Here is a 144,179-nt window from a genome sequence, read left to right on the forward strand (position 1 = left end):
ATGATAATTCCTCAATCTATAGAAAACATGCTCACTTCATATCATAAACTATATGATAAGGCAAGTAATTTTACTAAGAAATAAAATACTTTGATCTCAATGTTTTAAATTATAGTTAAACAATTTTCTTCTTTTTCTCTGCCTTATACATTTATCACCAACAGTAAGAGAGCTTTTAATGTTTTGACAAAGATTTTAAAGGTCATGGAATAATTGTAAATTTTTCCCATTGAGTATTAACATCACTTTTCACAATTTCAGCTTGCAAGGTCTTTTTTTTTTTTTTTTTGTCTCCACTACTATGCAAAGTGAGGACTGGCTTTATTATACCATTGCCTTAAGGTATTGCCTTAAATTAAGGTATTGCCTTAAATTAAGGCAATACCATTACTTATTATGTAGTAGACATTATAGTTTATATGGAAGTTAATATGGGGAACCCCCAGTTATACACAGTTACATGTGTTCACTTAAACAAAAAATTTATAAAAGTTTAGAATAATTCAAGCAATATTTTGGGTTAAATTTGTTTCTTCTACCCCTATGGTACTACATATTCCTGCAATTAAACAGTAAATTTGAATTTAACAATAATAGCACTATGTTACTTCAACCTTGTCCTTCTTTGTGATCACTTTTAGTTTCTATTTGTGTTTAAAATGTTTTAATTGCAGAAATTAAGTATCAGATTTTAACTTTTTATTGTTGTAACAGAATATTATATAGGCATAAATTTTTATCTATATTTCAAAAATACATTAATTCATTTAACATCTGTTATACCTTTTTTTTGTTTCTATATATAATATTAATTATATTGTATTCTCTCTGTCACAATTGCTTCCGGTCACCTCACTTCTGTAAAATGTTTCAGATCATTTTTCTAACATCTATCCTGTCTCTGCCTCTGGACATTTTTCTGGATAACTTTCCTGATATCTGTTTCACTCTTATAAAATATTCCATTCAAAAAGTAGAGTGTGGTTCTTTGTATCAAATCTTATTTGCAAGATTCCTTTATTTTCACAGACATCTGAAATGCCCCCAATTGGCAATTATATTTCTGTATATTTACATCTCTTAAATGACTAATTATCTTTTTCTTCTTATACACATCAGCCTTCTCTATCACCTGCTATTGCTATCATTTTTATACATTTTTCCCACTCAGCAGAATTGTCCCTTTGTATGGTCTAATATAAATATTACCCAATAGCACATTTTGGGGATAATACATTGTCACTGACAGACTGGGCTTCCTTCCAAGACCTATGACTGTTTAGGCCTCGTTCCCTTCTACTAGTGTCTCCATCCTAGCCTGAAGCTTGCTCAGTCTCTCTATTCTTATTGCAATGTAATAAGAACATGCCTCGCTGGGTCCTGAAAAATGGGGATGCCTAATTAAAATAAATGTATTATTAGGAATAATAAACTTATTTTATAAGCCTGCATAATAGATACATATTGTCATAGGATGTCACATCAATTGTGACTGAGCACTCATAGATTAATAATAATGAAAGCCAAAAATTAAATATACATTACAGTAAACAGAAATATTTTCATTAATTCAATTAATTTTGTATTATACTTTTACATTAATAAGTGGTAATCATATTAGAAATTTAGGAAATAAATAAAAGATAAAACATTCCTTAAACCAAAACTTTAGTAAAGTACTGTTTAAAAATACACATACATGCATATACACATGCACACATGTATTTTTATGTAACATCTTGTAGTTTTAATTTCAATAAAATTTAATGTCGATAAATGTGATTTATATCACTTTTGTTAATTTCTGCATAGTATCATATATTATGAATATAGAACATTTTATGTTAAAATTTTTCTATTATTGGACATTTAAATTGTGTTCAATTAGAAAAATCCCAATCTTTAAATTAAAAAAATTAATTTCAACTCTAAATAGCAAAATTAGCTACTTTAAAGTTTACTACCACTTCCATTTCTGTGTTCCTTTAGTTTCCCCTATAATAAATAAATAATAACTAATAAAAATTAAAATACAAAAGTATTGTGCAATTTATAAACAAACCGGCAAGTGAAGCATTAACATAAATTAAAGGCAGGGAATTTTATTCAAAGGATCTTATTATAAAGACAGGGAGATCAGCTCAGTGCTTTGTGACCACCTGGATGGGTGGGATAGAGAGGGTGGGAGGGAGGGAGACGCAAGAGGGAGGAGATATGGGAACATATGTATATGTATAACTGATTTACTTTGTTATAAAGCAGAAACTAACACACCATTGTAAAGCAATTATACTCCAATAAAGATGTAAAAAAAAAAAGAGACTGTGGGTTTAATGCCTTTACCGGTGTTTTCTAAGTGAGTAAAGTGACATAATAAGAGAGTCTCCATAACTGTCAAACAATGAATTAATTGTCACACACACAAAAAAAAAAACACAAAAAGGGTATTTCCCAAAGTATCTCAGTTTTCCTAAATATCAAAAATAAAATCAAATTTTATAGAGAGTGTATTAGTGTAAGACCACTAGTATATGAACATATATGTAATGACTGTATAAAGGTGAAGCAGGAAAGAAGCGGTTTACTGCGGTGTTGCTCTTGTGAGGTTGAGAGGGAGAGTATATTTATAGTAGAGTAGACTGTTAAAGTTTGTATTGGTTGCTTGTGGTTTGGGAGTGTCATTTATTTTCTAGTGTGACAGATATGAATTTGTTTCAGATCAATTATATAATGTAGCCTGGGAAACATAATTTTTCTATAACACATTGGAGCAATATAGAGAGGTTAATGAGGAATTAAAAATAAACTGCAACCAGAGGAGAGAATATTATCAGGGAACAAGTGAGATTAACTCCACTGTAATATCCATTTAGGACTGGATTGAATGGCTCTCAGTCCTTTTTATAACTTTTCACATGATTGATGCCTCTAAAAGTTTTACTCCAGTACAAGGTTTAGTTACCAGTAGCCAGTTATACTCAGACAGGTATTGAATGCGTTGTATTCTATCGTCAGTTGGACTCTGGTGATAAAGAACATATAGGAAGGCAAGATTTAGTCTCAGATCATATATGTATAAGTTTTTTGTATAAGCAACTTTATCTTTAATAGCATAGAAATAATTAACATAACTTTGTAGAGGGACATAAGAAATGTGGAAGAATAGGAAACTAACTACAAATGATTATTAACATAAAAAAGAAGAACCTAGAGGTAATTTCTGTCATGTCAGTAGAACTCATATCCAATAAGATAAAAGCAGTTGGCAGGTGGACTTGTATGTGTACAGATGGAATTCTATGTGATTTGATTAGTAAGGTATCACCAGATCTCTGCTTCCTAAACATATCCTATTTTGACCTAGAACTATAATAAAAAATTTATCTAAATCACAGGGTTTGCTACATTACACATAAATTATTTTGAATATTCTAAACATGGTGATATATTTACTATATAAATTTATTAAAAATTTATATACAAACATAAATTGTGAAATGATTCATAATGAAGTCTCAGGATGAAAGATCTGAAAAGTGGATCATGATGTTAAGCACTTTAATGACTAGATCATGTTAAAAAAGGATTAATTAGCATTCTGCTATTTAAATAATGCAAGGAATCAAGTTAATAAGAATTGGCACTGTTCATTTGGAATTAGTAATGCTGATTCATTTTTTAAGTATATCTTTTACACATTCCTTATTTTACAAAAACAAACACATCATTGTTAAAATTGACAAAACAAGTTACTAACCAATAGACTATTTGTATCATTATTTATTTTCCATTTTTCACTATAAGATTAAGACCCACAACTTCACATGGACTCACATATTATAACTTCATGTTTCCTATTTTATCTTTTTTTTCTGTGGACCATTTTTTTAAAGTCTTTATTGAATTTGTTAAAATATTGCTTCTGTTTTTTTTTTTTAACATCTTTGTTGGAGTATAATTGCTTTACAATTGTGTCTTAGTTTCTGCTTTATAACAAAGTGAATCAACTTTACATATACATATATCCCCATATCTCCTGCCTCTTGTGTCTCCCTCCCACCCTCCCTAACGCACCCCTCCAGGTGGTCACAAAGCACTGAGCTGATCTCCCTGTGCTATGTGGCTGCTTCCCACTATCTATTTTACATTTGGTAGTGTATGTATGTCCAGGTCACTCTCTCACTTTGTCCCAGCTTACCCTTCCCCCTCCCCATGACCTCAACTCCATTCTCTACATCTGTGTCTTTATTCCTGTCCTGCCCCTACGTCCTTCAGAATCATTTTTTTTCTTTTTTTTAGATTCCATATATATGTGTTAGCATACAGTATGTTTTTCTCTTTCTGACTTACTTCACTCTGTATGACAGACTCTAGGTCCATCCACCTTACTACAAATAACTCAATTTCGTTTCTTTTTATGGCTGAGTAATATTCCATGGTATATATGTGCCACATCTTCCTTATCCATTCATCTCTTGATGGACATTTAGGTTGGTTCCATGTCCTGGTTATTATAAATAGAGCTGCAATGAACATTGTGGTACATGACTCTTTTTGAATTATGGTTTTCTCAGGGTATATGTCCAGTAGTAGGATTTCTGGGTCATATGGTAGTTCTATTTTTAGTTTTTTAAGGAACCTCTATACTGTTCTCCATAGTGGCTGTATCAATTTACATTACCAGCAATAGTGCAAGGGGGTTCCCTTTTCTCCACACCCTCTCCACAATTTATTGTTTGTAGATGTTTTGATGATGGCCATTCTGGCTGGGGTGAGGTGATACCTCATTGTAGTTTTGATTTGCATTTTTCTAATGATTAGTGATGTTGAGCATCCTTTCATGTGTTTGTTGGCAATCTGTATATCTTCTTTGGAGAAATGTCTGTTTAGGTCTTCTACCCATTTTTGGATTGGGTTGTTTGTTTTCTTTATATTGAGCTGCATGAGCTGTTTGTAAATTTTTGAGATTAATCCTTTGTCAGTTTCTTCATTTGCAAATATTTTCTCCCATTCTGAGGTTGTCTTTTTGTCTTGTTTAAGTTTCCTTGGCTGTGCAAAAGCTTTTAAGTTTCATTAGGTCCCATTTGTTTATTTTTGTTTTTATTTCCATTTCTCTAGGAGGTGGGTCAAAAAGGATCTTGCTGTGATTTATGTCATAGAGTGTTTTGCCTATGTTTTTCTCTGAGTTTTTTTTTTTTTTTTTTGCGGTATGTGGGCCTCTCACTGTTGTGGCCCATCCCGTTGCAGAGCACAGGCTCCAGACGCACAGGCTCAGCGGCCATGGCTCACAGGCTTAGCCGCTCCACGGCATGCAGGATCTTCCTGGACCGGGGCATGAACCCGTGTCCCCTGTATCGGCAGGCGGACTCTCAACCACTGCGCCACCAGAGAAGCCCTCCCTTGCTGCTTTTAATATTTTTTCCTGGTATTTAATTTTTGATAGTTTGATTAATATGAGTCTTGGCATGTTTCTCCTTGGATTTATCCTGTATGGGACTCTCTGCGCTTCCTGGACTTGATTAACTATTTCCTTACCCATATTAGGGAAGTTTTCAACTATAATACCTTCAAACATTTTCTCAGTTCCTTTCTTTTTCTCTTCTTCTTCTGGGACCCCTATTATTTGAATGTTGGTGCATTTAATGTTGTCCCAGAGGTCTCTGAGAGTGTCCTCCATTCTTTTCATTCTTTTTTCTTTTTGCTCTGCGTAGTTATTTCCACTGTTTTATCTTCCCGGTCACTTATCTGTTCTTCTGCCTCGTTTATTCTGCTATTGATTCCTCCTGGAGCATTTTTAATTTCATTTGTTGTGTTGTTCATCATTGTTTGTTTGCTCTTTAGTTCTTCCACGTCCTTGTTAAACTTTTCTTGTATTTTCTCCATTCTATTTCCAAGATTTTGGATCATCTTTACTATCATTACTCTGAATTCTTTTTCAGGTAGACTGCCCATTTCCTCTTTATTACTTTGGTCTGGTGTGTTTTTACCTTGCCCTTTCATCTGCTGTGTGTTTCTCTGTCTTCTCATTTTGTCTAACTTACTGTGTTTGGGGTCTCCTTTTCGCAAGCTGCAGGTTCGTAGTTCCCAGTGTTTTTGGTGTCTGCCCCCAGTGGCTAAGGCTGGTTTAGTGCATTGTCTAGGCTTCCTGGTGGAGGGGACTGTTGCCTGTGTTCTGGTGGATGTGGCTTGATCTTCTCTTTCTGGTGGGCAGGACCATGTCCGGTGGTGTGTTTGCGGTGTCTGTGACCTTATTATCATTTTAGGCAGCTTCTCAGCTAATGGGTGGGTTTGTGTTCCTGTCTTGGTAGTTTTTTGACGTAGGGTGTCCAGCACTGTAGTTTGCTCATTGTTGAGTGGAGATTGGTCTTAGCCTTGAGCTGGAGATCTCTGGGAATACTTTTGCCATTTGATATCATCTGGAGCCAGGAGTCTCTGGTGGACTAATGTTCTGAACTCGGCTCTCCCACCTCAGAGTCACAGGCCTGACCCCCGGCTGGAGCACGAAGACCCTGTCAGCCACATGGCTCTCTTTGAGCTTAAGGCATGTGTTTTTATCATTTCCCAGAATCTCTCTGTGAGATTATGTTTCAGTAGCTCACTATGGTAGATTTTTCATCCCCTTCCATTTTCTATATTACCTCACCACTTATTTGCCATTTTTACTCTAATCCTTGTCTCAGGAGGTGTTTCTTGGGAAAGCCAAAATAAGATGGACATGCGTGTAAATCAAAATGAGATTCCAAATATTACAAGGATGAAATAAACCATCATGGCAGAAAGAACATTATTCTGAAAAAAGCTTCTTCATGGATACTCCTAAAGTGGGCAGTGGATGATGTATAAAACAACATCTATGGTGTCACTGCTCAGGCAATGTCTCTGACTCTTATGTCCATAACAGCTTCTCACTTTTCAAATAACATTTGTCATGCATTATCCCTGTGGAGATGAGCAGCCTTTCCTTTGTTTTCTCCTAACATGGGGCATTAAGCCCATTGCTTTTCATGATGTTTTGCAATCATTCAAAGATTGTTTCAAATCTCAGCTTTAATTTGACCATGTTGGTAAGAACAGAACAACAACAGAAAATAGCTTTTTTTTGCTGTGTAATCCAGGTAGATGGAAAAAGTATCCAGGAATCAAAACCACAGCACATAAAGTGGTACACGCATTCCAGCATTGGAGGAGGAAGTTGCCGCCCAGGACAAAGCTCTTCTGAAATGGCCCAGTTCTGTTTGGGGGTGGCACAAACAGTTCATCTTCCTAGTGGTGTGGCGGCCTCTGGCATGGCGTGCGCGTGGGTGTGGGCATAGGGGCCACCTGCCTCCTCATGGCCCAGCAGGCAAGGCTTCACCCACTCCTGGGCCTGGGAACCCCAGACCGCCGAGCTGGGTGCCAGGCAAGACCCCCCTGGGTTGGGGCAGCTGTGCGTGGCCCTCAGTGGCAGTAGCCACGACCTCCCAGGTCTTGTGGTCTCCAGGGCCAGCGAAGCACACCTTCTAAAACCCTTGGCTTAATGGGCCTTTTACAGGAAGGTTTGGATCAAAAAAAATGAGTGCTTCTGTTTTATGGTTTGGTTTTTTGGCTGTGAGGCATGTGGGATCTTAGCTCCCTGACCAGGGATCAAAACCACACCCTCTGCACTGGAAGGCAAAGTCCCAACCACTGGACCACCAGGGAAAACCTTCCTATTTTATCTTTTTTTTTTTTTTTTTCCGGGCTTGTCTCTGATCCTGGTGCATGCTCAGTGATGTCTGTTGATATAGGAGGATTCCATGTTAAGTTAACTTGAGTTAAAAGATACAGCTGTCTACCAAATAACCTGTTACTAAATCAGAAATGTCACTGAATACAAGGCTAGAGAAAAGAGTAAAGTACTGTCCTGAAAATATTTGTCTGTCTCTAGAAAAGTGCATTTTTTGAGGCTTTTCCATCATGTACTAACCTTGCATTTGTATGGGAACACTATTTTCTTTCTTTTTTTTCTTTTTTTTGCGGTATGTGGGCCTCTCACTGTTGTGGCCTCTCCCGTTGTGGAGCACAGGCTCCGGACGCGCAGGCTCAATGGCCATGGCTTATGGGCCCAGCCGCTCCCGCGGCATGTGGGATCTTCCCAGACCGGGGCACGAACCCGTGTCCCCTGCATCGGCAGGCAGACTCTCAACCACTGCGCCGCCAGGGAAGCCCGGATTATTTTCTTAATGGAAATTGGAGCTATACACATTTAAATATCCGAGGACTTTAATATATAAAATGTGTATTATCATATTTGCAGTCTTTTTGTTTTTAAGAGGGATTAGGCTCTGAACTGCAAGGGACTGAAAGAAAATAAAAAGGTATAACAATGCAGTCAATGCTGAAAATTAGTAATTGATTAAGAAAAGAAAATCAATCATGATTTTTAACAGCATAAACCTACCATTTCAGAATTGGATGCAAACTCCAATGACCCAAGAACACTTGGAAGGGGAAAGGGTCAGACTAAGTTCATATTTGGAAAATTTATTTTCTTTGTTCTCTGCATTCATAAAATTGCTTGTGTCCTTTCTTCAACTTTGAGCACTTTTAGCACTGTTTGGCATTAAAAAAAATTTTCCCTGGGACTTTCTCCAAATGACTTGTTTTCTTTAAATCCTTTCTTTAAATCCCTCTGATCTGAAAATCATTTTCATAAGATGTTCTTGATTCTTAGGTTTTTTTAAAATTTAAATATACCAGATTAAAATCTGATGATATCTGAGTTAATATTTAATACCTTGCTGTGGGTCTGACATCAGACTAGTGTTTAGAGATATAATCCATGAATATATTTAATGTTATATGTAGTTTGCTCTCATACATCTCTCTATCACACATTCTATATATCAATCCTCTCTTCTGCCGTTTTAAAACCACACTTCAGAAAGAGCATTCAATTAACCCAGCAATCCCCTGGATGTAACCCAATCATGTCTCCCTTCTTACAGCAATAATCCTCACATGAATAATTAATATTCTCATCCTTAGCCCCTTTTTTGTTTTCTGTAGCTGGCATTCTAACCTCTACCATTAAGATACTCCTCTTAAATATCACTACTGGTTTTCTACTAGCTAAGTTCAAAAGAAATTCTTCTCAAGCTTTCAAATTTATTTAAAAGATAAGTTATCCCTCCTTCATTAAACTATGTATTTTATCTTCTTAATTTCCTAACTTATTTGTCTTGTTTATTTGTCATTTTGCATTACTCCTCTGTCCTTTGACTGTAGACAATCCACCAACACTCCCAGTTATTTTTTTATAATTTATTTTTTGGAAAGATTCAAGTCTCAACTAAGTATAAAGTAATATCATACCCTAACAGTCTCCATTTGAAAATATCTTGCTTATATCAATACTAGCGCAGTATTCATAGCTTCCCGTTTTCTCTATCTTGAAGTGACTTTTGATGAATTTCTCTCATTTATCCACTGTATGCATCCAAGTATAATTTTCTCACATTCATGCCTCTATTTAGTTCTGTTTATGTCACTGCCTAAATGCTATTTAAGACCTTTGTCATCTTATACTTGCTGACTGGATCTTTTTTTCTCCCTACTTCTATCTATTCTATTTGTCACTATACAGGATACTGATTATGAAACATGCTTATGATGCTTAAAAATAGGCAATTTCTTTAATCTGAGTCTTGATTTCCCCAAATAGGAATAATAATATCTACCTCGTAAACTTGTTTTTGTGTTAAATAATTTATATATGTAAAATACTTCAGAAATTGCCTAACATATATTAAGTATTCTATAAATATTCACTTTTAAAATTACCATTGAAACTTTAAAAGAAATAGCATACTTCCTAAGATGCCCATTCTACTTTAGCATAACCACATTTTTCTGGAATATTCCCAAGTTCCTAAACTGACAAGGGAAACCTATGATACTGCGACAGCTTTGTGGCATGACAACATGGTTAAGCTTCACTATGGTCCACAATTATTCAAGCAAACAGTAATCTAGGTGCTGCTGTGAAGGGATTTTGCAAATGTGATTAAACTCCCTTATCCTGGATGGCCTGACCTAATCAGGTGAAGTCTGTTGAAGAGGGCTTAGGCAGTTCCTGTGCCAAAGAGTCAGATTACAGCCTACTCATGATCATCTCTTCATGACTGCTTGCCCTATGATTTTATATTCCCTTAGCCAGCCTCCACAGCCCATTCTTTGCATACACATATATACACATTTTGGAACAGCTAGCATATTAACACAAATAAATCATTCTCTAATGATATCATATACTTAATTAAGGGCCTGGTATGCAGTAGACACTCAACTAATATGTTTTAATGAACTAATGCCAGTTATATTTCTCTAATCAGCCTGCAAACTAATGTGAGTCTGTTTTTTTTTTAAAGTGGCTCTGTATCTCCAACAGTCTTAACACAATAATCATATTTATACATATGATAATTTGTTGTCTGTTGGTTATAATAAAATATCACTGACAGAGCTGGTTGGCTAATTAAAACTGAAATAAATTTTTCACTGGAAATTTTATATGTGGGGCTTCTTTCCCCTTCTTTAACTGTTCACATTTTATCTCAAAAACCTCTAGTTACCCATGAATTAAAAACCAGGATTGATAACTGCAAACCTTTAATTGAAAATATGCTATTACGTGTCAGTATTTTATTTTATTTTATTTTATTTTTTTAACATCTTTATTGGGGTATAATTGCTTTACAATGGTGTGTTAGTTTCTGCTTTACAACAAAGTGAATCAGTCATACATAAACATATGTTCCCATATGTCTTCCCTCTTGTGTCTCCCTCCCTCCCACCCTCCCTATCCCACCCCTCCAGGCTGTCACAAAGCACCAAGCCAATATCCCTGTGCCATGCGGCTGCTTCCCACTAGCTATCTACCTTACTACGTTTGTTAGTGTGTATATGTCCATGACTCTCTCTCGCCCTGTCACAGCTCACCCTTCCCCCTCCCCATAACCTCAAGTCCGGTCTGCGTCTTTATTCCTGCCTTACCCCTAGGTTCTTCATGACATTTTTTTTTCTTAAATTCCATATATATGTGTTAGCATACAGTATTTGTCTTTTTCTTTCTGACTTACTTCACTCTGTATGACAGACTCTAGGTCTATCCACCTCATTACAAATAGCTCAATTTCATTTCTTTTTATGGCTGAGTAATATTCCATTGTATATATGTGCCACATCTTCTTTACGTGTCAGTATTTTAAACTTCTACACAATCTGATAACATGTGACTAAATTAACTTAACTAGGGCATTAGAAATTAGTCATTCAAGAATATAAAGGAAGAAAATTGAATCCTTCAGGAGTATGTTCACATTCTAGTATTATCAGTACATTCTCTGAAATAAACTGGTAATGCTTTAAAAAAAAAGAAGTAAAATTATTGGTGATTTTGTATATGAGATATTTAAATCCACTAAGTATTGTTTTAGCTTTTTTAAATATCATTTTAGAAATACTCTAAGCCTATGAATTTTTAAAGTAAAATCATAATTTTATTAACATTTTATAAACTATTTAAGATACATATTTTGATAACTTAACATTTATAATATAAGTTAAATCTATACTGTACCTTTATTTCTCTAGAATCTTTAATTCTGCACACCAAGACTCCTAGTTCTATCAGAAATAAACTGTTTCTCTTTTTCTTTAGGCTATTTCATTCTCAGGAGTTACAGTGTATTAGATAGTGACTAAGCTCTGAAACACAGACATGTAGGTCACAAGGGAGAAAAAATATTAATGGAGAGAGATTGAGAAATGCCATTTCCTCAGAACTAAAACCGATCAAACACGAACAATTTCTCCAATTTATGCAAAGACCCACCAACCATAATTTTATAAAAAGGACAGGATACAGAGGTACAGAATGATAATTTTTCTCTCATTGTTGATGCAAATTAATATGAAAATTTCATAAAGATGACACATATTTTATTTCCCTTTTGTGTATTTCACCTTTTGATTGTCAAAACATCAAGCTAATGACATATTTTAATGAGTATTTAGCTGCCTATGTATGCTGTCATAATCTTGGCAACCTACCTTGACCCATTTATTTCTAGTATTTATGCTTTTTGAATAAATGTATAAAAACATATTGAAATAAAGAAGATCTGCTTTAATCTAATTATAAGAATGTTAAATATAAGAAGTGTAAATGAGCATGGAGATTGTATAAATGAATCTAATTTGTAATAACATTATCCTGTATTATTAGAATTTTGAGCATATTCTTACAGTTTAACACTGTGTTAATTTGCAGTGTGTCATTTTGCTAAACATCAAAAAAGTATATGTAGGTATCTTACCAAATCTTATTTTTGTTTACTGCATTCTTAAAATTCAACAATGTATTATTTTACCAAAGCACTAAGATTCTATACTTAGAAATAGGGATGTTTGTCTCCATTATTATAGAATGGCTTCTACAGGTAAGTTAAATTATAATTCTACCTAACCCATGATTATGTTTCCAGTGAATGAAACAATAAACATAGATGATTAAAAAAGAAAAAGAGTACAAATTTGTTGTAGTCAAATAAGAAACTATAAGAATGTCACCAATTCCATTTAATTTTAAACTCCTGTCCCCAAAGTACAAGATGCTTACCATAGATTTTTCTCCTTATGATTGTATTAATTGTATATGAGTATGATACCAGGCCCTATTTCTAGTTGCTTTTCATTGTCATGGAGTATGTTGACAGGGCAACGTTCATGGCCTGTGAGCCATGGCTGCTGAGCCTGCGCATCCGGAGCCTGTGCTCTGCAATGGGAGAGACCACAACAGCGAGAGGCCTGTGTACCAAAAAAAAAAAAAAAAAAGAAAAAAAAAAAATCAATGAATTCATGAAATTTGGAGAGTATATCAAGACCTGGTGAGAAACCGACATAAATAAAGGAGAAATTACAAAATATGTACATATTTGCCAACACCACTGTGAGATGAGAGAAACAAAGGAGGAGTTTGTCCAAAGTGGAGGTTATTTTTAAGGAGGGAAGTGGGGCTTTCATATTATGCTACTGACATTATACTGAAAAACATACTTGTAAATGAAATAAAAATATTGCCAATTGTGATCCCAGAAATACTACTAGGAACAAAACTGGGAGGGGTTTCCCTAATGTAGAATAAGATTTAGTGAATGAGAAAGAGCATTTGATTTAGGTATAGAAAAATTACTGAGTACTGACAATTTCTTCAGGCACTGACTATTCCCAATTCACTGTCAGTAATATAATTTTTAAACTTACTGAAGTATAATTGATGAAAAACACTATGTTAGTTTAAGGTGCATAACATACTCATTCAGTGTTTCTATACATTACAGAATGATCACCACAATAAGTCTACCTACCTCATCTGTCACCCTACAAAACTCTTTGTTATTGATTATATTCTCTATGCTGTAAATTTCATCCCCATTACTCATTTATTAAGTAACTGGAAGTTTGTACCACTTAATCTCCCTCACCTATTTCATTCATCCTCCCTCACCTATTTCATTCATCCTCCTACCCCTCTCCCCTCTGACAAATACCTGTTCTCTGTATCTGTGAGTTTATGTCTGCTTTGTTTTGTTTGTTGTTTGTTTTTTTTAGATTCCACTTATAAGTGAAATCATACAGTATTTGTCTTTCTCTGTCTGATTTATTTCACTTAGCATAACACCCTCTAAACCTATCCATGTTGTTGAAAATGGCAAGATTTTATACTTTGTTATGGCTGAAGAATAGTCCATTGCATGTACACCACATCTTTATCCATTCATCTGTTGATGGACACGTAGGTTGTTTCCATGTCTCGGCAATTGTAAATAATCCTGTTGTGAACGTTGGGGTGAACGTATATTTTTGAATTAGTGTTTTTGTTTTTTTTCCAGATATATACCCACAAGTGGAATTGCTGGATCATATGGTAGTTACATTTTTAGTTTTTTGAGGAACCTACATACTGTTTTCCATAGTGGTTGCACCAATTTGTATTCCCACTAACAGTGTACTAGGATTCCCTTTTCTCCAAATCCTTGCCAACATTTGTTATTTGTACACTTTTGGATGATAGCCATTCTGACAGTTGTGAGGTAATAGCTCATTGTAGTTTTGATTTGTGATTCTCTGATGATTAGTGATGTTGAGCATCTTTTCATGTGTCTGTTGACCATTCTTTCTTCTTTGAAAAAATGTCTATTCAGGTACTTGGCCCATTTTTAAATCAAATTATGTGGTTTTTTTGATATTGAGTTGTATGAGGTCTTTGTGTATTTTGTATATCAACCCTTTATAAGATAGATCATTTGCAAAATTCTCCCATTCAGTAGTCGACCTTTTCATCTGTTGATGGTGACTTTTTCTGTGTAAGGCTTGATATAGTATCATTTGTTTGTTTTTGCTTTTGTTTCCCTTGCCTGAGGAGACATAGCTTTAAAAAAAAGCATTGCTAAAGACCAATGTCAAAGAGCATACTGCCTATGTTCTCTGCTAGGAGTTTTATGGTTTCAGGCCTGAAATTTAAGCCTCCAATCAATTTTGAGTTTATATCTGTATAGAGTGAGAAAGTTTGATTTTTTGCATATAGCTATTCAGTTTTCCCAACACCGTTTATTGAAGAGGCTGTCTTTTCTCCATTATATAATCTTGCCTCCTTTGTTGTAGTTTCATTGACTATATAAATGTGGGTTCATTTCTAGATTCTCTATTCTGTGCCACTGATCTATGTGTCTGTTTTTGTGCCAGCCCCGTACTGTTATGATTACTGTAGTATAGTTTTTATTATAGTTTGAAATCAGGGAGTGTGCTCTCTAGCTTTGTTCTTTCTTAAGATTATTTTGGCTATTCAAGGTTTATTGTGTTTCCATACAAAGTTTAGAATTATTTGTCCTAGTTCTGTGAAAAATGCCATTGGTATTTTGATAGGGTTGCATTGAATCTGTATGTTACCTTTGGTATTATGGTCATTTTAACAATATTAATTCTTACAATCCATGAGTGTGGTATATATTTCCATTTGTTTGGGTTGTCTTCAATTTCTTTCACCAATATCTTACAGTTTTCAGAGCACACATCTTCTACCTCCTTGGTTAGATTTATTCCTAGCTATTTTATTCTTTTGTTGTGATTATAGATGGGATTGTTTCCTTAATTGTTCTTTCTGCTAGTTTATTATTAGTTTATAGAAACAACAGATTTTTGTGTATTGATTTTGTATCCTGCAACTTTGCTGAATTCATTTATTCTAATAACTTTTGATGGAATGTTTAGGGCTTTCTATATGTAGTATTATGTCACCTGCAAACAGTGATAGTTTTACTTCTTCCTTTAAATTTTTTTTTGTGTGTGTGTGGTATGTGGGCCTCTCACTGTTGTGGGCTCTCCCATTGCAGAGCACAGGCTCCGGACGCGCAGGCTCAATGGCTATGGCTCACGGTCCCAGCCGCTCTGCAGCATGTGGGATCTTCCCGGACTGGGGCACGAACCCGTGTCCCCTGCATTGGCAGGCAGACTCTCAACCACTGCGCCACCAGGGAAGCCCTTCCTTTAAATTTTGAATTTCTTTTCCTTGTCTGATTTCTGTGGCAAGGACTTCCAATACTATGTTGAATAAAGTGGTGAGAGTGGGCATCCTCTTCTTGTTCCTGATCTTAGAGGAAATTTTTTTTTTACCATCGAGCATCTTGTTGCCTATAGGTTTGTCATATATGACCTTTGTTATGTTAAGGTATATTCACTCTATGCTCACTTTGTTGAGATTTTTCTATCATAAATGGATGTTGAATTTTGTCAAATGCTTATTTTTGTATCTATTGAGATGATAATATGATTTTTATTCTTCAGTTTGTTAACATGGTCTATCACGTTGATTGATTAGTGGACATTGAACCATTCTTGCATCTCTGGGATAAATCCCACTTGATCATAGTTTTTCACTCTTTTAATGTATTGTTGAATTTGGTCTGCTGATATCCTGTTGAGGATTTTTGCATCTGTTCATCAGTGATATTGGCCTGTAATTTTCTTTTTTGTGATGGCTTTGTCTGGTTTTGATATCAGGGTGATGCAGGCCTCATAGAAGGAGTTCAGGAGCATTCTTTACTCTGCAATTTTCTCGAATAGTTTGAGAAGGACAGGTGTTAAATAATTTAAAGATATTTGGTAGAGTTACCTGTTAAGCCATCTTGTCCATGGCTTTTGTCGGTTGGGAGTTTTTGGATTACTGATTCAATTTTGTTGCTGGTAATTTGTCTGTTCATATTTTCTATTTCTTTCAGATTCAGTCCTGGGAGATTATACATTTCTAGGAATTTGTCCATTTGTTCTAGGTTGTCCATTTAATTGGTGTATAATTTTTCTTAGTAATGTCATAATTCTTTGTATTTCTGTGATGTTGGTGTTGGTTGTATCTTCTGCTGTTTGTGGATGAAAAGTACTGTAGATATCTACTAAGTCATCTGGTCTAATGTGTTGCTTAAGATCAGTGTTTCTTTATTGATTTTCTGTCTGGATGATCTGTCCATTGATGTAAGTGGATGTTAGAATTCCCTACTATTATTGTGTTACAGTCAATTTTCCCCTTTGTGTCTGTTAATATTTGCTTTATGTATTTAGATGCTCCTTTGTTGGGTGCATGTATATTTACAGTCGTTATCCCTTCTTGTTGGATTGATCCCTTTATCATTATGTAATGTCCTTCTTTGTCTCTTATTGAAGTCTTTGTTTTAAAGTCTATTTTGTCTGACATAGGTATTGCTACTCCAGCTTTTGTTTCCATTTCCATGGAATAACTTTTTCTATCCCCTAACTCTCAGGGTGTGTATGTCTTAGATATGAAGTGAACCATTTGTAGGCAGCATATATATGGACCTTGTTTTTCTATGCATTCAGCCACTCTATGTCTTTTGATTGGAGCATTTAGTCCATTTACATTTTTAAAAATTATTAATATGTATGCACTCATTGTCATTTTGTTAATTGTTCTGGAGTTGTTTTTATTGTTCTTTTCTGTTTATTTTTCTTTTGGGCTCTTCCTTTGAGATTTGATGACTATCCTTAGTGTTATGTTTAGATTAATTTCTCTTTTCATGTGTGTATCTATTATAGATCTTTGGTTTGTGGTTAACCATGAAGTTTATATATAGCAACTCATATATATATAAGTGATTATTTAAGTTGATGAGCTCTTAAATTCAAATGCATTCTAACAACCCTGCATTTTTACTACCCCAACCACGTTCAAAGTTTTTTTCAATATATTTTACATCTTTTTGTTTTGTGTATCCCTTAACTATATATTGTGGGGATGTTTTTACTATTTTTGTCTTTTAGCAAAAGTTTTGTAAGTGACTGATCTACTACATATACTGTATATTTACCAGTGAGATTTTTCCCTTCATAATTTCCATATTTCTAGTTATGGTCTTTTCTTTTCCACTTAAAGAAATTACTTTAACATTTTTTGTAAAACTCGTTTGGTGATGCTGAACTCTTTTAGCTTTTGCTCATCTGTAAAACTCTTTATCTCTCCTTCAGTTCTGAACGTTAGCCTTGCTGGGTAGAGTATTCTTGGCTGTAGGTGTTTTTCTTTCATCAAGTTGAATATATCATGCCACTCCATTCTGGTCTGCAAAGTTTTTGCTGAGAAGTCAGCTGCTTATCTTATGGGAGCTCTCTTTTACATAACTAGTTGCTTTTCCCTTGATGCTTTTAAGATTTTCTCTGTTTTTAATTTTCGCCATTTTAATTATAATGAGTCTTAATGTGGATCCTTTGGGATTGATTTCATTTGGACACTCTGCGCTTCCTGGACCTGGATGTTTGTTCCATTTCCCAGGTTAGGGAAGTTTTCAGCTATTATTTTTTCAAATAAGTTCTCTGCCCCTTTCTCCCCTCTCCTTCTGGAACCCTTATTATATGAATCTTAGTACACTTGGTGTTATCTGAGAGCTCTCTTAAACTGTCCTCATCTTTTTAAATTCCTTTTTCTTTTTTTTTTATGTTCAGCTTAGGTGATTTCTACTACTCTGTCTTCCAGTTCACTGATCCATTCCTCCCTATCATATAACTTGCTGTTGTATTCTTCAGCTATTTGATTCTTCTTTATATTTTCTAACTAACTCTTTATTAAACTTCTCATTGTGTTCATCCATTCTTCTCCTGAATTCATTAAGCATCTTTATGGTCATTATCTTGAACACATTATTGGGTAGATTGCCATCTCCACTTCCCTTAGTTCTTCTTCTGGGGTTTTATCTTGGTTCTTCATTTGGAACATATTCCTCTGTCTCCTCATTTTACCTAATTCTCTTTTTCATTTTCTATGTATTAGATAGATGGGTTACATTTCCCAGTTTTGGAGAAGTGGCCTTATACAGGAGAATTTGGGGGGGGCCCAGCAGCACACTCCCCACTGGTCACCAGAGCTACATGTTCTAGGGGTGCCCCCTACATGGGCTGCATGGACCCTTCTGTTGTGGCAGGGTCAACTATGTGGGCATGCTTGTAGGCAGAACTGGTCCCCAGCTTGGTTAGCTACCAGTCTCTGCTGCATGGGAAGGTTGTTGGCCACTGACGGGTGAAACTGACTCCTGGTATGGCTTGCTGCGTGGCCCAGGGAGTCCTGGGGCTGGGTCTCCAAGTGGTTGGTTGTTTGGCATGCGGGAGTCATAGGACTGGTACCAACTGATTGGGAGCAGGTAAGCCCCCTGGCTCTATGATGCTAAAAGGAGGACTCCAGAATGATGTTTGCCAGCGCCAGTGTCCTCATGGTAGATGAGCTCTTGAATATGGCTGCCTCTAATGTCTATGTCCCCATGGGGAGTTTCCATTGCCTCCTGCCTCTCTGGGAGGCTCTCCTACATCAGCAAGAGGGTCTGACCCAGACCCCTTTCAAATTACTGCCTCTGTCCTGGGATGTGGAGCATGTGAGACTTTGTGTGAGTCCTTTAAGAGTGGAGTCTCTCTATCTAACAGCCCTCTGGCTGTCCCATACACAGTCTCCACTGGCCTCAGAGCTACACATTTGTGGGCTCATATTCCTGGTGCAGGACTCCCAAGTTGGGGAGCCTGATGTGGAGCTAAAACCCCTTGCCCCTTGAGGAGAACCCCTGCAACTGTGACTATCCTCCCTTCAGTGGGCTACCTACCCAGGGGTGTAGGTCTTGACTATACTGTGTCTCCACCTCTCCCCCGCATCTGACTGTGTTCTTTCTGTATGTGTTTAGTTGCAGAAAATATTTTCTGCTAGTCTTCAATTCATTCTCATCAATATGTGCTCTGTAAATAGTTGTAATCTTTGTGTGCCCATAAGAAGAGGTAAGCTCAGGATCTTCCTACTCTGCCATCTTGGCCACTCCTCTGGTAATAAATCTTATAGTTGAATATTCATGTTATTTTGTATGTTCTGCTAGCTTCTGTCTCTAACTGAAAGAAACCAGATTCTCAGAAAATTATAGCTCCCTCTCTTGGTTCCCTATTTAACTCAGCGTTAGAGCTGCAGTTTAAAGGGCTCTTCACCCAGGTTTGTGTGTTTGTGCATTTGCACATGGAGAAGTAGAATAAGGTGAGCAGAGGGGATCAAAGAAGTCCTAGTGGAGAACAAAATATCATCTGTAAATGCAAGATGCACACATGGAAATGGAAGAAATTACTCTCCTGTCAGCAGCTCCTACTCATCAATACAGGATGGGAAGGGATAAGGACATTTCTTTTAAGATATGGAAAGTGAAATAAAAAATCAAATATCAATTAATCAGTTAAGACCATCTTTATTTTTTGGTACGAGGATACTAAGAACCAAAACATTTTTCTTTGGATTCTTCTGACCAAAACCAAAATTTCCCTGACCTGTTGTGTGTTTTAAATCAAAATATGCTTACTGTCGGGCTTCCCTGGTGGCGCAGTGGTTGAGAGTCCGCCTGCCAATGCAGGGGATGCGGGTTCGTGCCCTGGTCCAGGAAGATACCACATGCCACAGAGCAGCTAGGCCCGTGAGCCATGGCCACTGAGCGTGCGCGTCCGGAGCCTGTGCTCCACAATGGGAGAGGCCACAACAGTGAGAGACCCGTGTACCGCAAAAAAAAAAAAAAATATATATATATATATATATATATATATATATATAGTCTGAATCTTGAATTGTATTGTCTGAATTGTATTGTCTGAATATATATACTGTCTGAATCTTGAAAAAACAAGTATTAATTCTATTTCAATTATCCTTTATAGTGGAGTGGTGTGCATGACAACATATGTCATCCAACAGATGTAATAGCTTTCCTTATTACAACTGAGGTTAAGTAAATATGCAGGTTACTTTAAGAAATTTCCTCTACCTACATATATTTCAAAGACAATATTTGAGATGAAATAAGGTAGTTATTTTCTAATGATTATTCACAACACAGTGTCATCTAGGAATTTATTTGTGACAATATGAAAATTCAAAAGTAAATTAAAAATACAAATACAAGAATCTATTGAATGAGAGTGATCAAACAATCTGTTGGTAGAATTTTCCACTTTTCATTTCAGTGGAGGCATGATCTTTTCTGAATCTTCAGGTTCTCTAGTCTAGTACTCTGTAGTTCAAGTCATTTGGGAGCTATTGTGGATCAGTAGCTAAGCAACAGATTTAAAGTCCAGAGGCTATTCTATATTTCCTCTGCCAATAACTTTGCATGAGATGGTGAGCAAACCATTTAACCTTCCAATTTCACTATCCCTCATCTTTTCAACAGGGAGATAATATAGCTTACTTCCCACAGCTTGGTGAAATATCTCTTAAATAGTTCCTCAAATATGGTGGAAAAGATGCTCTACTGTATTGTCATAAAGTAAAAGCAGATCCTTCCTACTTTTTCCACATTATGTGTTAACCATTAGAGCCAATATTTTCTAATAGACAAATATTTCCTCACCATGACTTGAGGTTTCTTAAATAACCCTTTATAATTTTTCTGATGTTTCAACCACTACCAAATCATGGATGCATTTATACATAGGCTACACTTATTTAATTCTCTTGATATTTATGGTTATATATAGACTCTATTTAACTGTCCTTAATATTTGAAGATTATTTCTTACTAGGGTGAATTCAGGGGAATAGTGCATTTGAATTCTATAGCATGTTGATATAGACATAGAATAAATGTCCTTTTTACCTCCTATTAAAACCTTAGATTTGCCTGTGATCCTAGCTTTACACTGAAGTGCCTGCTTAAAATGAAAAAATAAAAAGAAACAGATATGAGATTAAATGTCAGGGAAAAAATTCTACCTCAGTGTTTTTTCAGTAAAAGCAACCTTTACTTCTTTCTGTTCATAGAGCTGCTTCTAAAATACACAACATGAGCTGAGCAAGTTGGGAGGTGAGAGAATGATATTGGTAGCAGGGGATATGTTTCCAGGATCCAAATGACAAAGTCTTTGGGTATAGAGAAGTGATGATTTTACATAATGCCTAATTCATTCTGTGTGTATGTGTGTGTTTTTCTTCAAGTCTTAGTAGAAGAATGTGCAAAGATAGCTGTTTATAAATTTACTCATTGAACCCCAATTTCCCTATTTGAAAAAAATCAGAAATGTTTAAGACTATCAGAATAACCTCCTCACACACCTTTCATTAAGATGCACATATTCAGCAGAAGCTTACACATCTGTTGTGGGGCCAAAGATAATAGCATAAAAAAGTATTCTGTGCATTTCCATTACATGACAAATTTGTAGTTTGTGTTTTATTTGTATTTTATTTGTTTTTATTTCGTTTTTAAAGCACTTGCCAAACAAGTGAAAAAAACTAGGAAATATAGATAGACAGAATGTAATTTTCCATTTGAAATTTAGCCAGACTATCCTGAAGGCCTGAGAAAGTTGGTGTCTCTTTAATTATTAAAAATTCTTTAGAATCATATTACTATACAGATATTCTAGAGTTTGGACATATTTTAATAACTACCATTAGTTGCTGATGTGGCTTGTGTGTCACCAATAGTTTAGAGAAGATATAAACAGGTTAAGACAATGGAGAAGAAACATCCTTGCATAAACCAAGGTTTTAAAGATTAGCACCAACGGAAAAATGTAAAGCTCGTTTGCACTCAAAATGTAGTTACATTTTTCTATAATGACACTGAAACCACCTTTCAGAAACTGACCAATGTTTCTCTTATAATTTATATCACTTCCTCCTTTCTTGTTCAGAATTTCTGTCACTATAAGGCACAACATCTGTCTTAAGGCATATCATTGTTTTCAAAATTTAAATATGTATCTTGCTTCAATCTCTGCTCCTGAAAGACTGAAAGTATGTAATAAGCTGCTTTTTTTTTGCCCTGAGATATAAAATAGCTGTTACTTTATTTTGATATAATTGCCAACATAACAGTTTTAAGATTTCTATTTAAATTTACCTTTTATAACAGTGGCAGATTATTTTCTTAAAGAAAAGACCATATACCCCAATTGTAGAAAATTATACACCGTCGTCCTGAAACTTAAAGTGCTCCATCAATCTGTCAAAATAACCTCTCTCCTTAAAACAAAATAAAGAGTAAACAAGCAATTTGGTGATTCTTGATATCTCCAGTCCTATTTCAAAAAAGTTCTGATATCTAAGATATTAAAAGATCTTAGATTCTGAGTAAATTGTCTCAATTTAGAATTTACGTGTGACTGGATACATCAGTAGAACTAGAATTTGTTTTTAACACCAGGGAAATTTCTAGAGATAGAAATCATCCGTAGAATAGAGAAAGTACACTTAAGTTTGATTAGAGGCAATTGGCCTATATCTGAGGGGGAAATAATTCTAAATAAAATGCAATTTCTGTCACTCATATTATGCTCTGACTACCCATTTTGGATTCATGATTTTCAGTTCTAGGGTAGAGTAGCTTCCGTAAGAGATAGAGAATAAGCAAATATACAAACAACACTTTAACACACAACATCAGCATCATTGATTAAGTAGTGTCTAAAGTGTGATAGGAGATGGTACTATGGTTGCTTTAGCAGTAGCAGGACAATGCCCTAGGAGCAAACACCAGCATTATTGAATCAGCCCTTGTGGTACTAATAACATGCACTAGCCCTGTGGCAGTAGATTAGTCACTGGCTTCATACATCCCACTTTTGTCATCTAATCCAGTTCTTTGCAAACTTTAACATACCTATGAATCACCTGGGGATCTTATCGAAATTGAAGATTCTAACTCAGTAGGTCTGAGGTAGGGTTTGAGATTCTGAACTTGAAAAATGTTCGTTTCTACATAATATTGACACTGTTAGTCCATAGATCAAACTTTAAATTGCAAGCCTCTGAAGCACCTAGAGTTAACCAAAGTGAACTGGAGCAGGAAAAGAGAAAACTGGTATGTGTTATTGAGACAGAAATCCCTGGTGAACAACAAAATGATTTAGAAGAAATTTAAAGTGGTCTCAAGTTCCAATAAGCAGGAGGATGCAGCTTTTCTGATAATGTTCTGACTTCTGTAAGGCTAGTTAGACTAGGAACATCTGTTATATGTGGTAAATATCTAATCTTAAAATGTAACACTTCTCCCACTTGAGCTTGATATATAAAAAGGGTGCTTTAAATTGCAGATGCAAAATTATTATATTGCTTTCTTCTTTTGTATATTGCTTTCTTCTTCTTTCTTCAATATTTACTGAAGCTATTCAAGAAAGAATACAAATTGCCAAATATATGTTTTGTGGTCCAAATACTCTTAGAGTTTGTAGAACTTGTAACAACTTATCACAACTTAATCACAGTTCACATGAGCTAAGTTAATTAAATTATATCACATAATGGTACAGTTAGGAAAAGATTAATGGGGGAAAGATGTGGCTAAATCTAGAAAGCACAATAGCCCAAAAGCACCTTAACAAACCCTGTCTCTGTTTTTGCTTTGATTAGATTTTTGTCAGAATACTCTGTCATGTAGTGAGAAGATTCTTGGAATGGGTTAGAATCTAAGCACTCCCTAGAATTACTTGATGGAGACCATAATCCTGGTGGAGAAAGTGACATCCAGCATGGCACCAAAGCAATAGAGAAGCAATGGCTATTGGGGTATATGGGAAGAAGGGATCTGAGAAGACTTACATGCCTGTGTTCCACTGGGTTGTGTGGGGAAGTCAGCCAACATTTTCAGTGTTGTAAGTTTTAAAAGGCTTAACTAAAGGTAGTTGTACCAAAACGGTCCTTGAACTTCTGACAGGAAGAACTCAAGGTTTAAAGATGTACTGAGAAGGTGCAATAGCTGAACCAGTATCTTGGTTCCCAAGGATTGATGCCAACTGAGGGCCAATGAGGATTACACACCACAGTGAAAGAAATCATGCACAAATTACAACTGAGCATTGGATACCCCTATGCCATATGCAAACAGCCCTCCCCAGTGAACATAGATGTTATTCCAAGGAAATAGAGGGTAAAGGAACTGAATCTTCAGTAGATGAAGTTTAAACCTTGAATTGATCTAGTAAATCTAAAAATAACCAAGGAAACACAGAAATGATGAGTTAATCATAAAATGGCTAGCCTCGTTTGTTTGCATCTATTGAATGGAAGTGTAGGACTAAGCATAAATGAAGGAAAATTATTTACTGTTTTGTTCATCTGCATACACCTTCTTTTCCATCCTCTAATCTCATCTCAGTTTAAAATTTTAAGTTGCAACCTCACTCATTACATGTAAGGCTTATGCAGAGACTGTAAATAAGTCAAAGTTTTATTTCTTTGTTTATTTCAGAAAAATTTAAAAGTTGGCACTTTAAAGACATGAAATTACACATATAAGTCCTGTGAGAAGGGCTTAATACTTCAGAGGTTAAGCAGACCAGTAGTTGGTCAGTGTTTAAAACATACCCCTCAGGACAGAATTTAAATTATTCTGTTGTACACATCAGACACTCATCACAATTTTAAGTTCTTCATCTTTTATAAAAAGAGGTTAAATATATCTGTATGAGTCGGCTATCCATATAAAACATGAAAATTATCTTAAGGCTAAAATGCTGATGGTAATAAGTTAGAATATGCCAGTAATATTGTGTTTTCTTTTACAATAAGTGGCTGAACTGTGAAAATCTATATCCCAGCCTCTACAATATTAGTTCCGACAGCTAAGCTTCAGGGCTTCTCCTGCAATTTATATAATCCAGTTCTCAAAATAAAATAATCTTAAAAAGTATGAACATAATACATTTGTGTGTGGCATATTCAGGAGTCCACATAAGATTTTTGTCTTGGTTATCTTTGAAACTTACAAATACTCCTAGAGAACTGACAATTTACCATTTCACATTTTATGTACCTGGACCCTTGGCAGTGCCCCTGCCAAATATAGTGTTAATATCCTTAAAACTAATATATCACCTCAACAATATACTCACCTCATAAAATCAAGGATTTTCAAATTGAGACAGACTCGTAGCTTTAGGCAGAGAGATATGAGAACCTCAACTTTTGATTAATGTTTCTGACCACCACATGGAACATACTGCTGTATAGACAGTATAGGCATACACATATGAGTTCTCAGTGGTCACAGTAAGCATGCAAATCCAGCAGACCCATCACGTATCCCCTCCATAACTTTTTCTTCAAGGCACTGTTCAACAGTCCTTTGCTGATTAAGAAGTGTGCAAATTATTTACACTGTCATTCAAGTCCTTTTGTAATATGATTCTCAAACTATATTAACCAGGCTTTCTCCTATTGTATTACTATTAGATCCAATATTCTGGAGCAGGGGCCTGTAAACTTTTTCTGTAAAGGGCCAGATAGTAAAATTTTTAGGATTTGCAGGCCACAAGCACCCTCTTCCTCCTTCTCTCCCTCCTCCTTCTTGAAATTCCTTTAAAGATGTGAGAAAGAAAAAAGAAAAAAAAATTCTTAGCTCAGAAGTCATACAAAAATAGACCAAAGACCAAATTTTGCCCTTTCAATATTGTGAAATATCTCCAAGTGTTCCTTTAATGTGAAGATTTTTGTTGGTGTTGCCTGTACTGGGATATTATAATCTTTTTTATTGCAACTACTTTTCTCATTATGTCTCTAAATTTGCCTTTACTAAGATCTTCTGGCTGCATATACAGAGTCTTTAGAATGGTGGCAGCATCAACATCCCCATATTTCTTCTATATTTCCATTTCCATTGAATTCATATTTCCCCTTTTTTCAGTATTAGCACTTTGCATTTCTCTGTGGCATTTTCATTTTTGTTAGCCAATTACCTCATTCTATTACCGATTTTTCTAAATTCTTCATGGGCTTGTCACTGTGAGACAGGGAGTCAGCACAACTATAGGCTTTGCTGTCTGAATAACTGATTTATAGTGACGAACCGTTGACAGACTTTGAAAGAAGTGGCATGATTAGTCACTGATCATGATGTGCATCTATTACTTATATACCGATTTGTCGACTGAAAAGCTAGCAGTGAATTTCATACTTTATGCAACTACTCACACTTAATAAAACATGGTAACTAAAATTTGAACTGTGTTGTTGGAACACTGCTATTATTTTACTAAAACATGGTAACTGATCTTTGAAATGTAAAATTGACAGTTAAAAAAATTATACAATAGAGATACACAATTTTATTTGGTCTCTCACTACGATCCCACTTTTTCTGCTTCTCAAAAGTAATTTTTCTTTGCTTCCTTCCAGATCTTTTCAATTTAAAACATGTGAACATAAATAGATTTTAAAAATTAATTTTTTAAATTTGTGTTCCAAAATAAATATGACACTGGAGCCTAAAACAGCATCCGGCACATAGTATAGGTGCAATAGATACCTGTTGGACAAATGTCTGCTATTTGCTACCACCTCTTTCACTGGACATTAATTTGTAAAGATTTTTTCCCAAAAGCACTTATAGAGTTGCTCCATTCATTATAATGGCTGCATAATATTACATTGTATCAATGAAATTATATTTAATGTATATTTCCCTGTTAATGGACAATCATTTTAATTGTTTTTTTGCTATTATGAAATAAGTCAGCAAACACCCTTGTTTATATCTTTTGTGTATCTATTGAATATTTCTCTAAAATGGTTAATTGCTGCAGTTTTCTTTCTTTTTCCTAAACCGAACTTAACTTTTTATTTTATATGGTGTTAATGTTTTGAAAAGTTTGTCTCTTATCATTTAACCTGGTTTAAAGTATAGATTTCCATAAATTAATTTTTAGCCTATGAAGTTACACATAACATATCAAATTTGAAAATCTTTTCTTCTCAATAAACTGATGATCATAACAAAATATACTGCATATCCTGATTGTGAGTCCTGGATAAAATCGTTGTTTAATTTACAGTAAGATGTTATGCAGATCTTTGTTAAGAGATACAAATTTAAGAGAAATTATATGATGAAATATATTCTTGTAAAAATAAACCACCTTTGATTTTTTGTTTTGTAACTCATGGAGTCAGTATTTTTATTAGCAGTAATGTAATAACTCCAAAATTTTATCTTTAATTAATGATAGTTTTTAATATCTTTTGGTATAGTAAATATCACTGTATCACATTTATATTCTTTTTTTTGAATTTCATGTTATTTATTTTTTTATATAGCACGTTCTTATTATTTATCCATTTTGTACATATTAGTGTATATATGTCAATCCCTATCTCCCAATTCATCACACCACCACCACTCCCCCCCACACCAGTTTCTCCCCATGGTGTCCATACCTTTGTTCTCAATACCTGTGTCTCAATTTCTGCCCTGCAAACCAGTTCATCTGTACCATTTTTCCACATATATCCATTAATATATTTGTTAATATATTTGTTTTTTTCTTTCTGACTTACTTCACTCTGTATGACAGTCTCTAGATCCATTCACATCTCTGTATGACAGTCTCTAGATCCATTCATATCTCTGTATGACAGTCTCTAGATCCATTCACATCTCTACAAATGACCCAATTTCATTCCTTTTTATGGCTGAGTAATATTCCATCATATATATGTACCACATCTTCTTTATCCATTTGTCTGTTGATGGGCATTTAGGTTGCTTCCATGACCTAGCTGTTGTAAATAGTGCTGCAGTGAACATTGGGATGCATGTGTCTTTTTGAATTATGGTTTTCTCTGGGTATATGCCCAGTAGTGGGATTGCTGGGTCATATGGTAATTCTATTTTTAGTTTTTTAAAGAACCTCCATACTCTTCTCCATAGTGGCTGTATTAATTTACATTTCCACCAACAGTGTAAGAGGGTTCCCTTTTCTCCACACCCTCTCCAGCATTTGTTGTTTGTAGATTTTCTGATGATGCCCATTCTAACTGCTGTGAGGTGATGATACCTCATTGTAGTTTTGATTTGCATTTCTCTAATAATTAGTGATGTTGAGCAGCTTTTCATGTGCTTCTTGGCCATCTGTATGTCGTCTTTGGAGAAATGTCTATTTAAGTCTTCTGCCCATTTTTTGATTGGCTTGTTTGTTTTTTTAATATTGAGCTGCATAAGTTGTTTATATATTTTGGAGATTAATCCTTTGTCCATTGATTTGTTTGCAAATATTTTCTCCCATTCTGAGGGTTATCTTTTCGTCTTGTTTGTAGTTTCCTTTGCTTTGCAAAAGCTTTTTAAGTTTCATTAAGTCCCATTTGTTTATTTTTGTTTTTATTTCCATTACTCTAGGAGGTGGATCAAAAAAGATCTTGCTGTGATTTATGTCAAATAGTGTTCTTCCTATGTTTTCCTCTAAGAGCTTTATAGTGTCCAGACTTACATTTAGGTCTCTAATCCATTTTGAGTTTATTTTTGTGTATGGTGTTAGGGAGTGTTTTAATTTCATTCTTTTACATTTAACTGTCCAGTTTTCTCAGTACCACTTATTGAAGAGACTGTCTTTTCTCCATTGTATATCCTTGCCTCCTTTATCATAGGTTAGTTGACCATAGGTGTGCGGGTTTATCTCTGAGCTTTCTATCCTGTTCCATTGTTCTATATTTCTGTTTTTGTGCCAGTACCATACTGTCTTGATTACTGTAGCTTTGTAGTAGTCTGAAGTCAGAGAGTCTGATTTCTGCAGCTCTGTTTTTTTCCCTCAAGACTGCTTTGGCTATTTGGGGTCTTTTGTGTCTCCATACAGATTTTAAGATTTTAATATTAAGATTTTTAAGATGTCATTCAGGAACTTCCTTGGTGGTCCAGTGGTTAAGACTTTGCCTTCCAATGCAGGGGGTGAGGGTTTGATCCCTGGCCTGGTCAGGGAGCTAAGATCCCACATGCCTCACAGCCAAAGAACCAAAACATAAAACAGAAACAATATTGTAAAAAATTCAATAAAGACTTTAAAAATGGTCCACATCAAAGAAAATCTTTAAAAATAAAGATATAATCATTCAGATTTTATTTTTAATATTTACTTTATTATTAAAAAATTTCACTCTACATTTTCATTCTTTTTGTTCAATGATATTCTAGAATGATGATTCTTACCATGTTTTTGAAGAAATGAATTATAAAATATTTAAAGTCTGTCAAAAGCAACATATAGGGTTCTAACAGATTTCATAAACTTTCCTCAGCATAAACATTTTGAATGTTTAGTAAAGTATAATTTAAAATGATAAGAAGAAATATTTACTTATTTAATATTTACAATTAGTCTTTGTTTAGGATTTTGAAAGCCATTTTAGTTGAGCTGTAAAATGAAAGAAAATAAAGGGCACAACTATAAATAATACATATCTTAACTTTTTTGAAAATAATGTAGTTTTGCTCTTGAACTGTCATCCTGCCTAACACTGGGAAGGAAGAACTCTCCTAAACAAATACTGCTTCACCTCTTTGCTCCAAAGGCCTGTTCAGTTCAGACTAAGCTGTGGTTTTGAAGACCTGTGTCTGGGAAGGTACAAAGATTATGATCCCTGCTGAAGCAGCCGCAAGAGTCCAAATAGTTTTTATCTTTCAGCAGACAAGGTCTAAGACTGATTTGCCCCATACACGAATGTTTTAGCAACAAATTCACAAATTCCTACAGTAAATAATTATAATTTGAGTTTAGGTGATATATTATCAGAACACTAGACAAAACAGCATTATAGTCATTTTATATGTTTACATGATATATTAATCATTAGATTAATCCATATAATATTGCTATTTTTCAGGGTAAAAATTGTTGAACATTAATGACTTCATATGGTTCAAATCAGCATAAGTGAAATTAACCTTTATGTATTCCTTTATAAATTGAAATCAGAGTCCTTAGGATTTGTTTAAGGAAAATGTTTTTAAAGAAAAATCTTGCCCTAACCTATTTTCCATATTGAGCCAAATAATTGAAAGAGCAAATTATAAGAGTAATTGTTATGTATCATAAAACAGTTATTAATTCAAATCTTCTCTCCAATATTGAGATTTAACTACTTGAAAGTATCACTTTTGTTCCAAAAGAATTACTTAGTAAGCTCTAAAAAAGTATTTAATCATGAAAATTAATTTAATTTTGATTTTCTTTTCCCTCATCTTCCCAGCTTCCACTGGCGCATGATTATAGAGAAACCTGTTTAGAGATTTTCCATTTTCCATATGTCCCTTTTTCTGATTCTTCTTTGGTCATTACTTTCACCTGGCTAGTATGAGGATTGAGAGTTTGAGTGGTGCATGTATATTTACATGTGCTGTGTGTGTGTGTTCAGTTTTGAGCACACATCATGACAATTGTTAAAATTTAATATTCTTTTTTCCCCAAATCTTCATGCTGTATAATTGCTTAACTAAGTGCCACAATATAATCTTAATATTTCATTTTATCTTTTTTCTTGTTTAAAAATTCCAGAATCTGCTCTAGTGTACTTTTATGATCAATGTATTTTTATATATTCCTTTACTCAATCTTTATTCTCAGATCCTTTAAACGATACCTTCTAAATTATCATGGTTTTTCTTTAAAAATGCACTTATTGATCTAAAAATGAAAAGTGGCTATAGGCTTTTTTGTATGAAAGCACTCCACTGCATGGTTGTCTGTTTATATGCAAGAAATGAATAGCATTTCCTTCAGGTAATAAGTCTACATTCTTTTTTTTAAAATAAATTTATTTATTTATTTGTTTTTGGCTGCATTGGGTCTTTGTTGCTGTGCATGGGCTTTCTCTAGTTGCAGCGAGCAGGAGCTACACTTCGTTGCAGTGTGTGGGCTTCTCATTGTGGTGGCTTCTCTTGCTGTGGAGCATGGGCTCTAGGCGCACAGGCTTCAGTAGTTGTAGCACACGGGCTCATTAGTTGTGGCTCATGGGCTCTAGAGTGCAGGCTCAGTAGTTGTGGCACACAGGCTTAGTTGCTCCACAGCCTGTGGGATCTTCCTGGACTAGGGCTTAACCCATGTCCCCCTGCATTGACAGGTGGATTCTTAACCACTGCTCCAACAGAGAAGTCCTCCATATTCTTAGGAATGCTTAATTTCCTCTGACAACTGGTTTACTTTTGAAATATTACCCTACATAATAGCAGCAAAATGCAATTGTTATAGTAAACTACAATTAGCTGAGCATATTAACTGGTAAACTACTTTGACACTGTTAGGATTTTTGTTTTCCAAAATAAGGATCTCAAGACCAATGTTCTTTGACTCTCACAATAAATTAAGAAAATGAGGTTTTTTGTTGGAATGTGTCTGTCTGTTTTCTGGTCCCAAATGTGCATATCTTGTATATTATTTGATTTTCCTTGTGCTAGTATATATAGGAGAATCAGTGTGAACTCAAGAGCAATAGCTTAATATTGAAGTAGAAAAATATTTTATTATGTATTAGCTGTAGCATCTAGGTGGTGTTGAGGATGTCCCAATGTGCACAATTAGAATTTCAGGCTTCATGCCAGAAATAATAGGAATTCTACTTAATCCAGATGATTCCTGGCAGCAGCTTCCTTAGTGAGATATTATACTTCACTTAAATTTTTTTTCTTTCTGTACCTGCATTTTCATTGACTTTGGCAAAGATATGCAAGGATTTGTGTATGTTTGCAACATGCTATGATAGTTTAAATGTCAGTTAAATCAATAACCATGGCAGAATTTTGGAATAAGAACCACTTTAAAGTCTGATTCTTCCATCAATATAAAGTTTTAACTGACATGAACATGAATAGTAATTACAGCCCTGAAACAAGGAATAGATTGCTATGGATTGCACCATGGCTAAGAAATATTTATAATCAGCATGTTTCATCATTTCACCCAGGTAATCATTGCTTGATTGCATGCTTGGAAATATTAAAACAAACAAAGAGAGTATAGAGAAATGGTAATCATTAAAGAGACAGGTGATATTGTTCATTTTATTTGATGGTTTTATTGATAATGTACACTAGAGGGTACTGGCAGTTTGTAGAGACTGCTGTAATAATATTATCATGCCAATGTGTCAAACTCCTGCTCCAGAACAAGCTTTGAAACCTGGGATTCTTATTGGAAGACTAAAATTGAAGTTATGAACCTGTTTTTTATAATATTGTATAATCAAATTTGAGCTAATACCTGTTATCAATTCTGATACAATGTAGATTTTTTCATACCATTTACGTATTTAAAATTAGAATGTGAATGGGAGTTAAGAAAGTGTATGTTTTTTACCACATTGGATTGCATCCAAATAAATTTGAATACTGTTTTCTGATTAATGTAGTTGTTTATACCATATTGATTGTGTGTGGAAATTAGGCACTTCGTACAAATGCACAAATACAACTAAATTGAAGATATTTCCTCTAAAAACAGAACAGAAGTAATGGTTTAGAAAAAAATTGGAAGTAAACTATACATAAACTAAAAGGGAAATATTTGGTGAATTTACTGTAGTGAATATTACAGAGCATTAAATGTACAAGTGTAAATACTCTATGGTCAGGAACCAGAAAGTATAGGAAAATTTGAAGACACAGTTTTTTTCTTTTTTTGATAGTGTTGTTTCTTGTTTTTTGCTGTCTTTCAGCATGTTTTGATCCTAAAGAACTGATAATGTTTTTAAGAGTATTTTCTTCCCATGAGTGTTTCCCTTGTCTTTTAGCATTTCTAGGTTTCTAAAATTTAAATTAAAAAAAACCCAGTAACTCCATGTGCAAAATAGAATGTCATTGCCATATCATTAACTTAGTCTTGAATAACTTGGACAAAAAAACCCTAATCAAAGTAAAAAATAGGCATTGAATATCCTAGAATTAAGGAAGAAGTTAGGTATCAGCCTTAATTTACCACCAAATCTGCAAATAGAATGGTAGGAAGATGACAAATATAGACATTCAAAGATGGAAAAATATAGGAGAGATAAGTTAATCAAATCTTTTGAGAGATGAGACATATCAATTTGGTTTTGTCACTAAACAGATGGCCTACTCAAAAGGGATGATTGAGGAAAGTTTAATGAAGGATCCATTTGCAAAAGTACAAACAGGAAAAATGAAGCCTCTGGGTTTAGTAATAACCACTAAACACCTAGACCTGAAGGAGAAGGAGGACCTGAAGGAAGTTGCTGTTAACTCTGATTTATATTTTATACATTTTAATCATTTTTAGTTATTAATACTTGCTGTATTAAAAAATTGAAATATTTTATAAATTTACTCTGCTCTGGAAAAATTATGTGGCATAACATTATCTGGTCTTGCTGGACCTAGCAAGACCTGCAGCTCAAGGAGGCAACTCAGAGATTAGTTATTCTCTCTTCTATCCCTTTCCCATTCCTACCCACCCCTCTAGCTAACAAATTCATAAGTTTCTGATTCGCCCTTTCTGTTGTTTTATTTTACAAAAATTAGAAGACACCTGGATATTTTCTTATGTCCCCCCTTTTTTTACACAGAATATAACATAGTATGGATACTATTTGTTCCTTGTTTTTTTCATGTGACAAACTATCCAAGAAATTATAACATATCAATTTTAATATCTACTCTTTTTATATAGCTACTTATTACACAGTTGTGAGGATTAACTACATTTTATTCAATCTGTGCAAAAGCATTTAAATCATTTTCAAACTGTACTGATCAGAAATAATGCTGCAATGAATAATACTGTGTAGATGTATTTTCACATTGTTAGAAATGTACCTTCAAGGTATATTCTTAGAAAATGAATTTCCTGGGCCAAAAGGTAAATTTTGTAATTTCTTAAGGTATTGACTGACTACCCTTCTTAAAAGTTGTACAATCTCAACATCAATGATATGATATGATAGCCCTGTGAAAAGAGTATATTATCAAGCTTTTTAAATTTTACCAAACTAGTAGTTGAGATATTGTATCTCTGTCTAGCTTTATTTGAATTTCTCTTATTCTCTTATACTAAGTGAAAATGAACACTTTTTAAAATATGCTTACAGGTTACTTTTTAAATCTTTATGAAGTTTTTCTACGTTTCCCAATTTTGAGTTGCTATTAGGAATGTTTGCTCTTTACCCATGATTTATATCACAGTTTTTTCCAGTTTTCACCTGTCTTTCATTTTGCTTCTGATGATGTAGAGAAACACACCCATGTTATCTTCTAGTGTTTGTATGGTTTCATTTTTTACATTTAGATATCCAATGTGGTTGAAGTTCATTCTTGCATGTGATGATGGTATGGATCCACTTTGTTTATTTTTAGTTTTTGGCTATACAGTTACCTCTTCACCCTTTATTTTGAAAGAAAGTTATTCAGACCAGTGTGAGTTGATACCTCATTTTAGTTTTGATTTGCATTTCTCTAATGATTAGTGATGTTCACCATCCTTTCATGTGTTTGTTGGCAATCTGTATATCTCCTTTGAAGAAATGTCTATTTAGGTCTTCTGCCCACTTTTGGATTGGATTGTTTGTTTTTTTGATATTGAGCTGCATGAGCTGCTTATAGATTTTGGAGATTAATCCTTTGTCAGTTGCTTCATTTGCAAATATTTTCTCCCATTCTGAGAGTTGTCTTTTCGTTTTGTTTATGGTTTCCTTTGCTGTGCAAAAGCTTTTAAGTTTCATTAGGTCCCATTTGTTTATTTTTGTTTTTATTTCCATTTCTCTAGGAGGTGGGTCAACATCAAAGAATCTACAAACAATAAATGCTGGAGAGAGTGTGGAGAAAAGGGAACCCTCTTGCACTGTTGGTGGGAATGTACATTGATACAGCCACTATGGAGAACAGTATGGTGCTTCCTTAAAAAGCTAAAACTAGAACTACCATATGACCCAGCAATCCCGCTACTGGGCATATACCCTGAGAAAACCATAATTCAAAAAGAGTCATGTACAAAAGTGTTCATTGCAGCTGTATTTACAATAGCCAGGACATGGAAGCAACCTAAGTGTCCATCATCAGATGAATGGATAAAGAAGATGTGGCACATATATACAATGGAGTATTACTCAGCCATAAAAAGAAACGAAATTGAGTTATTTGTAGTGAGGTGGATGGACCTAGAGACTGTCATACAGAGTGAAGTAAGTCAGAAAGAGAAAAACAAATACCATATGCTAACACATATATATTGAATCTAAAAAAAAAAAAAAAAAGCGTTCTGAAGAACCTCGGGGCAGGACAGGAATAAAGATGCAGTTGTAGAGAATGGACTTCAGGACACGGGGAGGGGGAAGGGTAACATATAATTTGTTAAGAAAAGATACTCATCTTCATTATTACAAAAAGATTTTTAAGTTTATTTATGAGCATGGTAAGCAGTAGTGTGCTAGGTGTCAGCACCAAGGTGTCAGCAGTATTGGTTTCCTCTGATGACTGTGAAGAAAAAATCTATTCCAGGCCTGCCTCCTTGGCTTGTGGTTGGCTTTCTTCTTCCTTTATCTCTTCACATCATCTCCCCAGTATGTGTCTATCTCTGTGTCCAAATTTCCCCTTTTATTATAAGGGTACCAATCATGTTGGATTACGGCCCACCCTACTGACTTCATTTTAACTTGATTACTGCCCAAAAGACCAGTATCTCCAAATAAGGTAGCATTCTTAGGTTTGGGGGATTAGGACTCCAACAAACCATTTGGAGGGGACAACTCCAACCAATAACAAAAAGTAAATGCAGTATAAATGAAAATACACATACATATGCATTAATTCATTTAAAAATAGTTATATTTACAAAATAATAGCTTATGGATTTCTAGTATGTGAAAAGATTAACTTCTGGGAACTTCAGTTTATAGTAAGCAGCCTAAAGCAACAGAGCTATTGGTAAAAAGCTGAGATCAGCCTTTTAGATTCTCCTAACAGCTAGAACAAACAAACAAGCTATATTATTAGCTCTTCCTAGGCAATTTTTTTCACAATTGGATTAATAATGTGGGAACATTGTTGAGCCTATTGAGTCTACTTTTGTGAGGATTTCAATAAATACCTTCGAATCTCTTACCATAAAACCATAAAACTCATACCGTCATGGGTTATTCAGACTATTTTATAGTTCATGATGGAAACATAAGATTCAACCACATAGAAAATTTTAATAATATCAGAATACTACTGGAAAATCTACCTACAAAAGAATATCAAAAACTCTCATTAATCAAGCATCCTCTGCAATGACAAGGTCACTTCATGAGCTGAATGAAGTAATTTTTACAACATTTCCTATTCTGCAGTTAAATCTGAACTAAATAACAAATCAAGTTTGTGCAGTCATCATTTTAACACCAAATTGGATATAAAACTTTTTCACATTTAATTTATCAATCACTTCTGGATGTATATATAATTAATAATCTGTTATTAAGAGCTAAAGTAATCATATTCACATACCATTTACTGAATAATTATTAAATATAATTCATATTTTATAATGATCTATGTCTGTCAATGTCACAACAGGAAAGAGATGGCATAATCATACTCAAGTGAGGTTATTCACAAGGTGAATGTGTCACTTATTGTCCAATCCCTGCCAATCTACTATTAATAAGTACAGAGAACAAGAGGCATAAAGTGGAACTTTACTGAACAAATCATGGTGCATTGTCACTCTAGTAATTGAAAAAAATTAATAAAGAAAAACTTTTAATAAATATGTACGCTTTCCTGTAGAACTTTGTAGAAATTCTGGGTTCTGTGTCGATAGATAAGAAGACATATGGATGTGAATAAATGGATCAAACCAGGCAGATCTCTCTTTATGTACTTGGCTGGCATAGAGGAGGTTCAGTGTAGTCAACATGTTGACATTTCTGTTATCCTTCTACTGCAGTCTGTCTTGATCTCTGTGATACAGGATGGGGTGGGGGTGGGGGTGCTTCAGCCTCACCCCATGTTCTAGGATTCTCTCAGTTATGTCTTGTTCTTAAATAGTTGTTAGTTGTTTTTCTTGTGAGGGTGAGTGAAGTCAGGAACAACCTATTTGGCCATCTTGGTCATGTCATACTCCCCACAATCTACAATTCTTGAAGAAATTTCTAGAATGAGAGAAACCAATTGATACTGGTGTTCTGACAATTTTCTTTGCTTTTATGAGTTTTTAAAAAGATTTTTGGAGCAGTTTTAAGTTTACAAAAAAATTGAGAAAAAGGTACAGAGATTTCTTATACAGACCCTACACCTACATGTGCACAGCCTCCATTATCAACATCCCCAATCACACTGGTACATTTGTTACATTTGGGTGCTTCCAAGCTTTGGTAGTTGTGAATAAAGCTACTGTAAATATCTTTGTGCAGGTTTTTGTGTGGACATAAGTTTGCAACTCCTTTAGGTAAATACCAGGGAGCACTATTTCTGGATCGTATGGTAAGAGTATGTTTAGTTTTGTAAGAAACTGCCAAGCTGTCTTCCAAAGTGGCTGTGACATTTTGCATTATCACCAGGAATGTATGAAAGTTCCTGTTGCTTCACATCCTCACCAACATTTAGTGTTGTCAGTGTTCTGGATTTTGGCCATTCTACTTGGTGTGTAGTAGTATTTCATCATTATTTTAATTTGCATTTCCATGATGATTGAAATGTGGAGCATTTTTTCATATGATTATTTGTCATCAATATATATCTTCTTTGATAAGGTGTCTGTTAAGCTCTTTGGCCCATTTTTTAATCAGGTTGTTTGTTTTCTTATTGTTGAGTTTTAAGAGTTCTTTGTATATTTTGGGATACCATTCCTTTATCAGATGTGTCTTTTGCAAATATTTTTTCCCAATCTGCGGCTTGTCCTCTCATTCTCCTGATCTTGTCTCTCACAGAACAGAAACTTTTATTTTTAATGAAGTACAGATTATCAGTTATTTCTTTCATGGATTGTCTTTAGTGTTGTACCTAAAAAGGCATCACCATCTAGGTTTTTTCTTACATTATCTTCTAGGGTTTTATCTTTCGATCTATGTCCATTTTGAGTTAATTTTTGTGAAAAGTGTAAGTTATGCGTCTGGATTTATTTTTTTGCCTGTGGATGTCCAGTTGTTCCAGCTCCATTTGTTGAAGAGTCTCTCTTTGCTCCATTGCATTGCCTTTGCACCTTTGTCAAAAGTCAGTTGACTATATTTATGCAGGTCTATTTCTGGGCTCTCTATTCTGTTCATCAATACAGCACTGTTTTTTTAAAAAATTTTTAATTTATTTTATTTATTTATTTTTGGCTGTGTTGGGTCTTCGTTGTTGTGCACGGGCTTTCTCTAGTTGCAGCAAGCAGGGCCTACTCTTCCTTGCGGTGCACACGCTTCTCATTGCGATGGCTTCTCTTGTGGAGCACGGGCTCTAGGTGCACGGGCTTCAGTAGTTGTGGCGCATGGGCTCAGTAGTTGTGCCTCATGGGCTCTAGAGCACAGGCTCAGTAGTTGTAGCACACGGATTTAGTTGCTCCACGGCATGTAGGATCTTCCCAGACCAGGGCTCGAACCCGAGTCCTCTGCATTGGCAGGTGGATTCTTAACCACTGCACCACCAGGGTACCCCAATACAGCACTGTTTTGATTACTGTAGCTTTATAGTAACTCTTAAAGTTGGGGACTGTCAGAGTCCTACAACTTTGTTCTTCTCCTTCAATATGTGTTGGCTATTGTGGGTCTTTTGCCTCTCCATATAAAGTTTAGGATTGGTTTGTCAATATCCATGAAATAATTTTCTGGATTTTTGATTGGAATTGTATTGAATCTATAGATCAAGTTCGGAAGATCTGACATCTTGACAATACTGTGTCTTCCTTTCTATGAACACAGGCTATCTTTCCATTTTATTAGTCCCTACTTGATTCCATTCATCAGCATTTTGTAGTTTTCCTCATATAAATCATGCACATATTTTGTTAGATTTACACTTATGTATTTCATTCCTGGGGTGCTAATATAAAAGATATTGTGCTTTTAATTTTAAGTTCTACTTGTTTATTATTGGTATATAGGAAATCAACTGACTTTTGTATATTAACCTTGTATCCTGCAATCTTGCTATAATTACTTATTAGTTCCAGTTTGTCAGTTCTTTCAAATTTTCTCCATAGACAATTATTTCATCTGTGAACAAAGACAGTTTTGTCTTCCTTCCCCATCTGTTTACCTTTTATTTCCTTTTTTTTTTTTTTTTGCCTTATTACATTATCAAGGACTTCCAGTACAATGTTAAAAAGGAGTGGTGAGAGGAGACATCCTTGCCTTGTACCTGATCTTAGTGGGAAAGCTTTGAGTTTCTCACCATTAAGTATGATGTTAGCTGTAGGGTTTTAGTAGATAGTCTTTATCAAACTGAGAAAGTTCCCCTCTGCCCCGAGTGTGATGGGAATTTTTATCATAAATAGATGTTAGGTTTTGTAAGGTGCTTTTTATGCATCTATTGGTATGATCATGTAATTTTTCATGTTTTAGTCTGTTGATGTGATGGACTACATGAATTGATGATCAAATGTTGAACCAGCCTGGTATACCTGGGATAAATCTCTTGGCTGTGATGTGTAATTCTTTTTATACTTCTTTGGATTCATTTTGCTAATATTTTATTGAGAATTTTTACATCTATGTTCATGAGAGATATTTATCTTAGGGACTTTTTTTTTCCTTGTAATATCTTTGGTTTTGGTAATAGTGTAATGCTGGCCTCATAGAATGAGTCTGAAAGTATTCCTTCTGCTTTTAGCCTCTGAAAGGGATTATAGGGTATTTGTATAATTTCTTTCTTAAATGTTAGGGGGAATTCACCAGTGAACCCATCTGGACCTGATGTTTTCTATTTTGAAAGGTAATTAATTATGGATTCAATTTCTTTAATAGAAATAGACCTATTCAGACTGTCTGTTTCTCCCTGTGTGCATTTTAGCAGAGTTTTTCAAGGAATTCGATCAGTTTTATCGAGGTTATCAAATTTGTGGGCATAGAGTTGTTGATAGTATTCCTTTATTATTATTTTTTAATTTCCATGGGATCTGTAGTGACATCTCTTTCATTTCTGATATTAGTTATTTGTTTCCTTTTTCTTTTTTTCTTAGTCAGTCTGGTTAGAGGCTTATAAATTTTATTGTTCTTTTCAAAGAACCAGTTTCAGTTTTGTTGATTTTCAATATTGATCTCCTATTTTCAATTTCACTGATTTCTGCTCTAATTATTATTTCTTTTTTTCTGGATACTTTGGACTTAATTTGCTCTTGTTTTTCTAGTTTCCCAAGGTGGACACTCAGATTACTGAATTTACATCTTTCTTCTTTTGTAAAATATGCATTCAGTGCTATAAATTTCCCTCTAAGCACCACTTTCACTGCATCCTACAAATTTTGATATGTTGTGTTTTCATTTTCATTTAATTCAAAATACTTTTAATTTTTTTTGAGATTTCATCTTTGTCCCATGGGTTATTTTAAAGTGTGTTTTCTAAACTCTACATATTTGGGGATTTTCTAGTTATCTTTCTGTTATTGATTTCTAGTTTAATTCCATTATAGTTTGAAAGCAGCCATTGTATGACTTCTATTCTTTTAAATTCCTTAATGTGTGTTTTGTGGCCCACAATGTGGTTAACCTTGGTGAATGTTCCCTGTGAGCTTGATAAAAATGTATATTGTGTTGTTGTTGGAGAAGTAATCTATAGACGTCAATTATATCCAGCTGATTGATGGTGTTGTTGAGTTCATCCTTACTGATTTTTTGCCTGCTGGACCTGTCCATTTCATAGAGAGGGGTTATGAAGTCTCCAACTATGATAGTGGGTTTATTTATTTCTCCTTGCAGTTCTACCAGTTTTTGCCCCATGTAATTTGATGTTTTGATGTTAGGTGCTTTTATGAGCTTTTCATATGCAGATTTGTGACAACACAAAAAAACTGATTGACATTTGACAAAAATCAAATGAAAGCATTAATTATTGATTATTTACTACTTATTGAAACCTAATGTCAGCCAGGCACTGATAGAATAGTGAAGAAGACAGGCAAGTGTTCTGCTCTAATAGACCTTACATTCTAGCTGGGAGATAAAGAGGAAAGGGAAAGGAAAAAACAACAACTCAGCAACATGCACTTGAAAGTAATTTAAGATGGTAAGCTTATGGGGAATAACAATTTCATCTACAAGTTCATCTCAGCAGAAAACTCAATGGCTCTTTTTAACCAGCGTTGAACTCCACTTTTCCTAGCCACAGGCTGCATTTACTAAATGGATCTGCCTGAGGCCTTTTAACATGTTTTCCTGTGATAAGTTAGCCTGGAATGCCCATAAATTATTTTACCATGAGTAACTGGATGATTCCGCTGAATTAGGGCCATTCAATTTTTCTGATGTTTATAATTCTGTCACTATATAATCACATAATATTAAAACGTAGAAAAGAAATGCAGGCATCTGCTTTGATCTAGAGGGTTTATGAAAGTACATTGTAATAATGAAATATTTTAGTGTAGAAAGTGAAAGAATCTAAACTTAAATGCAAAGTTTTAACATTAGAAACTTTTAGTGAGGTTTATAATTACTTTTATAAAATATAAAATTAATTTTATATTGTTATTGATGCTTCTTGTTTTCTTGGTTTTGTTTTCTTTAAAATCATTTCTGCGGTAGGCTGAATAATGACTCCCAAAGGTATCCATATCCTAATCCCCAGAACCTGTGAATGTTACTTTACATGGTAAAAAAGGACTTTGCAGATGTTATCATGTTAAGAATTTTGAGATAGGGAGGTTAGCCTGGATTATCTGGATGTGCACTAAATGATGTAATCACAAGGTTTATTATAAAAGGGAAGCAAGAAGGTCAAAGGAGACAACAGGAGATGGGACAACGCAAGCAAGTATTTGAAGTGATGCAAAGAAGGGGCCCAGAGCCAAGGAATGCAGAAGACCTCTAGAAGTTGGGAAAGACAAAGAAACAGATCTTTCCCAAAGACTTTCATTGACTAGAACAAAAATTAATTTATCAAATGGAAATTAAAAATGTTAAAAGAACTTTATAAACAAACTGAAAATAATGTATTGAATTGTAAATCAAGGTGGTATATTGAACATAATTAGTTCAAATGTATTTTGAACACAGTGTACTCAGTGAAGGTTTGAAAATATTTTTTTGAATCTTAATGAAAATAACAAATATAAATATACACTATTTTCATTTCGGAGGTGTATGTGCATGTATAATATTCTTTTCTTTTGATTGCTCATTCAACAGCTATATAAATGGATAAATAAATCCTTTTTTGGAGAAAAAAAAAAAAGAGATAAATCAAACCTCATTTGTACCAGGCACTAAAGGCAGCTATAAAAATGTATATATAGGCCACAGACGCTGATATCACAGAAAATGGCAAGGAGGGAGCTCAAAAAATTGGTTCCTGCACTGAAACAAACATAAACTAGCAAAGACTGGCAGAATTAACTTTTTCAGAACTCTGAAAATTAACCCCAAACTTAACAGCAACGAATGTGAATCTCTAGGCTCTGAGCTCACAGGTAGTAAAAGTTGATGCAGAGTTGTAGGTGGCCTGGTTTAGGCAGTGGAGTTACCTAATTTAGTTCGAAGCTGCAAAGATGTGGAGAGAAGTGTGTTTTGTTCTGTTTTGTTTTCTTTTCTTTTCTGCAGGCATTTAGGATAACTAATCTAACCGATCATATTCCAAGACACCGAATATGAAATTTTTGCAGGCATTCCCAGAAAATAGCTGGGTTTGACGTTCTTCTGCTTCCTCCTTTCACGTGATCAAATGCTTCCACCTTCTGTGGATCTCCAAAGGATTGTAAAATTCTATGATTCAGAATTGAGCATGGGAAGCAGGTATGCATCCCATTATTGTTATGCTTCAGTCTATTTTTACCAGATTTCTGGATTGGAACATTAGACTCAAAGTTCAACAACCAATAAAGTGGCTTTTCTTCCCTTGCCATTCTTTCAGGTAGGTCTCTAATCCATTAAGAACCTTTGGAAAAAGTAGAGGATGGTCTTGGGCAGGATTCTCATATATCTGGATTCCTAGACCATATTACCATCTAATAGCGTTTCATCTTTTTCCTATCATCTGGCATATTCAAATCAAAGAAAAAACAAACAAAAGACTATAAAAATTGTACAAGTATTGAAAGTAATTGCTTTTTTACTAATCTCTAATGTAAAATTAAGACTATGGCAGAGAGATTAGAAGAAGTGCTATTTATAAAATGCAATCTAAATTCCTATGTGTATATATTTTTTCTTTTTCAAAGCATTGGTTTGTTTACTTGGGGTAGTCTCTATTGGCAATAAGAGTACAGATTTTAAGATGGTTTATAAATATTTAAGAATCGAATTAGTATACTTTCAGGTTAAGTGTACCAACTCTGGGGGCAACTGCTTGTGTTTAAATCCTGACCCAATTATTTTCTAGCTGTACTGCTTTGATCTAGTTACTTATCCTTGTACCTCTGCTTCCATATATTTGAAATGGAGATAATAAAAATATCTACCATGTAGAGCTGTGAAGAATAAAAATTTTGTGGGTTGCAAGGTGCTAAATAAAGGAGATGATCAGTGATAATATAAGATTGAAATTATTTAGAAATAATTTTAAGTTCAATATATTTCATATTAAGAATTTTCATAGAAACTGATTCAACACTTTGTACAAACTGATTTATACTCAGTACAGATTATCTGCTTATAGTTCATTAAGGTAGCTTGTTGAGTAAGAGGGCATATGGTATACTTTGTACCCATTTCTCCCCACCAAAGAACTGAGAGATTGACAATATGTTTCACTGTAGATCCATGTGAAGTTAATGCATTTGAAAATGAGACCACAGCATGAGAGAGTGGGGAAGACGTTATGCACATCTAAAACACGATAGGGTTATCTACCCTCTCTCACACACACACACAAAGCACAAACACACACAAAGAAACACACACAAAGGAGATCCTGAGGAACTTTAACTCATTCATATCAAATTTACTATTTTTGTAGGTTGTTTCAAAGTCCAAGATTTAAATTAAAACTTCACTTTCATTACTTAATTTGAGAACCTTAATTAGTACAGGTAATTTTATACATTTTAGTCCAGAACATTTGTAGGAATAATAAATTTAAAAATTGGCTCAGTGTTATAATATCAATGTGAAATATAGTCTAAATATATTCTCTTTCTCTAAGTCTCTGACTCTGTTTCTATTTTGTAAATAAGTTCATTTGCATTATTTCTTTTTTGATTCTGCATATAAGGGATATCATAAAATATTTCTCTTTCACTGTCTGACTTACTTCACTAAGTATGACAATCTCTAGGTCCATCTATGTTGCTGCAAATGGCATTATTTCTTTTTTTCTTTTTTCTTTTTTTTTGGCAGTACGCAGGCCTCTCACTGTTTTGGCCTCTCCCATTGCGGAGCAACAGGCTCCGGACGCGCAGGCTCAGCGGCCATGGCTCATGGGCTCAGCTGCTCCGCGGCATGTGGGATCTTCCCAGATGAGCCGCTTATAAATTTTGGAGATTAATCCTTTGTCAGTTGCTTCATTTGCAAATATTTTCTCCTATTCTGAGGATTGTCTTTTGGTCTTGTTTATGGTTCCCTCTGCTGTGCAAAAGCTTTCAAGTTTCATTAGGTCCCATTTGTTTATTTTGAGCTTATTTTTCTGTACAGTGTTAGGGAGTGATCTAATCTCATAATTTTAAATGTACCAGTCCAGTTTTCCCAGCACCACTTATTGAAGAGGCTGTCCTTTCTCCACTGTACATTCCTGCCTCCTTTATCAAAGATAAGGTGACCATATGTGTGTGGGTTTATCTCTGGGCTTTCTATCCTGTTCCATTGATCTATCTTTCTGTTTTTGTGCCAGTACCATACTGTCTTGATTACTGTAGCTTTGTAGTATAGACTGAAGTCAGGGAGCCTGATTCCTCCAGCTCCGTTTTTCATTCTGAAGATTGCTTTGGCTATTCGGGGTCTTTTGTGTTTGCATACAAATTGTGAAATTTTTTGTTCTAGTTCTGTGAAAAATACCAGTGGTAGTTTGATACAGATTGCATTGAATCTGTAGTTTGCTTTGGGTAGTACAGTAATTTTCACAATGTTGATTCTTCCAATCCAAGAACATGGTATATCTCTCCATCTATTAATATCATCTTTAATTTCTTTCGTCAGTGTTATAATTTTCGGCATACAGGACTTTTGTCTCCTTAGGTAGGTTTATTCCTAGATATTTTATTCTTTTTGTTGCAATGGTAAATGGGAGTGTCTTCTTGATTTCACTTTCAGATTTTTCATCATTAGTGTATAGGAATGCAAGAGATTTCTGTGCATTAATTTTGTATCCTGCTACTTTACGAAATTCATTGATTAGCTGTAGTAGTTTTCTGGTAGCATCTTTAGGATTCACTATGTATAGTATCATGTCATCTGCAAACAGTGACAGCTTTACTTCTTCTTTTCTGATTTGGATTCCTTTTATTTCCTTTTCTTCTCTGATTGATGTGGCTAAAACTTGCAAAACTATGTTGAATAAGAGTGGTGAGAGTGGGCAACCTTGTCTTTTTCCTGATCTTAGTGGAAATGCTTTCAGTTTTTCACCATTGAGGACGATGTTGGCTGTGGGTTTGTCATATATGGCCTTTATTATGTTGAGGAAATTCCCTCTATGCCTACTTTCTGCAGGGTTTTTATCATAAATGGGTGTTGAATTTTGTCAAAAGCTTTCTCTGCATCTATTGAGATGATCATATGGTTTTTCTCCTTCAATGTGTTAATGTGGTTTATCACATCGATTGTTTTGCGTATATTGAAGAATCCTTGCATTCCTGGAATAAACCCCACTTGATCATGGTGTATGACCCTTGTGCTGTTGGATTCTGTTTGCTATTATTTTGTTCAGGAAATTTGCATCTATGTTCATCAGTGATATTGGCCTGCAGTTTTCTTTGTGACATCCTTGTCTGGTTTTGGTATCAGGGTGATGGTGGCCTCATAGAATGAGTTTGGGAGTGTTCCTCCCTCTGCTATATTTTGGAAGAGTTTGAGAAGGATAGGTGTTAGCTCTTCTCTAAATGTTTGATAGAATTCTCCTGTGAAGCCATCTGGTCCTGGGCTTTTGTTTGTTGGAAGATTTTTAATCACAGTTTCAATTTCAGTGCTTGTGATTGGTCTGTTCATATTTTCTATTTCTTCCTGATTCAGTCTTGGCAGGTTGTGCCTTTCTAAGAATTTGTCCATTTCTTCCAGGTTGTCCATTTTATTGGCATAGAGTTGCTTATAGTAATCTCTCATGATCTTTTGTATTTCTTCAGTGTCAGTTGTTACTTCTTTTTCATTTCTAACTCTATTGATTTGAGTCTTCTCCCTTTTTTCTTGATGAGTCTGACTAATGGTTTATCAATTTTGTTTATCTTCTCAAAGAACAAGGTTTTAGTTTTATTTATCTTTGCTATCATTTCCTGCATTTCTTTTTCATTTATTTCTGATCTGATTTTTATGATTTCTTTCCTTCTGCTAACTTTGGGTTTTTTTTTGTTCTTCTTTCTCTAATTGCTTTAGGTGCAAGGTTAGGTTGTTTATTCGAGATGTTTCCTGTTTTTTAAGGTAGGATTGTATTGCTAAAAACTTCCCTCTTAGAACCGCTTTTGCTGCATCCCATAGATTTTGGGTCGTCATGTCTCCATTGTCATTTGTTTCTAGGTATTTTTTTATTTCCTCTTTGATTTCTTCAGTGATCACTTCGTTATTAAGTAGTGTATTGTGTAGCCTCCATGTGTTTGTAGTTTTTACAGATTTTTCCTGAATTGATATCTAGTCTCATAGCGTTGTGGTTGGAAAGATGCTTGAAACAATTTCAATTTTCTTAAGTTTACCAAGGCTTGACTTGTGACCCAAGATATGATCTATACTGGAGAATGTTCCATGAGCACTTGAGAAAAATATTTATTCTGTTGTTTTTGGATGGAATGTCCTATAAATATCAATTAAGTCCATCTTGTTTAATGTATCATTTAAAGCTTGTGTTTCCTTATTTATTTTCATTTTGAATGATCTGTCCATTGGTGAAAGTGGGGTGTTAAAGTCCCCTACTATGAATGTGTTGCTGTCAATTTCCCCTCTTATGGCTGTTACTACTTGCCTTATATATTGAGGTGCTCCTATGTTGGGTGCATAAATATTTACAATTGTTACATTTTCTTCTTGGATCGATCCCTTGATCATTATGTAGTGTCCTTCTTTGTTTCTTCTAATAGTCTTTATTTTAAAGTCTATTTTGTCTGATATGAGCATTGCTACTTCAGCTTTCTTTTGGTTTCCATTTGCATGAAATATCTTTTTCCATCCCCTTACTTTCAGTCTGTATGTGTCTCTAGGTCTGAAGTGGGTCTCTTGTAGACAGCAAATATATGGGTCTTGTCTTTGTATCCATTCAGCCAATCTGTGTCTTTTGGTGGGAGCATTTAATCCATTTACATTTAAGGTAATTCTTGATATGTATGTTCCTATTTCCAGTTTCTTAATTGTTTTGGGTTCGTTATTGTAGGTCTTTTCCTTCTCCTGTGTTTCTTGCCTAGAGAAGTTCCTTTAGCAGTTGTTGTAAAACTGGTTTGGTGGTGCTGAACTCTCTCAGCTTTTACTTGTCTGTAAAGGTTTTAATTTTCCATCAAATCTGAATGAGATCCTTGCTGGGTAGAGTAATCTTGTTGCAGGTTTTTCTCCTTCATCACTTAAATATGTCCTGCCAGTCCCTTCTGGCTTGCAGAGTTTCTGCTGAAAGATCAGCTGTTAACCTTATGGGGATTCCCTTGTGTGTTATTTGTTGTTTTTCCCTTGCTGCTTTTAATATGTTTTCTTTGTATTTAATTTTTTACAGTTTGATTAATATGTGTCTTGGTGTATTTCTCCTTTGATTTATCCTGTATGGGACTCTCTGTGCTTCCTGGACTTGATTAACTATTTCCTTTCCCATATTAGGGAAGTTTTCAACTATAATCTCTTCAAATATTTTCTAAGTCCCTTTCTTTTTCTCTTCTTCTTCTGGGACCCCTATAATTCGAATGTTGGTGTGTTTAATGTTGTCCCAGAAGTCTCTGAGACTGTCCTCTGTTCTTTTCATTCTTTTTTCTTTATTCTGCTCTGCAGTAGTTATTTCCACTATTTTATCTTCCAGGTCACTTATCCGTTCTTCTGCCTCAGTTATTCTGCTATTGATCCCATCTAGAGTATTTTTAATTTCATTTATTGTGTTGTTCATCATTGTTTCTTTCATCTTTAGTTCTTCTAGGTCCTTGTTAAATGTTTCTTGCATTTTGTCCATTCTATTTCCAAGATTTTGGATCATCTTTACTATCATCATTCTGAATTCTTCTTCAGGTAGATTGCCTATTTCCTCTTCATTTGTTTGGTCTGGTGGGTTTTTATCTTGCTCCTTCATCTGCTGTGTGTTTTCTGTCTTCTCATTTTGCTTCTCTTACTGTGTTTGGGGTCTCCTTTTTGCAGGCTGCAGGTTCGTAGTTCCCGTTGTTTCTGGTGTCTGTCCCCAGTGGGTAAGCTTGGTTCAGTGGGTTGTGTAGGCTTCCTGGTGGAGGGGACTAGCACCTGTGTTCTGGTGGATGAGGTTGGATCTTGTCTTTCAGGTGGGCAGGTCCACGTCTGCTGGTGTGTTTCGGGGTGTCTGTGGACTTACTATGATTTTAGGCAGCCTCTCTGCTAATGGGTGCGGTTGTGTTCCTGTCTTGCTAGTTGTTTGGCATAAGATGTCCAGCACTGTGGCTTGCTGGTCGTTGAGTGAAGCTGGGTGCTGGTGTTGAGATGGAGCTATCCAGGAGATTTTCGCCATTTGATATTATGCGGAGCTGGGAGGTCTTTTGTGGACCAGTGTCCTGAAGTTTGCTCTCCCACCTCAGAGGCACAGCACTGACTCCTGACTGCAGCAGCAAGAGCCTTTCATCCATACGGCTCAGAATAAAAGGGAGGAAAAAATAGAAAGAAAGAATTAGTAGAAGTAGAAAGAAAGAAAGGAGGGAGGGAGGGAGGAAAGAAGGAAGGAAGGAGGGAAGGAAGGAAAAAAAGAAAGAAGTTAAAGTAAGATGAAGTAAAGTAAGATAAAATATAATAAATTTATTAAAATAAAAAAATAAGTATTAAAAAAAAAAGGACGGATAGAACCCTAGGACAAATGGTGGAAGCAAAGCTATACAGACATAATCTCACACAGAAGCATACGCATACACACTCACAAAAAGAGGAAAAGGGGAAAAAGCATAAACCTTGATCTCAAAGTCCACCTCCTTAATTTGGAATGATTCGTTGTCTATTCATGTATTCCACAGATGCAGGGTACATCAAGTTGATTGTGGAGCTTTAATTCGCTGCTTCTGAGGCTGCTGGGAGAGATTTCCCTTTCTCTTTTTTCTCACAGCTCCCAAGGGCTCAGCTTTGGATTTGGCCGTGCCTCTGCGTGTAGGCCGCCAGAGGGCGTCTGTGCTTCGCTCAGACAGGACGAGGTTAAAGGAGCCGCTGATTCCGGGGCTCTGGCTCACTCAGGCTGGGGGGAGGGAGGGGCACGGAGTGCGGGGTGAGCCTGCGGCGGCAGAGGCCAGCGTGACGTTGCACCAGCCTGAGGCACGCCATGCGTTCTACCGGGGGAGTTGTCCCTGGATCCCGGGACCCTGGCAGTGGCGGGCTGCACAGGCTTCCCGAAGGGGGCTGTGGATAGTAACCTGTGCTCACACACAGGCTTCTTGGTGGCGGCAGCAGCAGCCTCAGCGTCTCATGCCCGTCTCTGGGATCCGCGGTTTTAGCCGCGGCTCGCGCCCGTCTCTGGAGCTTCTTTAAGCAGCGTTCTTAATCCCCTCTCCTCCCGCACCAGGAAACAAGGACGGAAGAAAAAGTCTCTTGCCTCTTCGGCAGGTCCAGACTTTTCCCCGGACTCCCTCCCGGCTAGCTGTGACGCACTAACCCCCTGCAGGCTGTGTTCACGCCGCCAACCCCAGTCCTCTCCCTGCGCTCAGAGCGAAGCCCGAGCCTCAACTCCCAGACCCGCCCGCCCCGCGGGCGAGCAGACAAGCCTCTCGAGCTGGTGAGTGCTGGTCGGCCCTGATCCTCTGTGCGGGAATCTCTCCGCTTTGTTCTCTGCACCCCTGTTGCTGTGCTCTCTTCCGCGTCCCCGAAGCTCCCCCACTCCGCCACCCGCAGTCTCCGCCCACGAAGGGGCTTGCTAGTGTGTGGAAACTTTTCCTCCTTCACAGCTCCCTCCCACTGGTGCAGGTCCCGTCCCTAACCTTTTGTCTCTGTTTTTTCTTTTCTCTTTTGCCCTACCCAGGTACGTGGGGGGTTTCTTGCCTTTTGGGAGGTCTGAGGTCTTCTGCCAGTGTTCAGTAGGTGTTCTGTAGGAGTTGTTCCACGTGTAGATGTATTTCTGGTGTATCTGTGGGGAGGAAGGTGATCTCCGCGTCTTACTCTTCCGCCATCTTCCCGGAAGCCCCCCGCTTCTGAATAACTAGGCTTTAAAATGCTTAGGCCCTGGATTCTACGTCACCCAGTTTCTGACTAAAACTGAAGTGGATTTAGCCCCTACCTGGCTTCTGAATAACTAGGCGTTAAAATGCTTAGGCCCAGGATTCTACCTCAGCAAGTTTCTGCCTAAAACTGAATGGATTTAGGCCCTAACCGGCTTTAGAATAACTAGGCTTTAAATCGCTCATTGTTTTATTGTTAAGTAGTAGTAGATGTAATAGATGTAATAAATTTTATATGTAATAAATTTATCTGCTCACCAGTTGATGGGCATTTGGGTCATTTTCAGCTTCAGGCTATGATGTATAAACAATTTTTGGTAAAAGTGTTTACATGGGCATGTTTTCATTTCTTTGGGGTAAATACTTAGGAGTAGAATTGTTGGGTCATATGGTAGTTATAAATTTAACTTCATAACAAAATGCTATTGTGATCACATTGATGGATCTAGGCAGTTTTGTGCTAAGTGAAATAAGTCAGACGGATGGAGAAAGACAAATACTATATGATCTCACTCATATGTGAAGTCTAAAAAGCAAAACAAACAAAACACAGTGAAAACAGATTCATAGATACAGAGAACAAATGGGTGGTTGCCAGAGGGGAAGGGGGTTGGGGGTGAAACAGGTGAAAGAGATTAAAAAATGTACCAATTTTGCAAAATATACTCTAAATGCTGCAAAAAGAAGGCTATCATAAGGAAATAGTAAATATATGATAAAATAAGGCAAGAAACAATATATTAGTTGACATAGTTGTTGCACATTGGGAAAAAAAAATCTATTTTCATTTTAAACTTATTTATTTTATTTTTTAGGTATGTTGGCTCATCTACCCTAGTAGATCATGGCCCATGACTTTCCATGGGTGCAAGGCATTCTCCATAAGAGTATTTCCAACAATATGTATTCCCAGTGTTTCAAAATCTCTTTAAAATTTTTGCCAAACTCAGAATGCAAATGTGTGCATTGTGTTAGAACCTTCTACCCAGATGGATGACTGGCCAATTCCCAGGTGAGTAAGAAAATGACTAAATTCTTAAAAAAAGGAACAATTTCTTTTATCTAAGAATTAGAAAACATAGCATGATTACTTATAAAAAAATGTTACGTAACAGTAAGGCTAAATGTAATATTTCAGTATTCATCTTGAAAATAGCCATGTTTACACTGGCTTGTCCTTATACTGAATATCCTAGACATGCAGTCTTAATATCTGTTTTCTATGGAGAAACCAGAATGAAAATTATTTTTCAATTCTCAGGTGTCAATTGTAAATTGTTACATGACAATATACAATTTCCAGAACTCATCACACTGTACACTTGAAGTTGTTGAATCTCATTGTATATAAACTATACTTCAACAAAGTTGGGAGGAAAAGTGGTAAGAAGTTATACAGTGTTGCTCTAAGATTAAAAGGGAGATTAATGCAAAGCTTTTAGCACAGGACCTCAGAAGTTGTAGATGTTTGATACATGTAGTCATTATTTTTACTTAATTTACTTATCCTTTATTTTACTTGATTGTTAAGCCCTTTACCTCATGGATTGTGCACTGTAAAGGTTAATTTCAGTAGACCTGGAATTGGCCTGAACTGTTTTGTTAAAATACTGCCACAACATTTACCTGTAGTCAAGGTATGAAACACACTTTTATAGTGTTGGTTTGTAATTATGGATCTGAAATTTTGGAGTGGTTTGTGTTAGGTTGTAGGTATTATTTATTGATAATTTACTGTGGTAACCAGTCAATATTTTATAGATTTATTTATACTAAGTCTCCTTTGAATTTTAAGATAAGTACTATGTGGCTGTGTTGTATTATACCTCAATATAAGGTTTAGCTTTGATTTCTTTAGGTTCTTTCAGAATGATCATGATAGGGGCCAAAAGGCCTATAAAATAATTTGCACACTGAGGGCTGATGCTTAAGTTATTCTTCCAGATTCACATCATTCAGTCTTTTATGAGATTGCAAGGACAGAGTTATCTTATAGCTGGACTGGGGCAGCTTCATGCTTATCTCTGGGGAAGTCTGATATTTATCATTTGGCCAAGAAAAGAATGAGCTGTACTAGCTAATGATTTATAATGTGCTGTTTAAAATTCAAAACTCTCCTGGGAGCACATGGTACTAACTTGTCTCCATTGTTTACAGAAGTAGACATTGATAGTCTATTCCTGGTTTAACAGATACTGAGCCCAGCCTTAGCCAAGTGACAAATGGGGTATAAAAGACCCCTCAGTAGAAGAGGGAACCTCATGCACTGTTGGTTGGAACGTAAATTGGTGCAGCCACTATGGAAAACAGTATGGAGATTCCTCAAAAAATTTAAAATAGAACTACCATAAGATCCAGCAATTCTACTTCTTTGTATTTTCCCAAAGAAAACAAAAACATCAGTTTGAAAAGATATATGTACCCCTATGTTCATAGCAGCATTATTTACAATAGCCAAGATTATAGACACACTATGGGTCCATCAACAGATAAATAGAGAAAGGAGATGTGGTACACACACACACACACACACACACACACACACACACAATGGAACATTACTCAGCCATAAAAATGAATGAAATTTTGCCATTTGTGATGACACAGATGGATCTGGAAGGTGTTATACTTACTGAAATAAATCAGACATAGAAAGATAAATACTGTATATTCTCACTTATATGTGGAATCTCAAAAATAAAACAAATGAACAAATATTACAAAACAGAAATAAACTCACAGACACAGAGAACAAACAAGGTGTTATCAGAGGGGAGAGAGGCAGTGGAGGGGCAAAAACTAGGTAAAGGGGATTAAGAGGCAGAAACTACTAGTGTAAAATAACTAAGTCACAAGGATATAATGTACAGCACATGTAATATAGTCAATATTTTATAATAACTTTGTATGGAATATATTCTATAAACATGGAATTACTATGCTGTACGTGTGAAACTAGCATAATGTTGTAAGTCAACTATACTTCAATTAAAAAACAATTTTAAAAAAGACCCCTTAGTAAACTCCTGTATGGGCTCCTCTGGAACTGAGAAATACTGCATATACTTCGGTGGTTCCTAATCCAAAACCAAAGTATGACCTGTGTGATGGATAAAGGACTTTGGAAAACTGTGTTTGGAAATCTTTGGACTTCTCTACTATTGCTTGTGCTTTTTTTTTTCCTACTGCTCCATATCCATTACCTTTACTAAAGCCTTCCATGAGTATACCCTGTGCAATCTTGCCTTTTCAATTATTTGACTCTGTCATATTATTGCAATAAGTATTCCCATGCAGAATTTGTTTTCACTTCCTGAATTTTCATCACTCAATTTCTCGTTTTATTTTTATTTTTATCCTCAATAGTATTTACTAATCCAATTTCCCACTATTAACATTAGCATTTACTCAGAGCCTTATAATATTGCCCTATTCAAGTGTTCTAGATACAGAGAGAGAGTGTAGCATGGTCTTGGTTAAGCCCTTGACTATTATTTTTAAACTGATAAAAAATAGCAGTTAATAAAAAGATGTTATGCTGAATTTGAAGCCACTTCAATGCTCATTGCCTTAAAATTGCAAATATATGGCAGGATGTAAAATAAGAACTCATACTACCTTCCTGTAGAAATACAGACAATAACAAGCCAATTAGCTTTAATTACAGTTTAGTTTGCAAACGTGGGGAAAAAAATCAGGGAATGTAATTGAATGAATAATCCTTATAGCTAAATCGAAGAAGCTAAAATTGTCCGTAACAGTTATCTTTATGTTAGGGACATGCTTGCCACATTAAACTCCTATTCTGGAGTTGGAGCCCTTTCCACTATCCAGTGAAGGCTAGAAAATACCATCAACATTTGTTTCTTAGATTCCTTTCACAATCTTTTGGATTTTTTTCCGTGGCATTCAAACACCTCATTTTAATGTCAAATTCTTTATTTATGTATAATAATGACTTGAAACAACTTGCATTCAAGTCATACAACCAAGATTCTTTACATTTCTTTTAAAGTCTTATGTAACATTGTTTTGACCCATTAAGTACTGATTTTATAGTTTTATACTCAGAAAGGAATACTTCCATTTTAAATTTCCAATTTCTTGAAGCAGACAGTAACAATATAAGGGTATTTCTCTATTTGTGGAAGGACTCAATGGGCTTTTAAAATGTATCTAGAGGACTTCCCTGGTGACGCAGTGGTTGAGAGTCCGCCTGCCGATGCAGGGGACACAGGTTCGTGCCCTGGTCCAGGAAGATCCCACATGCCACGGAGCGGCTGGGCCCATGAGCCATGGCCACTGAGCCTGCGCGTCCGGAGCCTGTGCTCCACAACGGGAGAGGCCACAATAGTGAGAGGCCCGCGTACCGCAAAAAAAAAAAAAAAAATGTGTCTAGATGCCTGGGTTATATGATACATTTTCCTAAGAAGCCACTAGAAAATGCTAGTAATACCAAGGGAGAAAACCAGAAAGGAGCTTTTTGCATAATTGGTCCACTGATAAAAATAAATGTGAAAAAAAGAAAAAAATATATTTATATCTGAGAGAGTATAGCTATTGCATTGACCAACCTTTCTTTTAACAAGTTATAATGTATTTTAAATTATCTTTTGAACTATTTTCACAAATATCTGTTTTCAACACCTTTTACATTAAAAATTGGGGATTTTTAGAACTGTCTCAACTGCTTCCAATTAACTCCTCAAGCTGAAGTTAATATATCACTTAGCATGTTGGCTATTCACAAGCTAAGGTGATTAGACCCTATAAAATGCTGTTACTTAACAATTGTAGACAAATGGCTTTGTTGAAAAAGCTTTTCTTTAAATCTCTGGGTGCCCAGAGAACACTTTAACAAATGTAAAATATATTGCAGTCTAACACCTTTCTATAATTTTACTCCCTTTTTTTCCGCTCTGGAAACTTGAGTTACAGACTTGGGGGGATATAGATAGGTGAAAAACTGAACATATACTCCAGAATCACTAAAGGGAGTCTTGAATTTTCCTTTATAAAAGGCAGTTCTATAGAAACATGGATATTAAAAATATAGTCATGTCTGGAATGATTTCATGTGAAAAATTTATACTGTGTGGTGTATTTGAGTTACTGTCAGTTGAACATTTTTAAAGTTAATATGTAAAATCGTGAGACTTCCCTGGTGGTGCAGTGGTTAAGAATCTGCCTGTCAGTGCAGGGGTCACGGGTTCAAGCCCTGATCCGGGAAGACCGCACATGCCGCAGAACAGCTAAGCCCACGCACCACAACTACTGAGCTTGCGCTCTAGAGCCCGCGAGCCACAGCTACTGAAGCCTGCGTGCCTAAAGCCCATACTCCACAAGAAGAGAAGCCACTGCAGTGAGAAGCCCATGCACTGCAAGGAAGAGTAGCCCCCACTCGCCACAACTAAAGAAAGCCCATGCACAGCAACGAAGACCCAATGTGACCAAAAATAAATAAATTCATAAAAAAATATATATAAAATCATGTAGTAGTCCTCTTGATACATCAAATGCTTTTAGATAGCACACTGATAAAGCATTAAATAACGTTAAATATAAATCACATTTTAAAGAGTTACAAATAATGACCTTTTTAATCTTTCAGTTTTTCTGATAAGTCAAGGACAAATGACCAGACTCAAAAGCAACTTTATAAAACTTGATATTTTCCTTTCAAAAAGATGAAAACTATGATATTGGGTCAGATCCAGTTGAATAACATTTCTTGTTACACTTTTTTTTATAGCCAGAAATATTAGTTTTGTATTTACAGCAAGATTACAAAGTTTCTTTTAAGATAAATATACTTAAGTAAAAACATGAATCAATATAAATCAGATATTAAATGAATCATACTATACTTGTTATATATAATGTGTATATGAAGAAGGCAATATATGTGTGTGACAGAAATTAAGAAAACCCGGACGTAACCTGACTTCTGTAATACTGATAGGTTTGTGCCAAGTCCAATCAATATTATTGTAACAGGGAAGAGCCAATCCTGACTCCATGTTTGATCTGTTTCTTATACTTTAACCTTTGCTTCCCATTGCTTTGTTCACTAAAAGGATACTGTCTATACATAATGGCCTGCCTCGGGGAACTCTGCCTCTCTGCCTGAAGAAATTAACACATCCACATTCCCTCTCCTCTGGGCCATTCCAGGAGATATTTGCTAGACTTAGGGCCTTTTTACTTTACTTCCCCACCTCCTCCCACTCTCTGTTCTCTAAAAGAAACTGGCATCCAAACTCCCATAAGATAGTTTTTTGGACACATTAGTCTGCCATCTTCTCTGTCTGCTGGAGTTCCGAATAAAGCCGTACTCCTTGCTTCAAAACCTCGTCTCCCGATTTATTGGCCTGTTGTGCAGCAAGCAGAGCGAGCTTGGACTCGGTAACATTATAAAATAAAATAAAGTACTGAGAGAACTTTACTGAACAACTGAAGCTGTTATGCTAGCCACAACAGAGTTTGCAATCAATTGGGAAATATCAATATGTAAACACAAAGATCTAGATAAAATTAATAATAGATGATTTTTATTTTATTTTTTATTGGAGTATTGCTTTACAACACTGCTTTACAATGTTGTGTTAGTTTCTGCTATATAATGAAGTGAATCAGCTGTGTGTATACCTATATTCCCTCCCTCTTGGACCTCCCTCCCACCCCCCACCCCCCCATCCCATGCATCTAGGTCATCACAGCACCAAGCTGAGCCTCCTGTGCTTTATAGCATGTTCCCACTAGCTGTCTATTTTATGCATAGTAGTGTATATATGTCAATCCTAATCTCCCAATTCATCCCAGCTTTCCCTCCCCCATCCACATCCGCATGTCCGTTCTCTATGTCTGCTTCTCTATGCCTGCCCTGCAAGTAGGTTCATCTGTACCATTTTTCTAGATTCCACATATATGCATTAATACACGCTATTTGTTTTTCTCTTTCTGGCTTACTTCACTCTGTATGACAGACTCTAGGTCCATCCACATCTCTACAAATGACCCAATTTTGTTCCTTTTTATGGCTGAGTAATATTTCATTGTATACATGTACCACATCTTCTTTATCCATTCATCTGTCATTGGACATTTAGGTTGTTTCTATGTCCTGGCTATTGTAAATAGTGCTGCAATTAACATTGGGGTATGTGTGTCCTTTTGTAGATAAAAGTGATTAAATCACGTTTCATCATGCTATGTCTTAAACTGGTCCTTTAACAATTAGAAGGATTTGGGTTGTTAGTGAAGGAATTGGAGAGAATAATTAGTCCAGAGAAAACATAAGACTAGACTCAGGGACCTTGAGCAGCATGTTGTGGTTGAGAGTGTGGATAGTTTATAATATGCAACTAAACTGTAAAAATAGTGAGGAAGAACATGATATTTCTATGGATTGGGGACTTCAAACTCAAATCCAGTCATTCTCCACCCTGCCCCCTCATTAGGGAGATTTTAGAAAATACTTTACATGGGCTTTACCTCAGGCCAGATAAACTAGAATTTGTGAGATTGGGCTATGGCTTACTGCTTGTTTTTTGTTTCTTTTTAAGTTCCCATGGTGACTTTAATAAAATGCAACGAGATTGGCAAACCGTTACTTTCAGCAGTGAGCCACCATTACAAGCTTCTGATGAAGAATCTAACATAATTGGAAAGGTACTTTTGATTGCAATGTCTATTTTTCAGATACTTCTCAGAGAGGTAAAAGAAACATTATAGAGTAAGAGGTTGAAGTTTAAGAAATAAATTGTGCAGGGCAGAAATAGAGACACAGATGTAGAAAACAAACATATGGACACCAAGGGGGGAAAGTGGTGGTGGAGTGATGAATTGGGAGATTGGGGCTGACATATATACACTAATATGTATAAAATAGATAACTAATAAGAACCTGCTATATAAAAATATAAATAAAATAAAATTCAAAAAAAAAAAGAAATTATGATGGTCCAGGTAAGAGATACTTTCTCTTGAGTTAGGATAGTAGGAATAGAAAAGTTTGGAAGAAAGTTTAAAAGTGAAGATGTAAGTTTACCAACTCAATATTTAGAGGACATTATGCTTTGTTCTTGCTGTAGAGGTGATGCTTTTGTGTTGCTAGCCAATGCTTCCTGTCATCACTGACATGTTGACACAACTTTTTCTGAGAATGGACTGCTATTGAAATAGATGTGGATATATAATCACATTGACTTTAGTCTATGTATTTGTGGTTTGTTGTTAAGATTGTATGTGGCTTTACATAGAAACAAAGCTTACAAATTTAATCTAGTAATCAAATTTTTCCTTGACCTTATCATCTCATTGATTCAAGCAGTATCATTATTAACACTGGGTAATTTTAGATGAAAAAGGTATATGATCTGATGTTAATTTTCACACAGTCTTACTCTTTTTACGCATTGTAATGTAATATTAAATATTTATGTTTTTATTTAATCATTTATTTTGGCATGTCTTCGGGCATGAAAACAGAAATGACAGTAATATTCAACCTGAAGGAGGATGATATTAAAAATTAATATTTTTTATTCATTTGTAATCATTGAGAAATTTATACATCTTGGAGATTAATAATACAGTAGCCAGGCAATTTGATCTTATTTGGATCATAGTCTTATAAAAATAGGCACATATATAAAGGCTGTGGATTATTTTAAGGAAAGAAGTATCATGGCAAGTAAGAAATAGTTGTATCATCATTTTATTATGGTTTCATTTACAGTCTTTTATATGGTGAGCTTCTCCTGATATATATGGAAGAAAAAAAGAGACACTTTGAGAAATAAATATTTGCATTCCCAGCTATTAATGCAGCCTCATAAAGAATAATATGAATTCACTTGTTTAATAAAAACAAAAGGGAAAAATGCACCTCGTTTGAAGTAAGCCATCCTACTGATTATTCCACAGCATTTTAGTACCACTAGAGAATATAGATATTTAATAAAGAAGGTTAATCTCCTTATCTAATTCCTTAATTTCAAAGAGACAGTATTTGGAAAGTTAAACTTAGTGGCATACAATTTCAGTACTACATTTGATCATTGTGTCATAGTATAATATGTTGAATAAAATAAACACTAATTTAAAACTATTTTATAGAGATAGATTTTTAAAAATTATAACTCAATTTTTATTGCTAGTATATTAAGCATATATATACTTTTTAACATTACTGATATATAAAAATAAATGTCATTTAAAAACCTTTTTAAATATTGCATCTTGCTTTTACATAAAATTTGTATATTATTTCTATAAATAGTTTAATAATGATACTTTTTGTGCTTATGACCAGCCAAATCTATTATTAGAGTCATTTACAGTCAAAGGCCCTGAAACAAAATTGTGATGTGATCAGGGTCACTTAGCGCTGCTAATGCTCATTACTATGTAACATTGCCCAATTTCCAGTTCCTATTTTCCTGTCTTTTAAAGCTCATGCAACTTGAGTTGCAAAAGCATCTTATAAAAATATTGATTTAAGCTAAATGCCCCATTGAGCAGGAGCTCCAGAGGTACTATGCAGAGAATGACTCAAACATGGATATTTGTGTGGAAAGGATTACTGTTTCAAAATGATAGATGCAACACCAGCCCCCTTCCCCACCCCCACCAGCCGTTCCCTCCCATAACAAATACCCAAAAATCACAGGAGAAGTGTTAATAACACTGGAATACAGTTGAACAGTGACAAGCAGATGAGATGTAATTGAAGAAGCAAAGTTACATCAGCATGGGAATGAAAGAGGACTGCCATAGAAGGTAGAAGCACTACGAAGTATGTTCTGTATCACAAAGTGATTACAGGGGAAGGAGGGTCTAGAGAAAACCAAAAGATTGAGAGCTTTGGTATTGCAATAGTAGTTTCTAGGCAATTCATTCTCAGATATTCACCACTGCTCCTATATTATTGGAAGTAACAATGGGAATTGATGTCTTCCTATTAAAAGAGAGGTTAGATTGGCAGTAAAGGGCAGTGCTCTCTCAGATCACTAGAGATGCATGGGAGAAACCAAAAACAGTTACAGTTTGTTGGGTTCATAAGACAACTGCTGAGATTGCTTTCTTTAGCAATATATCTCCTCCCATTTTTGTAGGAAAACAGGCTATTAAGAAGGTTAATGTATCATACCTAATTTAACAAAGCACATTTATCATTTCTTCTTCTAGGTTCCTTCTTAATAATGTAAGAATGTTTGAACTCTTTAAATCTGATCTCCTTTTTCTCCATTTTCAAAGTTAGAGATGTCTAAAGTTTTATTTATACCCTGTTTATTTTTTAGTAAACTTACTATTTTAGGAGAGTTTTAGATTTGCAGAAAAGCAGAAACAATTGTATAAACTTCCTACACACAGTTTCCCCTAGTGTTTACATCTTATGTTAGACTGGTACATGTGTCTCCATTATTGAACCAATATCAGTAAATTGTTATTAAATAAAGGACACACTCTTTAATTTTTATCTAACGTCTTTTTTTGTTTTAGGGTGCCAGCATGGTCTGGTTCTTTTTATTTGTTTTTTTTTAAACATCCTTATTGGAATAAAATTGCTTTATAATTCTGTCTTAGTTTCTGCTGTATAACAAAGTGAATCAGCTATATGTATACATATATCCCCATATCCCCTCCCTCTTGCGTCTCCCTCCCACCCTACCTATCCCACCCCTCTGGGTAGTCACAAAGCACCAAGCTGATCTCCCTGTGCTATGCATCTGTTTCCCAATAGCTATCTATTTTACATTTGATAGTGTATATGTCCATGCCACTCTCACACTTCATCCCAGCTTACCCTTCCCCCTCCCCGTGTCCTCAAGTGCAATCTCTACGACTGCATCTTTATTCCTGTCCTGCCCCTAGGGTCTTCAGAAACATTTCGGGTTTTTTTTTTTTTATATTCCATATATATGTGTTAGCGTACACTATGTGTTTTTCTCTTTCTGACTTACTTCACTCTGTATGAGAGCCTCTAGGTCCATCCACCTCACTACACATAACTAAATTTTGTTTTTTTCATGGTTAAGTAATATTCCATTGTATATATGTGCCACATCTTATTTATCCATTCATCTGTCGATGGATACTTAGGTTGCTTCCATGTCCTGGCGATTGTAAATAGTGCTACAATGAACATTGTGGTACATGACTCTTTTTGAACTATGGTTTTCTCACAGTATATACCCAGTAGTGGGATTACTGGGTCATATGGTAGTTCTATTTTTAGTTTTGTAAGGAACCTCCATACTGTTCTCCGTAGTGGCTATATCAATTTACATTCCCAACAACAATGCAAGAGGGCTCCCTTTTCTCCACACCTTCTCCAGCATTTATTGTTTTTAGACGTTTTGATGATGGCCATTCTGTCCTGTGTGAAGTGATACCTCATTGTCGTTTTGATTTCAATTTCGCTAATGATTAGTCATGTTGAGCATCCTTTCATGTGTTTGTTGGCAATCTGTATATCTTCTTTGGAGAAATGTCTATTCAGGTCTTCTTCCCATATTTGGATTGGATTGTTTGTTTTCTTGATATTGAGCTGCATGAGCTGTTTGTATATTTTGGAGATTAACCCTTTGTCAGTTGCTTCATTTGCAAATAGTTTCTCCCACTCTGAGAGTTGTCTTCTCATCTTGTTTATGGTTTCCTTTGCTGTGCAAAAGCTTTTATGTTTCATTAGGTCCCCTTTGTTTATTTTTGTTTTTTTTCCCTTTTCTCTAGGAGGTGGGTCAAAAAGGATCTTGCTGTGATTTATGTCATAGAGTGTTCTTCCACTGTTTTCCTCTAAGAGATTTATAGTGTCTGGCCTTACATTTAGGTCTTTAACCTATTTTCACTTTATGTTTGTGTATGGTGTTAGGGAGAATTCTAATTTCATTCTTTTGCATGTAGCTGGCCAGTTTTCCCAGCACCACTTATTGAATAGGCTGTCCTTTCTCCATTGTATATTCTTGCATCTTTTATCAAAGATAAGATGACCATGTGCCTGGGTTTATCTCTGGACTTTGTATCCTGTTCCATTGATCTCTATTTCTGTTTTTGTGCCAGTACCATACTGTCTTCATTACTATAGCTTTGTAGTATAGTCTGAAGTCAGGGAGCCTGATTCCTCCAGCTCTTTTTTTCTTCCCCAAGTTTGCTTTGGCTATTCAGGGTCTTTTGTGTTTCCATACAAGTTGTGAAATTTTTTATTCTAGTTCTGTGAAAAATACCAGTGGTAGTTTGATAGGGATTATGTTGAATCTGTAGATTGCTTTCAGTAGTATAGTTGTTTTCACAATGTTGATTCTTCCAATCCAAGAACATGGTATATCTCTCCATCTGTTTGTATCACCTTTAATTTCTTCCATTTGTGTCTTATAGTTTTCTGCATACAGGTCTTTTGTCTCCTTAGGTAGGTTTATTTCTAGGTATTTTATTCTTTTTGTTGCAGTGGTAAATGGGAGTGTTTCCTTAATTTCTCTTTCAGATTTTTCATCATTAGTGTATAGGAATGCAAGAGATTTCTGTGCATTAATTTTGTATCCTTCTGCTTTACCAAATGCATTGATTAGCTCTAGTAGATTTCTGGTAGCATCTTTAGGATTCTCTATGTATAGTACCATGTCATCTGCAAACAGTGACAGTTCTACTACTTCGTTTCCAATTTGTATTCCTTTTATTTCTTTTTCTTCTCTAATTTCTGTGTCTAAAACTTCCAAAACTATGTTGAATAATAGTGGTGAGAGTGGGCAACCTTGTCTTGTTCCTGATCTTAGTGGAAATGGCTTCAGTTTTTTACAGTTGAGAACGATGTTGGCTCTGGGCTTGTCATATATGGCCTTTATTATGTTAAGGTAAGTTTCCTCTATGCCTACTTTTTAGAAGGTTTTTATCATAAAAGGGTGTTGAAATTTGTCGAAAGCTTTTTCTGCATCTTTTGAGATGATCATATGGTTTCTGTCCTTCAATTTGTTAACATGGTGTATCACATTGATTGATCTGTGTATATTGAAGAATCCTTGCATTCCTGGGATAAGCCCCAATTGATTGTGGTGTATGATCCTTTTAATGTGCTGCTGAATTCTGTTTGCTAGTATTTTGTTGAGAATTTTTGCATCTGTGTTCATCAGTGACATTGACCTGTAGTTTTCTTTTTTTCTGACATCTTTGTCTGGTTTTGGTATCAGGGTGATCGTGGCCTCGTAGAATGAGTTTGGGAGTTTTCCTCCCTCTGCTATATTTTGGAAGAGTTTGAGAAGGACAGATGTTAGCTCTTCTCTAAATGTTTGATAGAATTAACCTGTGAAGCCATCTGGTCCTGGGTTTTTGTTTGTTGGAAGATTTTTAATCACAGTCTCAATTTCAGTGCTTGTGATTGGTCTGTTTATATTTTCTATTTCTTTCTGGTTCAGTCTCAGAAGGTTGTCCTTTCCTAAGAATTTGTCCATTTCTTCCAGGTTGTCCATTTTATTGGCATAGAGTTGCTTCTAGCAATCTCTCATGATCCTTTGTATTTCTGCAGTGTCAGTTGTTGCTTCTCCTTTTCCATTTCTAATGCTGTGGATTTCAGTCTTCTCCCTTCTTTTCTTGAGGAATCTGGCTAAGGGTTTTTCAATTTTGTTTATCTCTTCAAAGAACCATCTTTTAGTTTTATTGATATTGCTATCATTTCCTTCATTTCTTTTTCATTTATTTCTGATCGGGTCTTTACGTTTTCTTTCCTTTTGCTAACTTTGAGGTTTTTTTTTTTTTTTTTCTTCTTTCTCTGATTGCTTTAGGTGTAAGGTTAGGTTGTTTGTTTGAGTTGTTTCTTGTTTCCTGAGGTAGGGTTGTATTGCTATAAACCTCCGTCTTTTAACTGCTTTTGCTGCATCCCAAAGGTTTGGGGCTGCTGTGTTTTCATTGTCATTTGTTTCTAGGTATTCTTTGATTTCCTCTTTGATTTCTGCAGTGATCTCTTGGTTATTTGTAGTGTATTGTTTAGCCTCCATGTGTTTGTATTTTTTACAGTTTTTTCTTGTAATTGAAATCTGGTCTTATAGCATTGAGGTTGGAAAAGATACTTGATACGATTTCAATTTTCTTGAGTTTACCAAGGCTTGATTTTTTGACGCAATATATGATCTATCCTGCAGAATATTCCATGAGCACTTGAGAAGAAAGTGTATTCTATTGTTTTTGGATGGAATGTCCTATAAATATCAATTAAGCCCTTGTTATTTAATGTGTCATTTAAAGCTTGTGTTTCCTTATTTATTTTCATTTTGGATGATCTGTCCATTGGTGAAAGTGGAGTGTTAAAGTCCCCTACTATTATTGTGTTACTGTCGATTTCCCCTCTTATGGCTATTAGCATTTGCCTCATGTATTGAGGTGCTCCTGTGTTGGGTGCATAAATATATACAATTGTTATATCCTCTTCTTGGTTTGATTCCTTGATCATTATGTAGTGTCCTTCTTTGTCTCTTGTAATAGTCTTTATTTGAAAGTCTATTTTGTCTGATATGAGAATTACTACTCCAGATTTCTTTTGATTTACATTTGCATGGAATCTTTTTCCATCCCCTCAGTTTCAGTCTGTATGTGTCCCTAGGGCTGAAGTGGGTCTCTTGTAGACAGCATATATGGGTCTTGTTTTTGTATCCATTCAGCTAGTCTATATCTTTTGGTTGGAGCTTTTAATCCATTTATATTTAAGGTAATTATTGATATGTATGTTCCTATTACCATTTTCTTAATTGTTTTGTATTTGTTTTTCTAAGTCTTTTCCTTCTCTTGTGTTTCCTCCCCAGAGAAGTTTCTTTAGCATTTGTTGTAAAGCTGGTTAGGTGGTGCTGAATTCTCTTAACTTTTGCTGGTCTGTAAAGGTTTTAATTTCTCTTTCGAATCTGAATGTGATCCTTGCTGGATAGAGTAATCCTGGTTGTAGGTTTTTCCCTTTCTTCACTTTAAATATGTCCTGCCATTCCCTTCTGGCTTGCAGAGTTTCTGCTGAAAGATCAGCTGTTAACCTTATGGGGATTCCCTTGTATGTTATTTGTTGTTTTTCCCTTGCTGCTTTTAATAGTTTTTCTTTGTATTTAATTTTTGATTGTTTGATTAATATGTGTCTTGGTGTGTTTCTCCTTGGATTTATCCTGTATGGGACTCTCTGTGCTTCCTGGACTTGACTATTTCCTTTCCCATATTAGGGAAGTTTTCAGCTATAATCTCTTCAAATATTTTCTCAGTCCCTTTTTTTTTCTCCTCTTCTTCCCCACTATAATCAAATGTTGGTATATTTAATGTTGTTCCAGAGGTCTCTGAAACTGTCCTCAATTCTTTCCATCCATTTTTCTTTATTCTGCTCTGTGCTAGTTTTTTCCAGTATTTTATCTTCCAGGTCACTTATCTATTCTTCTGCCTCAGTTATTCTGCTATTGATTCTTTCTAGAGAATTTTAAATTTCATTTATTGTTTTGTTCATTGTTGTTTGTTGGCTCTTTAGTTCTTCTAGTTCCTTCTTTAATATTTCTTGTATTTTCTCCATTCTATTTCCAAGATTTAGGATCATCTTTACTATCATTATTCTGAATTCTTTTTCAGGTGCACTGCCTATTTCCTCCTCATTTGTTTGGTGTGGTGGGTTTTTACCTTCCTCCTTCATCTGCTATTTCTCTGTCTTCTCATTTTGCTTCTCTTACTGTGTTTGAGGTCTACTTTTCTCAGGCTGCAGGTTTGTAGTTGTTGGTTTTGGTGTCTGCCTCCAGTGAGTAAGGTTGGTTCAGTGGGTTGTGTAGGCTTCCTGTTGGAGGGGACTGGTGTCTGTTTTCTGGTGGATGAGGCTGAATCTTCTTTCTGGTTGGCAGGACCACTTCCAGTGGTGTTTTTGGAGTGTTTGTGAACTTAATATGATTTTAGGCAGCCTCTCTGCTAATGGGTAGTGTTGTATTCCTGTCTTGCTAGCAGCTGTTTGGCATGGGGTGTCCAACACTGGAGGTTGCTCATCATTGAGTGTAGCTGGGTCTTAGTGTTGAGATGGAGATCTCTGGGAGAACCCTCACCCATTGATATTATGATGGGCCAGGAGGTCTTTGGTGGACCAATGTCCTGAACTCAGCCCTCCCACCTCAGAGGCTTGGGCCTGACACGCAGCCAGAGCACCAAGACCCTGTCAGCTACATGGCTTAGGCTTCTAAAAATGCATCAAGCATCCACTGCATAGAAGTCTGATTTTTCTTCTGTTGTAATTCACTCAGGAAAGTTTCTAGCGGTCAAGTGGTATGGTCCTGTCAAGCTCTCCCTTTTATAGCCATGAATAAGTTGCTGTATCTGGCCCTTCCTTTACAGTCCTTGCAGATTGGCTCTATTAGGTCACTTTTCTGACGCTCAGCAAGGCTGCTCACTGCTCCAGTTGACAGCTCATTTCTCACCTTCTCCTTTGCAGTCAGGATGCCCAGTGCCTCACAGGGCCTATCTAAAGTCTTTTTTGTGTTCCTGGATCCCATCCAGTCTACCACATTAGAGTTAGTCATACTTAGGCAACTTTTGATTGTGAATATTTCTCTGACTTGTCTTGTTTTTGATGATTTTGATGGTTTTGAGTACTGACAAAGGCATTAAAGTCTCCAGTTATTAGATTTATCTGTTTCTCCTTTCTGTTCATCAGTTTTTCTTCATGTATTTCTACACTCTGTTAGATGCCTACACAGTTATGATTGTTATGTCTTGTAGGAAAATTAACTCATTTGTGTTTACTTTAACAGCCTTTGTTCTCCCTCATAACTGTCCCCTTCTGCTTTGTCTGAAATCAACATAACTACTCCAGCCTTATTTTGATTAGTGTTATCATGTATTATTCTTCTCCCATCTTTTAACCTATGTTGAGTTTTATATTGAAACTGAGTTTGTGGACACATATAGTTGGGTCTTGGTTTTTTATCTTCTCTGACAATTTTTGTCTTTTAACTGATGTGTTCACTCAGTTCACATTTAAAATGATAATTAGTATAGTTGGAATAATATTTTCAATTCTTTTGTTATTTATTTAGGAGCGAAATTTCTAGGTCATATGATAATCATATGTTTAACTTTTTGAGGTACCACCAAACATTTTCCCAAAGTGACTGTGTCATTTTACATTCCCACAAGCAATGAATGGGGTTTCCAATCTCTCCATGTTTTTGCCAATATTTGTTGTCATTTTAGTCTTTTTGATTATGGTCATTCAAACCGGTGTGAATTGTTATCTAATTATGGTTTTGACTGGCATTCCCCTAGTAGATAATTAGGTTGAACACATTTTCAGGTGCTTACTGGTTATATACCTTCTATGGAGAAATGCCTAGTTTGCCCACTTTTTAAAAAATTAGGCTGCTTACATTTCTATTATTAAGTTGTAAGAGTTCCTTCGTATATTCTAGATACAAGTTCCTCATCAGATATGTTTTGCAAATAGTACTGTTTTTTAGGCTATCTTTTCTCTTTCTTGATGGTGCCCTTTGAAGCACAAAAATTTTCAGTTTGATGAAGTTTAATTTATGTTTTTATTTCTTTTGTTGTTTTTGCCTTTGATGTCATATCTAAGAAGGTTTGCCTAATAAATGTCACAGATATTTACTCCTATGTTTTCTTCTAAGAGTTTTATAGCTCTTGCTCTTATATTTTGCTCTATCATCCATTGTAGCTTAGTTTTCATATATGGTATAATGGAAGGGTCAACTCTATTCCTTTGCATATTGACATCCCTTTGTCCTAATATCATTTGTCAGGAAATAAAGAGTGATTTTCCCCTCATTTGTCATAGAATCCTTGTCAAAAGCAATTGTCTATAAATGTAATGGTATGTTTCTGGACTCTCAGTCCTTTTTCATTGATCTTTATTTCTGTCCTATGCCAGTACCACATTATCTTGCTGATTGCATCTTTGTAGTGATTTTGAAATGGGGAAGGGTGAGTTCTTCAACTTTATTGTTCTTTTTCATGATTGTTTTGACTATTCTTTCATTGTTTCATATATGCAACATTTTTCTTCCTGGTTCAGTCTTAGCACATCATTAAGTGGCTTTTTCAGGAAAACCTGAAAATAGAAGTTTACATCTTATTATCTGAAGACCTCAAAGCTATATGTGTTTCTTTTGAATTTAGGAGCCTCTAGACTTTATGTAACACTCCCAGCAGAGTCTGAATCAACATACACACTCAAAATGGTAACTTTTTCCAGTAATATGTGTAAATATTCATACTAAGTGAGATGAATAAAGGCTATGAATAGTTTATATCATTTCAGATAAAATTTTGCTGCCAAATGATTTGCTTAAAATCTTTGGAATTCATGAACACTCTTATCTAGAGCCCTTCAGTTTCTGAAGTTGCATCTGATGTTCCTCATCACTTGGTCCTTCCTCAGACTGTCAGGTACTACCAAACAATATGATCTGTCACAGCACCTAATTATCTTGTAAGTGTAATTAAAATACTAATTGTATAATGAATTGTCTAATGTCTGTCACAACCAGTAGATTTCAACTCTATGAGTTCAGAAGCTAGCCTTTCTTGTCTACTATAGTCCTTTCTTGTTCAGAGCCTTGTAGGGTATCCCTCAGACAGTTATTTCTCACCACAGGAACCTTGTACTTATTAGTTCCTCTGTTAGAACAGTCTTGGGCCAGTTCTTGATATGACTAGTTCCTTTTTACCCTAATGTCTCAGTTTAAACACTATTTCCTCCAAGAGTATGTGTGTGTGTGTGTGTGTATGTGTATTTCATATATATATGATTATTATGAAGTTTCTAAAATATTTAATATAATGCATCTAATTTACCTTCTTAATAAAGTATATTGAAAAAGCAAATAATAAAATAAAAACTAAACACTGAATTATTTTCTCTATACATTTCCTCAATAATAATCCTAAACAACCTTATAACAATAGATGCCTCCTACTAGTAAGCACTTAATATCAAGATCAATAAAAAGGTGGTAGATATCACTGATTAATTCTTTAAGATATTTTACCATCATACATGTTCAAGTAAGCCAATACATTTCTTATTATAAACTGTGAATAAATGAATCATAGAAGCCTCAAATATACAAAAGTTAAATATATCATAAAGACAGATATTAATATTGTTAAAACACTTAAAATGTGCTGCCTTCTTTTAAACAAAGTAGTCAGGATCTCTAAAATAATAAATGTTCAGTATGCAACTGCAAATAATTACAATAATATAGTAAGGAAGGAAATATTTAGGTCAATTTATGTGTCTATGTGGATGCTCTCAGATGTTCTGGAATTTTAAAAATACGTTTATGAAATTATAAGATAAAGTAGGTAACCACATAATCTATATAAAAAACAATGGTCATCGACTTTCAAAAAGTGTCAACCATAAAATTACTTTAAGAAAAATAAAGTTATTAGGCTGCTGATTCCAGCAGGTAACTTAATGTTAATGTTAGAGAGTTGGTGAATTCAAGAATTTGTGACATATGATATTAGGCTTTTCGTTAAGAAGACAGCTATTAACTTGGAAATAATTCAGCTTATTTGGAAGTTAGAGACAAAAAATATGTTAACAATAAAGTGAGAGCAACTATTTTTTTTTCTACTACTGTGTTCAGAATAAAGATGAATGAGTCATTATTTCAGCCCTCAAAGGGCTTTTGACTTACCGCAGGAAGTAAACGTGTAAAAAATTAACACAGAACATTGATTACTGTAAAGAGTATGATAGAAATGAGGAGATCTTTGTTTGCTTATGTCTAGAAATAATGAGAATCAAGTTTCCAAAGTTAAATATTAGTATTGTGCCTATGCAGTTTTTTGATATTGTCAATTTTTGAATGATGACCTGCTAGGGACAGATGAGGAGCCTGTACTGTGGGAACCACATATGTAGGCTAGAATGAATTCACTTTTAATTCCTATTCCAATGGCATAGTTGATCTTGTTATTTCTCATTGGTCTGTGGATATGCAAGGGGATAGAAGCAGGAACCCTTGAGTTCTCAAAATAACCCTAACTTCCTTGCCAAGGTTGTTATTTACAAGAAATGTGTGTGAAGCTTAATATGGTGTAATTTTGGGGAAAAAAAAAGAAGAAGACTTGAAGATCACAGTGGCCAAATGCTTCCAAGATTTATAAAGACGTAAAAAATTAGATGTTCCAAACGCTAACATGTGGTCTTGATAAAAATAATAATGTGGAACCCTTGGAAGCATTATGAAGGAAAAAATGTAATAATAGTTTCTTTGAGAACAAATTATTATGCCTGGTGAGCAGGGAATGTTAAAAACATGGCGTTTAATTTTCCAACACTATCCATGAAGAAATTGCAATATATGGGCTCAATGAAAACAGTCATGCAAATTCTAAAGTTTTAATAGTTGATGACGACTTGTGTGAAGGCATGTCTTTAAAAATATATCACAGAGCACATTATTTGTATTATCAGTATGTTGGAGAAACGTTAGAGGTAATGGTTATCACATTTTGGGATGACAAGATTTTAGAAGGGATGCAAACACAATAATTCATATGATATCCAGAGATAGAAATGATGAGCTGAATCTATCCATACTGCACATAAAATATATAAATATTTTTGATAAAGAGAATTTGAACTAACAGTGGGCCAAGTTTGAAATCTAATACAGCTAACACAGTAAAAATTAAACAAAAAAATTTAATAATATAAAAGTAGCACAGGTACAGATATAGAGGTTAACTTACTTTGACATTGAAAGGAATTAGAAAGTCCATTTCTTGTTATATTTTAATTTTGTTTATTCCACAACTACAAAAATCTATGAATTGGAGTATTTCATAAAGGAACATCAACTGAGGAACAACTAATAAAACCTATCTTGCTTTTCCTGAAAAGTTCATTAAATGTAATTTTTGTAGGTAATTTTATTTTATATTTCAGGTGCAATAGAGAACTGATTGTGACAAGCCATCTCTCATTGTCATTCACAGCTCAAAATAAAAGTCTACACAACATTAAGATGAGAAAATTAAATGTTCCAGAGAAATATTTGAGGATTTAATTTTAACATTATATAAAAATTTGTTTGTTTCTTAGCACTCTGTAAAAGAAAAATTCAGTTATAATTTATGGAAGATTTGTATCCTTCTTGAAATGATTGCATAACTATACCTTTTAAGCAGCAAGATCAAAGGGGAAGAGAGGAATATGTGTTTTCTAGAATGGAAAATCCCAGCCTTCATATTTTTGTCAAAAATTGCAACACATTTGACTTGAAAACTAAAGAATGATACAAACCAGGATTTATCCATTTTTTTGAAGACTATTACACTATAATACCTCTGAATTATAGTTATAGTAAGAACTAATCTACTAGCCAAATGACATGCAAAACAGTACCCAAACCTTAAAAAAAAATACATGTTTCATTGAAATCAGAAATGTACATTTTAGCTGTTTCCATCACTGCTAGTTTTCATGAAAAACATTTATGTACTGTCATTGTATTTTTCTTTCTTTCCATATTTCAATATCTAAACAATTACTTTTTATTCTATCAGACTCCTGCTACCATAATTTTTTTTTTTTTTGGCGGTACGCGGGCTCTCACTGTTGTGGCCTCTCCTGTTGTGGAGCACAGGCTCCGGACGTGCAGGCTCAGTGGCCATGGCTCATGGGCCCAGCCGCTCTACGGCATGTGGGATCTTCCCGGACCTGGGCACGAACCCGTGTCCCCTGCATCAGCAGGCGGACCCTCAACCACTGCGCCACCAGGGAAGCCCTGCTACCATAAATTTTATTATCCCATACTGACCAAACTAAAAGAGAGTTATGAAGGTAGTTTTGTATATTAATATATGGTAAAACTTTATAAATTATTTATGTCTAGTAATTTTAAATTATATTTTCTATGTAAAATATAATTTGAAATAATTTTATTTTACTGATTCTTTAGTGGAAAAACAGAAGTTTTAGAGTCTTTGCCCCTTATTTCATTTTTGAGCCTTTTAACTCAGTTATTTTGCACTTGATAAAATTGGAGTTCAGAGAACTTTATATAATTTTTTTTTTCCCCAGAATGCAGCATGGCAGCACTAAAAATGTGCTCACCTACAATTTAGGTAACTATGTAAAAATATTTCCTGAAGGTCCTATCAAAAGTATCAACCCCTATTCCCTGAGTCTGAGCATCCATATATGTGTTTTAGCAATATAAAGATCATATTAGTCAGGGTTCTCATGAAGAACAGAACAAATGTGATATACATTTAAATGGAGAAAGATTTATCTTATGGAATTGGCTTACATGATTGCATGGGCTGGCAGCTTCAAAATCCTCAGAACAAGCTGCTAGGTTGTAGACCCAAGGATAAGTTGATGATGTAGTCTTGAGTCTAAAAAACAGCCTGGAGGCGGAATTCCTTCTTCCTCCAGGAACCTTAGTCTTTTCTCTTAAGCCCCTCAACTGATCGGATGAGACCCACCAACATTATGGAAGGAAATCTGCTATACTCAAAGTCTACCAATTTAAATGTTAATCATGTTTTTAAAAATGCTTTCACAGCAAAATCTAGGCTGGTGTTTGATCAAAAATACGGGCATCATAGCCTAGACAAGTTGACACATAAAATTAACCATCACAAAGGCAAATCCATTTCCCTAGGCAGGAGAAGGTCCTGATTACCACTGTAGCATATTGTATTATTAAATTGATTTACTTATTAAAGAAGATAGCTCCTCAAGTTTAAATATACATAGGACCTTCTTTGCAGTCAGAGACTAACCCACTTTGGGTGTTATCATCAGGTTTGTTTTTTTTTTAACATCTTTATTGAGGTATAATTGCTTTACAATTGTGTGTTAGTTTCTGCTTTATAACAAAGTGAATCAGTTATACATATACATATGTTCCCATATCTCTTCCCTCTTGCATCAGGTTTTTATGGTGAGAGTTGTCTGAATCTAAGAAATTTTTATTCTATACAATTAAAAAAATGTTACTTAATAAACTGAACTATATTGGATGATGCAAAAAAGAACAATAGACAGCATGTGAGCAAAGAAGTTTTTGAAGTGCCTATGGCAATTAATATCTATTGCTATTATGTTTCAAGAAACACTTGGGTTTTTATAATATAAAACTATTATTAAACTTCAAAGCCCTATATTCTTGAGGCTAAAAGAAATCATTTCTATTAAATTTATTTTTTTAATCTTCTTCCAAACCATTGTGGTTATTCTCCAAATACATGTTATGCATTAAATTAGGTGTCCAAAATTCTAATAAAATTCTGGTGGATAGTTGGTAAAACTTTGTATATCAGTTTGCAAACATTTTCTTTGCTGACTTCAATATAGGTCTAGTATGTTTTAAATGTGAGAATGTATGTTTAATTACCCTTCCTAGGAAATAACCCAGCAGGTATGTGTGTGTTTGCATGTGTGTGTGTATGTATGTATGTGTGCGTGTTGGGGTATTGTCCCTCAATCCCGAAACTATGTGAATTAGTCTACAATACACTACAAAATTCAAAAATTCCCTTTTTTTCAATATAAGAAGTTGTGGAAACATAGTACATTTCTAGATTACCTTTGCCTATGTATTATTACTGCTTCCAGAGGCTATAGCACCAGAGGCTGAAAGCACATTTACACACACACACGCATGCACACACATCCTCATACACACAGCCACATCATATAGCTGTGATGTTGGAATGATGTTATACGCTCTCTGACTTGACCTGAAATGATTTAAAAAGGCTCAGTTAGAGGACAACAAAATAAAGCCAAAGTCTAATTGTCAATATTGTGACTTATAAATAAAATCTGGTGGAGTGTTTTAGATAAAATCTCAAAAGCCAGTGACTCCATGTATTTTTCCTTTCATTACTCTTTGCTATTAAGCCTAAGAGAAAAAAACACCTATTGTAAAAAAAAAAAAAAAAAGAAAGAAAAAAAAAAACACCTATTGTTCCCTCTCTTTCTCTCTAATAGCCAATACTGATGTTTTGGTGGTCCTGGGGTTATATAGACGATCAATTCCAAAAGGGAAGAAACTGGAAAAGTAGGTGATAAATATAATAAAACATTATTTCCATTTTATTTTATATGTATATATTCTTGATTCATGATAATAATAATTACCACAGTGAATTCAGAAAGATTAAATTAATCAATATTTATAAAGCACCTACAACTATTCATGGCACATTGGTGTTTTAAAAGAACAAAAGCCAGGTTGTCTTTAAAGAGGGCAGCCAGCAATCCCTTCCCTCTTTGTACAGACATGCTGTTCTAACCATCTATGAGGTAGAGTCTGTTTTCCTCTTTGAAGATATGTATGTTCCTAACTGAACCACTGGGCTCTTTTACTCATTTATTGACATTAAGAAATAATTAGGAATTATTCCATTTAGTTGGATATAACATAAACACGAGATCATTTTTCAATAAAAGAGCATGTTACATTCTACTGCCACCTACTGTAGGTCACAAATCTGTGTTGACATAGAGTAGCAAAAAAAAGGTGGGGGGAAGATAAATTGGATCTAGCTATGTTTATGGTGGTGAAACAATAGAAGTCATTGAGCTTCTGTAATTAGAATTGGAAGTACACCTCCTTTTGGCTTAGGAATGACCAGATGTTAGGATTACTCTTAGGAAACACCTAAACATTTTATTTGGGGTAAGCATCTCTTTTATAGTGTACCCAAATAATGCACTAGGTGTCTATCAATTAAGCACAGCTGGTGTCAACCTGAAGCAGAAGTAAAATCAACAAAGATACATCGTTCATACACATCCAAAACCAATGCAATTAGAATATTTCATTTCTCAATATTGTTTCGTCTGTAGGACACCTCAAACCCAAACAAAGCAAATTCAACTCTATGAATTGTTACGGAAAGCTGAATTTACCCATGACGTTGCCACTCAGTTGTGAGCAAATTGACACCAAAGGAATTTTCAAAGATTGCAATGAAAGGGTATGATAAATATTGGACAGAAAGGCAGCAAAATCTTTACAGTGGTTTGATTATGGATGATTACTTTTTCTCAATCTCTCTATTTTCCTCAGAGAATATAAAATACAATTACTTTTTTTTTAAATTAAAAATAAGCCACAAGAAGAAGCTGAAAATAAAGCAATGTAACTACAGGTGCAAAATTAAAAACTGAATGGAGTCTATGTTGATTTTATTTTTATTTTGGCTTTCTTGGAGTATTACATATAGTTATATATAATTTATGTGTATATATTTATGTATGTATACATACATTTGCTTACAGTTGTCTATTTTTGTTACTTGATATCATTTTATTATCATTACTAAAAATATTGCTTAGGAGAAAACAAAGCTGAATAAGAATGAGCTTGAGGGATAATTTTGAGTAACAGTAAGATAAAGACAAATTTAATTATTCCTTCTTGGTCTTAAGTCAAAGAGAAGTTTGGAGAGGAGGTGGCAGAAAAGTGGGTGTTCAGGAGAAAAACATATCTGCTATAGCAATACAAACTACTATAACAATAAAAACTACTGTAGCAGTAAAAAACTAGCCTTTGTTCATCAACAATTCCAAATTCCAAAGTTGTAAACTTTCTTTCTTCATAAAATGTTAATAAATATATTCGTTTTTCTGACTCTGACTGAATAACTGGAGAAGATGGAATTTTAAAAATATATATTAATAATATAATAAAATTTACTTCTAACTGTAAACTTATTAAGATCTCTCCCACAGTTGAGAAACAAAATAATCTCTACATTTTCTGAGTTTGTCAATTTAATCATTTGTTTAAATAGCATTTACAGAAATCTGTAAATTATGAATATCTTTATATTTTGCTTTATACTTTTTTTAGTTTACAGCACTCTACTTCTGACAATTTTATAAATTGTTGACAGGAAGCAGAAATAAATCTATAACATTAATTCTTTTTTCTTAGCTTTGCTGATTTCATTCTGATATATGTGCTAGGGATTGTGGTGTCTATTTGTGTTGCCACTGAGTGACAACCAAACTTTGACCTACTTATAATGAAACGTCATGTTGTCACTCAGGCTCAAGAAGCCATTAAAATTTGACAGCATTGCCTCCTGTCAGGTTTTCCTAAATTCGATTGAACAAAACATCTATCAGAATCATGACTTTGTTTCACAATTTTTTTTAAATGACGTCTTAACTAATGAAAAGTAACCTGTTGAATTTCAGTTCTGGCCCTCCACAAACTAAAGGTCAGCCTATTAAGAATTTTCTTATTGACAAGGCAGCTTTGCTTCTTAAGGATATATCATCATAGCAAAATAGGGTAGTTTGGAAAAAGAAAAAAATCAGTTCATCATAAGCCCTGAACTTTGGCTTAGTTTATTTTTTTTTCCTAGGCTTGTGGTTTTCTGTCCAATAATCCATTAAATCTGAAAAGGAAAGCAAATGCAAGTCATAACATGAAGCTAGAGAGAAGTTTTCAAGTAATCTAATTATGTTTATAACACAGATCCTAAAATTGCATGTATTCATAATTACAATCTAGACACAATACTGCAAGCTTGATCTTGTTCATTTTAGAAGATATTTAAGGATATAAACAAGGTCGGTATATCAAAGAAGAAGAGATGTGTCAAATGGATAAAATGAGTTTAAAAAAGAGCAATTTAAATAAATTTGCCATTCTTAAGGATCAAAGAAAGATGAAGGAAGTCACAATGAGTGTCTGGGAATCATAAACTAAACTACAGTTTTTATTCATTCATTAGTCTCATATTTTTAAACATAAAAGAACTAGAGAGAGAAACAAAGTGCATCTGAATTAATTCCTCAAGTAGCATTTTAAAATGCTTTTCCCATTGAGACTTCAAATTTAACTTAATATTTTCTGAGATTTGCCTATGAATATGGCTAAATGGCACAAATAAAATAAAATATAAGAAAATAAAAGAAAAAATGAAAAAGCTATCAAAATTTTAAAATGCATTCTTTCTAACAATAGCTATATAAATAGAATGTATTAATGAGCTATACATTTAAAAACCCACCATACAAACTATTGTATTGTTTTAGCAACCAATTTAAATTTAGTGGGATGAAGGTATGTTAAATCATGCCATATTTAACAAAAGATGATAGCATTACTAAACAAAAACTAATTTGAATTTAGAATTAAAAAGAGAAAACATTTCTTTGATGACAAATATGCAATTATTATAGCCTTGGCAACTGGGTGGGAAAATAATTCTACTTTTCTTGAAGTATAGTTCACTTGCAATATAATATTAGTTTTAATTGCACAATATAGTGATTCAATATTTTAATATGCTATGCATTATACAGAGTTATTACAATATTATTGACTATATTCCCTGGGCTGAACATGACTTACCTGTGACTTATTTTATAACTAGTAGTTTGTATCTCTTAATCCGCTTAACCTATTTTGACCATCCCCACAAACCACTCTCCTTTGGCAAACACTGGTTTGTTCTTAGTATCTGTAAGTCTATTTCTGTTTTGTTATATTTGTTCATTGGTTGTATTTTTAGGTTACACATATATAAGTGAAAACATAGTATATGTCTTTTTTTGTATGTATTTGTCTTTATTTCACTTAGCACAATACCCTCTAGGTCCATCCATTGTTGCAAATGGCAACGTTTCATGCTTTTTTATGGCTGAGTACACACACACACACACACACACACCACTTCTTCTTTATCCATTTATTTATCAATGGATACTTAGGTGGTTTCCATATCTTGGCTATTGTAAATAATCCTTCAGTGAACATAAGGGTGAATATATCTTTTCACATTTGTGTTTTCATTCTCTTTGGATAAATACCCAGAAGTGGAATTGCTGGATCATATGGTAGTTCTATTTTGAACTTTTTAAGGAACCCCCATAGTGTTTTCCAGGAGCTGCATCCATTTACATTCCCAACAACAGGAAGCTTCCCCTTTCTCCACATCCTCACAAACACTTTTTAGTTGTTGTCTTGATGATGATAATTCTGGCAGATGTAAGGTAATATATGATTTGCGTTTCCCTGATGATTAGTGATGTTGAAGATCTTTTCATATGTTTGTTGGCCATCTGTATATCTTCTTTGGCAAATGCCTATTCAGGTCCTCAGCCCATTTTTAATCAGATTATTCGTGGGTTGTTTTCATATTGAGTTATATGAGTTCTTTATATATTTTGAGTATTAACCTCTTATCAAAAATATCATTTGAAAATATCTTCTCCTCTTCAGTAGAATGCCTTTTCATTTTGTTGATGGTTTCCTTTGCCGTTCCAAATCTTTTTCATTTGATGTCCCATTTGTTTATTTTTGCTTTTGTTGTCTTTGCCCAAGAAGAGGGATCCAAAAAAATTTTGCTATCATCAATGTCAAAGAGTGTAAAACCTGTGTTTTTTGTTTATTTCTGAAAGTTTTATGGCTTCAGGTCTTACATTGATGTATTTATCCACTTCAGGTTTGTTTTTCTATATGGTGTGAGAAAATGATCCAGTTTCATTCTTTTACATGTAGCTGTCCAGTTTTCCCAACACCACTTATTGAAGCAATGGTCTTTTCCCCACTATATGTTCTTGCCTACTTTGTCATTGATTAATTTACCATATATGAGTGGGTTTATTTCTGGGCTCTCTATTCTGTTCCATTGATTTATGTGTCTATTTTTATGTTCCAGTATCATACTGTTTTGATTACCTTAGCTTTGTATGGATAGCATAGTTTGAAGTCAGGGAGCATGATAGTATTCTCTTATGATTGTTTGTATTCTGTGATATCATTTGTAACTTCTCCTCTCTAATTTCTAATTTTATATATTTGGGTGCTCTCTCTTTTTTTCTTGATGAGTCTGGCTAAATATTTGTTAATTTTGTTTATCTTTTCAAAAAACCAGCTCTTAGTGCCATTGATCTTTTCTGTTGTTTTTGGGTCTCTATTTCATTTATTCCCTCTCTGATCTTTATTAATTCTTTCCTTCTACTAACTTTGGGCTTTGTTTGTTCTTTTTCTAATTCCCTTAGGTATAAAGTTAGGCTGTTTATTTGACTTTTTTTTTGTTTCTTGATGTAGGCCTCTATCTCTATAACCTTCCATCTTAGAACTGCATTTGCTGCATCCCATAGATTTTAGAAAGTTGTGTTTCTATTTTCATTTGCTTAGTATGTTTTTTTATTTCCTCTTTGATTTCTTAATTAACCCATTTTTTGGGTAGTATATTGTTTAGTCTCCAAATGTATTGTTTCTAGTTTTCTACTTATAGTTGATTTCTAGTTTCATACCATTGTGCTCAGAAAAGATGCTTTGATATGATTTCAATCTTCTTAAATTTACTGAGACTTGTTTTGGGGCTTAGTGTGTGATTTGTTGTGGAGAATGTTCCATGTACACTTGAAAAGAATGTATATTCTGCTCTTTTTGGATGAAATGTTTTGTAGATATCTGTTAAGTTCATTTGGTCTAATATGGTATTTAAGGCCAATGTTTCTTTATTGATTTTCTGTCTGGATGATCTATCCATTAATGTAAGTGGGGCATTAAGTCCCCTACTATTATTGTATTACTGTCAATTTCTCTCTTTATTAATATTTCCTTTATATATTTATATGCTCCTATGTTAAGTGCATATATGCTTAAGAATGTTCTATCCTCTTCCTGGTTTGACTTTTATTGTTATGTAATGCCCTTCTTTGTCTTTTGTTATAGTGTCCATTTTAAAGTCTATTTTGTCTGATACGAGTATTGCTATCTCATCTTTCTTTTTGTTTCCATTTGCATGGAACATCGTTTTGCATCCCTTCACTTTCAGTCTGTGTGTGTCTTTAGCTCTGAAGTAGGCAGCATAAAATTGGGTCTTTTTTTTTTTCCCCATTCATCCACCCTATGTCTTTTGATTGAGGCATTCAGTCCACTTGCATTTAAAGTTATTGTTGATATGTATGTACTCAATGCCATTTTGTTACTTTTTATCTGGTCATTTCTGTAGTTCTTTGGTCTTTTTTCTTCTTTTTTTAGTCTCTTCCCTTGTGGTTTGATGATTTTCTTTAGCATTATTTTTGAGTTCCTTTCCCTTGTTTTTCTGTTTATGTATGGTAGGTTTTTGATTTGTGATTGTGGTTACCATGAGAAAGATAGATAGATAGATAGATAGACGATAGATTTGCTTTAAGTTGATAGTCATTTACACTTAAACCTGTTCTAAAGCTCTACATCTTTTACCCTACCCTCCACATTTTGTTTTTGATGTCATATTGTGCATCTTTTTGTGGATCCCTTAACTACTTAATGTAGTTATAATTGAATTTATCACTTTTGTCTTTTTACCTTCATATTATCTTTTTAAGTGGTTGATCCAATGCCTTTATTATATATTTGCTTTTAGCAGTGAGATTTTTTTCCTTTTATATATTTTCATATTTCTAGTTGTGGTCTTTCATTTCCTCTTGGAGAAGTCTCTTTAACATTTCTTGTAAGGCTGGTTTAATTTTTAGTTTTTGCTTGTCTGGGAAACTTTATAGCTCCTTCAATTCTGAATGATAGACTTGCTTGAGTCTCCTTGAGACTTGTTCTGTGGCCTTGCACGTGATCTACATGGACAGTGTTCCATGTGTCCTTGGTTTTTCCTCAGGACTTCAAATATATTTTGCCATTCCCTTCAGGCCAGAGTTTCTGCTGAAAAATTAGCTGATAGCCTTATGGGAGTTCCCTTGTATGTGACTTTTTGTTTTTCTCTTGCCATTTTAAAATACTCTCTTTATCCCTAACTTCTACCACTTTAAATGTGATGTGTCTTTGTGTGTATCTCTTTGGTTTTATCTTGTATAGGACTTTCTGTGCTTTCTGGACTGGGGATCTGTTTTCTTCCACAGATTAGGAAAGTTTTCAACTATTATTTCATCAAATATGCTTTCTACTTTCTCTCTCTCTTGTCCTCTTGGGACCCTAGAATGTGAATATTAATACATTTGATGTTTTCCCATAGGTTCCTTAAACTATTCTCAATTTTTTTTTAATTCTTTTTTCTTTTGGCTCTTCTGACTGAGTGATTTCCACTATTCTATATTCCAAGTTGCTTATACAATCTTCTGTATCATCTAATCTGCTATTGATTCACTCGTGTATTTTTCATTTCAGTTATTGTATTCTTCAGCTCTGATTGGTTCTTTCTTATATTTTCTAATTTGTTGTTGATTTTCTCATTCTGTTCCTTCATTCTTCTCCTGAGTTCAGTAAGCATTTTTATGACTGTTGGTTTGAACTCTTTATCTTTACCTCCATTTCATTAAGGTTTTATTTATGGGGTTTTATCTTGTTCTTTCCTTTGGAACAAGTTCCTCTGTTTTCTCATTTTGTTTAACTTTCTGTGTTTTTTTCTATGAAATAGGCAAAACAGCTTCAGTCTTGAAGGTGAATTCTTATGTAGGACTGTACCTTTGCACCGTGTGTACTCAATGGTTTTGGTGGGAGGGCTGGACCTGAAGCAGGATGGGTCAGGGCCTCTTCCAGAGTATGCTGGGGGCCATCACCTTAGGGTGGGGACTGGAGCCAGAGCTTGGTATGGGATGGTGGGTATATTAGGGTGGTATTTGCTGGCTAGCTAGATTATGAAGTGTTTTTCAATCTGCTTCCTCTGTGCTGGAACTCGGGAGAATAAGTTTGTGTGCAAGCCCTTTCAGAGAGTTGTCTCTGGTCCCATAGCTCTCCAGCTCTCCCAGTCATAAGCCCCACTAGTTTTCAAAACCTGTTAAGGGGGCTTATCTTTCCAGTGCCAGTCCCAAAGTCTGGGGTACTTAATGTGTGCTCGATCCCCTCACTCCTTAGGTAGGACCTCCAAATGTGTGATATCCCCTCTGCTTATGGGTTATCTGCTGGAGGTGTGGGTCTTTACTAGATTGTGTTTCTGCCCCTCCTACCCATCTCAATATGTTTTTCTCTTTATATTCTTAATTGTAGAAAAGTTGTTCTGCTAGACTTCAGATTGTTCTCAGAGAATTGTTCTGTATGTAGTTGTAGTTTTGGTGTGTCTTGGGGAGGAGGTGCAGTCAGGATCTTCCTACTCCACCATCTTTGTACCACCTCTGGGAATGTGATTTGAAATCCTCACCAAACATAACACTGAGGGAAGATTTTTGGATAATTGCTTAGTGTGAGTTGTATTTTTTTAATAGCCAAGATTTTTCAGAGGTTCCCCACAGTCCACGCTAGTTCTTAATATTCATAAAATGTTTGTCTTATGCAATTACACTCCTAAAGTGTACTTTTCTGATACTAAGTATACCTCCAATGCCCCTTGTAAACTATTCCTATATTACAGGTGTTCTTCTGAGTATAGAGAGTATCCAGATGGGAAAGACCTAGTCCTGACAGCCACCACAGGATTAAGAAGAATTGGTAGGGCAAGTCATTTAGGAAAGAAATTCTGGTTACTCAGAGGAAATTTATGTAAGGGTGCAGGGTTTAAAGCAGAGAAAACAATTAGAAGGATACTACTGGAGAAAATGTAAAGATTTGGTGATTATTTGATTGTGTTATATAAGATGAGAGGAAGGGAAAATGGGTCAAATATAAGTAACTTTCAAGGTTTCAAGATTTGGTGTCTAAGGGTAAATGATGTTGTTATTCATGATGTCAAACACAAAAGAGAAAAGAAGTAGTTGGAGGTTTAAAATGACTAGATTCAATTTGGGGTATGTTAAATTTGGAGTATCTCAAGAATATTCAGCAAATAAGACATTATGAAGAAAATAAGCATATAAGTATGTGGTCTGCCTATCAGCATATAAAGAGAGATTGTGTGGGAACATGGGCTTAAGTACATTCTTGAGGTATAGAATTTTCATGAGAAATTGCAGTCATTGTTTCTGAGAAACTTAGATTTTAAACATAGGCTAATATCAACCTAACTTTTTTCTATAGAATTGGTGAACTTAGCCAGTATCTACATTTACATTCATGAAAGAAGTGAATCGACTTAATGGAGGCCAGATATATATTAAGTTCACTTATACTTTGAAAAGAATACCTCATAAGGAAAGTAAGGGTCAACTGATTTTGGAAATTGTCATGCTCCCTGTATGCCATTGCCAATATACTATAATTACCTTCAGTTTTTTATATCTTTTAGCAAAATGCTGCACATATAGCATGGTGTGCTAAACAAATATTAGTTAGTTGATATCTTAAAGGGAATAGGCACTAGTTAAGGATAAAAAGGGGTCGCTATTGGTTTTAACAAAAGGGGTGATATTTTATTCGGGTTTGAAAGATGAGTAGCCTTTTGCAAGCAGAAAACAAAGCTATAAATGGGGAGTAGTAGACATTTTAAGCAGAGGGAAGACAATGTTCAAAAACATGGAGTAGCATTTGCACATTTTAGAATGATATTATATGTATCATGATTGCTATATAGGGTACAAAAATTAAATAATATTCTCCAGAGAGGTAATTGAATGATCATATTGTGAAGGACCTTACATCCTATGTTAAGAGATAAGCACTTTGGATATTTATTCTTTGGCTAATGAAGAGCCAATGGTGATATTACATTTTCACCAGAGGAGTTAAATGATCTGATTTGATTTTCTAGAAGTTAACCCTCCTAACAGTATGAAAAGTCAACATGTGTATAAACAGATTTGCAGCAAGAGAGCAGTTGGCATATTAGCAATGGGAAATGATAAGAAGAAGATCTAATGTAGGAATAGTGGACTGAAGAAAACAGAAGCAATAGAGAAAATATTTTTAAGGTATCAAAATTATAGAAAATAAAGTTTGAAAACCCAAACATTGATGTCCCTGCTATGCCAGACACTAAAAACATTCCAATAGATTAAATATTTAATAAAAATATATAAAACCAAATTAAATTTGAAGGTAGAGGACACTTTTAGTGAAAATTTAACTAAATATAGAATAAGAAATTATAAGGATTAAAAAATACTCCAAACTAAAAAATGATGGGTTAACTATGTAAAGTGAAATCATCTCTATATTAAGCACCATATAAATGATTAAAACAGGAAATGTTAAATAGTAAAGTGGCAAATGGAAAGGTACATAGAAATATTTATAACAAATACAAGAAAAGTGTCATTAATGATCTTAGTATTACAAGAGACCTGATAAATCAATTAAATACCCTCAGTTACCCCAACAAAATAATTTTAAAAATACATAAAGACAGTTCTTGAAAGAACAATAAATAACCAATGAAAAGGAAAAAAATATTTCATCATTGCTAACTGATCAAAATTTTAAAATAAAAGCAATATTGATTTATTCTTTAAACTATTAGTCTATCATAATTTAATAAGATAATATTTCATGGTATACATACCTTCAAATAAGTAGTATTAAATCACTATTTAGTAATATTCATATAAATATTATTATATTTTTTCAAACTGCATTAAAATAATTTAAACTGCAATTTCTTTTCATGTATATCAGAATGTTTAATGAGAAAGTTATTTTTAAGGCTTCTAAAGTCTATACAAATCAAAAGTTGTAACTATAATACAAACTAATCAGAAACAACCTCTATATTTGATATATGCTGAATAAATTAACATATAAATTGATAAATTGCATAGTACATATTTTCAGTCAAATGCTTTCAGATATCACTCAAGGAACTTCTTTCACAAAAAGACCATTACCCTATAAATGTGTTAGTTTAAAGAGAACTTACACTAATTACCTCTCTTGGCTTCTGCCAAATGACTTTTTAGCTTTAACAAAACAACAGTATCTTGATTGTGTCATTCTATAAAGATACCAAAATTACCAGCCACTTTAAAATACCTGAATCACTTTACTATACACCTGAAACTAACACAACATTGTTAATCAACTATACTCTAATATAAAATAAAAAGTTTAAAAAAAAAGTCCTTTCTCTTTGGACTTAAAAATTCACCTATTTTTCTAAGTTGTGCATCGAAAAAACAGATTCTTATTCTAATGAAGTCATCCAAATACTCAAAATAAATACTTCCTTTTCAGTCCACATTTCCACCTAGATTTCAGGAACAGACAGAGAATTAAGTGTAACTTACCTTGCTAACTAGAATTTATAAGAGAGTTAGAGAAAATGAGTCAGAATTAATAAGAAATGCTGTCTTTATAAACTCAATATTTGTCCAATAGTTCTTAAACATTTCCTATATTTATCAGATATTTTATTTATCAGTTGAATTCTAGGTGGAATGAGAGGTAGTGGGGGAACTTGTACGTGTGTAGCATTTCATTGAAAATTGATGCCAATTTATTTGTTAAAAAATTAGACTTAACTTTCTGTTCTCCAGCAGATGTTGTTAGCTACTCATCTATTTGTGTTTATTCTTTTATGGTTCTCATCACACTGCATTATAATTATATATTAACATTTCTAATTCCTCTAGAATAGAAGCTACTACTCTTGTTTCCTTTAGTATATCATGATAAATCGGGTAAAATATAAAATTAAGTGAATGCATAAACACTGAACATTGAATTCATAAATGTTTTCTATATATTCACTGACTCACAAATGAAATGCTTACAAAGAGTATCTGCAGATCCAGTTTTACATGTACTTAACTGAAGACAAGTTTGGATGAAAGTTACCATTCCAATAAATGCACTACTTCTAGATCAACTAAACCTTTTGTCTGTAGTACATCCTATTGATAAAATGGTTTATTCATACAAGATCAAATATATTCTCTTCTGATGAAAACATGATGGAAAAAATAAATGATCTAGGAGGAGATAATTGAATCAGTTAAGATGTATTGTCTAATGAACCATAAAAATTGTTGTATGGCACTCATTCAATTGGAAACACCGTTGGAAATGCCTCCCCTTTCACTTGTTCAGTACTCACTGTTCATAAAGGTTTCCCAGGTTTGTTCCTGGTATCTGAAACTATGCTCTGTCTTATCTAATAGGAGAGAACACAATAAGGTTACCAGTTTTGCAGGCTCTGAAGGTAAATTGCCTGAATTAGAAACTTGACTCCACTACCTTCTAAAAGAGTGATCTGTGGAAAGTTTCTCAACCTGAAAGCTTCAATTTCCTCAAATTAAAACCTAACTATAAATAAAACATTTACTATCTCAGTTATTCTTACAATAATATAAATGTCGAGTGTTTAGCACAGAGCCTAGCTACTAGTTAAGGTGCTTGTTAACTGTTGTTATTTTTGTTTAGTGTGTAAGTTTTGTTTTTGTAGATTTTATTGATTTCCTTACTAAAAGCAAAGCTGACCACAACAAAACTGTTAAGATAAACTTCTTTATGGGAAGTGTGCAGGAGATATGTATGTGTATTTACTTGCATGTCCCATGGAACTTTGCAATTGAAAAACCACATTTTGAATATTAGATTTTCATGTTAACTGGATTCCAAATCAGTTTTGATAACAGATTCTCCAAGACAAGAGACAAAGATACAGTAGAATCAAGAAGAAGATACCTACCCCTCCTCTAGATTTAAAATGCTTTCTGCTACCTTGAGGATCACCACATTCTATATAATCATGTGCATACACACACACACACACACACACACACACAAACACACACATCAAGGTAGAAGGTGGCATTTCAAAATACACACATTTAATTTTTACAGTATTGGTTTTCTTATATGTAGTATATATCTTAGTACCTGAAACCAGTATGAACAAATGTGTAATTAAAGAGATGAATCAAAGAATCAAATTCCTCTCAAATGTGTTCCTTAGTCCATGCAATGAAAATTGATTGACATTTAACCCCAACTTAAGATTTTATTTATAATTATAGTTGCTGTTGTTGTTATGGAGAGAAATAAAAATGGAAACAAAAAATTATAATTAATGCAGGGTTAGGGCTACTACAGGCTTCTATGGAAACATATGCTTTAAGTTAGATATATAACAATGTTGATTCCAATTCCAGTGTATGGGATTTTATCCCCACACCACCAGGCAATTCTCCAACACCAGCTGGGTACCCTAAAATTCAACTCAATTTGGACACTGTCTACCTGGAAATAGCATCAGATTTTTCAGTACCACAGGACTGTCCTACACTTCAGATACTGTTACCCAAAAACTGGGTTTACCTCTTGGTGGGTGTTGAGCCAAAAGACATAACCAAGCCAAAGATCAGGATAAGGAAGGATTTATTACTTGAAGTAAGTAAGGAGAATACTGGGAATCTTTCCTAAAGCAGTGTCTCCCTGAACAGCAAAATTGGGGAAGTTTTAAGCTAAGCGTACATGCATATTCATGGAGGGACTTGGGCTGTCGACAGAGTCCAAGCTTTAGTTGATTGAAGTCAGGAGAGTCAGAAAAGGTCAACATCATCATCCCTTAAGTTCCAGTTCATTTGGTGGTTGAGTGCTTCAGGCTAATCTTTACCACTGAAACAGAACTGAGAGTCTTTACAACTGATATATTATCTTTGCTATTGTTACTTCTCTTGCCTGACCATAGTTGTTTCTGCATTCTTTTGTTCTCTTAAGATCATTAATTACTGAGACCTGTCCAAGGACAAGCATTATAGGCAGGCTAGATCACAAAATGGCTTAGGCAAAAAATGGCTTCTCTTCTGTCAAGAAAGCCATGCCTGGTTCTCCTTCTCTGGGGACCCCCTACCCTACCCTATCTGCTTACAATACCAATCTCAAGTCCAGATTGTTACCTGTGTTTCTGACTTACTGGCTATAAATCAGAGGTTCCCATGACTGATGCTGAAAACTCAGCCTCTGTGCAATGGTGCCTAATCAAATCTCAGAGACAGAGTTTTGGGTGAAGTGGAAAAAATAATCTTTATTTCTTTGCCAGGCAAAGAGGGACACAGCAAGCTCATGCCTCTCAAAACTGTGCGTCCCAACCCAGGAGGATGTGATGAGGAGTTTTATAGCAATGGTTCAAGGGTGGGGTCGCTTATAAGGATCAGGGTGTGTGCAGGGCCTGCACTCCTTTAATCTGGTCTCAAGTAGTCTCCTGATGAGCTTTTCTGGTTCCTTTAATCTGTCCTCAGGTGGCCTCTTAATGAGCTTCTTTGGTTCTTGAGACTATCAAACTGTGACCTTTTCTCTGGAATGAAGAATGCGAACATCCTCCATTTGATAGGGGTTTTAGTTCTGCAGAAGAGCTTAAAGATATTGTTATGGGCATCACTTGAGGTGGAACCAGGACCCTGCCCCAAGGCTGCACTGTTGTTTCTTGGCTGCTCCTCCCTTGTCTGTGCATCCCTCCCTTCCCTGATTAGCAACTGTTCAAATCTGCCCTTCAGAACTCAGGGAAGGTCATGGAGACTGGAGTCTATTCCCTACAAACAAGAAACAGAGAACACAGAAAGTCTTCCATGTCCAGGAGCCCCACAGGGTCCTGCTTGGTTTCATGACCACCTCCTTAGGTTTGATTAATCTGCTAGAGCATCTCACAGAACTCAGGAAAGCAAATTGCTCACTAAATTACTGGTTTATTACAAATGATATTAAAAGATACAAATCAATAGAGAGATGGAAAAGATGCACAGGACAAATTATATAGGAAGGGATGCAGAGCTTCCATGCTCTCAGAATATGCCACTCTCCCCAAATCTCCACTTGTTCACCAACCCAAAAGCTCTCAGAACCCCATTTTTTTTGGTTTTTATGGAGGATTCATTACACAGACATGATTTACTAAGTCATTGGCCGCAAGTGATTGATTCAACCTTCAGTCTCTCTCCTCTCCTCAGAAATCAGAGAGTGGAACTGAAAATTCCAATCCTCTAATCACTGTAACCAACCCCTATCCTTAGATGCACACCAAAAGTCACCTCATTAACATAAACTCAGGTGTGGTTGAAAGGGGTTAGTTGTAAATATCAAGATACCTTCATAGCTGTTATCACTTAGGAAATACAAGGGATTTAGGAGCTCTGCAAAAAATGGGGATGAAGATCAAAGATATATTTCTTATTATAAATTGCAATATATAAATTGTAACTTTAGAGACAAGTAGGAATTATAGAAATTAAGCATGATGGCAGAGAATGTAATAAGGTTAGCATTCGAAATGTATGGCAGGTGGTTGTTTATAGCAAGTTCATAGAACAATTGAAAGAATGGGAAGAAATTGATTTTGATATATATTTTGGGCAAGCAAAGTTTAAGAGCATTGAAGTGTCATTTTTAAAAGTTTGGTTTTAATCTTAAAATTAATGGGAGTCATTGAAGTATTTTAATACCTGAACAATATAAAGTTTTTCAGATGAGTGGTGTAATTAATTCCCAATCCTTAAATTTACTCTTTTTGTTTTCAGTTAAACTGAGTTCAGGAGAAAATAGAAGAAGATGTATCAGGAACAGTGAATGCAGACAACTATCTCAAAAAATATTTTTATAAAGGGGAGCAGAAAAAGGGAGCTATATTTGAAGGGTGGTGCGATTAAGAAAGTAAAAATAAATATGTTGAACAACTCCAGCCCTTAGACTAAGGAGTATTATTATATGAAGAGCCAAGAATATGAAGCTACATCTCTACCAAAATTTAAATTAAAAATTTATTATATTCTGGGAGTGGGGATGGAGAGAAGCAGATTGGGAATCACAAATACTAGTGCCAGCATTAAAGATTCCAGATCTTCAAGGGTGAGGATCCTTAGAGCATCCCTAGTTAAAATCCAGTCTGGATTTTGGTTCTGAGCAAAATGATACCCTCTTTGACAATTTATTGCTTCACCTCTGAGGAATGTTCTTCCTCTGATTCCAGTTAAACAACAAAGATCTGATTAGGGAAATTCAGGTGACCATATAATCCAAGTTTCTATTATAAACTAGTGCTTTTTTATCATCAAGCCACAAAGTAAGGCACACAAGCAGATTCCATTATCACAAAGGGCCATGCAAAAGAAGGTGCACAGACATTGGGCTTAACTATTGGTATGCTTACATCTGCTATACTGCTACTGTGTTTTCAGCATTTATCTATAGTCACATGGGATATTCCCTCTATGAATATCTGTTAGAGAAGAAAAAATATTCAAGCCTGCTTTACAGAGTATTCTGTAAATATGCTGGCGTACTCAGATGTGGAGAGGTATGTTAGTGTGGTGGTGTTACGGCTAACCTCAAGAGTGGCCTTGAGGGACAGTTGAAGAGGAAAATTACTAGTACTACCTACAGTCTCCTGACAAATACATAAAAACAAGGACAGCATTATCTGAATATATTTCCTTCCAAAGTGTGTAATAAAAATATATTTAAAATAAATTTCACTTTTCTTTCCTCCCATTTTTATACACAGTTTTATATAAAATATGTTCGTGGTGTATAAATTACCAATTTTGGCTTCCTATTCTGCACCCAATGCCAATGGGTGTGGGCAGGGGTAGAGAGGAAAGTCGGGGTGGTGGGGGGGCGTTCCAGCACATCCAACAAGCAATTCTCTGACACCAGCTGGGTATCCTACAGTTCACCCCAGTTCTGATGTCATCTGCCAAGAGATGGCATCAGATTCCACAAGTTAAGGGCTCAGTTATACAGGACTGCCACTACTCCTCCCTTCAGGTACCAGTTGCAAGTGCAAGTTGTCACCTGTGCTTCTGACCAATCCACCTTGGGTTCTATTAGTTTGCTAGAGCAGCTCACAGAGCTCAGAGAAATATTTACTTACTACATTACCAGTTTATTATAAAAGGATATAACTCAGGAATAGCCAGATGGAAGAGATGCACAGGGCAAGGCATGGGGAAAGGACTCAGAGCTTTCATGCCCTGTCAGGGGTACCACTCTCCCCAAATCTCCATGTTTTCACCAAATCCCCAAATCTGGAAGCTATTCAAACTCTCTTTGGGGTTTTATGAAAGCTTCATTATATTTGCATGATAGATTAAATCATCGACCATTGGAGATTGATTCAATCTCCCTGTCTTCTTCCCTCTCCTCCCCAGAGGTCGGGGGTGGGGGGACGCGGTGTGGGGGGGACTGAAAGATCCAAGTTTCTAATCATGTGCTTGGTTCTCCTGGCAACCAGCCCCCAACATTTAGTCACCTCATTAACATAACAAAAGGTACCTTTGTCTCTCTCAGTGCTCAGGAAATTATAAGGGATCTAGGAGCTTGGTGCCAGAAAAGGGAACAAAGACCAAATATGTATTTCTTATTATAAATCACAATATCACATGGCTACAGTTTACAGATAATCCAGTTGAAATCACGACAGAATGGGAAAAGGACTTTCCTTTACCTAAAAATCTGAGATTTGTTTCTAGATACTGAAACCAAGGAAAGTTTGAATATATTTTGTTGGGAAACATATTTTCTGTTAGATGATGAAGCGTAGATGTGAGGTTTAGGGGAAAACTATTTTTTGATAAGGTGGGAAGCAGAGCCTCTTTCATTTACTATTGATATTGAAAATTCCAGGTACTTCATTTTCAGTCTTGCTTGCCTCTCCTTCATGTGAACCTAGTGAAGCCTCACCCAATCAATAGCATTAATTGTAGGTTATGAATAAGGAGCCAGAAAGCCAAGGAAGTAAATTAAGCAAAGGATTCATTCTCCAAATGATTAATTTTAGCGGCAAAAATGATTAATTTTAGGGGCAAAAATGATTAATTTTATGGGCTTTAGCAGTTGTGCCAGTATCTTGGACTGGCACCAGTGGTACGAGCTGTAGATGTTTGGGTTTAGTGTTGACAACAGCAGAATCGAATCTGTGGGCCTGCCTGCTATCTAGACTCTTCTATCCCATTCATTTCCAGGTCTTGTTCTTTTGTGCTTTAAGTAAATTCTGTGAACTCTCCCATATTTTTCAATGTATATTTTATATTTAATTCATTCATTGTTAATTTCTGATCCTTGCAAAAACAAACAAAAAAGGCAACTCTGACACATGATTATTTCCTCTTTTTTTCATTATCAGTCTTGCCAAAGATTTATTAGATTTTAAAGAAAAAATGTTTTATCACATAATTATTTTTTAAATTATTCTATTTCATTTCATCTTATTTATTTGAATATGATATACTAATCTTTTTAAGTTTTTTTTAATGCGCACTATTACTGCCTTTATTTTCATTCTTCCTTTCCTCATGAAAGCATTAAAATCAATTTCTCTCTCTCTCTCTCTCCCTCCCTTTCTCTCTCTCAGTATTCTTCAATGACCCCTTTGGATTCAGTCTGGAAATTTGGAATTCATTACTTTTAATATTTTTTGTTTTAAATATTTTATAATTTCTCTTGCTTTCCTGTATAAGCTATGAGTTATTTAAAAACATGACGCTAGCATATTTATACATTAACATATATTGCAAGCTATTATGTTTCTGCTTATGAGTTCAATTTCTTTGTAATCATTGATTATAATGATTTTGTGGGATTTATTGAAACTTTCTGTGTTTCTTTTTTTTTTTTTTTTGCGATACGCGGGCCTCTCACTGCGGTGGCCTCTCCCGTTGCGGAGCACAGGCTCCGGACGCGCAGGCTCAGCGGCCATGGCTCACAGGCCCAGCCGCTCCGCGGCATGTGGGATCTTCCCGGACCGGAGCACGAACCCGTGTCCCCTGCATTGGCAGGCGGACTCTCAACCACTGCGCCACCAGGGAAGCCCTCTGTGTTTCTTATACAATGTTTTTATTTTTAATGTCAGTGTTAATAATCTATGTGTCCAAGGCAGTACCTAGTACATATCTTATTAAAAAAACAGTTCTTTTATTTTTATTCTTTTAGTCACATTTTTAACACCTTGATTATTCTGATCAGTTACATCTATCAGTTCTCAAGATAATTATGATGAAACCACTATTTTAGGATTACTAATTTCTTTCTGTATTTCTAACAAATTTTGTCTTACAGATATCAAGACTATGTTATAAATGTAATATATTCTTACTAAATTATTCTTTTAGCTATTTGTTTTTAATCTTCTGTGTTATTCTTAATCTTGAGTTTTATTTTATCTGATATGAAATTGCCCACTTGGGGTATCTGCTCCACATTTGCCTTATATCTCTGTATATATCTTTTCAAGCTTAATTTTTTTCTTTTGCCTGTGTCACTTCCAGACAACACATTGTTGAATGCTTTTTGAAATCCAATCTGAGAATTATCTTAAACTTAAATATGTGTTCTGTCAATTTAGATAAAAGGAAATCTAAATAAAATCTTTATTAATCTTGCTTCCCATATAATGGCTTCCTCCTAGATTAATTTTACTTCAGCTCAGCTGAAGTACTTTTTGCAATTTTTTTTGGAGCATGTTTCTATTTGATAATGTATTTGAGTCTTGTGCACTTTAAAGAAAGTATGTATCCAGTTTAACATAAGATTTATTATAGAAACTTATGTTCAAAGTTGTTTTTCTTCAACATTTGGTTTATATAATAATCTTTCATCCAGTATTTTAGATAGATGATTGATGAAGTATATGTAATTCTTGATTTTTATAGGATATACATTTTGCCTCTAGAACAGTTATTTTCAAGTTTGAATCTTTAGAATCATCACTAGGGGACATTTAAAATATGTTTAGTCCTCATTCTCATGGAATCAATGTATTTGATTTTCAGTGCATCCTTTGAAGCAGTATTTCTAAAATTCCCTAGGTGACTCTGATATAAAGCTATGCATGTAAAACAATGCATGGAAACCATTAACATTGTGTCTCCCTCTTACACTAGCTGTGTGTGTGTGTTTTTTTTTTTTCTTATGTAATCTGTTGAGACCACTTTATGCTCTTTCATGTGAGGTCTTTGGACTTTCCTCCGACCCATAAAAATGTCATTATTTCTGTGTTCTTATGATATGCCAAGTATAGAGTTAATTTCTTCACCTGCAATTTTATTTTCATAAAATTAATTGTTAAGTGCTGGCATGCCTACAAAGATATATTTGTTTGCCAACGATAAAATATTGGTATATTATCTAACATTAATGAATACATACTGCCACCAATTCTTTGCATCAGTTGAGTGTCCTGCAAGTCAATTCAGTTCTGACACTAAATACCTTGGAGTTAGTGTCAGGTCCTACAAGTTAAATGGCAAAGCATCCAACAAGACTACACTTACTTTAGACTACAAATTCTTGGGTTCCCATGACCCTGCTTCAGGTGATAAAATTTACTAGAAAAATTCACTAAAAGTGCTACACTTATGACTATAGTTTTATTATAAAGGATACACTCAGGAACACCCAAATGGAAGAAATGAGTAAGGCAAGGTCTCAAGGGAGGAAGGTGGTGTAGAACTTCCATCCCCTCTGCTTGTAGCATCCAAGTATGCCACCCTCGCAGCACATCAATGTGTTCAGCAACCCAGAACCTACTGACCTTCAGTATTCAGAGATTTTATTTGGGTTTCATTAATTAGAAATGATTGATGAAATCATTGACCATGTGATTGAACTTAATCTCTAGTCCCACTCCCCTATGTACAGTTTGAGGAATAAAAGTGAAAGTTTCAACCCTCTAATGAAGTGCTTGGTCTTTCTGGCATGGCCAACCTTTCCCTCAAAACTATTGAAACTATCTAAGTTTCACCATGAGCCATCTCTTAGCATAAATTCAAGTATGATCTAAAGGGGCTCATTATGAAAAACAAAAGAACTCCTATCACTTAGGAAATTCCAAGGGATTTTGAAGCTCTGTGTCAGGAACTAGGGACAAAGAACACATATTATCAATATTTATTGTATCACAATGAATAACATAATAACCCAAGAAATTCCAGCTTTTCTTTATACTCTGCTTTTGAATAGTGCTTGTATGAAAATATCAAATAATTGCAATTAATCAACCATTATAATGTTATTAAGTCTTTGTTCTACTGTTCTGAATACAGAACATAAAAGATATTATATGACTAGGCATTCATTTCCTTCATAATCCTCCACTTTAAGGAAAATGGATTGCATAGATATAATTGAGGCTTTTTCATTTTACTTTGCCTATATATAAAAACACAAATTTGAGTAAAATGTCCCTTTTACTGAGAGCTGCTGACAATTCACTTTTTAAAATGGCATGGATTGATGGGAATGTTGTTCTATTTAAATGATTAGTAAGTTATACCTTATGAAGAATGGAGCATATCTAAGAAAGTATCTTAACTTTTTATCAAAAGGAAATTTATCATCACATATTCAATTGGTAAAAATGTTAGATGGCAACCTGAGTCCCTTATATTTATTGATGTTGGAAGTTCTTTGGCTAAGTCAGGATATAAAAATAACTCAAAAGCTATTTTAATGTAGCCAAAGGTTTTTATTTTTAAGAAGTCATTTCTTGCCTTCTCTAGACTTCAATTCACAATGATTTTCTTTTAACTTGGAGTCAGTCCTGCATAATGCAAGAATTGAATATGCCCTTTAAAGACATTTCCAAACCTGAAGTTCTTTGATTTAAAAATATAAATGTGTTATTTAGTGTCAAAGATGCTTGTTTTCTTCTCCTTGCCCTATCTTACAAAGGATACCAATTTAACTCTTAAACAAAACCCTAGCTCCACAAAAATATGGTCAAAATTCTGGCTCTTGGAAAGCAGCTTTTCTTTATACTTCACTGACTCTGAATCAACTCAACTTTGCTGTTTATCTCATCTGGCTCTTGTGTTGTAAACTATCAGAGGTTGGGTTTGTGACATTTGTAATCTCATGTATAAATTCCTAGTTCATTAACTGCATTGTCCAGATTCTATGTTTTCTGATTTCTCTTGCATGCTAAAATCACCACCCTGCTCAGACTACAATGAAATTACTATTCCATCAGGATATTTATTTTATCATCATTTAGGAACTCACCATCACACTAATAGTTCATATGTCCTCTGTATGTCAAGTTTACTTCTTTCTTTAAGTCCTCCCTATCTTCCTCTTCTACCCATGACTGGATTGAAATACTGAACTTGAGTTTTGCTTTGATCTTGGTTTATGATACTAATGTTCTACCAATTCTTTCTCTTGTGTCTCATTTCCTGTTTCACTTGGCTATTTAGTATATATTAGTATGTTTTACTTCAGTTTGTAATTTTCTTACAGATGTGAAGTGACTTGAAAATTCCCATCTTTTAATAGATGGCGCGCTTATTCCCCAATTCTGCATTTTCCTAACTTGAAGAGTATTCCATTTAGGGCATCTTTTTTAGAGGAGAAGGAACAACTTTTCTGACTGGTGAATGTGGGAGAACTCAGCCTACATTGTCAGCCCATTTTTTCCATTCCTCTCTTTATTTGGAGCAGGGATTATCTAACTTTCTCCAGTAAGGACATTCTCTAGGCTACTTTAGTTCTTTGGGGAGAAGGTGGAGATAGTTTCCTTTGTCTAGACTTGACTATGACTAGCTATTTCATGAGCTATTCACATTTTTCACATTCAATGTCTATACAAATTCCGGTCCTCCATTTGCTTCATGTAAAGATTTCTCATCTCACCAATAAAATACTTTCTTTAAAACACTGACCACCTCTATACTCTCAGAAGTCTTTCATAAATAAAAACACTCTGATAAATGATTTTTTTCATTTAATCTTCACAACATGATTTTGTAAAAGGATTATATCATCTTCAATTTGTAAATAAGGTTCAAAGAATATATATAGTTAAGTGGGTTATCTAGGATATTATACCAGATATGAAAACTCCATAGCATGCTGTACCCACCTATGGCAAGGAATTATTCTGCTAACCTGGGTCTATGCCAGCTTCCTGCACTTATTAGACAAGTCACTTTAGACAAGTGTTGAATTCATTTGCTACCTTTTCCTCCCTCTGTAAATAATGAACAGCAAAACCTGTCCTATGTAAATTTTAAAGTCGTATATACTTAAGAAAATACGTAGCTGCACTTTGTATGATTAATGTTATTAAAAAGACGAACCAGAGTCCTTTAAAAATTACTTACATAATAAAAATTGCCTTAGAGTGAGCGATGTTAAGTTCTTTAATAGTATTAAAGTTTATATCAACTCATGAGTTGGTTTGTTATGAAAATCAAATAGTTATTATACCAGGAGTTTTTAACTTAGAGTTCCACAGATGGAATTCAGTGAGTCCATGAAATTGGATGGGAGTAACATATTTTTAGTTTTTCTTAACCTTGATCTTAAATTTAGCATTTCCTTCAATTACAAAAGTAGGAAACAAACCACAGTCACATGAACAGCAACTGTCACATTTTTCCCTATATAATCACAAAATTTTCATATTTATATATTTGTTTTAGTGCTTATCTTTTGATTTTTTTTAAGCCTAGATTCCCATCAGAAAGTGGCATATAAGACAAGGGCTTCCCATGCAGGTTTGTTTTGGAAATTGATCCTAGGGAACAAGAGTGGGGGTTTGGGAAGAGTGAAACAAGGAGTGACGGGAAGAATACACACAGCTATGGGCAGTGATGCTCAATTCCTCCAGGGTGTTCTGAAGATACATCTAGTAGCACTCAAACCCTACTGGTCAAGCAGTTGCTTCCAGGTGTGTTAACTGTTAACCTCTGAACACTTCCAGATTTTCAATGAGTGAGTGTCCTGTGACTTCTCAGGAGTCCCAGCCTGTTGAGAGTTTAGTTAAACTACTCTATAATATTGTTGCCTTGGCATCCACTCTGTGTGGCCAAGAGGCATGCAAGGGGAATGGGAATGTGGGACCTTCCCACATTCCTAGAAAACAGTTGGCAGAGACACAGGTAAATGTAAATTCCTGATGTGAGTTCCCCAGCACACCTGGTGATAAACAGTCTCTTCTGCCATCTGACTCCTTCCTGTTGTGCACCCCTTAAAGAGGACCCCCACTCACAAAATAGATTTGAGATAAAAAGATCTACAGGAATATCTAGTTTAAGTTTAAAACATGAATGTGAATTAGAACACAAGTAACTGTGAATGTTCCTTTCTGAACATTCTTGAAAACACCCAACAGATATTAAAAAAAAAAGAAAAAGACCCCCACTGCTTACCAAAACTTACCACTCTTTGGGGCTTGAATTAACCAATTCACTCTTAGTCAGGAAACTCCAAATCACTCCACCTAGGGATCCTAATAAAGGTGTGTGCCTTAGGTATAGCTGCTAGCTCTCTGTCTGCACCCTGCCTTTACCTTCTGTGTGGTCCTTTGAGGCCATGGACCTCCTCCAGGACCTGTGAGTAATAAACTTTTCTATTTTACTTTCCCTTGTGTTGACACTTGGCTCACCATCCACCACCTCAGGGTTCTACTGAATAAATGTTAGTTTAACAAAAAATCACAACACAACTGTAGATTTCAGAGACAGTGCTGGAACAGAAAGAAAGAAATAGCTGTAAAACTGAGAGAAAGGCCCTATCTGGTTACAGCAGCATTAAACTAGTTGTCATAGCAATAATTAGAGTAAAATATAGCAATAATTAGAGTAAAATATAGACTCAGAAAGTGTGAGACAGGGCAAGAGAGATGTCTTCCATAACTTTGGACTTAGGATTTTATATAGCTACTTTCTTCCTTTTTATTTACAGTAGCTATCAGATCCTTGCTACAAGAAAAATAAAATTAGCTTCGTTTCCTAATTTTTTTTGCTAGTATTATCTTTCTTAGAGTTTACTTCTGTATTCTTGAATAAGTTTAGATTTCTACTACTTGTTTTGTCAGCTTTGACTCTCAGTTATTATAAATGAGACATGCATTAAGCATTTTTATTTTTTCCTATATATTTTTCTTATTTTTCTCCCTCTTTCTTTTAGATGTATCATTTCCACATTGTCAGTGTGTGTAATGTATGCATTTCATTCTTTCTCCTATCCCATTTTGGTTTTAGAACCTAGGATCTTTTTTTTTTAATAGATCTTTATTGGAGTATAATTGCTTCACAATACTGTGTTAGTTTCTGTTGCACAACAAAGCAAATCAGCCATATGCATACACATATCCCCATATCCCCTCCCTCTTGAACCTCCCTCCCACCCTCCCTATCCCACCCCTCTAAGTCATTGCAAAGCACTGAGCCAGATCTCCCTGTGCTATGCTGCTGCTTCCCACCAGCCAACTATTTTACATTTGGAATGGGACTTGAACTTAAAAGCTTTTGCACAGCAAAGGAAACCATAAACAAGATAAAAAGACAACCCTCAGAATGGGAGAAAATATTTGCAAATGAAACAACAGATAAAGGATTAATCTCCAAAATATACAAACAGTTCATGGTACTCAGTATCAAAAAAACAAACAATCCAGTTAAAAAGTGGGAGGAAGACCTAAATAAACATTTCACCAAGGAATACATACAGATGGACAAAAGGCACATGAAAAGATGCTCAATATCACTAATTATTAGAGAAATGCAAATCAAAACTACAATGAAGTATCACCTCACACCATCAGAATAGCTATTATCAAAAAATCTAGAAACAATAAATGCTGGAAAGGGTGTGGTAAAAAAGGAACCCTCCTGCACTGTTGGTGAATATAAATTGATACAACCACTATGGAAAACAGTATGGAGGTTCCTTAAAAAACTAATAAAGAACCTAGGATCTTTAATTAAATATATTAAATAACCTGTGGCATTTATTTTGCTAAAATTTCCAAAGTTTTACTTGAATGACAAGAAATACTCCTTTTGTCTTTTCTTAGAAGTCTCATATTAACAATATTCTCTTTGATATTGCATGTTCAAGTAGTTTGTAGTGATTTTATGTAAAAGACAAATAGCTTGGATATTAATTTCTTTATTCCCATGAGAATGTTGTAGATGTCACTCCACTAATTTTGGTCATTAAATGTTGCTGAATTCATTAGCTTTTGCTTTATAACAAATCACCTGAAAATCTCAGTGGCATACAAGATTAAATAGTCATTTTTCATGCCTCTGCTGATAGGTGGAGAGTCTGCTGATCTAGTCTGAACTCAGCTGGGCAGCTCTGATGATTTTGGTTAAGATAATTTTCATACCCACAGCTGGCTTAGGTCACCTGATCTAGGGTGATCCTGGATGTCTCTTTCATCCACATGTCTCATTCCACATGTCTTTATTCCAAGGAGGATCCATCCATACCGGGGGAGATCAGGCTGCTAGCCCAGCCATGTTCTTCTCATGGTGATGGTATAAGTGCAAAAGCAAATAAGTGCGATTGTTACCAACCCTTTCGAGTCAGGCCCCAAAGAGTGTCCTCCTGCTTGGTGTCTTTAGAACTGATAGAATGAGAAAGAGTTTGGTTCAGAAGGAAAGCTTTATTCTTTGATCAAAGAATGGTGACGTGCAAGCCTGAGCTCTAGAGGACACACTCTCCCCAAAAGGCTGTGAGCAGGCTGCTTTACAGGGTTCTTGTCAGAGGGGAGAGGAGGGAGTGGAGTTCTCTCCTGATGGGCACAGCTGCACTGCTCACATTCCACCTGACAGTGCCAGCACAGCGTCTCTGACGTGGCCTGCCACCGCCATCTCGAATTGCCGTGCTGTGCTCAGCACTTTTGTACAAGGTCCCAGCCTGAGCTGACGTGTCAGCATAGTCGTTTCAAACTAGGAACCCTGTCTGAAGTGCCAGGTGTGAGGCCTCTGCATGTGGCCCCCTATGAGCATGTAAAACTGGATGAAACACAAAGGAAAAAGAAAAAAAAATAGGTTAGATTTTATTACCCAGATTCTATTTTTATTTCCCAGGAATTTTTAATGTTGGTGAAAAGTCTCTCCTGTGTCTTTTGTCCTGCTCCTCATTCTTGAGGAGCTCCGAGGGAGCGAAGTCTGTCTTCTGTATCTGCTTCTTGCTGATCTGGGGCGTCCTCATAACCTCGGGTACAGAAGCAGAACTTCTCTCCAGCTACTTTTAGATATGTTTGATTGTCACCAGGCCCCAGCCCTAACTGTTCTTACCCCTGAGGGACTACCATTTGTCTAACCTTTTGGAGACAAAGGACACCAGACAATTTAAGACACATGGCCCAAATACTAGCAAGAGAGTAATGGTCATATGCCAAATTTTTCCTAAAAATGAGGGTATCTAGATCTTTTGCCTGTAGGCAAAAGTATGCCCTGATGTTGAGGCTCACTGCTGAGGACTGAATATCTCTGGTGACACTTTTATTATTTTTTGGAAAAGAAGCTTCAGGCTAGAGAGAGGTTCACATGAGTAGTCGAGGGAGTCCATTGCCCCAGGTTGTTACTCTGGAGTTTGGGGCTCAGGGGCCCCCTTCACTTGAGTGTGATGTGCCCATGGAATAATCCCCTGCAACTTCAGGGCAGAATGCGTGGTTAGGATCGCTAAGTGTGGTCTGTTCCACTTAAGAGTGAGCTGATTATGGGCTGCTGGTTTTCCAGGTTTTATGGTACACCCAGTCTCCTGGCCAGAAGGGGTGTTGGGCCAGGTCAGTGGGTGCAGGCAGCACTAAGTTACCATATTCTATGAGAGCTTTCATGGTTTCACCTACCTGGTAGGCAGACTTGAGGTATAGGGGGCTCAAGAGGGTTAAGGTGTCCCTTAGGCTTGGGGAATGGGTCTACCATACATGAGTTCAAATTCACTTAAATTTAACTTATCTCTTGGGGCTAACTGCATGCAGATTAGGGCAATTGGAAGCAACTTAATCCAATTTTCTTGAAGTTCCTAACATAGCTTGGTTAAGGCCCATTTGAAGATCTCATTGCATCACTCTATGTTCCCTGATGATTGGGGTCTTCAGGCTGAGTGAAAGTTCCATTTTATTCCCAGGACACTCATTATCTCTTTTGTCACTTGAGACAGAAATGCTGGACCATTATCATTTTGTAGGGACTCTAGGAGCTCAAACCTGGAGATTATTTCTTTTAGTAATGCCTTAGCCACTTCAGCTGCCATTTCAGTTCTAGCAGGGAATGCTTCTATCCACCCAGAAAATGTGTCTACTAGCAACAAGAGATGCCTGAAATTGACTGGTACTCTCAGCATGATGGTGAAATCTGTCTGCCAACCTTCTCCAGGATATGTCCCTCTGGTTTGAATGGGCCTTATCTAAGAGCTTCTGAGGGGGCGGGGGTGGGGTCTGGTGTTGGAGTTGGTCATTATGCAGATGAAGCACGTCTCAACTGATGCAACTAATTATACTTTTCATGACAGGAGTTACCATGACCTCAGCTAACGAGTTGTTAAGGGCAAGGGCTTGCCTCCTATACTGAGTTCCTTGATGAGCTTCCCTCATGGTTTGACAAGCTTCACTTTGGGGAAAGAATCATGGCCCATGTTCTTAACTAGCCATCCATGGCCTTTGGGGGCTTTGTCTAATTCTTCCTTTGTGTAGATTAGGGAATAATTGAATGGATCGGGCCTTCGAGGTATGAGGGTAGTTGACAAGTTACTGACTGGTTCTGGGGCCACTTTTTTGGCAGTTGCTTCTGCCTTGTTTTTTCCCTTTAATAACTCTGCATCCCCCTTTTGAGACTCCTACAATGAATCACTGCCACCTTTTTTTGCTGTGCTGCATCTAAGAGCTTAAACTTAAGCTTAAGCCATGTTATACCTGTTTATTCTCTGCAGTAAGCATACCTCTTTTCTTCCAAATAACCCAGTATATCTGTAAGGTGGCATAGGCATACCGAGAACCTGTGTAAACATTTAAGATTTTCTTGGTCCAGAGATGAGACCTCTCATAGATGAGGGCTATCAGCTCTGCCTTTTGGGCAGAAGTCCCTTGGGTTAGGCTTTTGCCTCTGTGACTTGGGTCTGGGAGGTCACTATGTATCCCACCAACCTTTTTTCCTCTCATAAAACTGCTCCCATCTGTGAACCATTGTTCTTCGGCATTCAGGAGAGGCTCACTTCCTAGTTAGGGCAACTGGAATAGATCATGTCTGTGGTTTCTATACAGTCAGAGCTCCAGGGGCTCTGTTTCCATGGGTAGCAGGGTGGCAGGATTTATCATGTGACATATTTTTATTGTAACCACTGGGTTGTCTATAAGCATAGTCTGAACTTGAATAGACCTTCCACGGAATGGCTTTCTGCTCCCTTAGAACTTACTCGAACCTGGTGGGGAGTCCATATAGTGACTGGCTGACCAAACATTAACTTTTCAGCCTCCTTTAGCAGGGTTATAGTAACAGCTACTTCTCATAGGCAAGGAGGCCATCCCTTAGTGGTTCAAGCTAACTGTTTAGAAAAATAAACACCACTCAAGTTAAGAAGTCCCAGTTTTTGAGCTAATATTCCATGGGCGATTCCCCTTCTCTCACAAAAGTAAAAATCAAAGGGTTTAGCTAAATCTGGGAGGGCCAGGGCAGGGGCCTGAAATAATTGCTTTTTTAATTCTTGAGAGGCCCCTTTGCATTCTGAGTTCCATTCAAAAGGATCATCATCCTTCCTTTTCAACTTTTCATATAGAGGCCTAACTATTATACCATAGTTAGGGATCCAGATATGGCAAAACCTGGCCATCCCCAAGAAACCTCTAAGCTGTCTTCTAGTTTTAGGAGGGGTGAGGCTGCAAATGGCTTCTTCTCTTTTCTGGGGTAGGCTTCTCTGACCATCTGTGAGAATGAAGCCTAGGTAGGTCACCCAAGTCTGTGATATTTGAGCCTTTTTCTTGGACAACTTAGATCCTTTATGGGCCAGGTGGTTCAGAGCAGTTATAGCATTTTTGTCAAGGACCTCCTTAGTAAGGCTGACGATCAGGATGCCATCTACATACTGATGGAGGGTTCCCTCTTCCAGATGTACCTCTTTTAGGTCTTTAGCTAAAGTTTCCCCAAAGATAGTAGGGGAATTTTTGAAACCTTGGGGCAAGACTGTCCAGCAGTATTGTTGTTTTTATTGCGTGTAGGGTTCTGCCACTCAAAAGCAAAAATCTCTTTTGACTCTAGGGCTAATGAAATACAGAAGAAGACATCTTTTATTTTTATTTTTTTAATTTTATTGAAGTATATTTGATTTACAATGTGTGAGTTTCTGATGTACAGCAAAGTGATTCAGTTATACATATGTATATTCTTTTTCATATTCTTTTCCATTATAGTTTATCACAGGATATTGGATATAGTTTCCTGTGCTATACAGTAGGACCTTGTTGTTTATCCATCCTATATATAATAGTTTGCGTCTGCTAATCCCAAACTCCCAATCCTTCCCTCCCCCACCCCTCTTCCCCTTGGTAATCACAAGTCTGTTCTCTATGTCTATGAGTTTGTTCCTGTTTTGTAGATATGTTCATTTGTGTCATATTTTAGATTCCACATATAAGTGATATCATATGGTATTTGTCTTTCTCTTTCTGACTTACTTCACTTAGTATGATCATCTCTAGGTCCATTCATGTTGCTGCAAATGGCATTATTTCATTCTTTTTTATGGCTGAGTAATATTCCATTGTATATATGTATACCACATCTTTTTTATCCATTCATCTGTCGATGGACATTTAAGTTGTTTCCATGTCTTGGCTATTGTAAATAGTGCTGCTATGAACATAGGGGTATATATGTATCTTTTTGAATTATGGTTTTGTCTGGATATATGCCCAGAACTGGGATTGCTGGATCACATGGCAACTCTATTTTTAGTTTTTTGAGGAACCTCCATACTATTTTCCATAGTGACTGCACCAATTTACATTCACACCAACAGTGTAGGAAGAAGGTTCCCTTTTCTCCACACCCCCTCCAGCATTTGTTATTTGTAGACTTTTGATGATGGCCATTCTGACTGGAGTGAGTTGATATGTCATTATAGTTTTGACTTGCATTTCTCTAATGATTAGTGATATTGAGCATCGTTTCATGCACCTACTGGCCATCTGTATGTCTTTAGAGAAATGTCTATTTAGGTTTTCTGCCCATTTTTTGATTGGGTTGTTTATTTTTTTGTTATTGAGTTGTATGAGCTGTTTGTATATTTTGGAAACTAAGCCCTTGTTGGTCGCATCATTTGCAAATCAATTATCCCAGTCCATAGGTCGTTTTTTCATTTTGTTTATGGATTCCTTTGCTGTGCAAAAGCTTATAAGTTCGATTAGGTCCCATTTGTTTATTTTTGCTTTTATTTCTATTGCCTTGGGAGACTGACCTAAGAACACATTGGTATGATTTATGTCCTATGTTTTGTTTTGCCTATGTTCTCTTCTAGGAGTTTTATGGTGTCCCTATGTTCTCTTCTAGGAGTTGAATGGTGTCATGTTTTACAGTTAAGTCTGTAAGAAGAAGATGTATTTTATATTTAATACAGAATACCAGATCCTCGTGGATGGTAAAGTGGCCCACAGTGTGTAGGGATTAGGGACCAGTGGATGTATATCCTTAGTGGCTTCATTGGACTGCTTCATTGGGTTTCTTTATGGAGAGAATGGGAGTATTACAGGCTGACTGGCATGCTCTAATAAGGCTTTGGTCAGTTAGGCCCTGTATAACAGGGTCAGTGCCCAACAAGGCCTCCCAACAGAGAAACGGTACTGGTTTTTGGGGGGCCATGTAAGTCTGGGTTTTAGATGGATGATCACAGGATTGACTCCTACAGCTTGTCCCACCCATCCCTGTGCCCAGACTTCGGGATTTACTCCAGGGAGGTCAACTTGCTCTCTAGGGAGGTTTGTCCTCAGCCATTAACATTGCCATCTTGTGCCCTTTGTCTGAGAGGAGACCAATCTCCAGTTTGTCTCCCATTAGGTGGATAGTAGCCCCCAGTTCATATAAGATGCATCTTCCTAGCAGGGGTATAGGGCATTCGGGGAGTTTCAGGAAGGGATGGGTGAGCATGTGTTTATCCAATTTACATTCTAATGGCTCTATGAATGCCTGTACTTGGGCCTTCCCTGATACCCCCATTATTTTACAACCCTTGTGACTGAATTTGCCTGATCTGATGTTCAGAACCAAGTATGTGGCACTGGTGTTGACTAGAAATTTGACAGGCTTTTCCACTATGTCCAGTGTCACCCGGAGTCAATTGGAGTGCCAGCTTAGGAGCCCTCTTGCCCCATCATTCTTCATCTATTTGGACCATCTGCCTTCAAGGGTACTGGCCATTTCTACCCCCTTTCAGGGACAGGAAGGGCATTCTCTCTTCCATTGTCCCTCTTGTTTACATATAGTGCACCGATTGGGTCCTAGTTTCCTTGCTTGCTGTCCCTCGGTGGAGACCAGGCATCACTCACCAGAGTCGAGAGTCTCCATGGGTGGTTAGTCCAGTTTCCTGTGCTGACCAATTGACACTGGAGGGCAACAGCCAGAGCTGGGCTTGCCTCTGGGCCTTTAATTCTCTGACTTTTCCTCCTCTATATTTAGATTATTAAACACCCAGTAAGCAACCTTGACCAGGCGAGAGATAGGGGTATCTGGTTCTATTTCCAGCTTCTGAAGTTTATGCCTAATATTGTGGGCACTTTGGGAAATGAAATGTGCCCTCAGGATTGCATTCCCTTCCACTGACTCAGGATCAGTGGTAGTATAGATTTGGGTTTTCCATTGGCTCACGATTGATTTCCTTTATCTTATTCCAATTGGTAGGTTTCTTTCCTGCTGCCTGGATTCCCTTTATGATTGTATTTTTGTAATGAGTCAACCTTTGTCTTCCACCCATTTCTCCATTGTCTTGGTGGTCCCAACTGGGTTAGTGATCTGGGACTGCTTGACTCTCTGATCTGAAAATAGCATAACTTGCATCATTTCTCTTCCCTTTGTCTGCTTCCTCTTGGACTTTTGAAAAGACTGTGGCCTTTTCTTCCCCACTTTAGGAGTGCATTGAGTCTCTGTCAACCCAGGTAGGGTCATGGGTCTGAAAGATTCCCCTAATCAGATTCAGGAACCCCTCTGGCTCTTCCCTCTATCCCTTACTATGACTTTTCCAGTAATACAAATCAGAGGTAGTAAATGGGACTATATCAAACTAAAAATGACTATGGAGATGCTACTGTTGACCTGTGGAGGTTGGCAAGAAGGGCAAAAAGCCCTAGTGTGGCCACTACTGCCTTGTACAGGGATCAAGAGGACAGCACTACTGGCAAGACAGCAGGCAAGAATACCATGGCTTCTTCTTGTCCACAGGTCCTCACCATCCCCAGGTGCCCAGTACCATGAGAAGGCCAGCCAGAGTCAGTAGGCAGACACATGTGAGTTTCAGACTCTGATCCCCAACAATGCCTTAAGGGGGCACAGCCCAGATTCCTCTGGGAATGTTGTGTGAGCCCCACACCTGGGTTTTGGGTTGCTGGGCAGAGTTGCTCTGAATTTGGCCAAAGGCTCCCACTATTCTACCCCTTCAGAGTGTACTCAAAGATTAGTCAATCATCCTTACCCGAAAACCTCCCAAAGCCTCTGCCATCCTACCCCTGGAGCCCAGGTGAGCCTGGAGCCTAGTGGATAGGTGCAGGCAAAAAGGCCATGGTTCGTCCCACCCAGGGTGCCAAAATTTGTTACCAACCCTTTGGAGTCGGGCCACCACAAGGGTCCTCCTGCCTGGTGTCTTTCAAGCCAATAGAACAAGACTGAGTTTTGTTCAGAAGCAAAGGAAAGCTTTATCCTTTAATCAAAGGATGGAGAGGTGCGAGCTCACGCTAATGTTCTAGGGCACTCGCTCTCCCCACAGCTCTCCCTGAAAGGCAGTCAACAGGGCTGCTTTATAGGGTTCTTCTCTGGGAGGAGGGGGACAGAGTTCTTGCAGGTCAGTTACAACTTTGTTGCTCAGGGACCTCCAGGTGCAAGTCCCACGCACAGTATCTCTGCAAATGGCTGGCCAAGCTGAAGTGTCAGGTGCAACCATTTTGCACTAGGAACGCTGGTCTGGAGAGCCAGGTGCAAGGCCTCTGCATGCTGCATTCTACAAGCAAGTGAAACTAGACTAAGCGCAAAGGAAAGGGGAAAAAAAGGTTAGACTTTATTTTATTACCCAGATTCTATTTTTGTTTCCTAGGAATTATTAATGGACTTTGCTGGTAACATAATCATAGGAACACTTTTGAAGCCTTTAGTCACATCACACCAGAAACATTCCTTTGGCAAAAGTAAGACATGTGGCTTACCCAAATTGAAGTGTTGGGGAAATATATATCAGTATTTTGTTTTTAGAAATTGCAAATTAGATATTCTTGGACCAATACTGAAATCTACCTCAATGCAATACATAAGCCTGATTTTATTTTCTCAATGAAATAACTTGATCTCATATTTGGCTGCCCAAAGAATTATTCCTTTGTCTTTAAAATCCAAGATTATACTAAAACGTGTACCATCTGGGTCAACTTTCCCTGGAGGACTATTGTTCTTTTCATGTGTAACTTATCTCATTTGATTTCAGGAAAATATTCTTGAATTTGTCAAAGTAAAAATTACATTGGTCAAAGTTAAACAGGCAAAGGAGACTTTTCAAGGGAGACTTTTCTTCACTTAAGAAAGAGTTCCAAAGTTGTAAAACATATTTTGTCAACCATGAAGGAAAGTTAATCAGACTTTTTATGATTTACTTTTATTATACAATACTGTGATAACTTTGAGGAAGACATAGTTTTGGAATTAACATTTGAAATCAAGGCTATCTGCTTAAGAATAGAATTCTAAAATTGGATTTTGGATCAGTAGTTTTCAATACAACTGTATACATCTTGCAGCATGAAGGATGCTCTGAGTGACAAGGGTCCAGATCCTCCTAAAAACTCTTTTATGTAAGTCATCAAAAGTCATGTTTGTAGTGTAGTGGGATGTCCTAATTTCACCTCATATTGTGACTGCTAATTCAAAAAGTAAATTATCACTTGAAGCACAATTCATAATTGAAATTGTAAAGTAGTGTAGTATGCATGAAATATTTCAGGCTGGGAGCCAAACTTTCCGTGTGTTAGTATATGCTATGTAGAAGAGTAAGGTGTGTGGGTATGCATATGTATTATTTTTCAAACATCTGTTCACAGGAAATTTGGAACCGAGGCCATAAAAAGTGTAGGAAAGAGGTTAATGCATGACTTTTCATTCAGAATAATCTACGAAAAGGAACTGGATTGGGAAGAACTTTTGATGTCCCACACGTTATATTCAAAGTTAACAACTCTTATATTAGAAAATAAATTAAGTTTGGACTATTGTGGTTTGATGTAACCCTAATTGTCAATCATATTGCTACTGGAATCCTTCTCTCAGATTATAAAGGGGGGGGTGGTCATATTATTAACATTAACAGTTCAGTCAGTCAAGAGCCTGAAAGGTTCTTGTAGGTACAGAATGAATTACATGTAGAAAACCTACAGAAGAGAGATAAGCTTTACCTGGGGTACTTTTCAGTGAACTGATTTTATTTTTTTACAACATTCAGTGTAGTCACAAGCTGCAGTGGTTTCTAGACTCCTTCTTGGGCCATTGTCCTATTTCTTGGGAACAATCCTCAGTTATACATAGATTTCATGCTTACCCACAGGAAACCATGAATAGCTTACTACTTTAATATGTTGTTAATTCACCACTAAGAAATTGTTGGCAAAGTTGTACTCTGTTAGGCCTTGTCACTCCAAATTATGGTATTTTTTTAAGGTTCATTCTCATCAACTTACCAATGATGCTGTTGGTTTTGTAGAAGGGACTTTTCAGCCCTTGATGCCTTCCTTTAATCCAGTACCACTGGCAATAGAGGTAGAGAAGTTATCTAGAATATTCAAGGATATTCTAGAAGGATTGCATGATTTTGTCATTTTTTATAATATATAGATATATATCTATAGCTTGTGCTCACATCAAGATCATATCCAGATCTCCCATGCCCATCTCAAAGTTTTTAGCTTTTGACACATTATTGGTTGCTGTTGATGGTTAATTGGTTAATGCTAATTGCACTGTTAACAGTGCTCAGAATAAATTTAAAGACAGAGAATGAAAACACATTTGTGGTTGTATTGGTATAGTTCTTGCTAACCAACAGAAATTTCCAGCTACAGACATAATATTTCAGAGATCAAGCTCAAGAAAAATATAATCTTCCCCCTATATACACAAATAAATAGTTTGCAAATGAGTGAGAATATCTAATACAGTTTGATTTCCTTGATAAATTATAAAGAAGAATGTAATTTTCTTTAGAAGAACGTTATGTGCCATATGGGTACTTAGGTACTTTATATCTCACAACATTGAAAGAGAGAATTTTCATAGGTATCACATCCCCTCATGGGTTATACTTTGTACTTCACCTTCTGGAACATGTTTGGTCTACACTCTAGTTATAGGTCAAGAAGAACAGAGAGGAGGTGGAAATATATTCTAAGGAAGATCAGCAATCGTATGTAAGCCAGATACCTCAAGAGAGGCCATTAAAGTCTTGAAAAGGAGACTAAACTCCTCAGGCAGGGGTAAAAGAGCCTCTTCTAAAGGTAAAGAAGGAATTTAGCGATTAATTGTCCCCAGTTTCATTAGAATCTGCCTTATGCCCAATCTAATTTTCAGGATTCCATTTCTTATCAATCAATAACCTTTTTTTTTTTGACTTTTTTAAACCATTTTTTAAATTGAAGTATAGTTAATTTACAATGTTGTGTTAGCTTCAGGTGTACAGCAAAGTAATTCAGTGTTATATATATATATATAGAGAGAGAGAGTATATATATATTAATATATATAATATATATTATATATATATATTATATATAACTATATATATATAACTATATTGAGTATAGTTCCCTGTGCTATAGAGTAGGTCCTTGTTGTTTATCTATTTTATACATAGTAGTTTGTATATACTAATCCCAACCTCCTAATTTATCCAACCCCGTGCCCCCACTATCCCCTCTGGTAACCATAAGTTTGTTTTCTATGTCTGTGAGTCTATATCTGTTTTGTGAATAAGTTCACTTACATCATTTTTTTAAGATTTCATGTATGTGATATTATATGATATTTGTCTTTCTCTGTCTGACTTACTTCACTTAATATGATAATCTCTATGTCCATCTATATTGCTGCACATGGCATTATTTCATTCTTTTTTATGGCTGAGAAATAGTCCATTGTATATGTATACCACATCTTCTTTAGCCATTCATCTGTTGATGTACACTTAGATTGCTTCCATGTCTGTTGTAAATAGTGCTATTGTAAATAGTGCTGCTATGAACATAGCGGTATATGTATCTTTTCGAATTAGAGTTTTCTCTGCATATATGCCCAGAACTGGGATTGCAGGATCATACAGTTACTCTATTTTTAGTTTTTTAAGGAACATCCATGCTGTTCTCCATTGTAGCTGTACCAATTTACATTCCCAACAGAGTAGAAGGGTTCCCTTTTCTCCACACCAGCTCTAGCATTTGTTATATATAGACTTTTTGATGATGGCCATTCTGACTGGTGTGAGGTGATACATCACTGTAGTTTTAATTAGCATTTCTCTAATAATTAGCCATGTTGAGCATCTTTTCATGTGCCTATTGGCCACCTGTATGCCTTCTTTAGAGAAATGTCTATTTAGTTCTTCTGCCCATTTTTTGATTGGGTTGTTTTTTTTTGATATTAAGCTTTATGAGCTGTTTGTATATTTTGGAAATTTATCCTTTGTTGGTAGCATTGTTTGTAAATATCTTCTCACAGTCTGTAGGTTGTCTTTGTTTTCTTTATGGGTTTCATTTCTGTGCAAAATCTTTTAAGTTAATTAGGTCTCATTTGTTTTTTTTTGTTTTTATTTCCATTACTTTAGGAGATGGATCCAAAAAAACATAGTGGCAATTTATTCAAAAAGTGTTCAGCCTATGTTTTCCTCTAGGACTTTTTATAGTATCCAGTCTTACATTAGGTCTTTAATCCACTTTGAGTTTATTTTTGTATATGGTATTAGAGAAGGTTCTAATTTCATTGTCTTACATGTAGCTGTCCAGTTTTCCCAGCACCACTTATTGAAGAGACTGTCTTTTCTCCATTGTATATTCTTGCCTCCTCTGTCATACATTAATTGACTGTAAGTGCATGGGTTTATTTCTGGGCTTTCTCTCCTGTTCCATTAATCTATGTGTCTGTTTTTGTGCCAGTACCACACTGTTTTGATGACTGTAGCTTTGTAATATAATTGGAAGTCAGGGAGCCTGATTCTTCCAACTTCGTTCTTCTTTCTCAAGATTTTTTTGACTATTCGGGGTCTTTTGTGTTTCCATATAAATTTTCAAATTTTTTGTTTTAGCTCTGTGAAAAATACCACTGGTAATTCAATAGGGATTGCATTGTAGATTGCCTTGTAGATTGCACTGTAGGTTGCCTTGGGTACTTTGGTCATTTTAAAAATATTGACTCTTCCAGTCCAAGAACATGACATATCTTTCCATCTGTTTGTGTCATCTTCAATTTCTTTCATCATTGTCTTTTAGTTTTCAGAGTACAGATCTTTTGCCTCCCTAGGGAGGTTTATTCTTAGATATTTTATTCTTTTTGATGTTATGGTAAACGGGATTGTTTCCTTAATTTCTCTTTCTGATATTTTGTTGTTATTGTATAGAAATGCAACTGATATCTGTATATTAATTTTGTATCCAGAAACTTTACTGAATTCCTTGATGAGCTCTAGTAGTTTTCTGGTAACATCTTTAGAATTTTCTGTGTACAGCATCATGGCATCTGCAAACAGTGACAGTTTTACTTCTTTTCCAATTCAGATTCCTTTTATTTCTTCTTTTCCTCTGATTGCTGTGATTAGGTCTTCCAAAACTATGTTGAATAAAAGTGGTGAGACTGAGCAACTTTGTCTTGTTCCTGATCTTAGAGGAAATGTTTTCAGCTTTTCACCATTGAGTATGATGTTAGCTGTGGGTTTGTCATATATGATCTTTATTATGTTAGGATATTTTTCCTCTATGCCTACTCTCTGAAGATTTTTTTATCATAAATGGATGTTGAATTTTTATCAAAAGCTTTTTCTGCCTCTTTTGAGATCATCATATAGTTTTTATTCTTCAGTTTGTTAATGTGGTGTATCACATTGATTGATTTGTGGATATTGAAAAATCCTTGCATCCCTGGGATAAATCCCACTTGATCATAGTGTATGATCATTTTAATGTCTTGTTGCATTCAGTTTGCCAGTATTTTGTTGAGGATTTGTGCATCTATGTTCATCAGTGATATTGGCCTGTAATTTTTTTTTTGAGATATCTGTGTCTGGTTTTGGCATCAGGGTGATGGTGGCCTCATAGAATATATTCAGAAGTGTTCCTTCCTCTGCAATTTTTTGGAGTAGTTTCAGAAGGATAGGTGTTAACTCTTCTTATCTTCCTTCTTCCTGCCAGTTATGCAGCCTGCAATGAGTGGTATGTGCATGAGAGCTCTCCCTTCAGGGGTTTCCTGACTCCATTTTAAATGAGGCTTTCCTTTATTTATTTTCACATTTTCCCTTTTTTATCAAGCATTTTCCTGGAAAGCATTGCTTGTCAAGAGTCAGGTTGTACATATTTAGTGGGTATTATCCCTTGGTGCCAGGAATGACCTTTCTTGGTTGTCATGTCTCCCGTCTGAAGGAAAGTGCATTGTGATTTGAAACCATTTTAGTAACAAGGAGGGACAGGAGGGAGAACTTTCAGCTGTTTCCCATTTAAAGTCTATATCCTTTCAAGGTCATGAACATTGGAGATCATCTCGAAGTGTGAAGCTAGCATCAATCTAATGAGTATGTCATTTCTACAAAGGATAGACAGGCAACAGGTACAGAACTGAAAAATAATTATGCAAAGCAGAGTTAAAATTAGCATGACTAGTCAATTTGTATTGTGCTTATTTCTTTATCATGTGTAATTAAATTTTTACCTCTCCAGAGGTATTTATTCATGTGCAACTTATGGTATTTGCTATTGTATAAATGCCTCCCTGTTCAGCAAGTAGGTAATCAAGGGCTACACAATTGTTCAAAACTACTTTAGCCAATGAATTAAGTGATTGTTGTTGGGCTGCTACTGCTTTGGCTCTGAAATTGTCCAGCTCTCCTCGTGTCAAAAAGAGATTTCTGGCCATATGTTCATTGGCACTTATTCTGACCCAAAGGAGAAAGGCTCTCCCTGTGGAGGCAAACTCAGAGTCATATATTCCCTGGGTAGTTCCCATTTAAGGGGCTGTGGAGGCTTAATGGGGTGGATCGATGGGAGGTTTCAAAAGCTTTACTTTGTAGCTGATATCAAGGGGATGCCGGGTGAAATTAGGAAGCACTTGAGACCAGTGAAAAAATGTATTACAGGGTGGACTGAAGGGTCACCACTGTTGTTAATGGATGGGAGTTTCTGGTGGCAAACCCAACAATTAGATAAGTTTCCTCCTTTTGTAATAGATTGAGAAATGCAAATGAGAGCATTGTCTGTGAGAGAAGGAGGGAGAGAGACTAGGGTAGGAAGTAACCATGGGAAAAGATAAACAGGCCTGGTAAGGTCATCTTGAGAAAGCTATCTCATTCAGCCGTCATGTGCTTCGATTCCCGGTAAATTTGATTTGAAGGTCCCCAGTGCACATAGGACTGGATATCAGATGGAGCCTTCTTTAGCTATATGCTGTGTACCTAAGGCTTGAGTGTCTGATGTTTGGGTGCCATTTGGGTAGTGAGGAGGACCTTGTATAGTCCCTTCCAAGGAGATATAGGGAAGCATTTTTTCTTATTGATTCCAAAACAGGAAGGTGTGAGAAAATGGGAACTGTTTAGTTTGGGAATCTGTAGTCAGATACTTGAGGAAACTGAAAGGTTTAGGGTCTAGTTCAGCTTACAGGGTCTAGTTCAGCTTACAGGTGTATAACAAAACCTTAAAGGCAATTAACAGGACAAGAATCTAATATTTACAAATGTGCAAACAATTTTTCTCTCCATAATTATTCCTCCTTTTGTCAAAGATAATCATAGTAAAACTAATTTGTTTGAATTAATCTTGGCCTGATTATTTACCCAAATGCAGCAAGAATAGTGAGTGACCACATAAGCTCTTTTAAAGAATACTTTCCTGGAATCTTGTAAGCAAGGTACTAGAATGATTTTTCCAGGCAGTTTCTTAAAATTGGTCGTATCTGAGTGTATGTATATCTTTCTCAAATATGACATTCCAGTCAAAGGCTTGATAATATAGCCAATATTTCCAATTGTTTCCTGTTTCAAGGAGAACAGATTCTTATTAAACTCATGCAAACAACTATATTGACATTAAAAGAAAAATACTCATTGACAGTTTCTGAATTTTGAAGGGATCAAGCAGAGAGAAAAAGTAAATGCTTCATTTTGTTTACAAAGGTACATTTTATCAAATTGCTGAAAGTCATAGATAGCTTAAGAGAAAAAGCTTTCTTAAATCTGATAAATCAAAGCATTAAAAAAATCAGCAGTTTCAAATAAAAAGTCATACAAAGAATTATAACCATCTTCCTCAGTTTATTTAGTCCCAAATTCTTGTTGATTTCGATCTTTTGTTGGAAGTTTTATGAAGCCATCAGTTTCTCCATGAGAGTTCCAAAAATTTTTACCTAGTTCAGTGGTATGATCAGAAAAGTTATCAGAAACCTCTATTCCAGAATACCTGTCAGAGCCCTTTCCATGAATTTCTCTGTAGATGAAGCACTTGTGCAAGGACACTTTTGTAAAAGCACCAGAGTAAAACAATAACTGTAAGGAACAATAACTTAAAAATAGCCACAGTTAAAGATCTGATGAGAATTGCAGTTTATGAAGAAATGTGGTTATTTCTGTGGCACATAACACTTTAAGATAATAACTAGAATTACAAGTGATAATGGAGCATAATTTCTAGGAATTTCATACAATTCTGGAATACATATATTAATAACATGTCCACACAGATATAATCTAATAAAGGTTTAGTATCACTTATTTGACAATGTTTCCCACATAACTTAACAAATCAATCAAGCCTAATTAGTGTAACATCTTCTCCTTTTATAAGGAGAGAGAACACATCTTTTGGGATGTTCCAGAGGCCCTCTGGAACATCCCAGTTAGTTTGAGGTCAAAAAGACTTCATTTAGAACTTGATTGTTTTGGGGGGGGAGGTATTTGTCAAATACTGAAAGGTTTCAAAACACCTGGTCAAATAGGATCATAGGTCATTGTGAAACTATCCTTAGTTATCTAGGTGACCAAAGCAACAATTAAAGACTTCACAGGAAAACATAGAAGGTTGCTCCACAGAAATATAGAACAAAACTTAGTTCGTTTATTATCAAGATGACTAGTTTCCTTAAGTAATCAAAGACCTGTGTAAACAGTGTGAAGCACAGTTGGTAAAACATAAAATCTTTGCTTTTAAGCAGATTACTTATAAAGGTAGGGAAAAATCTTTCATAAGATTTTCTTATATTAGGAGGAGATCAATAATAGTCCAATGAAACTTTGTTCTTTTAGCAGATGAAAGAAAATTAAGTTCCAGTTTTATCTAAGTACACTATTGATATTAAAGCTTAATTTAAAAACCCTTATAACCAATTTATTCAATCTTATTCAGCTTGATCATACATAAAATTCCCTTCCCAGGACTCTTTTTCCACAAACCTTCTACAACTTTCTATATCCATTTAGCTTTTGTCCTATCTTTTTTTCTTTTCTTATTCTGGAGCAATCATTTTATTTTAGGACAAATTTTTTTTCCCATATCAAAAATGCATCTCCATTATTTATACCTTCTTTCACTGAAAGCTCATATCCTACTTTTCATATACAGTCTTTTTCTTGCATCCTTATTATTTCTAGTAGTTTTGTAAAAGCAAACAAACAAAACAAAATCCTTTTAGCTCTTAACAAATCAGGTTTGTATTTAAAATTTTTTCCTTCCTTTTTTTTTGCTGACAATTTCAATTTCATTAGTTCAAATGTTATCTTCTCAATTTCAAAAACTTAACAAAGCTTATCTAGGAAAGAAATGATGTGAGGTAGTTGTTATAGAATAATTACAGATTTACTCTTATAGGAGAGAATAACTGTCTATTCACTATATTAAGTGAATGTAAATTCCTTCTACATAATATAGTTAAAATAAAGCATATACTTTTGGAAATTACAGTATGAGATTCACTGTCTTACCTGTGTCTACAGTTTCATCCTGACATTGCTCTGATAGAGTGTGAATGAATGAACAGACAGAGGCAACAGGATCCCCACATTACTGCTGAAAAGAGTTGTTCTAAATTGAGTAGACAGAATAAAGATTTGAAAAATGGGAAGACAACTTCTAAATTGATGGCAGATCTATAAATATCTGGGAAACCACTACCAGAATTCCCAGCCTTGCAAGTAATTATAAGAAATGGGAGAATTTCTTTTATACAAAGGTTGCTGCCTGGCTACAAATCTGAAAAGACCAGGTAACAAGTATGAGCATATTAAACAATTATTGCAGTCTGACCTTGAGGAATTATCACTGAGTTTGAACAGGGCAGAAAGGGTGGTTGTTTTTGAACTGACCTTTTCAGCTGGCTGCACAAACCATTTTGTGGCTCAGTTCATTGTGGTATAAGAGCAGTAGCTTTCAATCATGCTGAATCATTCCTTAGTAAGAAATATAGTGTATATTATGTATATACTTACATATGTGTATATATACTTACATATATAAAACCATCTAAGTAACAAAAATAAAAGTTTACCCTCTTGCACTGTTGGTGGGAATGTAAACTGATACAGCCACTATGGAGAACTGTATGAAGGTTCCTTAAAAAACTAAAAATAGAACTACCATACAACCCAGCAATCCCACTACCAGGCATATACCCAGAGAAAACCGTAATTCAAAAAGAGTCATGTACAACAGTGTTCATTGCAGCTCTATTTACAATAGCCAGGACATGGAAGCAACCTAAGTGTCCATCAACAGATGAATGGTTAAAAAAGATGTGGCACATATATACAATGGAATATTACTCAGCCATAAAAAGAAACAAAACTGAGTCATTTGTAGTGAGGTGGATGGACCTAGAGTCTGTCATACAGAGTGAAGTAAGTCAGAAAGAGAAAAACAAATACTGCATGCTAACACATATATATGGAATCTAAAAAAAAAAAAAAAAAAAAAAAAGGTTCTGAAGAACCTAGGGGCAGGACAGGAATAAAGATGCAGTCATAGAGAAAGGACTTGAGGACACGGGGAAGGGGAAGGGTAACCTGGGACGAAGTGAGAGAGTGGCATGGACATATATACACTACCAAATGTAAAATAGGTAGGGGGAAGCAGCCACATAGCACAGGGAGATCAGCTCAGTGCTTTGTGACCACCTAGAGGGGTAGGATAGGGAGGGTAGGAGGGAGACGCAAGAGGTAGGAGATATGGAGATATATGTATATGTATAGCTGATTCACTTTGTTATAAAATGGAAAATAACACACCATTGTAAAGCAATTATACTCCAATAAAGATATTAAAAAAAAGATCAAAAACTAACCAAAAAAAGTTTCATAAATTGACATGTATTTCCATTTTTAGTGTATGCCATGTATATATTCTGTTTTGCACCTTATGAAATTGCTCTTTTATTTATATATAGATAATAAATCTATAACAAATCTATTTATAAATTATAGATAAAATATAAGATACATATTATCAATTTATCTATATAGACAAATACAGATAATATGTGTATCATAATTAACCGGTAGTATGTGAACACAGTTTGAAAAACAAGAAGTTATAGTAGATCCTCTCACAGGAAAATGCTTTCATGGGAGTTCCACTGTTTCTCATTTTCCAAAGCGGCACTAGCTGCTTTCTTTGAATTCTCTCATCATCAGTACATACAGTTTATGTGGAGTTAATTTACGCTTATTACTCTATATGTTTTGACACTTTCTCTTTGGTCTATTTTGTATTCTGAGCTCTTTTCTCAACCTTTTAAATTATTTGTAATTTTTGCTTTCCAGTGAAAACTAGGAAGCAGGCAACTGTGAACTATCTCTTATATATAAGGATCCTGCAGTAGATTGGAAAAATTATAAATACATTAAAAAATTTTTAGAAGTATGTTCTTCCTCATAATAATCTTTTCTTCAGTGTGGCATAAAACATGTTTATTAAGAGCCCCAAATAGCCCTTGTCTCTGCAAAAATTAAAAAGCCAAAACTAGACAAATTTATGTTTAGCAATCAGTATCTCAGTATACCATCCTATCTGGAAATGATTTAATTTTCAATGAATATCCATTATTTGATTTAACTTAGTATAAACTTTTATCTTATTTATAATTATTTAAAATACTTGTTTTTAGCGACTATGCTTCGGTTAGATATTAAATAGTTAACCATCATCTTAAGTTGTTTTTCTTGTTGACAAATTCTGCGACAGGAATAGCACAACCTAACTTTATCAGTAAACCCAGGTAGAAAAGTTGTATATTTGCATTATATTCAATATTGATAACTCTGAAGACATGCCTTTTTCATTAAACCAGCAATTTAAACTAACTTTTATTTTTCAAAGATTAACTTAGATCATATGAACTCAAAAAAACATTTGGGTTAGTTTCTATATTTCTGAGAGTATACTTGATTTATATAAACACTTAATGTTTCTTTAGGCCAATTAAATAGTGTTGTTTACAAATTAATTTTGACAATGCCACCTAGAGGTAGAAAAATATTATATACTTATACACATATAGACTTACATAATATACAGACAGACGCATACATCTTACAGGTTTTGTTTTTAATGATTTTAGCCATGTCTCAGGTAGAAAACGCAAAGGAATAGTTGCATCCAAATTGTGTTTCTGGCAGATTCAGTAAGTTGAGTTTACTTGCGCAGATGGCCAAAGTTTTTTACTAAAGATTTTTTATTTGCATGCTGTAAGTAATTTTGTCTTAGACGTTTCTGTGTACCAATCAAAGAATGTATTCCATTGTCTCTGAGAGGTTTGGGATCCTCTTTTTTAAGGGTGCCCCTTATAAATCTTATATAAAATAAAGATTCCCCAGAATGGCCATTATAATGCCAAATTATCCAAAAGTTCATCCATTTTTTCAGAAAGGCACAAGATCCTGGTCCAAGGACTAGGTGGATCCCATCTTTCCTTTAGGATTCCCTAAAACACCTTAATTATGAGGGGTCCTGTTTTCCAACAGCTGTTCTAAAATACCAGGAATCACATGTTTTTCCCTCTTTTGAACAGAATGAGCGACTTACCAAGAAGGTTCATAAAAACAGATCCCAGATAAAGCTGGAGAGCTCAAAATGCAAAGAGGAGTGGGGCTCAGATCCAGGAGAGACCCTCAAACTCCAGGATTAGGGAGAAAGCACTGAGCTCAGTGAGCTTTGTGATTACTAGCATTTGTTTGCTCACATGCCTAGGAGTTGTTGAAGTCTTCTTTGGCTCTCACTTCTGATTACCAAATAATATCAACCACAGAAATAAAGTAGCCCATTATTTTACCAGCAAAATGGGTTTATTCAGAAATAGCAGAGAATTGCAATTCAAGGCAGGCAAGCTGGTGAATCAGGTAAATCTGAAGAGACAGAGGGAAGGTCTACTTTTATTAGGTTTTGGAAGGAAATTGGGGAGGGTTGTTTTGAATGAAATTTCACTGAAGAAGGACAGGAGTTCAAGATTGCAGCAGTTTCTTATTGGCTGCAAGTGGTGGTTAGTGCATTCCTGCTGGGGCAGGAAATGCTGCTGGGGCATTTCCTTCTTTTTCTTAAAAGTGGGAGATTAAATTCCCTTGTGAAAAATGTTCTCCCTTGTACCAGAAGAAAAGTAACATTCTTATCATCAAAGATAAGAAGTTGAGACTGAGAAAACTTTATACAAAGAATTCTATATGAACAGACCTTGTTAAAGTCTTATTTTCCTTCTTCCTGCTGGTTATGCAGGCTGCAGTGAGTGGTATGTGCATGAGAGCTCTTCCTTCAGGGACTTCCTGACTCCATTTTAAATGAGGTTTACTTTTATTTATTTTCACAATATCTACACATGATAATTTACAGAACTGTTTTGCCTCTGCATATTGTAGACTATAAATGTCCCTTCTGAAATTAAAACTGACATATACACACTACTATATATAAAATAGATAACTAATAAGGACCTTCTATATAGCACAGGGAACTCTTCTCAATACTCTGTAATGACCTATATGAGAAAAGAATCTAAAAAAGAGTGGATATATGTATATGTATAACTGATTCACTTTGCTGTGCAGCAGAAACTAACATGACATTAAATCAACTATACAACAATAAAATTTTTTTAAAAATCTACACAACCAGAGGGGAAAAAAATAAAATTCAATTCAATTAAAATTGAAAACATAGGTATTAATTTATTTAAATCTAATAAGATCAGAGACCCAGTTACAGGTAACATAGAATGAATTAAGATTATGTTTCTTTGGAACCACTCTTGATACAAAATTCTGTACTGGTCAGTGTTCAATCAGAGAAATAGAATCACTTGTGTTGCTACTTAAATGCATACATATTTGCAGGAATTTGTTTGAGAGATGTGACCTCACACAATTCTGTGAGCTGTTTCAACAGTGTGATACTTTCCTATTTTATATGTGCTTAAAGTTCACAAGACAGGCAGTTAGGAATTAAAAATGAATGTAATGTGGGTGAAAGCCAGGATAAGCTGGAACCCACAAACAGAAGAACCCATGAGAATAGACTGGAACCAAAGTCAGTTCTCACAGCCTTCATCCTTGATGAAGAGAGTATCTTAGAGAAGAAGCTGATATTTTTTATCATATACATAAATGCACATATGACCCAGAAGTAGAGAAACTAAAGGAGGATTCTGGGAAAACTGGATTTAATTTCAGGCCAGGCAGCTGCCACAGGCCAATGAGGAAAGTCAACAAATAGTCTCTGTCCTGACCTCTTGAGTACAAAAACAAAACGGCTGCTGCTTCACTTCTGCCCTTCAGATCCTGTGGAGAAATACCTTTGGTGGCTCATCCATTTTTTAAATTTTAAACTGCTCTTCTTCTTTTTTTTTTTTTTTTCTAATTTGGCTGCACTGCACGAGGGATCTTAGTTCCCCAACCAAGGATCAAACCTGGACCCACACAGTGAAAGGGCCGACTCCTAACCACTGGTGGGAATTCTGGGAAACATAGGTCAGTCAAGCCAAGTTGACAGTTTGCAAAGTTAGCACAAACACATTACTATTTGTGTAGCAAAACATTAATATCTACAAGTGACAACAAAAACACTAAATAGGTTCACATTAAATACACATCAGGTTTTGCCACCCAAAGATTTTTGCATTAATCTGACAAATACATTCAGTTTTAAAAGATTTTTGGATTTTGTAATTGTCAAGAGATTCAAGATTTACTTTATGTTTCCAGGTAGAACAAATTTAAAGTGATGGTTTTGGGCAAAAAAGAATGTGAATAAAAAATGATAATCAAGAAAACTGTTGTTCTGCAACAGCATCCAATAAAGCAGATACTTTCCTTGATTCTAAATAGTGACTTATGGGACTTCCCTGGTGACACAGTGGTTAAGAATCCGCCTGTCAAAGCAGGGGACACGGGTTCGAGCCCTGGTCCAGGAAGATCCCACATGCCGTGGACCAGCTAAACCTGTACGCCACAACTACTGAGTCTGCACTCTTAGCCTGAAGCCACAACTACTGAGCCTGTGTGCCACAACTACTGAAGCTCACATGCCTAGAGGCTGTGCTCCGCAACAAGAGAAGCCACCACAATAAGCCCGCGTACCGCAAAGAAGAGTAGCCCCCACTCGCTGCAACTAGAGAAAGCCCACGTGCAGCAAGGAAGACCCAACACAGCCAAAAATAAATAAATAAATTTATTTATTTTTAAAATAAATAAGTAAATAAATCGTGACTTTCAAGTAACTCTTCTCAGTAGACATATAACATATATAAATGATAAACTAAATATCTTCAGGGCACAAGTATTCTTTCAACTATCATTTTTTGCACTAATCAGATTAAAAAATCTGGCAATGAGAATAACCTCTATCATGGATTCCAGATTCCCAAACCTAAAAAATATATAAATGTTCAAAAGATTTTCCAAAATGGTATGAAAAATGAATATATGAATGCTGTGGCCATGAGAATATGCCTCTCAGATCTCTGACCACAGCAAACATCATTGAGCAACTTTCCAAGCTATTGCATTCTGAAATCCATTACCATGTTTGTGCCTAAACTAGATTTCTGATGAGCTATTCCAAGCCAGTGCCTGAGCATGGTAGGAATATTATGGTAGGCCTGTCCAGGAAATCCTGTGACCTCATAAATGACTTTGACTCCAAGATTCCATGACAATTCCTTAGCACTTGAGATCAGTCTAAGATGCTTGCACCCAAATTTTCTTCCATCTTTCACTCACTCATGCATTTGAGATCAGACTTGTATCTCAGAATCATAGCTCTCCAAGCTCCTTCCTTTTTATCTCACATTAATTTTTTCTAATAAATTTTTGCACACTTAATCTTATCTTGGTGTCTGTTTCTTGAAGGAGCTAGTGTAACACAATGTTATGTTTTGGCCTATGTGTTTGTGTGTGTGCCACAAGAGCAAATACAAATAAAAATGAAATGCTTAATTCTCCTGTTATAAATAAGAGACTTCTCCCCTCCTTTTTCTGAGCTCAATTACTTTAGAAAATGTGTAAACTCTTCACTGTCTCTTTGAAATATATATAAATCTTGTAAAAGCTAATTAAGCTTATTGCCAGTTTTAAGATACAGGAATGCTTTCTCAAGGACCTGGGAGCCATCTGTTTGAAGTGTAATCTTCAAGGAAGCTAGCCCCACTATCTCCAAGTTTCTGTGAGAAGGAAGGAGCCTAATTTGGGCAGATGCCTCTCTCCAAGTTGCAAAATTACTTAGGTATGACATTAATGTCATAAAGATATGAGAAATTTATTTTTCCTTTGGATAAAGCCAATTTCCTAACACAGATGGTCATTCCAATGACCAGATGAATTATGTGTGACCTATAGTGCTGTTAAATCCTTTTTCTTGAGAACTATTTATTATTTATCTTGAGAACATATATGTGATGGTTGGCCATTTGGCTATATAAAAATTGTCTCTAAAATCTCTTAGTGGATTGCCTATGATGTACATCACATTCTGATTTAATTCTTATTCAACAGTAATATCATTTTCTTTCTCTTCTACCTATATGGAAGAAGTTTTCTAGGTTGGGAAGAGACTTTTTAAAAATTGTATGTCCCAACAATATGTATATGTATATATATACACACTTATACATGTATATATGTATGTGTGTGTGTATATATATATATGCCCCCAACAGAAGTATTTATAAAAAAATATATATATATCTGTATATACATATCTGTGTATATGTATATATATATATACATACATTTCCCCAACATGTATATGTACATGTGTATGTATATATTTATATACATATATGTTTATATGTATACACATACTTTTCAAAACATTGTGTTTCAGAAATGTTTACATAGTATTAATTTCAATTGCTTTAAAAATATTCTATGGTAATATTTTCTTCAAAATATTAAGCGAATTCAGAGGTATTCAACAAGTCATTAGATATTTCTTGCCCTTGTAAGACACAAACTTGTGACAAAAATATTTAGAAAAATAAGAGCTGGGATATATTTTATAATGCAGTATGAAACAAGTGTTATAGAAGTGTGTATCTATAGATTTTGGGAAATTTTCATAGAAGAAATCTTCTTGGCTTTATTGTCCAAATATGTACAGTAACACTATTCTTCATCTTCCTCATTATATCCAAGATATCTCTCTTCTTGTGGGGGTAATGGGACTTCTTGATTATGTCAATAACTTCCTAGCTCCTCATACCTTACTGCTTCTACCTGCCTTCCTTTCCCTAAAGGATTACATAGAAGCCTACATGATCCCTTAAATATATAACTCAGATAACTTCATTCCTTTGATAAATCTGTGCATTTGTCCCCATTTCACTCATTGGTCTGTAGGATTTGCACTCTTACCCCTCTGGCTTTTTCTTTTAGTACCCTGGTAAGCTAACTCAACCCCAGATTCACTGGCCTATATGCCTTTTCTTGCATTCCAGGCAAGCTCCCTCCTCATGGATATGGTCCCAGCTCTTCCTGTGGCTAACATCCTCATTTTCTTCTGTATTTTATTCAAATGTCTCATTTTCAGTGACCTGCGTTGAACATCCAAATTTTATAATTCAATCTGCTTCCTCCCTCCTTCAGCACTCCTTCTCCTACTTATACTTTTCATATATATATATATATATATATATATATATATATATATATATATATATATATACATCCATAGTGTGTTTTTTATGGCTGCGTTGTGTGGCTTGTGGGTAATATTTTCTTTAAAAATCAACAGCTAATTCAGAGGTATTCAACAAGTCCCTGACCAGAGATTGAACCCAGGGCCGCATCAGTAAGAGTGCCAAGTACTAACCACTGGACTGCCAGGGAATTTCCATAGAATTTTTTTACCTTCTTAATAATTATGATTTACTTGTTTATCATACCTGTTGTTTATTCTCTGTTTACTCTAGCCTGAATATCAGCTGTTCAAATCCAGGTATCTTTGGCAATTTTGCTCACTGATGCATCTAAATCCTAACCATTTAGGATGGTTATGGTGCCTGACACATAGCTGGTACTCAGTAAGCATTTGTGTGATAAATGAATGCATGCATGCATAAAAGAAGCCATGTAAGATGGCAAGTGAAGGTAAAATGGATTTCAGTTGGCCGATGTAGGATTTTATATAAATTACTGTGTGCTGAAGGAAAGCAGCAAGTCTGAAAATTGATGGGTATGTTTGTGGACTTTGAATAATGCAGAGGAGAAGAACTGGGTTCAAGGAAATTGAAGAAATATGTCTGGAAAAGTAAGCTGTTGCTCTATATTTTTTCCTTACTTGTTCTCTGTACTTAGGTTTCCAGTCACTAGAAAACTACTCAGCATCTACAATAGTCAGTAGTATAATGAGCACTGTTTCAGAAGATAGTATATAAAACAGGATGTAGGGGGAAAAGCCATTTGAAAACTGCTGCTGTTGTCCCTCAGTAATCTTCAGGGGATAGGTTTGAATGAAATGCCTTAAAATTCAAATATCACTAGTTCTAACATTTTTGTGATAACTGCCAATTTCTGTATCACCAGTATGATTGATTCTCTTTGTCCAGCAGTACTGTATTTCTGTTATCTGAGTTTTTTTTAATAATCTTTTACAAAACTTTCATGTAAGTTATATGCTTTACATACCCTCCACAGAATTTATGTTCTATAATCATAATCAGAGGAGAGAAACAGAACACAATTTAGACAAGTTAAAACTTAAAACTTGGTTTAAAAAAATTTTGTATTAGTTAAGGCTTTATAAATTATGTAAACATAATATTTATAAAATTACTTTTCAGTTCTATTTTAAATGTCTGTTTGAGTTAAGTACACTGTAACAATATGTGGATAACTTTGAAGAGACATAAATGTAGAACAGATATGCTGAGACTATCTGCTGTGTATACATCCTAAAATAGACATATTAGAGTCAAAGCTCAACTGCTCATATTAATAAAAGGAAAAATGTGTCTTCATCTGATAGGAGGTGATAAAAACTCATTTTTATACTTGAGCATAATTTGAAGTCTAAAAAATAATGTATTTATTTCATGAAGACCAAACTAATGAATTCCTGGAATTTCTTTACTGGTATTTGCTTATCGTAAAAGCAATTTCAAGTGAATATTAGAGGGAATAATCTCTAAGATTGATGCAGAGCTCCCACCCAAGAGAACTGAGCTAGCCATCATCTCTCCTCAAATAGATATAGTTAAGTCCTTTGGTTTAAAGTATCTTCCAGTTAGATTGTAGGATGAATGAAATGATTAAACAAACTAATAAGGAAAGTACTTAAACTCAGTAAATTTGAAGGACAAATTATTTGGAAAATAGAATGTGCTAATAATAATTTCCCTGTAGAAAACTTCAAAAAAATAATTGCTCAGAAATAAGACACTATGTTGTGCTTCAGTAATCTAATTTACAATGAGCATTTAAATGCTGAAACCTCTTTAAGCACATTAATTTAAGGCCAAGGTCAATCGAAAAAGGATCCAATAATGGATTTTTTTTTCTAGAATTGATGGATTAACTTAAGAAACTCAAACTCATAATTCAGAAACCATATAATATTTGGAATAAAAATATTGATGTTAACTTCTTAAAATAATTTTTAGTTTAAAAATGTATTTTGTGCTACTTGAGCTATAATTAGCAATTTGCATTTGAAATTACTCATTCCATAAACACTGATTGATAACCTCAAAGTTTATCCATGATATTACTTACTGAATTCCTGAATATTTAATGTTAAAATGTACCTACATACCAATATTTCAACAAATTTAACACCACTGGGTCTGATAATGAAAATAGAAGGTTTTTTACATGTGCTGCCAGATTGATAGTAATTTTTAAATACCTTAACTTGTAAGATGCATTGCTATTTTAAGTAAAATAACTGTGAAAAAAATGGGTACCTCTAAAGATGATAAACTGGAGAAATACATAGACAAAAGTAAATATGGGAAACAACCTTCTGAAGACAAGATCTATATTTAAAAATAATTAATATCACAAAATTTATAAAATGTTGGAAAGAGAAAATGATGAAAATCATTACAAGGAACACTTTGGTAAAATTATTTTGTGCTTTTTCATTACATGTACTTAGTACTGCTTTATGCTTTTAACTATTAAATTATTTGATTTTTTCACATTATTGACTAAGTTACTATTTTATATAGTTCTCAGCATCTCAAACATGTGGCATTTCTAGGAAGGACTATGCCATATTACTAGTGGTAAATTTGAGCATTTTTAATAATAGGTGAAGCTATTTCTCAGTATAGATTTCTTTAAAATCCTTGAGAACTGAAAGTTGAGTGTCTGTATTAACATTACTGTCCAACAGTCTGCATTAACATTATTTTGCTCTTCCAGGAAACTCTTACCCAGGAAGGTTAAGTTACAGATAAGTTTGTTCTAAGTACTTCATGAAAATCCAGATACCCAAAGCATAGAATATTTCACTAGCTCTCCTGAAGTACAATTCTCTTCTCACAGCCATCGACATCTCAAATGGGCTCATCAAGGCTCACTTTGACAATCCCAACTGAGTCCCTTACTAATAAATTATTATTTTACAAATTTGACCCAATTTCAAGTATACCCTCTCACTGAAAGGACCCCCTTTAATTGGATCCCCCAAATCTTATAAATATCCTGTCCTGACCTTTCTGTTCCAAGTACTCCTAAAACTGTCAAGATAGTTCACTGTCTTTCTGCAGTAAGCAATAAATCTATCTTTATTCAGTCAATGGGTTATTTTGGTAGTCTTTCTAGAGAGGTGACAGGAGACACCCCTTCTACTTAAAGAATGCCTAAGATTATTATTGACTTATTTACTGTCAGATTTCTATAAAATAAAAGAGCATTAGCATCACTGTTTTGTTATACTCAGCAGCTTGCCATATGGTAAGCATACATTAGAAGACAATTAAGGGTGAAAAGGACTGCTTTTCTCACATATCACACTTACATAGTGTGAAAACATTCAGGTGGTGTTTTTGAACTCAGTGGATGCTGAAACATAAGGTATTTCTTCACGAGACATAAGGAATTTTACAAGAAAAATATAACCAGTATTTTAGTTCTTTTTTAGAGATCTAATTAGTATGTCTTTTAAGGAAAAAACTGTCTAAAATTTAAATTATTTTTAAGGGAATTTTAATCACTTGAAATCTTCAGATTATAAATCAGGCAAAATCTTTTAACTCTTGATACTCTTACATAAGATCATGCAGCTTTAAGTTAGGTTAACAGTAGATTGCTGTTTATATTAAAATCTGACCCTTGAGTTAGTTAAACATACAGTTCCATGAGTCTGTTATAATGCCTGGAAGGTTTGAGTCTTTATTCATAAATATGTGAAAAATACTTTTGTATAGAAAAGAACTGCACAAAAATAGACATTAAGATTCGAGCAAAGAAAGCATAGGGGATGAAGACAAATCAGAGCATAATTTTTGAAAATTGAAATATAACATACACTAGAAAAAAGTGCACAAATCATCAGTTCAGTGAAACTCTACAAAGGCAAATATGCAGTCAACACTGGATGAGGAAACAGAATAATATCCATATCTTGGAATTTCCCTGCATGTTCCTTCTCTATCACCATCTCCCCTCAAAGATGATGTTTTCATGGAGGAGTTTTAGCGTTTTCATAGGTGTATACCTATGTCAAAATTATACTTTAAATATGTGAAATTTATTTTGTTAATTAATTATACCTCAATAAATTACTTATAAAAAGTAAGTATACAAAATGATTTCCAATAACAGTAAGTACTGTAAAGTAGTCAAATGGAAGGAGCAGGATGAATATCAAAACATCTCCTTTGAAATCACATCTTTTCATGATAGACCTGAATGATAAGAATGAGTCAAGCATGAAAAGACTATGGCAAAAATAAACAAACAAAATATTCCACATAGAGAGAACAGTGACTACACTTAAAAATATGGATGGGGCCTCACAAACATAATTTGAGTTAAAAGGCCAGGTACAAAAGAGTATTTATTAATAATTATTTATTTATAATGTAAAAAAAGTGCTGTAATTAATCTCTAAGAATTCAGAAGTGATTATCCCTGGAGAGTTATTGGATAGGTATGTTGACTTAAAGAAAGACACACAGCATAAGAGTTTAAATTCTATTCAGGGTGTAACTGAGGACTATAGCCCAGGAGAAAGCCACTAAATTGGCTCTGATGTGTTTGTGAAAATTCTGTAAGTCACACAGTTATATGAACACTATGTATTCATACATATGCTATGGTATGCAGATTTGAAATTTAATTTAAACTAAAAAATTATATTAAACATATGAAATAGATATATCCCAGCTAGACACTTACCCAAGAGTTAACTTTTGTTAAAAAATGATGCCACTCTTCTGATCCAGAACTATAAATGGCACACTTTAAATATATAAAATATATCAACCTATCTAAATTTCATATCATCTGTTATAATAATTAAAGCCCTTCCTTTTTATCCCCAGGATTAAATTTCTATTTATATTGCTTTGCATCTTTCTAATATGTACTTAAACATGAATCAAACAATATTTTAAAGCTATATTTGAAGATTTTAATGCTTTTACCCACTTTTTTAAACATAGGATGCAAAGAAGACATTGAAATTCACTCTCAGTTTAAATCTAAAGCACTATGAAACTTTATTCCTAAAAACAAAACAACACACATTACCAAAATGTGAAGTATCTACACTGAGAATACTGTCTACAATCCAGCAACTATACCTTGAAACAACAGAGTGGAGACGCTAGAAATTATTGAGGTGAGACCAAGATGAGAAAGAAGGAACTAATATGATGCATTTACAGCGAGATTCATGGTACCCAATAATTAAAATTTAATTGTGGACTAGCTATTCTCATTTCAGGTTTAGAAAGTATAAGCTGAGTTTAAGTAACTTGTTCAAGACTACATGACCAAGTGGTAAAATCATGTCTTTCTAACATATCATGTTTTCCTAAGACTAAAGCATTTAAAAAACAATAATATAAAAAAGTTTGAATACAGCAGAAATACAGCAGATACTATCTTCCTTATAATTTCCTTTAATTAACCAATAATTTATCTCTAAAATCTACAGAGAGCTAAAAAATAAGTTTAAAACATTATAAATATACTTTTATTATGTTGGAAGAAAAATGGTTAAGCAGCAGGTCAGGAATCTCTTCTGTCCCTTTGCTGTGGGAAAAGCTTTATCAAACCTTGTAAACATGCTAATGACAGATCTGCAGACAAATTATTTAATGGTTTTGCCAGTAGGAAAGTTGTTATCTATGGAATCGTTTTAGCAGGATTTACCTAGTTTGTCTAGTGTGCCTGAAGTAAATACACTTGGAATCCATGAATTTAGGTGGCACAGATCCCTGGAAAAATCACATTAGCTATTTAAATATTTAAGTATAAAATGGAGATGACTGAGGGGCTCCCTTCTCTATTATGAACGTGGCTCCATATATTTCTTAGATACTTCTATATTAATCTGGTCAAAGTGTGTCTGATATGGAAAGAAAAGACCTGGAGTGCTATACAGTACCTGACCTGGAGTTATCTCTATTTGCCTGTGCCTTGTGATTACTAGGATCCTTGAATTCTTAAATATAGCTTGATACTAAGTATATTAGTTTCCTAGGGCTGCCGAAGTACCACAAATTGAGTGGTTTAAAACAACAGAAACATATTCCGAAGGTAGAGGTCTAAAATCAAGGTGTTGGTAGAGACATAAGAGAATCATTCCTTGCCTCATCCTAGCTTCTTACGGTTTGTGGGCAGTTCTTGGCATTCATTAGCTTGTAGCTTTATTGTCTTCCTTTATTACTACATGGCGTTTTCTGTGTGTGTGTCTTCACATGCCATCTTTTATAAGGACACTCATTATGTTTGATTAAGGGCCTCCCTACTCTGGTATAACCAAATCTCAATTAATTGCATTTGCAATGACACTGTTTCTACATTTTGAGGTACTAGAGGTTAGGATTTCAACACATTTTTTTTTGGGTGGGACACAATTCAACTCATAACATCAGGTAAAGTCTCTGATATTGTGTGAGTATGACTGACAATCAGATCCCTTTTGTTATCTGATTATAGACCAATGGGGTGAAAATAATCTAATTTAATTTCTAAGCTGCTAAGAGGAAATACTAAATGTCTTTCAACAAAATGTATATAAATAATTAATAAGATACCAAGAATATACTTGTTTAAATTAATAAGATACCATGTATCTCATACATCTTATTAATTTAAACAAGTATATTCCAACTACTTTTCTAACCTCTTGAGGCAGAGGTCAAAATAATAAAGTACCTAGTACTAGGTAACAATTTAGACTACATGAACTATAAATATGATCAATTTGGGGAACAAATCCTTATGTTTTATCTTAATTTGGGTTCTTCCATAGATACAAACACAGGAATTTAGATACAAGAAATCTCTTTGTGAATTGAGCCCTGGAACCACTTGAGAAAGAAGGGAAGTGAGAAATGAATGGAGTAAAGTCAATAGAAGATGAGTTAATGAGCAAGTTACCCGTGTTGGCAATTGGGATTAATATCACCAGAAGCTGCTAAAAGACTGTGCAAAACATGCCACAGAATTTGACTACTGAGGGGCAGGGAATTGAAGAACTTATATATAATCCCTTGCCCTGCAAATAAAAATTAGAGAAATTACCTACAACCCCTGGGACTCCAGGAGCTCCAGTGAATTATCTTGCATGCACTTTAAGCTTGCCTTGTGTGACTGCCTAGCAAGCATCTTCCCGTGGCCAGAGATATCTCCAGAGCAGAGATGCAGGAAGTTGTTGGTATATTTAAGTCCTCTATGTAAACTACCTGAGGTGTAGGCGAAAGAGATAGAGTGTGAAATTGACAGATTGTGCCACATAAATTGCCCCCTGTTTTGTGAACAGTATCCCTGACATTCTTAATGGAACTCTGGCTTTGTAATTAAGACCTAGGGTGAACTCAATGTTGGTTGAGAGTGTTCCTTCACAGAGGCAGCATAAACCTAAAATTGTTCTCCTCTTTTGAGTATGCTCCATGATGTTTCATGGTGTTTTCAGACTCCACATTTTACCCCATGAATTGTAATCTACAACATTTCTTGTGAAATATAGATAAAAATCAACCACATTAAAAAAAGTGGACCTTAGCAATAAGTAAAGGTGAATGGAACTGATCGTGTCAGGATAAAGTAAATAATCCAAGTAAATAATCAAGTAAATACTCCAAACTAGTCCAAGTAAATAAGATAGTCACAAGTTGGGTGTAGTGAACTAGGATGTCAAGTGGCTTAGGCCACTTAATATCTGACAACAGAGCAAGAACAAGTGTAGAGATAGATTACATAAACTGTGTCAAATAAATAGAAGATAACTCACAAGGGGAAAATAGAGAGCTAAGAAAGAAACTAAGACATGAGGATATTTTCAGGAAACTATGGCATAATGGTCTACTACAGGGGTACTTGGCAGTTGTTACTCTGACATCTAATAAGAGCTCTTCTGTTAATATTCCTGGCTCTACACGTCTAATATCCATGGGTATAAATGGTGTTCATTTAACTCAGATGATGTACATATTGCCCATATTATTTAAAAGGTATACATCCCCCTATAGTGCCTTACAAACAACCTGGAATTTAATGGGAAGGGTCTTAGGCCTTCTCATGGCTGACATATTAATACTTACCAAGTGATTGAGTAGGACTCCTAGTGGTAGAATCTCTGCCTCAAGCACAAGGAGCAATATTTGCAGCATGAAGTCTCTGGTATATGCACAGGAGTGATGCTTGTGAAAGTCACTGGGGGAGTGTATATGAAAAAGCAGTTTAACAGATGTAAAAAATAAATCTAACTTTCACACTGTTAAAGATATGATCCCACCACTTTTGATCAAAGTCTCTTTTGAGTCCTATATATAAATAGATTATGAGAGAAAGCTTAGATGAATAAGCCTTTAAAGAGAAGCTTTGACTTGTCAGAAGAGTCACCAGATCTAATGTTCACCTACCTAGTGTGTTTTGAGAGCCTGCTAATGTGTCAGAACTAGCTTAGTCTCCAATATATTAATAAGGTAGGGAGAGGGAGGCTGGTATATGGTATATCATCTTCCACTGCCATATAATCTGTTCACCGTGACTATAAAATGTGGATGATAGCAGGGTTCCTGGTGGGCATTGAAGTATATGTAATGATGAAAGAAAAGACAGTTTAACAACAATTTCAATGAGAAAACGTTATTTGAGTATGGCTTTATTAATGATATCAAGAAATCACAGAATTTTTAGGGCATGGTTAACTATCTTCTAAGTTGGATGTGCATGTCATTAAAAATTGAAACTCAATTTACTCTTATATTTTTCTCTGTGTATTTATTATTTTGTGGAATTGACTTGTTTAGACTTCTGCTAATGAGTAAATATATTCAACAATCTGTTTCTGTGAAGCAACCTGAAAATAAGTCATAGGAACCATGAGTTCTAGGAGAACTATGTCCCTATAATTTATGGCAAGGAATAGCTCTATTTTGCCCTAGATTTCATTTGGAGATGTATCTAGTTAAAGCAATAATTATCCTTCTTTCTTAACTTCAAAGCTGTTGATACTTCTGCACATATGAATGGCTTTCCCATATGGGAAATTTCAGTCTGCCATGGGTCTTGTTTGCACTATTTGTTTACCTTTTCCAAAATGATCAGTTTCTGCTTTGGCTTTTTTTCCCTCTTCAGAATTTTCCATTTTTGTCTCGTTTTTAAAGCAAAATATTGTTTAAATCTAGCAGCCCTATGTCTGATGCTTTGTGTTAATACAGTTCCCCACATATCAATGTTTTCCACATATCAATATTTATGTCAAATTATTTTCTATATGCCATTTAAGCAAAACCTAGTGCATGTAGTGTTCAGATTTTCTTCACTACTCTTATTTTTCATGCCAGTTTGACATTCATTTTTCATTCTATCAGACTGGGCTACTGCACAGAGGGATTTTGAGGAACATGGCCTAGATATCATTCATAAGGAAGAGGCTAGCTATCATACCACTGAAAACACATATAGTTGATGTCAAGAGATATTATAGTTTCTACTGAAATTTACCTCTTCATTGATACGAACTTTATTTACTGGGGAAATTACTTACTTTTTCTTTTCCCCACTGCTACATTTATCGCTTCCTAGCATAGAGAAGTGTTGTGAAGCAATATGTTTAGAAATACAGTTTCATCATATTACTACACAGACTATGCTAGTAAACATTTCCCCAACCTAACACAGTGTCTAATTTTCATTAAAAATATGTTAGCGTTTATTCTCAACAAACCCAGTGCTAAGTACTTTATATATTTTTTGACTTTGACTCTTCACCACAAATCCCAAAAGTACGTATTGCTGTTTTTCCCATATTATAAATAAAAATCCTGAGGCTTAGAGAGATTAAATAATTTGTCCAAAATTACAGAGCTAGGGAATTTGGGGCAAATATTTAAAACTAAGTCACCAGACCTCAGACACCTTGTTCTTAATCATTGTATTACGCTGAGTTCAGAAATTATAACACTATTTTTATTCGATTCTGTCAACTGCTAATAATGAGTAGTAAATATGTGGGTTCACTTCTTTTTAGGTAAAATAAAAGTTTAATTAAACATTTCTATTATCCTCTGTAAATCTCCCTACCCTCACATAGATATAATCCTATCTTTCATTTGCTTTAATGTCTTGTGGAAGACTCCTTTGTCTTTGAAACTTCTTTTTTTTAAAAAAAAAATTTCTACCTGATATTAGTCTTCCTAAGTTTATACTACACAGCGATTTTTTAACAATTAGTATATTATTATTGTTAATTTCATTTAGTTAGTTTTCCAGTAATTTCATATAATATTTTTTTCTTATCAGCTTTATTGAGCTATAATTAGCATAAAATAAAATGCACAACAGTAAAGTATGCAATGTGTGTGTATACATATATATAAGTATTTCTAGTTGAGTAATTGAACAATTCTGTTACTGGCACAAGATGACTAAGTATTCAGTTTAACTTTAGACAATGAAACTACTAAAAGTGTTTCCTGGAATATTATTTTTTTTAATGGCCTTGCAGCCACACCTGATGCTGTTTTTGTGATAGTATTTCCTTAATGACATTACAAAATCAGATTCATATTTTTCATAGGACTTACAACATTGCATCTTTATTGGACTTGTGTAAATTTAGCATTTTCCGTGGTTTTAAATTTGAGTGAACGTGCTGTTTTGAAGAGAGAAATTTCTTATATATTTTCAATTGAAAGCAGTAAATGTCTTAGTAGTTAGAGAGGTTGGTATTTACTTAAGCTATATTCTAGGTCAAATATGTAGCAAGCAATAAAAGGATTTAAAAACAAGGTACATGAGAAAAAAAAGATAAGATGATGTAGAATAGATGGACAATCTTAGATATCATGGTACAGTTCTTAAAGATTAAGAACCAAAATCTTCAACCAAAGATTATAGAAAAGAAAAAATCATGAAGATTAATGAAGATTTCAAAGTAGTACATAAGGGGGGAGAAATGCAAAATTTGGAGAAAGATAGGAGGGAATAGCTAAGCATGCAAATTAATTATATAGACTTATCTAGTCAATATTAATACTATTAATAAAACATGCATTTATGACCTAAGGTTGCAGTTCAATGGAGGGAAAATATATGTATACCAGTAATTTTCCTATAGCCTAATATGAAGCAAATTTTCTAAAATGTAGAAGCTAATGTTTCTCCTTTTATTCCTAAGAAGTTTATTATCAAGGATCTCAGAACCTCAGAATGCCTTAAACATAACAGTAGCTCAGATGATTAAATGTAGCTTTGGATTTTGGATGATTATACTCCATTTTAATTAGAACCAAGAACTTACAGTAAAGTTTATATTCCTATGGATGATAATAGATAAAACCCTAAGTTCATCTAATATGATTCTTGTCTAAAGATAGTAAACTTAAAATTTCAGATTAGTTATTTTGACCTATGTTAACCTATCTTTAAAGCCTGTCACATGCATTCATTTGTTTATAACAGCTCTTTTATTTATACTTATAAAACTTCCACCAATGCTTCACAATTCATTTAATATTATTTTGGAATTATAAGCTGACAATGTGCAGAAACTTCTCCATGTAACATTATCACATATGCCGTATACTACGGTGTTGATAAGTTACATTCTTTGACTCTGTTTATGAAGTGTGTTAAAACATAAGGGATATATATATATATATATATATTTTTTTTTTTTTTTTTTTTTTTTTTTTTTTTTTTGCGGTACACGGACCTCTCACTGTTGTGGCCTCTCCCTTTGCGGAGCACAGGCTCCGGACGAGCAGGCTCAGCGGCCATGGCTCACGGGCCCAGCCGCTCCACGGCATGTGGGATCTTCCCGGACTGGGGCACGAACCCATGTCCCCTGCATCGGCAGGCGGACTCTCAACCACTGCGCCATCAGGGAAGCCCAAGGGGTTATATTTTTACGGTCAACTCAAAAATAAATTTAAAGCTAAAAAATATAGACCATTTGCCATAATCTCATTTTACAGTAGGAAACTAAAGTCCTGAGAAATTAAATGTGCAGGAACTTACACAACTAGTTAGATGATGATCAGGGAGCTGAACACAGATTTTCCTGCCTCCCAGTCCAGGGCTTATGCCACCATGTACCGCCTGTGCATGTGCACAGAATACAGTGTTCTCTGCAGAACGCCTGGATTCCTGGATTCTTTCTCTTTTTCTCTGTCTCCATCCAACCTGGAAAGGCAGAGCCAGAGAAGAAGATTTGGAATAAATGTTTCCTGCTGAGACCACAACTATCCTGACTTTCAAAAGAGCTAGCAGTTAGTCAACAGCATGAGAAGGAAGGGGTCACAGAGAAATTGGGAACCATAATTGATATTATTCAAAATACTTAGCTTCCTTTGGCCCCTGGATCAGGGAATGAGTCTTACTGTGAATATGGGTGTATAACTCCTACTCATAGGCTTCTGTTCATAATTTTAATTTCATATAATTAGAAATTAGTCATTTGTATAGAACAACATAGTAAAGTGAATCTGAAATTCAGTGGGATTATTGGTTTTAAAGGGAAGTAACTCCATACCTCAAATACCAGTACATGTGATTGCAGTCCCTGGGAATTATCAAAATTTCCAGATTATGAGTAAAAATGAATGACAAGTACTGACTGCTTCAACCATATTAAATAAGTCTTGAGACATAGATCCTATTCATTTCTCTCAGTACAATTTTTGGAATACAATAGTTGCTCAAGAAATCTGTATATTTACACAAACTGTAAATTTATCCTTTTGTGTTTTATTATTTTAAAATTAACCATTAACATTCCAAGAACTTGTGTAATAATGTTATAATTGAATTCTTCTTTTTAAAATTTGCTGTCTTCTGTTGTTTCAAGTCTCAAAGTTAAATTTATCTGATTATTTTTAAAATCCACATATACTTATAGATACTCCCCAAAGTATTATTTTACCTTTTCCTTCATTTCCCTGTCAAGTACTTACTGTCTAATCCATGGTTTAAAAATTGTTTTTTTCTATAAAATAACAGATAGTGAATATTAGGTTTTACAGGCTGTGCATTCTGTTACAATAACGCAACTTGGCCACTGTAATGCAAAAACTGCCATAGATGGTACGTAAATAAAGGAGCCTTATTGCGTTCCAACAAAACTTTATTTATGGAATCTAAAACTTGAATTTCTTATAATTTTCACATGCCATAAATATTATTCCTGTTTTGTTTTTTGTGCCAGCCAGGTTATAACAATGATTTTCAAATGTTTTTTATTTTGACTCCACAATGAAAAAGATATTTTACTTTATGACTAAGTGTACATTTATATCCATATATATAAATATCTATATAGACCTAGATATATATATATATTTATCTGTATGTATTGGTGTAAGAATTTCATCCATATCGTAGTTTGTATAAGTACTTCATTCCTTTTTATGACTGGATAATATTCCATTGCATCAATATACCACATTGTGTTTATATATTCATCAAGAGATGAATATTTGGATAGCTTCCAGCTTTTGGCTATTATTAATAAAGCTGTTATGAACATTCGTGTACATGATTTTTTGTGGCTATATGTTTTCAATTCTCTTGGGTGTATACCTAGGTGTGGAATTGTTAGGTCATAACCCTATGCATAAATTTTTTTAGGAATTAAACTGTTCAAAAGTGGCTGTTCCATTTAAAATTCCCACTAGCATATATGAGGGTTCTGATTTCTTCATATTTTAGCAAACATTTGTTATTTCTGACCTTTTGATTAGAGCTATAGTAGTAGGTGTAAAATGGCGCTTGTTGTGGTTTTAATTTACATTGCCCTTATAACTAAAGATATTGAGTAACTTTTCATGTGCCCATTGTTTATCTTCTTTGGAGAAATGTCTATTCAAATCCTTTGTATATTATCTTTTTATTGTTTTGTTTTAAGAGTACTTTATATACTCTTGATACAAATCCCTCATCAGATATATGACTGGCATATATTTTCTTTCCTTTTGTGGGTTAACTTTATACTTTCTTGACAGTATAATCTAAAGCACATGTTAAAACTTTTTTTGATGTGGTCCAGTTTATCTATTTTGTTCTTTTGTTGTTCTGCTTTTGGTTTCATATCTATGAAATCATTGCCTAACTCAAGGTCACAAAGATCTGCATTTACATTTTCTACAAATTGTATAGTTTTAGATCTCACATTTATGTCTTTGATCTGTTTGATGTATTTTTGGTAAATGCTGTGAGGTATGGGTCCAAATCCATTCTTTTTGTATGTGGAGATCTGGTTTGCACAGAGACATTTATTAAAAATTCTATGCTTTCCCTTGAATTGTCTTTATACTGTTGTTAAAACTCAGTTGACTATAAATGTAAGGGTCTATATCTGAAATCTCAATTATATTCCATTAATCTATATATCTATCTATATAAAAATACCACATCCTATTGATTACTGTGTGTTTGTAGTAATGTTTTAAAATCAGGAAATGTGAATTCTACAACTTTGTTCTTTTTCAAACTTGCTTTGGCTTCTCAGTGTTCCCAGCAATTCCATACGAATTTTAGGAGCAGTCTGTCAATTTCAGAAAAAAAGGAAGCTTGGACTTTGATATGGATTGTGTTGAATCTGTAGATAAATTTGGGGATTATTGACATCTTAACAAAACTAAGTCTTCAAGTCCATCAATATAGGATGTCTTTCCACTGACTTAGGTCTTCTTTAGTTTCTTTGAACAATGTTTTATAGTTTTCGATGTATAAACCTTGGATACCTTTTATTAAATTTATTTCTGAGAATTTTATTGTTTTTGATTCTACTGTAAATGGAACTGTTTTCTTTTTTCTTTCTTTCTTTTTTTTTTTTTTTTTTTTTTTTTTGCGGCCTCTCACTGCTGCGGCCTCTCCCGTTGCGGAGCACAGGCTCCGGACGCGCAGGCCCAGTGGCCATGGCCCACGGGCCCAGCCGCTCCGCGGCATGCAGGATCCTCCCGGACCGGGGCACGAACCCGCGTCCCCTGCATCGGCAGGCGGACTCCCAACCACTGCGCCACCAGGGAAGCCCGAAACTGTTTTCTTAATTTCAATTTTGATTGTTTATTGCCAATGTAAGAAATACAGTTGATTTTTGTATCTTGATCTTGTATCCTGCAGCCTTGTTAAATTCTTTTATCAAATAGTATTTTCCCGTGGATTACTTAGGATTTACTATATACAAGCTCACGCCATCTTTGAATAGAGTGTTTTAATTTCTTCTGTCCTATCAGATGCCGTTTATTTCTTTTTTTCTGGCTAATTTCCCTGTCTAGAGCCTTCAGTACAATGTTGAGTAGAAGTGGCAAGAATGGACATATTTGTCTTGTTCTTGATGTTAGGAGGAAATCCTTAAGTCTTTTATCATTAAATATGATGTTAGCTATGGATTTTTCATAAATGTTTTTGTCAGGTTGAAAAGTTCCCTTCTATTCCTGGCTTAGTTTTAGTGTTTTTATCATGAAATTGTGTTGGATTTTGTCAAATACTTTTTATTTCCATCAAATTGAGATGATCATTTGTTGTTTTTTTCCTTCATTCTATTAATATGGTATGTTACATTGATCAATTTTTTAGGTTGAACCAATCTTGAAACTTTTATATACTTGAAGCTCTTTTGGTCATGGTGTTCAATTCATTTATACATTGCTTGATCTGTTTTGGTAGTATTTTGATGAATTTTTTTGTTTTTGTTTATTGGTTTTTTCATTTTTGTTATTTTTTTGTGTCTATAATCCTAAGGGATATTGGTCTGTAATTGTAGTTTTGTTACATCTGTTGTTTTTCTCTGCTTTTGTTATTAGGATAACACCGAACTCATAGCAAGACTTTAGAGTGAGCCTTTATGCAAATCATGAACTTTAGTTAATACTAATGTATCATTATTGGTTCTTCAGTTATTACAAATGTACCATACTATTACAAGATATTAATGATAGGAAAAACTATGTGGTGTAGGGAGGGTGGAGAGCATATCGGAATTCTCTGTACTATCTGGTTACTTTTTCTATAAATCTAAACTGTTCTAAAATAAAGTTTATTAATTAGAAAAAGTCAATTGATCATTGTTGGGAGTACTCCTGAAATTTATATTTTGTTCCGCTGATTTACATATCTATGCTTCACCAATATTACCCTATCCTGATTAGTAGCTTTATAGTAATATTGAAATAAACTAGTGTGTGGGTTCTTAAACTTTCTTCTTTTTCAAAATTGTCTGTCTATTCTAGTTTCTTCACCCTTTGAGAAAAATTGTAGATTCAGCTTGTCAACTTCTGCCAGGTAAGCCTATGGGGTTTTCGGATTTTTTTGAGAGTTTCAGTTTCAATGAAAATAGGAAAAGTTATGTTTATTTTTTTTACCAAAGTTATGTATACATTATCAGCATGAAGTTTTGAAAAAGTATTGACATTCATTCATTTACAGATGCCACACAAATTTACCTACCTATCTAATAAACAGTATAGATAAAACTCAGAATTTTAGTATATGCGTATTTCTCTTTGCTTGATGCACACAGTAAATACTTTATGAATGGGTAGAGTGGAACAGTTGTTTAATCATTGCTCAACTACATACATTTGTATTTGAAATAGTATGTTATTGCATCCTTTTCGAAAGCAATTGTGGCCAGCTGCAACCAATTTGTCTGTTAGTACAATAGAAATAGAAATGAATAAAGTTTTCAGCTAGCTAAATTAATGTGCCAAAGTCCATCCTTACACACACACACACTCACAGGCATACACAGCTCAAATACAAAACGCAGATGTCAAGGATTAAACATATAGATATTATATGTGATAATGATTGTTCATACTTCGGAAGTAAAGAAGACCAATTTGCAGTCAAGTACAAGTTCTTCCTGAATAATCAAAATGCTGATGTGATCTGGTAGCTGAACAATTACTTTATTCCTGTCTTTAAATTTTTATTCTGCTTTTGTTGAATGAAGTATGAATCAGTCATTGGGAAATTTGCATCACTACAGCTTTTTAGTTAGTTTTAATCCCAGTTCTTAATTGACTATATTTCTAACATTGATGCTTATAACAGTTTATATCTATTGGGACCTGACTAGTCAAAACCAGTTCTTAAAGTTTTACCAATGAAGGAATACAAAATTTGGGGTGCATACTCCAAATATAAGATAGCAGTTGAAAATAGGAAACCTAAAAGCTTAGTCAAGGTCATCTCAAAAATCCTTATACTCTAGTGTTCCTTTATAATTGGCAGTTACATAAAATTTTCATTGCCTAAATTATTTCTGTGGAGAAATGTATCTTTAAGATAAATTTATCTTAAGAATGTATTTGATATGTAAAGTTAAAGTAGACTGCCAAATACTTATGAAGTTCCCAGTGAATGAATATAATTTTGAGGAATTGTTATTCTTTACAATGAAAATAAAATATTTAGATATTACTTGGAATCTTTCAGATGCAGGGTCTATAAAGTTTCATAGATGAAGGAATGTGAGTGACAGACACATTTACTTTTTGAGATCCAATTTATGTAGACTAAATTGCACAGACATTATATATTCACAGGAACCTATCAAGACACGTAATATTTCCATTATCCAAAAGAGTCCTTTCTGTGCCTTTCCTGTCAATCTGAACCTCACTCACCATAGGCAAATAATATTCTTTTTTCACTCACCAAAGATTATGTTTGCCAGATCAAGAACTGTACATCAATGAAATGTTATATCATGTATTCTTTGGTGTCTGGATTTTTTCTCTCAGCATAATTTTTAAAGAGATTCTTTCAAGTTGTATGTATTGGTCTATTTTTTTTAATGCTAAACAGTATTCCATTACATATATTATACCACAGTTTTTTTATACATCCTCCAGTTAATGAAAATCTGAGCTTTTCTTTTTTCAAGTTTTAGGCTTCTGTGAAACTTTTTGTACAAGTCTTTTCATTAGCTTGTGTTTTCATTTCTCTTGTGCAAATACTTAGATATGTAATGGTTAGATAGAGTATAGGTAAATGTTTAACATTATAAAAGACTTGCAAACCATTTTCTAAACTGGTGATACCATTTTGCAATCCACCAGCAGCATATAAAAATTCTTATTGCTACCAATCCTCACCAGGTTTTGATGTTGTTGTTAAATGTCATTTTTGCCTTTCTACTATGTATGTAGAGCTCAGGACCTCAGCTAGGCTGAGAGAGAGAGAGAGAGAGAGAGAGAGAGAGAGAGAGAGAGA

Source organism: Grampus griseus (genome assembly GCF_964374135.1).
Source record: "Grampus griseus genome assembly, chromosome: 7".
NCBI classification, from domain to species: Eukaryota; Metazoa; Chordata; class Mammalia; order Artiodactyla; family Delphinidae; genus Grampus; species Grampus griseus.